Source organism: Micrasema longulum, unplaced genomic scaffold (assembly GCF_059751315.1).
Source record: "Micrasema longulum isolate JH-2025_06_02 unplaced genomic scaffold, ASM5975131v1 h1tg001845l, whole genome shotgun sequence".
Lineage (NCBI taxonomy): Eukaryota > Metazoa > Arthropoda > Insecta > Trichoptera > Brachycentridae > Micrasema > Micrasema longulum.
Window position 1 is genome coordinate 1 of NW_028279019.1, and position 102,530 is coordinate 102,530.

The 102,530-nt window shown below is 31.6% G+C and overlaps 1 protein-coding gene across 1 annotated transcript; it reads right to left on the reverse strand.

Moving 5' to 3' along the window:
• Positions 1 to 20,599: 20,599 nt before the first annotated feature.
• Positions 20,600 to 100,588, reverse strand: LOC148273753 (uncharacterized; the record flags this gene model as incomplete). Its single annotated transcript, XM_088238252.1, has 7 exons — positions 100,544 to 100,588; positions 91,732 to 91,885; positions 67,140 to 67,364; positions 48,647 to 48,789; positions 41,922 to 42,044; positions 24,124 to 24,226; positions 20,600 to 20,772 (listed from the first exon to the last, which is right to left on the reverse strand). Coding segments are annotated over exons 1-7 (966 nt in total), but the record flags the coding sequence as incomplete, so codon positions are not given.
• Between the last annotated feature and the right edge of the window lie 1,942 nt (positions 100,589 to 102,530).

The window sequence follows — 102,530 nt, forward strand, 5'->3', positions numbered from 1 at the left end:
TAAGTATCTAGGTTTTTCTTTATTGAAAGTCTATGTTAACTTCCCATTAAAATCGGGGCCCAGGACTCAATTTAATAGTATAACTCGGATGTCAGTGATTTTATCGACAATGTATTTAATTTCCTTTCTTTTCTTTTACATTTATTTATTACCTTTTAACAGTTACTATTAACTATTTAAGCAAGTACTTTTTTTAGTTCCTTTTTTTTCACTTTCTTCCATGTTATAATGGCTTGCGGATGATCATTGAACAACCAATTTCATGTCGTCTTTCCCAGGAATCAAACCCGGGATCTCAAGTATGGTAGGCGAACACACCAACTACAGTAGTGGAGAGTAATATGACGCAAACTTAAAAAAAACCTTTTCATCATTATTATTTTTTTAAATAGTAAGATAATTTAAGAAATAATATATTTTTTTCCATATCAACTTTTTAATAGCTTTTTTTCCCTAATTTAATAATCTTACTTTAATTTAATAACTTTTGCTCTAATCCATTTTTTGTTTTTCTATTTCTTATTTTTTCATGTACTTATATTTAAAAATAAAACCTAAATATAACTTTCGATTTTTATTTTACATTTATATATGCATCTTAGCCATAAATTTCATAATGTATTGTTTAGTATTTATTTTAGATAGACGTACAAATAAATTTGAACTCAAGTTATTAAACAATATTATAGAAACAAAAAGAATTTTCAACACAAAACATTTTTATAAAATCCAGACGCTTCCCTTTGACACTCTATCCTACCTTTATGGATGTTTGTTTTTAACAAAAATCATCGCCATCCCACGAAACGATGAGACACACAATATAGATAACACGTATATGTATTATCTTTGAATAAACTTAATAGTGATGCATAATTATTTGTAAATATATATTTAACTTTATTATTATTAAATTACATATTCTACCATATATGTACGATGTGTTACTATTATTACTTTATTGTATTATTTTGCATTTATTTTACTATCAATTTAATTACCGAATTGAATTATAAAATAAATATAAATTCTTAATAACATATTGCCATGTATAATTATATAACTTTTCTGCATTCCATTTTTTGGCATGTATAAATTTTTAATATATATTATTATTTATATTTTTCTATTATTATTTTGTATATTGTTTTGATTATTTTGTAAATTGTTTAATATGTTTATAAATATTTTTGATTTATAAAATAAAAGAGTCCCGACTTAACACAGAATTTTCTTACAACTCGGGACATAAAAAAATAATATTTTGCCATATGATAAAATTGTGTATTCTGTGCATTAAATAAAAAATAAAATAATAAAAAATAAAACAGTAATGTAATAATTTTATGTAATATAATGTATTCTAGAGTTAGAAAACCCTCGCTAAAATAAGTTTTTTTTGTTTTATACACAAAGTGATATATTATGTAATCAAAATGTGTGGAATTCATAGTCATGATTGATGACAAATATGGGCTAAATTATTTCACCTGAAATATAGACTCATGACTCCAAGAAGCAAGTCAGAGCTTTCTATTGAGTTCAATTCATTGCATTCTGCAAAATACGAGATCAATGTCCTACAGTACATTTACATCGTTCCTACCATAGAGATATGAAGAACAAGAGGAACGTGTCCTATAAAGAAACCACAGGGCGCAGTCAACGCCTAGTCAGCTTAACAGTCCAGTAAAGTTCAGTCAGCCACTCAGTTCCAGCATGTAGTTCAAGTGCGTTACTTCAATCCATCATCGCCGCTATGCTCGCGCCACACAACGAAGTGCGGTATCTTATTCGCCATATAATAAATGCATCAAACAGCAACTTCATGTCTTCTGTTAATCTCTACTGGGGTAGGAGCTCCAACCCTCATCAAACTAATCCTACATTGGTGACCCCGACGTGGTTTAAATACGCCCGTCATCCTGGCGTAAGTTAAACACGCGCCATAATTCTAACGTGATGTTCCTCGAAGATACCAGGGTAGTTGTCTATGGGGACACTCAACTGGCTACATTTCCATCCTACAAATGTAAACAAAAAAAAGAAAAAAAAAGTCTTTAATAAAATGAAAATCGAAAAGGAAATAAATAAATCTTTCGTTATCCGTCAGCAACCTTCGCTTGAGAGAAAAGGACCTTCCCCGTAATAGCTTCGGTGGGATAAGTATAGATTTACCTTAAACTCGAGATACACTTAATCACCGAACGTCCAAGAGATTCCCACACTTTAAGACTCCTCGACTTTGGCCTTCAGCGTGCCAACTAACCTGTATATACTAAATGCGTAGATACCGAATACGATATTCACGAACAATTGAAATAATCGTCAAAATAAATCGCTACCGGCTAGACTACAACGCCAAAGCATGAATGGATTGACTAGGCTCAAAGTTTACTTCATTAATCAGATAAATAAATCAGAGACATAAATAAGGGTGCCAAACTATGTTTCAATAATATAAATATCAGTTGTATTTAAGATGAAATTTTAAGACAAAAAAATAAAACTTCGCCTCACGGTTCTGGGTGCCAAATTGTTATCGATTTTATTTTCTACAATATTTTCAGTGCGTCCGAAAGTTTGTAGACAAAGACGGATTTTACTACCTAGAGAGTTGTTAAGGTTAAAACTTATCGCAATAAAGACAGAAAACGTGAATGTTACACAATGTGTAAAGTGGCCACTAAAACCAGCCAATCATGTCATAAGACAGCCTAAAGTCATGTCTAGACAGCCTAAAGTTATATTTTTCCTGCCCAAAAGTGTTTTCCCCCTCTGTTGCAATAAGTTATGATTATTTTTTTCATTAAGAAAGTGAATCATCCCTCGTGATTTTATTGAAAGGATTATGAATAAAGGAGTAGGTACCCATCATTATCGGGTGCTCAAATTGGAAGAAAATAAATTCAAAGGAAACTCAATTTAACACTTGTGAGACGTTCAAAATTTGAACGTAACTTTCATAATAAAATCCCTTTTTCAAAATACACAAGTGTTTCAAAAGGTCAGGTATTGCTGTAGGTATTCAAAAGGTACTTTATAATTTTGTTGAAGGAGTCATCTTTTATTTTGTTACTAAAGAAATTAATCTAAGAATATAATGAAATACTAAAAAGATGCTTAAACTGCCACCCACTTACAATAAAGTTCAAATTACCCGGATTAATAAGTGCCAGACGTTATCCAAATCGGCGGAAATCTGAATGATTGGATTTACTATTAAATAAAGGCAACATTTCTAAAGGAAACGTGGAGTTGACTTAAGGATCAGTTTTCTATTGCTTTTGAAATAATAGAGCTAATTGAAATCGAATTAAAATCTTATAAAACATATCCAGCAAATTTTGTTTCGACGAAGAAACTTGTTTACGAACATTTATTTGCTAATATAATATTTGAAAATAAATTTGAAAAAACGGACACTTTTATTGAAATCTATTGCAACAAAAAGACAAAACTCATTTTTAAGAATGGAAAATTTAAATCTAGGCATTCACCGAGTTAATAACCTGTCATAGTAATTTTCAAACAAATTTACACATCTTTGTACATAAGTATCGATTTTAATTCATATTGTCTCGATATAAATAGCATTTGCAATCACTGCCCAGTTAACTAACTAATTGAGAGTTTGTTCGCTAAAAAATGTTCTCAATGTCTGTTGTAATATGTTTATATTGTTAACTCCCAAGAGGGTAAATTACAGTTTTTGTCAGCAAACATTTAAATATTGAAATATTGTTTACCAAACTATTAAAGATAAGTTTTTTTATCAAATGAGAAAGTGTATTAAAAAGAAAGTAATGTTGTTCGAGTAAAGTATTGTTTAACCGAGTGTCAAAATTTGTTCTTCCGATACTTTAGTACAAACCACATTTTTTTGCTGGTAGTTATTTATCGTTTTATATATTATACGGTACAAGTGCCGTTAATAATATAAAATAAAATAGAATAGTGACTTCAGTTGTACAAAAATAAAAAACAATATTAAAACATAAAAGTATATGAAGAAAAATAAACATGACAAGAAAAAATTTCATATCAGCATACAGAAAATAAAAAAAATCGGAATATTATTAATATAAAATGAGTAATTAGCAAATCATTAGCATAAGTAGCTTTTGCAAATTAATCGATAATCGTTACTATAGAACATCATAAAATATTTATAAAGATATGATATGAATTCCACAGACTTAGAGTTAAAAATTTCGACATTCATTTCCTAGTCTGTGTATACGCGGTATAGGTGAGTGAAAAAGATAGTCGGTTTGAGAAGGGTGACAACAATATAGAGTATTTTGGATAGTTCTACGTGTTGGTATGTTAGTATTTATCAAATCGCGGAGTTCGCAACGCGTATTATTATTAAAGTAAATTTAATTTTGTTAAAAATATCCCAACTGCCAATACGCCCCTAGCAGTGACTGCCAGTTATTATGCCGTTGTGTTGATTAACTCATCAATAGTCCCTTGTTATTCCAACGGAAATATGCATTTTGGTACATAATGGAACTTGTTCACAGAGCAAAATTTCCACAATATGCTTTCACGTGTTAAATTTAAAATACCGTTTTTTCTTCCCTTTATTTTTATTAAGCACTAGCGGTGTTCAAAACACGTTAAGTTATTAGTTAGCATGCTGGGTGCACAATAAAACGTAATTTAAAAAATACGTTTCTAATGTATAAAAAATTACGAGCAATGAAACAGATGATCATTTTTTAACTCTCCAGGCGTTTTTCTCAAGAGTGAGAAATATTTTCTATTTTTTGTTTGAGGAATAACCCGCTAGGCCTCTATTTAAAGGCTTGTCAGCAAGTGGGAAAGAGAGAATGTGGAAGGAAGTTGCGGACATCATTACACAACTTCAGGAGGCCTTATCACCAGCCGCACTCTCGCCTTCTCCCACGAAAAATTCGCATCCCTAAATTCCATCGAAAAAGCCCAAAAAATCGTCATCCACGGCCTTCCGGGACTGCGGCAGCCCGCAGTGTGAAGAACTGGCAACTTGGGTTAAAGCTCTCCTGAGGCATCTGCAGCACGTGTCCTAGCCAGGACTAATGCTGCACTCTTGTTATTTAGACCCTCGTAATACGGGGCTATTGCGTCCCTTATCAGACTTCACTGTTGATAATAAAATCGAACCACCCTATTCCTTTAAGTTTCCATGAGGAAAATTTTGAGAGTAAATGCATGAGCATTTACTCTCAGAACTGAGACGTTTATGCTCTGATTCTGGTAATACGGATTTGCAACCATATAGAAGTACTGACATTATAAAGGGGTTCAATAATGAAAAGAATCACTGAGAGTGGCCTTCAAGTCGAAAATACTCGTCTAGAGTTCTGGTTTATAATGTTTCATCTCAATCAAAATCCTAAGAGGGTTTTTAACCAGATTTTTTTAGTCAAGAATTCAAGAAATTTGCATGGGGTGCAAATAGGACATATATTATTTTATATCGATAAGACCCAGTTGAATCACATAAAGTAGTTACAAAAGTTCAAATTCAAATTTGAATTATTTTTGCGATTTCGTCAAAACAGGCAAACGGGTTTCTTTGTACAACGCATTTTGGTCAAAACGTAAGAAATATCTTACCGTTAATTTTAGTAAGCAATTTTTTTTTAACGAAAATAATATTAAAGGAAAATTATCGCTTCGCATTCAGTTCTGGCACGTAATTTAAGGGTGAATTTTCATACCAATAAGTGTCAATTTGTGTAATTGATTACTCCCCAAGAATATTTATTAAAGCCATGTGGCAATAAGGTTGTTTTCCCTTAATTTAAAATTGATTATTCTTCGTTATCATTCAAAATAAATCAAATCATTTGACGATTCTTTAAATAAGAATAATTTAAATATTTTAAAATTAAGTTCAGGGTTTTTATAGTCCACTGACTTGGATAAAAGAAGAAAAGGTCGTTTGAAATATATGAGTGTTATAATGAAAGATTTTTTTTCAACAGAGATAAAGTAGATGATAATTTGGAAGTTAAAGCATTTAAAGGGTTAATGATCTGTCATCTGCTAAATTCCACGGCGGCCTCCGTGGTGTAGTGGTCAAGACGCTTGACTCACGCACGGAAGGTTCCGGGTTTGATTCCCGGTGAGAACACAAAAAAATAAAATGTGAATTTTCTCAAGCCTGGGTGCTCTGTGATGTAATTCACCACTGTAATTAGGTCTCCTGGCCTGTTGTGGTGCAAAAAAAAAAAATGTAATAATAAAAAAATGTAAATTAAGTCACTTACTCACACACCCATACACATATACACACACCCTCACATACCCTAAATATATATACTCACACTAACGAACATGTACAACAATAATCAAACGGATACACTAAATAAGAGTAAGCACCGTTTTATTTTATTTATGTTATTTTATTGTTACTTTTATTACTATAATTTATTGATATACATTAAAAAAAACTTATTACTACTAAGAGACTTTATTAATAATCTAGTAAAATTATATTCGATTGTTTAAATTGCATCTATTTTAAATTTAATTGTATTAAAATAAATCTTATTTAAGTTCTCATAACTGCTTTAATAACATATAACGAAAACTAAATTTTGGTCTATTTTTAATTTTTCGTTTGTGACTATTGGTGTTCACATATAATTGGTGAAAGATGCTTGGTGTTATTATTTTTTATTTGATAAATTGTATTTATATTGTGATATCTTCTACTGTTTGTGAACTGAAAATAAATAAATAAATCAAGCCGTTCGGTTTTAACCCGGAAGGTTATGTCAGAATTTATTTCGACTTACGAAAGCATTCATTGGCCAAATTTAACAGAGCAGGAATTTTATTGGTTTTTTAGCAAAATCATTAACTATAAAATTTTATCTAGAATTATCTACAAAAATCTAAAAAGTATTTTATTTACATTTTATTTGTATTACTTATACTAAAGTTAAATATGAATATTCTCTTTTATTTTAATTACAGAATCTGTTTCTTTAAGACATAAAAAAAGTTTATGATCACTCTGTGTAAATAACGTGAGATGGGTTGATTTCTCTTGAATAGGTTGATATATATCTCCTCGTTAGAAGGAGTAGCTACCCTTAGCAAGGGATGAATAATTACGACCAGAATATGATATGTTATACGCTACAGCAAACATACTGAAATATAAAATCATATGTGTACAAAGTTTTCACCTATATTTTAAGCATTTCTTAGTACGAGTATTTGTAAATATGTGCTGTATATTTAACCACCCATGCGTCTCATTAAAACACGACAGGCGTCTCAACAAAGACAAATAAACCATAAAAAGAGTAATTATAGGTATTTAAAAGGATTTTAAACGTGTCATTATTGGCTATTTACACCAATTAATGCAACTTGTGATCTCTGAAACTCAAACCCAAAAACTTTGCGACCTAGAGTATGCCGTTGATGCAGTTATAATTGACGATTCAGTAGGGGGTCTTAAGGTGACTGTAAATAAGCTAAATTCACGATAATTTACTTAAATTGATTGGCAAAAACCCATGTACTGTGTAAAACTTTGTGCCTTGATGCTCAAAATCCCTCGACTCTGTCAAACCAAATCATCGAAAAGGTCGAGGGTTTCAAATACTTGGGAGTATATGTCTCAGAAAATGTCAGCTTTAAAAAAGAACTGGAAGTGCGGTTAAGAGTAGCAGTCGCCACATTCAACAGTATGAAGGCTGTCTGGAGATCAGATATTAACTCAGTAAAAAACAAATTCCGCCTATATTACACCTCACCAGGGCCCAAAACAGCAAAATTCTGAGTTTTGAGAATAGGTGTCTCTGAAGAGTCTTGGGTGTGAGATGGTTTGACTTTGTGAGGAATGAAGTAATAAAAGAACAGACGCAGCAAGCTCCGGTGACAACAAGAAGGCGAGATGGTAGGCTAGGCCATATACTACGGATGCCTTCTGAAAGCCTTACTTACGCTTGCCTGCTTTACAAGGCATCAGGTTCTTGAAATCTTAGTCATCCACTGCTTACTGTTCGTCGGCAGTTTATGTCAGAACTTCGAGACGAGAACCTGTCTTGCAAGGACGCAAAGGAGTTGGCTGTTTTTTAAAGAAGAAGAAGCCAGTATACAAACATTTTTACATTATCAGTACCGGCAGGTATGAAGGTTATAAAAACGTAAATAAGATATTGTTATAAATTAAATATTCCAACCCAAATCATCTTCTTTAAAAATAAAAGTATACAATTCTATAAAAAAAGGTTTCAACTAAAATATTTCAATAAATATTTATTTTTTTAAGCATTACCGAAGGCATAATTTTACGTAGAAATAAAGGAAAATGTCACAAATATGTCTATGATTTAAAATGCTTGTATTTCTTTTCAAAATGAAAAAAAATTGAAATTTCGCATTTGCCATTTTCATGCACAATTTATTATCTTTAAATTGTTCCAAGTAATTTTAGTTCGATACTAAGTCTTTATTGAGATCCCAGATACCTAAGTTTAGTCTTAATTTGAAATGGCGTAATCTGCCGGTCTAAAAGTAATTATATTTTAGTAACATAAAATTTTTAAGTATATTTTTAACAGAATACATTTAAAAATATTGTTTCTATCTAATTTGTTTTTTTATTCTTTATTATCGTGTGATTAAAAAAAAACATTCGTTTTAATATGGCAAAATCGTGTGATTTCCTCATTTTGTGCGTTTTACCAGACTGCAGCCTTAAAATCAGTACGTCAGTACTTTAATTACCTGTCTAAAAATCACTATAATGTAATCTGCACATTTATTAAGGTGATTGAACGTTTAAGAGATAACCTTAATTACAACATAAAAAAAGATACCAACATATATATTTCTAAAACGATTGGATGAAATAAAATTCACTAACGAAAGCTTGCAAGGGTCGAAAGTAATTTAAACCCTAACTTTATTTTAACTTCACATATTTTTCACGGTAAAAAGGGTATATTTTAGAAAGGTCCTTACTTAACGTAAAATTACGTTCTAGGTATCTACATATTTTAAATGACTGTCCCGATAAATGAATGGTCAGACATGTTTAAAACTTTTTTGAAAATGAACATTAACGGACAGGAAAAGAAACTATTGGATCTGCAGTAATACCAAAGTATATAATATGTGTTATGGTGAAAAGATTTGGCTGATTGAATGGACAGGCTACATCGCTTAAATGTCTAATGATAGATGTGGAAAACGTGTTCTTGAGTCAAACCCGAGAAATACAGGGCCCCAAGGACTCCTAACAAAAAAATCGGATTATATTCAGAAGTTCCGTCTCGATCATCTTTTACATGAATACTGCCCACACATATACATATATATATGTATTGATTTATATGTATGTATATGTGTATGTATATGTATGTGTATGATTGAGTATGTGTATACTAGTAAGTTTATATTTGATTTGTCTGTTCTTTCTTTTAACTTGTAAATTATTATTATGTTTAAAACGTAATTGCCTAACTTGAAACGGGGTATGTACCACTGTTAGCTGAATAAAGTGTACAAAAATGTATGTATGTATAAATAAATACAAAAAATAAACAAAAAGGCAGGCATATTTTGAGATATTTCGCTTTCAAGTATTTATCAATTTAATTAAAACCGTAAATAATCACAAGTAAAAACACAGTATGTCAATTGTTTCTAAGTAATATTTTTTTATTCTCCCAGGTGTTATAACAAGCTTATTTTGGGACAGAAAAAATGTTTACATTAAGGTATGGTAATAATATAGTAATGTAGTAACAAGTTATAATATGTACATAAAACTGAAATAAGATAGCAAGTTAAGTATATAATTCAAATAAATTAAAACAAATCACAATAAAAATTAATTTTAAACATTTACACATAGTAAAAGAAATATCCGAGAAAAAAGAAAAACTAAAAACAAAAATTCACCTTTCACATACCTCCTCAAGTAGTATTTTTTTATGAATATAGTCATTTTTTGGCGTTCTATAGGACTCCGGTAGCCTGTTGTACTCACAACAAGCAAGGTACAGCATAGACCTTAGACCATACCTTGTCGTGCGTGATCCAGGTAGGTGAATATTTTGACTCTGTCGCGTATCATACTGGTGGACGTCACGACTGAAAGTATTGTAAGTATAAAACCAGTATGCGTCATATCTACACTGTGTTTTTGATTATGAATCTAAAGATACTTTTTTTTGTTTAGAATTACTACAGTTTTTTTTGAAAACTTAAAAAACAGTATGGCGTTTTTCGTACTGAATTTTTTAAAAACTGGTTTTTGCTTCATATCAAATGGTCCTTAAGGCTGTAGTCTGGTAAAATGCGCCGAAAATTAGGAAATCATACGATTTTGCTATTTTTGAAAGGAATGTTTTGTTTTTAATCGCGCAATAATAAAAACATAAAAAATCACTTAGATAAAAACAATCATTTTTAAAGGTATTTCTACTCGTATTAAAAAATATACTTAAACGTTTTATGTAACTAAAATATAATTACTTTAAAACCGGCAGATTACGCCATTTCAAATTTAGATTTAATTGAGGTATCAGGGATCTCAATCAAGACTAATACCCGTATGCAGAGACAAACATTAAGGTGAGGAAAGTACATTCTATTGTATTCACCTTCGGGTTATTCTCTGCATTTGAAATTAGAATGTACTTTCCTTACCTCAAATTTTATCTCTGCATACGGGTATAAGTATTGAACTAATTTAAAAAAAATACATTTGCAGATAATAAATTTAACGTGAAAGTGGCGGCAGCAAAATCTATTTTTTTTGTTTTTGAAAAGAAATACAAGCATTTAAATCACACACACTTTTGTTACATTTTCTTTTATTTCTACGAAAAATTATGCCTTCGGTAATACTTTAAAAAATTATATTTATTGAAATATTTTAGCTGAAACCTTTTTTATAGAATTGTATATATTTTTTTTAATGGGAGAATTCTGGTTGTAATTTTCAATTTATAACATTTTTTGACCGTCATACCTGCCCTTATTGGAAGCGAAATTTCTATTATTTTAGTGCTAGTAACAAGATAATGGATGAATTTCTATACAGTTTTTGTAAAACAGTGATTTTAAAATTGGTTGTCCGTTTACTTGTTTGGTAGGAAAAGCGGAAAACTTTCGGAGGGAAACGCAAAAAAAATAAAACAAGATAACCATCGAGTTCTCTGCAAAAGGAAAATACTGATACCACGAACTGAAGAAGATTCATAGATGAAAGAATAAATGGATACTCTGAAAAATGTACTATACACAAGGTTTTTTAGTAAGGATGTAAATTTTTTTATAATAGTGTAAACAATCGATCTTTAACAACTATACAGTTAGCTGTATGCTGCATGACTTTATAATAAAATAAATAAAAACAACTTTACAATATTTGAGTCTGTCCAAACCTTTATAAACAAAAGACTTTATTTCACCCCCTCGGGAGTCATTAAAGTTAACAAATTACAACAGGGATGGAGAATACTTTAAAGAAGGGAATATGGAAGTCTAGGCATCAACAAAGCTTATGACCCGTCATTAACTGATTTAAGTGGCCGTTTTACTGTTTTTTTTACATTCTTCATTTTGCCCATGTATGAAGTCCAGTATTTTCTTTACAAACATTTGGAAAAACTCAAATATTATAATAAAACCAACAGGACCAAGAAGTTTACAAATTGGGTAATTGTTTTCAAGCGGTGCCAAGTATGCGAAATAACTCAGTCAGATGAATCTCTTCACAACAATAAAGGTTTTGCTTCTTTAAATTCCCTTAAATCAACAAATAAAAAAAATATGAAATATGGATTTTTAAACGTAGGCAAAATAGTGAATGTTACACATTGTGTAAAGTGGGCACTTAAACTAGCCAATGAAACGTCGTTAGCCCTGTGAATACCTAGACTTACATATTCCGTTCGTTAAGATATTCCCCATCCCTGTTGTAATTTTTTAATATTAATAATTTAAATAACCACGTATTTTTTTTCTACCGACCGGTTTCAAGGCTGTAAAAACTTCTTTATCAAGTCATACTGAACTAATATACCTTAATAAAGAAGCTTGTACAGCTTTGAAACTTGTTGTTTTGAACGAAAAAAAAATGGTTTTAAACAAAGTTGTTTTTATTTATTTTTCTATCATAATTAATTAAACTTCATATTTAATTCCTAATCCAGCATATCATAACATCATTAGTTGAGCCGATAGTTTGTTTCGATGTATTTTAGCCAGAAGAATCGCATGTTAGTAGGGACTTACTTATTTTGATTTGTGAGGCTGCCACGCCTAACGGGACATTGTTAATTTGGCAACACTTCTTGCTCCCCCGCTCTCTTCGACTTTTCAACGAGTTATGTTTGCACGCTTTTTGAATTATTGAAAAGTATTTTTCGCTATTTTGCCGTGAAACTTAATATAACTTAACGCTTCAACTCGCACAACGCCGCAAACATTTTATCATCCATCGCCATTCATCATCATCCGCCGCACCGCATTGTGTGCCTGCAGTTTTCCTGACCACCAGTTTCCCTGATAGCGTGAGCTGATCACCAACAAGGAAGAATACTCAACACCAAGTTAGCCACTGATTTTCTCTGGTTCGAGGACATCTTAATTTTTTGTTGGCTGCACAATCCGCTAGCTCACATTGTCAGTTTTGGAGAAAATAATTTAATTGTCCGCTTTTACAAATTCATTTAAATCGCAAAACGGGAATTTCGTTTACACGGAATTACCAATCATCATTGTCAACACATAGTAGTGTATTTCAATTAAGTGTTTTGTTCAACTTATAATAACGATTACAAACATAATATTTACTTAAAACTAAAATTAAACAACTTTATTTTTATCCACTTATTTTTTAGAATATTTTGATTGTGTCCGAATGTTTATAGACAAAAGACTGGATTTCACCCCCTGAGGATTTTTTATTTTTTCTACCGACTAGTTTTGAAGCGACATAAAGTTCTATATAAAGGTGTAATTTACTATTGAATCTTATTTTTATTTTTTTAACTGTGTCTGCTAAATATATAATCTAAATAGATGGAGTAAATAAGTCAACTCTATTTGTTGTGTTGTTTTTGTAAAAACAGGAGGTGGGGAGTGAAGAGGATATGATTTTTAAAATAAGACAGTAGTAAACTAAAGGAGTAGAAAAAAGTGGTTGAAAAAAAATATCTACCATTTTTTTTCTTTTTAATAATTATTTGCGTTCTTGTGATTGACCCAAATATTTAATTTTGAGGGCCATTTCCAACGATTTATAAATGACTTACTATTAGAAAATGGGAACCAAGTTGAGGTAGAGTAGGTTTCGAGCCGTGGACCTTTGATCCGTGAGTCTGAGACACTAACCACAGGACTACAACCCGATTAAATATAATGAATAACCACAAAGTTAGTGTTTCGAATATAAAATCTAATATTTACGGTTTTTGATACCTACTCACAGACTTTTTGAAGTCTTATCCGCTGCCTTTATTCTTTCATCTATGGCAGAGGTGGGTTTATAGAAAAGGGGTAGAAGTAGAAGTGAAATGATTGATAATGTAAGAGTAGTAGAACGGAGGGTAGGTAAAAGCAGTCAGCCTTATTGATAGCCATGAAACTAAGTTGAAACTTACAGCTTCTTCGTAGATTAAATTCAAATTTGATTAAAAGATCTCGAAAGTTCGCGAAGGAAACACGTATGAACAGAAGAAAGTACTACGTTTACTTGCCTTAACGGTATTAAATATGTTTTAATCAAGGTTTATTGGAGTATGGTGTTTGTAAAATATATATTCTTTTTAATCATTAGCATATAATAAATAGAAACGATATTTCCCTACTAAATATGTTGCTCTCAACAATATGAAAAAATGAGAAAAAGTAAATCACGATATAATTAATTTATATCGTGATTTACTTTTTCTCATTTTGATATAATAATTTTAATTTATGTCCATAAAATTAGAATAGTCCAGAAACCCTATAAGCGCATAAAACTTAATCCGACCAAACTACTCACAAATGAATAGTTTTACGTTTTGATCATAGGTACTCTGTAGACGTTGCTTAGTACGCAACTTCCGATTTAAATTCAATTATGCCATGTTGCATGAAATACTGCTGAGATTAAAGGGGAATACGGTAAGATCACATTTCATGTAATATTATTTATGAATTCGACTATCTTACCATTTGTCAGATAGTTCAATAAAATAAGGTGAACATTTAGTTAGTATTGACAGGGTAGTCGAATTTCTTACCAGGCTTTCTATTGATAAGCCTCAGTGTTATAGTATATTTAACGGATTTAGTTTACTTAACTACTAAATTATTTTTTTCCGTTTGCCTAGTAAAAGTCCTTGTTTTTTTCAAAGCCCAGTCAGTTATATATTTTTTGCTGTAAAATATAACATAACATAAGACAAAATTATCTTATATTTGTGAATATTGTTCACGGTCTGGTAACATAACGGGGCTACTTTACGCATGCGCATAAGCGGAATGTCGGGGAGAAGGGGTATTTTCGAACACAGTACGATGTTTATGAACTTGGTTCTACGCGCCTTCTGGTTTATTATAATTCTATGTTCATGTCATTCATTTCATCCGTTTCATCCGTTTCTATGAAACGATTGTTAAATGTCTTTTATAATGCCCTTTTCGTATACATTTTTTTATTAGTAATCTTTATTAAGCATAAAAACATTATATAAAGAAATAAAATATAAACACTTTAGTTAATTATGCGCTAGTAACGAGTCTATTAAATAATACGTCGTTGTTTTCAATACATTTAACTGTTTTGTTTATTTAATCCTTTCCTTACATTGCTAAAAAAAATCGTGCAGTCCGGTGCTGTGTCGTCAATACCCTTACAAATATTAGGGATTCAAAATCTGAAAAATTGAACATTCACAGGCAATTGCTTCAATCAACGATATTTGAAGTCTTAAGTTATAAAATTTTTAATATAATCGCTAAAAACATGAAAAGACCATTTGCTCACGCTCATAGCGTGAGCAAAAGATTCACCTTTAGCGGAGCTACGAGAGCAACTAAGCCGTCTGAGCGTTTTTTGACAGTAGTGCAGACTGGCCTATGTCACGCATGAAGTTACATCTCTCACTCGCGAATATATTAATACCATCAAGAGTAACACGTAAAGAGTGTTTTAGACAATCGTATAGTTATTGATACTCTTTAACTAAATCACCGCGACAATGCATCACATCGGATTTATATCCTATTTCTTATTAAATAATTTTTCTGTTCCCAAAAAATATTTATTATTAATATTTAAAGAATTAACATCGTAGTCAAACTTTTACTTAATGTTATGAAATCTTTGTACATAACCACTCACCGACTTTTCTATGACTACCGGTTTCGAGACGTACCCGTCTCTTTGCCAGGACACCAATTAAACCAACATGCAAAACCCACTACACACCTTCACCATGGTTGTTTAATAAACATATAAAACCAACACGATATGAATTTTAAAAATAATAAAGAATGAAAAGCAAATTTTAAGAAATATTTCCCATTAGAAACGCTTTAAAAAATTAAGTTCCTTTGCTTGTCAATTTGTCAACAACTTATCAATTTAGCCCGTTAAACGATGTTCCATTGTATTGGTCACCCAATACTTCTTAAACTCACACCCTTCCCTTCATCCTAATCCACTTTTTTCAATTATTTCACCCACTACATTTTTTTTTCATAACTTAATCAGTACATGTAAGGGTTGCTTATTAAAATGCGTGTCGTGCTGGTTTTTATTGATCGCCTGACGAAGAGACGGACACGACACGAAACCAGTAGACATAGAAAGTCGGTAATTGATTTATTAAAAATATTAAATAACATTTAGTAAATATTTATTATTGAATATATTTTATAAATTATTTCGATCGATACCTAAATGTACACCGAAGGAATACCAAAAATCTTACCTAGTATTTATTATAATTATAGAGGAATAAAATTTAGTAGATACAATGTGTATTAGCTACACATCACCGGAAAAGGAGAGTCAAAAACATACGGAATCGATGAATCAAAGTATACAAGTGACAATGAATTTTTCTATGATGAGAATATGGTTTTGTATGTGAAATGTACGCGTATTTTCGACTGGATAGTTATTCTGGAGTAAAAATCCTGATGAAAGAAATTGAATGAAAATAAATTCGCTTTGTTGTGCAGTGGTAGGCGCATTCACATGTCATTTTTGAGGTCCGATGTTCGATTTCTGGCTGGGTGATAAAAAATTATTCATTTTAAAGGTAGTTCTGCTTGAGATTGTTGACTTCAACTGAAACGTATCTGGATAACTTTGAAAGAAGATGAGATGATCAATTTCACGTTTTAGGTACAGTTCAAATCAGCCAGGTGCCATTCAAAACATACTTAGAAACGCTAACATGGTTAGTCCTACCCCAACCACCGAATTACTGTTTTCCGGTTATTGCTCCTTCCGATTACCACTTGTTCCGATCGATGACTCATGGCCAAGCTGAGCAGCACTTCCATTCTTATGAAGATGACAAAAAATGTCTCGATTCGTAAATAACCTCAAAAGATGAGCCAAAAAGACGGAAGTCGCTAGAGATGGACAGTACTTTAAATAAAAAAAAAATTAAAGCATTTATTTTCACAGAAAAATAAAGAGAGCTTATTAAAGTTCCAAATGTTTTAACAAAAGCAGAAGGCTGAATGTTACACAGTGCGTAGTTCAGTAGTTTTTATATTTGTAAATGCCAAGGTATTCACATTCCCCTTTTAAAGGTGTTCTTTATCTCACTTTAAGCACCTGTAAAAAATAATTACGTATGTTTTTAATCTCCTTTGAAATAATTTATTTATTTATTTAAAACTTCAAGTACAAAGAATAAGTGCTTTGGTGGACTTATTGCTAAAAGCAATATCTTTCAGCCAACCAAAAAACAGACTGGTCAAAAGATGAGATTAGTCAAAATACATAAAAAAGATACATAAATATGTTAAAATAAAATATTTAAAAAAAATCTTAATTAATTAAAAACAACCGCTGCTTTTTTAAATTGGGAGATAAGGCGTGTATGTATAAATAATAATTACATATTTAAAATAAAAGTACATTATGTTATACGTATTAAATGATGAGGAAAATGTGGAATTAGATAATGAGTTTGGAAGGAGAGAGAAACAGGAACCAAGGAAAGAAAAAAGAATTTTAAAAAATACATTTGAGAAAAAAAAGCAGTAAAAACTGAAGTTCAGGATTCTGGGGATATATAATAATGTTTCAGGCGTTTCTTGAAGGTGGCTAGAGAAGGTGCATTTTTTATATGAAGAGGTAGCTCGTTCTAAAGTCTTGTGGCTTGGACGGAAAAATGATAGCTAAAAAATGATGTGCAATGTCTAGCAATGGGAAGTCTCATGAGAAGAGCGAAGCGAAAAATCATGATCAGAAAGGCAAAAGAAATTTTCAGCAAGATATTTTGGAGCGCAAGGCTTGAGAAGAATATTTTAAAGAAGTGAGAGAGATTGAAAGTTTATGCGCTAATATAAAAATGGAGCCACTTGAGTTCGGAGCGAAAAGGTGATACATGATCATACTTTTTGAGAATTGTCATTTAATTGACAAGTTGACATTAATTGCACCGTGTGTTTGATCATGTGGAGATGGAATACATATACGTACGTATGTATATGTATTTCATCTCCGCGTACAACCCTCCTATAACGCGATCAATTTGTACCGCGTTATTTGGAAATCATACTATAAGCAAACCTGAATCAATACATATCAGAATATTCGTACCACGTCGTATAAAAACCACGTTAATTTAATTTCAGAAAAAAAAATTGTTCACAAATCAGACTGATTTGTTTGGCAGAACGTACAATTCTACATGGCAAGAAAAATATGAGATTTGACATTGGCCCTTCTAGGTCCAAGCCACAGATATTAAAACCTTTTTTTGCTAATGGGCCGAAAACCCCTTTCACTTTCCAAATTTTTATCTTGGTTTTCGAAAAAAGTTTTATTTATTAATATTTACAGCATTAACTTTGTGGTCAAACATTTTAATAAATGTTATTACGGTACGTCTCGAAACCGGTAGACATAGAAAATTTGGTAAGTAGTCATATACAAATATTTAATTACATTTAGTTTTATTTTTTTACTCGGTTAAAACCTCTTTATATCGACTAATCGATAAACTTTCCAAGTCATTTACGTTGTTGGAATGATGTCTTGTACGAAAATCGCGTTGTACGTAAACTGCGTTATACAAAGGGTTGTTCGCAATTTTTGCTTCGCGTTTTAAAGATACCGCATTTTAGGGTTGTATGTATATAGCGGAAGTATGGATCTGTACCATATATGTATATGTTCCGGTTAAGAGGTAAAATAATGGCTAGGTATATCAGTAATAAGGTAACATGATGAAATTCTGTTATCTTTACCCGGAGCTGAATGCGGAAAGTTGTTCTTCGTGTAATTGGATCTTAGATCTTGCGGATAGATACATGCCTTCCTTGAACTTTAATAAGGAGAAAGCTTCATTTTATTATATACATAGCTGTTACACAGCTCGGAAGCTAAACGATGTCGTTATCCAATTATGCTTTCGATTCAATCAGCCCAAATCAGATTATATAATATATATTTTCACATGCGAAATTCAGACATTGATTTTATTTTACAAAAGAAAAAACTCCGTTTTAAAACACACGTTAAATCATTTTCCTGTAAAAATATAAAAATGGTTGATGTTAAAAGATGCTAAACTCAAAATTTTTAATCAAAATCGCTTATAAACAATGTGATAAAATTGGTATTTTTTAATTTTATGGCAATTAAATATAGTATTTGGTGTTGCATGATGTAATTTTTTTTTTCAAGTATTTATATTTTCCAAATATAATATATTCCAGTAAAAATAATCCAAAATACTTGATGTTTACATAAGTTGCGTTTTTCCCAATTTAAAAATGTTTTAAAAAAAATAGTTCATTGGAAAAAAATAATTCTGTCCAACAAGAGTTTGTATTCGTTTTTATGTTATATTTATTATTTTATTTGATTACCGGTCTTTAAAATATCGAGTAAATGAAAGTAAGTGCTGTTGTTAATTGAATCGACATTCACTTCTTAACATTTTATTATAAAAATAAAACTTAGTTAATAGTGGTACACAATTTTTATTCTTTTACAATTAGACTTAATGTCCTTTCCCTCATTAGTCATGTTTTCATATCTGTACTTTAGATAACTATCCATTCATATGCTAACACCTTAGATAAGTGGAATAAAACCTCCCTGCTCTAAGTTTCAATGATATATTTTTTATTTTTTGTTAAAATTCTATGACATTTTGAACAATATTCTGTGTTTACTATATTAGTTTTATATCATCCGTCGATGAGGAGAGTGCTCTCCCAAAACTGTAGTAGTGTTCTTGTAAAATAATAAAAATTGTATAACACTAATAACAAATTTTTATTTTCATAATAATTTGAAAGTAAGTACTTTCGACACTTCTTTCAGTTGCGCTCAGTCAAAAAAATAAAGCTGCTAATGCTCCCGATATTTTTGCAGTGTACGGTGAAGACGCCATGAATTATAGACTTAAAGAGGTGCAAAGGTTTTCACGGTCATTGTTATCAATATGTTTCTTTTTTGGGTGATACCGTGTGTGTTGGATTTGTTCCGACGTTTCGGCCAACCTCAGGGTAAACTGAGTGTTTTCCAGAAAAAAGTGTGTGTTTAAGTACTAGTAATTTGTACTGTGTTGCAGCCGGCAGCAGGCACATTTCTATTCAGTTTTGTAGTATGTAGTGCTGGGAACCACGTTGAGTTTAATTTAAGCCTATCGTCTTTGTTTATGTTATTTGGGTGTCTGTTTATTTCAATTGCCTCTTTTATTATTAGTGCACTGTAATTACTGGCTTTATGGAAAATTTAAATACACAGACACCCAAATAATTAACCTCAATATGGTTCCCAGCACTACATACTACAAAAATTAATAGTAATACGCTTACTGCCGACTGCAACACAAAAATTACTAATACTTAAACACACACTTTTTTTGGAATAATTTGTTAGTGTTATTATAAGTTGTGTCCGTTTTTTACCAAATAAAGAGAACAAAAGAATACAACAACAAAAAAAGTTAGTCAATACTTTATTCTCCTTCGGCCAACATACAAAACAAAAAAAAATGGTCGATACTCTATTCTCCTTCGGCCAACATACAAAATACAACAAATAAGTAAATACTCTACTCTCCTTTGGCCAACATACAAAATACAATAAATTGGTAAATACTCTATTATTCTTGATATATGGAAGGTATACTCATTAGGTATACTCACCTACAAGTATTTGCCTAAATAAACTTATATAATTAAATTTACACTTTTAATTAGCTATTTATTTCGCTTGTTTTGCACTACAACATGCAAAAATGTCTAAAGACGGTGATGAATTACAGCACGAAATATCCCAATCACCTCGCCAGCAAGTGAATTTCGAACCTCCGCGCTAAGGGCAATAAATTGCCTCAGACATACGACTTGTTAATTACATTTTTTTGCTTACCACAACTCCGACTATGGCCATCGCAGCACCCAAAGTGCCTGCAGCGATGTATACGTTGTGAAGCCTGTCATGAAACAGAGCCAGGGGGATGCGAACTTCCCTTACAGAGCCAGCGCCGCCCCCACCCTCAGGAGCGCCATCGGCTGCCCCGACAGCCTCCACCACAAAGTCATCTGGAATGAGAAATTTCAGTTTTTGCTGAAGAACATTTTTATGACATAATTATTCATACCATATATCGTAATCATTTGATTTCAGGAAAATGTAGCATACAGGATACAAACTTATACAAATCATGACAAGTCGTGGAGGGTTTATGAGCTATATTCACAGATTCAAGCTATCCAAAATCAATGCTTATATGTTCTCCATCAGTTTTAAAAAAAATTTTAAGCCAATCAACAGGCCTAAGTAAGCCCTAATAGATTGGCATTAATGGTTTTACTTAATTTGAACAGTCTTTAAATAAACTTAAATTTACAAAATGTATAATTAACAAAAGGTATAAATATGGCATAATCTATGCGGAAATGGCAAGTGTGACATCGCGAGTTAGGAGAGACAACACCGCTTGCTTTTTAAATGCCTGCCTTGCTGTAGGAACACATCGACAGTACCATTTAGTGAGATTTCGCTCACTGTTTTGAGGATCCTTGGCAGAGGGAAAAAGAATACGGTGTTAGTTTTAAAATTTCCCACAGCAAAGACAGGATTAGTACGCAAGTAGCGGCGAGGTACATTAAGGTTTATCTGAGCAAGGATATCATGGGCATCTTTACAGTTCGATATTAATTTCTGCAAGAATATCAAACCAGCCAAATTCCTTCTGAATTTTAAACTAAGGATATGAAATATGTTGATGAATTGCCTCTTTTTCAGGTAGCAGAGAATATAACTAAAAATGCGATGCAGACTTTACACAATATTCAAATAGGAATAAGTCATAAAAACTTTTCAGGAGAGGACATTATACATAATACATATAATTAAGGCAATATAAGGTATCAAATATTGCAGAGCACCAAATTTCAAGTGGATCAGAAAGTCTGTTGACGAATGACATCAGTTCGCCTTCTCCTGGCGGGTTTTCTGTGATTTCCTCGTCATTAGAACAAATACGGAGAAGCACAAGCTACAGCCAAAACATTCCACCAGATCCTTACGTATTATAAATACAACTTTGTAAAGTTTTTCTTTGAAGTAAATTTAAAAGTTTAATTATTTTTTAAAGTAAACAAAAAAATAACTAGCCCTTTGAAGTAAATATTTACCATGTACATTATAAACACAGACAGTTTGTTGGTAGTTTATTTAAATATTAAAGACAAGAGTTCACAGATGAAAGATAGGTTAACAAGCTGTTTCTAGATGTAATATGATCCAAGTGGGGAATGGATACAAAATTATGATGACGGTTTTATTTTGTATTGTAAAAAAAATGGCAGGACTAGAATAGTTGTGGATGAAGCAAAATTAACATTAAAACGTTTTTTTATCACTAATTATACGATTTTTCTTGTTAAATCAGTGAACCGCGTATTTATTGATTGTAAAATTGGTTAATTGAAATGAATGTGCCAACTGATATCAGTCACAGTTAATTAAAACGTTAGAGTTTATTTGATATTCTTAGATCTGTTGATCTGATTTGGCAGAAAGTTGCTACTCTTGGAACGTTGAGATCCAACTATTCCTCCATCTTTTAGACGGTCTACTAGGAAAACGATGACCAGATGTAATTTCTTTAGCAATAATGTAAGGTATTCTGGAGTTGTCCATTCTGTCTACATGGTCTCTTAAAAATTGCTCTGCTCCATCCAAAATATTTTCGGTGCCAAATGTCCGTCTTGTGTCTTCATTACGGATTTTTTATCTAAGCGTTCTCTCTGTGATTGGGCTTAAAGTTTTAATTTCCGATGTTTAAGCACATACATGCACATACAACTTGCATATATCTTGATATTGGTTTACCTACATAGATAGATACAAAAAAAACCAACAATGGAAATATTCATAGTACATTGTACTTTAGTGTTAGTGATAAAAGATAAATATATTTTTAATGTACACATTTTACTATTTATTATAATATTTTGTGGTGTGTAAATGTGTTTTTTATTTTGTAAAATGCCAGATAAAGATATTATACTACTGTTATTAGTAATAACAGACTCATGGTGTAATAGTCAGCGTGTTTGCCTACCATGCAAGAGGTCTCGGGTTGGATTCCCGACTTATTTGAAATGAAGTATTTATTTAATAGCGTGTTTTTACACTAGAATATTTCATAATTACTGGACTTGTACCTGAACACAAAAAATAAGACTATTTTTTGTTTTGTACACCATTTTGTGAAAAGGATCTAAATTATATTGTTATGGTATTTGTTCCGCAAACCAAGTTGTGTAAAACTTCCTGTTGAAAATAAACGTAAAAATAGCATTTTTGAATTTAAAAAAATTAAAGCGTCATCTATGGATAATTAGTTTTGTATTTTCGTTTAGAATCACCTAGTTTTTATTTGAGTCCAACGGAACTATATTTATTCAATTTTTAAGAACATTTATTTACAAGTTTTTACTTATTATTATTATTATCATTATATTACATACACAAAATTATTATTTATACAAAGTTGCTTTGACTGCCTAACTAGGGTTATTTACCCCGTTTTAAGACAGTAAAAAAAAATATAAAAAAACAGTAATCAATATATAGAAACAGTTATAAAGATATGGGACAAAGTGAAAAACAAAGAAAAAATGGAGTAAAAACACGGTAAAAAATTTAGTAAAAACATAGTAAAATTGTAGCAAAACATAGTAAAAAAGTAGTAAAAAAACGAAGCAAAAACATAATAAAAACAAAGTAATAAATGTAGTGAAAACATAGTTAAAACCATTTAAAATATATAAATATGTCTATTAAAATATTTTGAAACTCAGTAAAATGCGAAATAAAAACAAAATACCCAGTAAGAAACATATTTAAATTCATAGTAAAAAAATTAATGTTTGTGTATGGCAAAAAGCATATTTTTAAAAAAAATATGGCAAAGTAGCGAGTAGAAAGAGAAAAAAAACATATTAAAAAATAAAGTAAAAGATGTAATAAAAAAAAAATACTTAGTTAAAACAAATTAAAAAGTCACGAGGACCTTAAAAATTTAATCGGTAAAAAACTAAAAATATATATAAACAATTTAAATTAAAACTTAAGTTGGCCATCTAACAGCATCTAAGTGCGAATGGTTTTTGCTTTTTATACGCATGTTTTTATTGTTTCAAATAATATTACGAAAGCATACGGATATGACGAAGACTGTTTTGGTCCGTTATTTAACTTCGAAAGATTTGATATACTCAAAGTAGTAATTATGTACATTTCTTTTTTAAAAAGGCATCGCCATTGACATTGATAACATTGTTAATAGTTTTTTTTTATGTGCTATTATAATCAAAGGAATATAACACTGTTAATTTTATCGTGATGTATATTGCATGTTCTGATGATGATTTACTCACCTTCGCATGTCTTTCCCGTGTATCCTGGTCTGCAGGCGCAGTAATATGAGTCTACACTACTCCAGCATGTTCCACCATTAGCGCATGGGTTTGTATTGCATGTCTGTGGAAAAAAAAACGAAAATAAGTATCCAAGTACTAGAATCATTTCAAACGAAAAATAGAAACAAAGCAGTTTTTAAATAAACACCATCATTTTCAGTAAATTTTTAAAAAGCTTGAATTTCGTGAAAACTGCTCTGAAACCGCAAACTTGGGCAAAAAATAATGATTTTTTCGCTGAGTTATTTTGTAAAATAATGTTTGCCGTGTGGAAAGCTTGTAAATTCTATTCTGGCAAAAATATTTTGCAATTTTGTTAACTCCAAACGTAGGTACATAAATGTTTGTTTAGGTTAAAAAAGTGTTTGAATATACGGGTTTTTTTTCAATATGTATATTTGGTGTTGACATAAGCTGTGTCCGTTTTTCTCTGAATTTGCAAATGAGCACTAAAAGGAAAAAAAATATGGTAAAAGTTGTAGGTCATTCAAAAGAAAACCTTCTGCCCTATAAAGAATTGTGTTTTCTTTTACGTTACATTTATTACTTTATTTGATTATAAACCTTCAAAATGGAATGTTAAGTAGACAAAAATGAGCATATTCGATACCTAAATCTGTTTGTGTTCAATCTAGGGAATAAAACTGCCAAAGCTGATCGCGGCATTTGCGCAGTGTTTGGTGAAGATGCTATGAATTATTGACTATTTTGTTATACAGACAAAAACTTATATTTTTAAAATTATTTTATTTATTTATAAATCATATTACACAAAGTATTGTACAAGCTGTTAAAATTGTTAAATCCTGAAGCCTATTCATAAATAAAACATCGCTATCCGTACAACGCAACGTAAAGAATTTAAGCAAAGAACTTTCACGAGTTCTTACTCTGAAGACCTCATTTTAGTTTGCGGATTTAAATGCTATAATGTATCTTTAAGGATCTAAAATAAAGTGCCTTTTAGATGAATTTTTCTTTTGCTCATTCCTTTAAACTTGTTAATATTTTTTTGTAAGCCCACGGATGGGCACATTTGTAGGGTACATAGTCCATAATTGATGACCTCAAATAATGTGATGACCGAAGAAAGCAATGTTATGATTTTATATAGAATTCGAAACAACATTATAATGCAACTCTAACAGTATTGCACAGAAATTGAGAGCATCGTTCTGTAGTACATTCACATCGTCTCTACCATAAATAAATGAACTACAAAGGAGCGTCGCCTATAAAGAGACTGCAGGGCGTGGCAACGCTAGTCAGTCAGCCCAACAAGTTCAGTTCAGTCAGTCAGTCCAACTCGATGACGTCACTCAGTTCCAGCATGTAATTCAAGTGTAGTCTCTTCAACCCATCATCGACGTAACACTCGTCCGACATAATTCATTATTTATTCGTAATAAATACGCATTAAACAGCAATCTTTTCTGTCAATTTCTAACTAAGGTAAGAACTCCGACCAACACTCAACTACCAACATTCTACACATTCAATAGAACAAAGATGCGTTGTAATTTTAAAACCACAATTGAACAACAATTTTTTATATATGATTGTAAATTACGATTTATAAACTAAGATATAATAAGTTAGGCTAAAAATAACTCTTTTTTATCTCCGCAGACTATCTTGAGTGTTTTTAGAGGACAGATTTTGTTAATTTATTATATATTTTCTTCGTAAAAAAAGAGACACGAAAACAATATAATATGCTACAAGTAAGTCTGAGGGACAAAATAAGTTAAATCACACTGTAAGAATCTTAATTAATTGTATCTTATAGAATATACTGCTTGTGATTAATACCAAATCCCACGCAGTTGGCAAAGCCTGATAAATCACCTAGTATAACAGGGTGGTTTGAAATAATATGACTATATTTTTGAAAATCAAAAACTTGTTTCAATTTTAGGTGTGACATTTTACAGAATTTATTTATAAATTTCCGGGAACCAATTTGATTTTTAGTTGTATGTTAAACGGTTTTGAGGTTACCACCTCATCATCAGGACTTACAATAACTTAAAATCACTAGCGTTACTAATTATAATATAAAATATTGCAAGAAAGGACGGAAAAAACAGTGAGAAAAAAATGACATGAATTATAAAGGAAATATTTTTAAAAGTGAGCAAATAGTACAATTTTATAGATTTTTATTTTTGGGAAGTTTTTGATTTAATAGCTTTACTAATTTTTATACTTCGAGATTAACAAAAAATTAAATCTGAAACTGGTGTAGAGATTTTGAAATATTAATAAAAGTGGTCAACATTGAGACGAAATCACTCGTCTAGGGTTCTCGTTTAATTTCACACACATAACTGGGTTCTCTATTTGCCCGGACACAGTTACATTGCGTATTAGTTGTTAAAAATGTTGAACTATGTGTTATTTTTTTAGCGAATCAGGTAGGGAAAACTTTTGCGTTATGTATTTATATTAATACACAAAGTGTTAATTGAATACCGAAATATTTTATGAGCGAAATTGTATTAAGAGTTTTTTAAGTATGTCCAAATGTTTGCAGACTTGTTGGATTTTCTCCCTAGGGAGTTATTTAGAACTTAATTGGTTGCAATAGAGACTTCACAAAAGTCAACAGAACTTCACAAAAGATAAGTCACAAAAGTCAACAGCGCTTTACAACTTCACAAAAGTCAACAGATGGGAGAGTTGAGGAAATGTGGATGTTTAAATTATAAGCCGAATAGTGAATGTTATACAGTGTGTATTTTGGATGACAGATGAGCCCTGTAAATTCGTAGACTTCCATATTCCCATTTCAAAAATTTTTCCCTCTCTGTTGCAACCAATTAAGAAATTGTATTAAATTGAAATGTACGTATTAATAGATTTAGAAACAGGAATAAGATAAGAGGAAAAAGCAAAATCTCAAAATAGCTTAAAAAAAGGTTACTATTATAATATGATGAGATGATGAGATGCTGAGATGAGATGTCCGTAAATATGAAGAATTAATATTTTTTAAAGTTTTTTTTATACTCTCATAATATAGATTGATAAGTATATAGATATACTAAAGAAGTAATGAAAGTAATAAAGAAATATCACATACTACGAATACCAATAAAAATATGTGTAATGCATTTAGAATACTTAATTGTATTTTCAAAATCAATATGGATATTGTGGAGAAATGTCTTCATATATAAATGTAAAAAAGAAATTTAGTAAAAATATGTTGCTGGAAAAACGCGACGTGATTGACCTTGGTTGTTGTGACGTCAAGATTTGTGATAATGTTCTAAACAAATTTCAATGACCAGGAACACATAAACATGAATCATGAATGGAATAACTGTTTTCGCGAGAATTCAAAATTCGAAATTTAAAAAGGTTTTAAATTCGACTTCGGTCTTTTATTCATGCATAAAATCTATAAAATAGCTTATTGTGGTAATTCCTGCATTTTTTATTTCAATATTGCAAAAAGTGGACTCCCGTGTTTTATCCTCTAAATCACATGATTATTTTTTTGGAATAATCAAGGTTGTCTGGAGATTTGGTATTTACTCAGTGAAAACCAAATGCCGCCTACATAAAACCAATTCTCCTCTACGGATGCGAATCGTGGCACCTCACTAGGGCCAAAAAAATAGCAAAATACTGAGTTTTGAGAAAATGTGTCTCAAAAGAATTTCGGATGTGTGGCGGTTTGGCTTTGTAAAGAATGAAGAAATAAGAGAACAGACGCAGCAAACTCCGGTGACAAATGTCACGAAGTGCAGACGATACGGAAGGCTGGGCAATATTCAGTATATTGCTCAGCCATCCGTATCCCGGGATGCCTTCTGGGAGCCTTAACCACGCTTGCCTACTTTAAAAAGCATCAGGTTCTCACGTGCTGGACGTCCGCTGCTGACTAGTCGTCGAACATGAAATGATGATAGAATAATAAAATTTTTGAGGCCATTTTCAACAAGTTACGAATAACTCACTATTCGAAAATGTGAAATAAGTTAGGGTAGAGAGAGGTTTGAACCTCGAGCTTTTGATCCGTGAGTCCGCAACACTAGCTACGGGATAATAACTAACTGAGGGGAATAAAAATAAAATAATATTAAAAAAAGTAAGAAACATTGAGGGCACCCTATTACTAAAGGGTAGTTGTAATGGCATAATTCGGTTGGTGTTATTATCAGCGAATCCGCTTTTTGCCCGAATGAAGAATGTTAGAACCTGCTGTGGTTAGATTTATGTTTCTAGCGCTGTGCGACGCATGCCAACATAACAGACACGACTTTAGTTTTACCACTTATTTCAGGAATTAAAATTAATGCTTTCAGGATAGATACATTGTTAAGATCATGAAATTCCTTCAATATTACGTTTTCGATTTTTATTTATTTGGAAGTTCAACAAGGATACATAAAATACATACAATTTTTAAGTAAGCATTAACTGGAGATGCAGGTATACCGATCTCAATTATATGTCTTCCTGCAAAAAACACCACTTGCTTACTTAAGAAGATCGCCGTCTACTGTTGGACATGGGGGTGCTTCATGACATACTCAGTGGACGCCTTGATAGTCCAGCTCTTTTGTCGGAGTTATCATTAAATGTCCCCGGCTACCGCACCCGTCACACGTCGAGCTCTCTATTTCATGTGCCAGCAGTTCGTACGAACTATGCCCAGAACTCTCCACTTATACGTTTTGCTAGTGAATATAATTTGAACTTTCCCATTATTGATCCATTTGATTGTAAAAAAATAACATTTAAAATGCGCGTCTTAAAACATACTTTTTTGTCTTATACTTAGTTTCAATAATAAAGTCTTATTTTATCTTATTTTATTTTATTTTATTACATTTAATCTCTAATTCTTAATATTTTTAACATATTTATATTTTCGACACTTGACACCCTCATTCCAATATAACACCCACTCACCCACCCTCTCACTCACTTACACTCACACAAACACACTAGTATGTATTGTACGTGTATTTAATGTATTTCTGTGGATATCTGTCATTGGTTTTATTCTCTATATATGTTTTTTGTTATATTTTTGTTACATGTATTACTGTTGATATCCCCAATAAATAAAAAAAAAAATTAAAAAAATATTAACATTCTTCATATGTATCCTCAATTATAGAACTCCACCATCTTTTATAAATTATATAAAATAAGTGTGTAGCGTAATTAAATCAATTTAAGTGAAAATAAAGATTAAGTTTAGAGAAAGATGAGAATGAAGATTGAGTTTAAGAAATAAAATTGAGTTAAACGTAAGAAACTATTATTTTTTTTAAAGAAAAGAAAAGTGAAAAAAAGAATATATAATATGTAATAAAATAAACTAAAACTAATTTGCATACACAAAAATAAAGATGAGGCATTGGATTTAAGACACATAGTAATATTTTTGTACAATCATTTGCTCTATCATGATAAATGTCAATGTTAACTTTTTTTCTATTTTGTCTTAAGATTCTTGCAAGGGGGTTAAAATGTGCGATAGTGTTTGTAAAAATTGGATAGTAAAATGTATCAGGTGATCTCAGACGCCTACGGGGAACGTACATTGACACATTTTCAACAGGAAACACTGAATCAACATTATTGTGAGTTATATTATACAAGTACATCATAATATAGTTTGTCTTCTAGTTTCTAACTTTACAATTTTAAAATACTCCAATCTCTCTTCATAACATTGAAGTATTCTGGCCTTGTTACACTTAAATGACAAAGATCGAATGATTTTGTTCTGTTCAATTTCAATTATATTTGGTTGGTCAGTTCAATGCCTTTCAGGCATTGAGCACTGATAACAGAGGAATTAGAGTTTTAGTGGACTGTATGAAAATTGTTACTCACTTTTAAAGTCCTTCCGATTGTTTCTTATATAGAGCACTTCACTATTGCTGTAGCACGGATACCGGTATCGTGTAGATGATGATTAACTGTATTATTTAGCTGTTTATATAACACTAAATTTCACTTTATACGAATATGCTGACGCAGTATTTGATAAAAAATTATCAGAGAGGCTACTTTTCACATGTGACTTGCGCACAGGACGGTAGAAGAACAAGAATTGGAAATATAAGGATTTGAATAGGAACGGGATATGTACAGTCGTATATGAGTTGCCAGTATAGAAAATGTAAGTTCAGTTCGTAACAATATTTTTATAGTAATACAGTAGAATTCCGATTACCCAAGCTCCAGTCATCCAGATTGCCTAATATCTAGGTACAAAAAATTAAAGAGATTTTTTTCATTTTCGTTTTATTGTGCAATTAACTTTGCTAGACATGTTTACGTATGTTTTAAATGTGACTATAATAAGCTGTAAAGTAATACAATTTGGCACACATTTATCCGGATAATTAGAGATATACTGTATTATCTAAAAATAATAAATGTGATATTTACAAATGTCGAGAAGGAGCAAAATGATATGCGGCCCAGAAAAACAAATAACAGGAAAGTTAAAACATAAAACTAAAGATATATATTTTTTAAATTAAGATACATAATAACATTCTATATTTATTACTAAAACAAACAATAACATACATCATCAAGAAATTAAACTATAATAAATCACATGAATATGTTCGCTTAAAAAAACACCATAAACATTAAAACTTACGTGACTTTTATTTTTTTTTTATTATAATAGAGATAATTTTCAAGATATTTTTTATTTAACAATGTCCAAATGTTTGTAGACATGCTAGTTATTGCTCTCTTAAGATTTTTTAATATCGAAATTTATTGCAACAGAGAGAGGAAACATTTTTGAAAGGAAAATATCAATGTATAGGCATTTACAGGGCTAATGAGCTGTTATTGGCTGGCTTAAGTGGCCACTTAACACACTATGTAACATTCACAATTTCTCAACTCTTCCTTTAATAAAGATTTAAGACCTCTTACTTCACAAAAGTCAAAAGGTGAAAGAGTAAAATAAATGTGAGTGTTTAAACATAGGAAGAATGGTAAATGAACAGTATGTATAATGGCCATTTAAACCAGTCAACGACAGGTCATAAGCCCTGTAAGTCCCTAGACTTCCACATTCCCTTCTTTAAATGATTTCCCTCTTTGTTCTCCCCTGGGAGGAAATCCAGCCAGTCTGCAAGCATTTGGACATACTCAAAACACTGTTCATTAAATATTTTTCTGTTTTTCATCATTCCCTTTCCGAATCTAAAAATGCATTAGGCGCCAATCCGATCTTTGTAACATGAAAGTAAGATGATTAGTCTTACGCTTCAAATGCTTGTCTAATGACTTTGAAATATTCTAGTGTAAAAACACCTTTGTAAATAAATATTTCGTGTCAACAATGTAGGGAATCGATTCCAAGACCTTTTGCATGGTACGCAAACGCGCTGACTATTACACCACGGACGGACTATTTTCGTCGATGTTATTAATATTTTATTTAACATTAGGATAACTTTACTGAACGGCGCATTTAATTGCTTTAATACAAAAGGTTACATGCAAGATCAATTAGAACATCGTAACTTGCATAGTCTAGAAGCTAATTTTAATTAACCCGTCACTGATTGCTTCAATTTGCATGCAATAGTGGTAAAACGAACAAAAAGTAAAACGAACAAGGAAAAATTAGATTAAATATAAAAAGCAAGGCCGAAAAATTTAATCAACTTAAATGTATTCGACTCAAATTTTAATTGCTTCATTATTTTTCCACTCTATCTCTCAATGATTCTGTTAGTAATATCTCCTTTAACACGTTTGTTCCATTACTTTTAACAGTTTTTTTTTTATTACTCCATTTTAATTTGAAGATACGTATTTAATCCTAGTCTTCCGTAGTGCGCGTGGTTGGCACAGGATAGATCCTTGACAAAAATCTCGGTAATGAAAAAACGATAAAACATTTATTCAATCCAGAAGTTTTGTAACTGATGTAAATATAATGTGTTCAATAAACTCTAACTCCAAGGCGCAACTGTATTCGCTTAATCAAAACAAGAAAAAAATAGTAAGAAAAACAAACATATTGTGGGGAGCTAAGAGCGAGAGACGAGGATGTGTTCTTGTCTATGGCTGCAGTGCCCAATGGACCTATATTTTTTTATTTAATTTTTTGTACATAATGTTATTTGTACATTGGTGAGCTTATTGCTAAATGGCAATTTCTTCCAACCAACCAATAAAATAAAAGTTGTTATTTTATAATTCAAGTAAAAACATATTCAATAGAAAATAAAGATAAAAAAAAAGCTTAAGATATTTATAAAAATAGAAATAAATGTATTTGTAAATAAATTACCTTAAACCAATACTATTACTTGATGGGAAAAATGAAAAAAAGAGGAAAGGAAGAGAGATTAGGAATAGAAGGGACATGTTTCTTAAGACGCGATTTAAACAAAGATACTGTAGCAACATATTTGATGGTGGATGGGAGATGATTCCACAGTCGAGCGGCATGGACCCTATATGAGTTAGAGAAGAAATAGGCGTTGTGGGTGGGTATTAAGAGAGTGCTTTGTGAATTAGAACGAATAGGTAAACTGATGAGCGTTATGTCCCGAAAAAATATATCATTCCATCGGGAAAATTCTTGTTGCTTAGCGACAAAACGAATTAATTACCTTACTAATTACTCCCTAATGCCACGTGAGCGAAGCCGCGGGTAAAAGTAAATGAATAAAAATGATTTTCCGCTTAGTAAAAATACGTCAACCCCGTAGATAAAGGTGCTTCCGCTATTCGCCCATTTTCCGTTAATCCATTAATTTAATCTACGAAATCTCACGAATTCTGTGCATTTTATCTCCCGGGTGGGTTTTCACCTGAAGTTTCCTCGACGTCCACCGGTAAACGTGTTACCTAGGGCACGGCGTGTCAGTGGACGTTTCCTTTCTTGCCCGTTGCTGACGTTCCGTGTGGACGAAATGATGGGCAGGCGCGTCGCAGTTCCCCTCCGTTGTCAAGTGATTAAAGACCAGCTGAAGGTATCATTAAAATTGACCGTTCTACGTTGCTCTAATGGAACGGTGGCGACATCTCCAGTTATTCTGAAGAAACAGGTGACCATTTGCTTCGAAGTGCTTCGTGCGCAAACAAATTTTGTTGGATTTGGCTCGTCTTGAAAGACCCATAGTGTCAATTGTTGTTTAGTTTCGGGTTCATATGACCCATGACTCGTCGAATGCCACAATCTTATAGACGTCTTTTATTAAAGCACCGCGATTGATTTTTTTAATCATTTGTTTGCACCAATCAACACGACCCTTTTTTGAGCGATTGTAAAATTATGCGGTATCCAACGCGAACAAATCTTTTTGACGACCAAATGTTCGTGCAATATTAAATGTATGCAAATAAAACTAAGGTCTAAGCATGCTTCAGTCTCACAGTATATCACATGACAATCTTGCAATATCAGTTCACGCAAGCATCGATTTTTTCTGGCACAATAGGCCGATTTTGGACGACCTACACGAAATTCGTCCTGTAACAAAGTGCAACCACAATTGAATTCAGAAAATCCGCGAAACACTGTGACTTGATATGGTGTTTCATTAACAAAAGTCGTAGCGAGTTGATTGGCATACTGTTTTTGATTTAATCCACGTCAAAAGTCATAGAAAATCATCGCACGAAAATGTTAACGATTTATTTCCATTTTTTAACATAAATAATTTTTCAAGTATCTGTACACAACACAAATATCACTCTATGACAAAACGATCCGAATACGTTTAGGATTAAAAATGCCAAACTTTACGATGATAATATCAGATTTAACATATTTACACTGGTGTTGCCATATCTCAAAACTTAAGATGCAACCCTCGTATAATAGAAGACAAATAGCCGACTTAATGTTTTTTTCTTGCTTTTACTTTTACTTTCAAGACTGCCCTAATTTACTTAGTACAATCGATTTTAGTGTACCCTCTAAACGTACTCGTTGCACTAAATTGCAAATCGTTTTTCTGTGCTGACGTAAACACTAATCCAGCAAAAAAATCATAAATACATAGAATTCGCAATTTGCGTAGTAAAATTATCGGAGCCAATGCGAGCGATATGTTCAACATGATTATTTATTAATTCAAAAAAAAATTAGCGTCAGCATACTGGCATTATCGTTGTAAGTAAGTAATACTTTTTTTTTCATTTTTATTTTTAATTTACGAAGGCATTTATGTTATGTACTAAAATATTTTTTTTTATTTTCAATTTCAATTCTCCTGTCATATAACTTATGACACGTGAAAATTTTTACTATACTAAGTTTGAAATATTTTTTAGTCTATTATTAAGTACATATCTATTATATTATAACTGCATCATTGTGTATATGACCATATATTTCAGTGAATAAATAAATTAAAAACCATCCCGGCAGTTAAAGGGTAGTATAAAATAGCGAATAGGTAAGAATTCACAACCCCCAAGACCTTATACAAAACCCCATATTTAAATATACATTTTCATACCGTAACATTAACGCAGATTGTAGTAACTTAACAAAACCACCGTAAATAATGTTTAAATACGTAATAGTTTAAATAATTTGTAACACTGATGCTATTATAACTAGACATTAACATAGTTTGACGTTTGAATTACAGACTATGGAATATTTTAAAACCTCAATCTCATAATTTAACTCGTTGAGTCCCGATAAACGAAATAAAAAAAATAATGTAAATATGCAAATGTAAATTTATTTATTTATTCACAAATAACTCAGGAATACGTTTCAAAAGCTTCGACAGAAATATGTATTTTGTAACATAAAATGGATGTTTTAATTAACATGTGATATATTTTAAACATCCGTTTTTTACATTGTCATGGCTTGGACACTAAATATGAGTGTACCAAGGATAAACCACGGGATTCACATTAAACGAAATGTTCAGGAAACAAGATTTTGTGGTTGTGCGATTTCCAAAATATCATGGCTTTTGAACCAAACGAGATAATTTCAATCTTTAAAGAAATTTCAATGTAAAAAAATGATTATTTTGATAATAATATTACATATTGAAACAGCATATCTGGGAATCCTGATAATTTTTGCATTAAAACAAAGTAGATTTTGGTGTTTTATCTTCATATATATAATTCTCCCGTACGTGTGATGTAATATCACGTTGAAGAAAACTTCAGTAATTGAAGTTTTCTTCAACGGCTAAACCGATTTACGTGCGGTTTTTAGCGAAATGTAGATCTTTCCGCTGCGCATGTTTGTAAATATTAAAATTTTCAAACGAATCTGTGTAAAAACAAGTTACAAGCATTTATATTTTTTCATCGACCTACGAAGGTTCCATTGGACGAGAATGGATGTTCAAAAAAATGGAAGGATGTTGTTTTTTTGTGTTTAAAAAATTATTTTTTTTAAATAGTTTTTATGGATCCTAATCAGATTATTTCGTTACATTTCTTAAAATTTCTTCCCACTTATTTCTGTAAGCTAGATTTTTTGTAAAACTAAAATAATATTAACTGACGTTCAATACATTTTTGAAAATCGCATTCATGAACAAAGTGCATCTCTGTTGGTGAGAAAAGCCGAGTTTAGCGTATGCAAAAAGAATTCTTTGTTTAAAAATTAATTGGTTTATGTTTTGGAATTTAACCATAAACGAGTACCTAGGTACCTGATTGAATTCAATATTTTAATATTTATATTTTTTTATTATGAAATTTAATCATAAACAAGAACCTAGGTACCCACTTGTCAACGAAAAGTATTTTTCCAAGCTAAAAGCAGGCAGGCCAACGTTCGGACAGGACAACGTCTGTCGGGTCCACTAGTTATTTAAAAACTTCAATGGTCCGTCTTTCCACCTTATCTTTATTATATAATTAATCAGCGTTGACCGTATGTTTCTATAAAATAAATATGTCTTTATTGGTCTTCCTCATTTTCTGCATCCATCAACATTGGCACTGAATCGTTACCCAAACCAACGCAGCGCATTTTTTTTTACTTGATTTGGCTATGCTTATCTCAGACATACACAATATGGATTTCGACATTTGTGCACCTGTCGTATATTGTAATAATAAACTAAATAAAGTACTCATGGTAATAATTAATGCACGTTTTGTGGCGTAGTCGTCACGCAAGAGGTCTCAAGCTCGATTCCCGACATGATTGACATGAAATATTTATTTAAAAGTTATTTATATGTCATAGTCCCTAGACTGGTACCTAAGACGTAAGACTGATCATTGTACCTTCATGTAACAAAAACGATCAAGATGCCCTGCAATTAGTTCATCATTAGGTGCGGAAAGGGAATGATAACTCTCTCCTGCAATTCTCATGACTTTTTTCATTGGCTCTTCTTCTTGGGTAATAGTTCTAGATAACTATTTGTTACTGTTGTTCAAAATTGTTTAAACTTCTTTATTGGTGTTTTTTTTCTGATTTTTTTTCTTGATTTTTTTTATAAGTACAAAATATTTATCTAATTCATTTTTTTTTACATCATTATAATTTTTTAAACATAAATATATACTATTTGCCCAAGTATTAGTGTTAAATAATAATACGTATATTTATTTTTATTTTTATCGTTTAGAGTTATTCAAAATTGTTTTCTTAGTTTTTTTAACTGGTTAAAAGTATTTTTAATACCAAAAAGGTAATATTTTTTTTAATACCAAACTGGTATATAGTTTATCTTTTTTGACTTTCTCAATTTGTTAATTAATAATATTGTTTTAAATGCTGTGTATTACTTATAATTATATTTACATGTACGTAAATTTGACTGTATGTGTAACTATATGTAAAAAAAACTAATTGCCGTTTATTTCAATAAAATAAAATAACGAAAATATACAAAAATGTCCCCTAAAGACATTCGAGGTTCGAAGAGGTTGGCCGTATTTAATGCATGCAAAATGTCCTCTATTGTCCTTCCTAAATACCGCGCGTGCCAAGCGCCCGTGGAACATTTCGATGCGAAGTATTCGCTTTACGGCACAAAGGACGGACAGACGATAGTTACGTCAGCAAAGGGTTGATGATAGGACAAGGCTGGACGGGGTAGGACATTGTTGTCAAACAAGGGTGGCTGAAATGTTCTTACCGTACAATATCAAAGATACTTTATTTTAATTGGAGTTGGAATTCCAGGAGCGACGACGTTTGTTTTAAAATTTATTATTTTATTTTATTAGAGGAAATGAAAGTTGATAAAATGTAATAGATACAACAAATTCTGATTTTAATTGCCATTTACAGTTTTATTCATATTTTAAACAATTTTAACAAAAGTATGAAAAACAAATTAAAAATAACTACTTACTGATATTTTATGATAGATATCCTACTGAATTTTTATTTTCTTCTTTTTCTTCTTCCTCTTGGTCTAGGTCTGGGCTGTCCTGGAATAACGATATTCAGCTGTCTTTCCATCTTTTTGGCAGCCTTTCTGGTAGTCTTCGACTGCAGAAGTTTTCAGACTTTATTTATTTTTATCGTATCTTCCTTACGGCCCATATGGTCTCTCCAAAAGCCCGTTCTGCTTCTTCCCCACCTCATTATATCTTCAACACCACAGACAGACCTTTTCGATTCATTTCTGATCTAATCTCTGAAATGTTTGCCTGCGATAGAGCGTGGGGTTCTCATTTCTGCTGGTTTGAGAAGGCTTTTTGTCCTGTTGGTGACGGCTATTACTTCCATCCCATAGATCATGATGATTTGGATGCATATCTTGTATATCCTGACCTTGCTTTCAGTAAGCATGTGTTTGTTTTTCCATTATTGAAAAATATTTACGATTACATGAAAATAACATTTTTATATGTATTTATTATATATGTAATATATTTTCTTTACTAACTTTGTATACTTTGTGGAAATGTGTTATTAGTTCTGAGTTTATACCCTATATCTGTTTGTTTACTATAAATATGTTTGTAGAACTGTTGATTTCTCAAACAAAATAAAATGAATAAATATAGTGGTCTCGCAATCAGCCAGCCATAGCTGTGGCTTTATTAGTCTGTGCTCGTGCTTCACCATAAAGTTCACAGTTGCTGGAGATCTTTCCATCGAGGTATGAGAACTACATGACTTGCTCAATAGGTACATTATCGATGGTTTGTTTGCATCTGAGTGGCTCCTTTGATATGGTTAAACAGTTTGTTTTACTGACAAAGATCGTCATATTGTATTTTTTTGAAGCAAGGTTAAACGTATAGAGCATTTTCTGTTAGTCATTTTCATTTTCGTCGCCATTTGCGGTGATTGTGTCGCCCGATTCTTGTTAATACTATAAATGGTTTAAATTGTTGATGCATTCTACTGAACAATTTCATTAAAAATAAACGTTTTGTTTGAAAATAAAAGTAGACTTATTGGAAAAATAATTGAATATTTTTTTTTTTTAAATGATGCTTTGTTTATCAAAGTTCGGAATTCATTCCGCGAATAATTTAAGTACATTAAAAATAAAGATCATTATTTCGAATACAAATAATGATAGTCTAACAAAAAAGTGTGACCAGTTAACGTTAATACTTCAACAAAATATATAAACACCGACAAAAAGTTGATAACTAGAAATTTGATTTTAAAAATATAAGGAATATCTTAATTGCCAATTTAAATACATAATTGTAAAAGCCTTTGTTTTTTCCTCAGTTGGTACACATGTATTATCTGTCAATTTTCGGCCTGGTTTTTGACGGCCAAACTAGTAACACTTGTTTTGGTGTGGTCGACAAATTTTTGAGATTATTCCAGAGCGAAAACGACGGAAGCCTACTCACGTCTCGCGACTTGTTTTTTGATTTTTTTGCAAACAAAATATACCGCATTGGTAACCAGCCATCGTATTCTTCGCTGACATAGAGATGACTTTGAAAGGGAAATATTTATATTGTGGAATAAATAATGTTTTCCTTTTAAATGCTCAAATCTCGTGTACTTTTTTAACAAATCGAGTAAAAAGAAAATGTTCATATGTGCACTATCTCAAGATTCAATAATGCATTCTCAGGATTGCGATAGCTGTGATTCTTCCATTTCTCGTACTGGATTTCTCAGCACAAAATAGTTAGTGTAATCTAGTCTTGCCATTATTATTATAAATAACGTATTAAGCTTAGTATACTATAACAAAGATGAAGCACATATTAAAGAAGGGAATTAAGAAATCAAAAACTCTGTGTAGTACAAACAGAGTAACAGAAAGAATGACTACGTAAACGTTTAACGTTAGTTAGTAACTGTGTTAGTACTGAACTTTCTGACTTTATGAACTCACTGAGCTGACTGACTTAACTGACTGAACTGACTTACTGAACTGATTTTATGAACTGACTAACTAAATATGCCATCACTTTAACTCGGCGTTTCAAGGCCAGACCGTGAAACTTCAAAGGAGCATTCCTCATAGTAAACAAAAAAAAACAATTATGAATATTTTCATTTAGTATAGTTTTAAAAGGAGACAATCCTTAATATCACGGACCTGGATCGCTTTCACAAAACCCTACCCCTTCTCTACTCAGCCCCTTTGGTAAAATACGTTTTAAAAAAAATAATTATTAGGATGTTTTTAAAATAACAACATAAAACATGTCCCTCTGAAGCTTCACTGTATGGCCCTGAAAAATCGTGAATATAGTTATTGAATTTTACTTTCTGGTTGGATCTTGAGATTTAGTACTTGTTCCATGTTTCTCAGCGATTTTTTATCCATTCGTATCAGCAGTTTTTATTAGTTAATCAAATGTTTTGACAACCTTTTGTTTGCGTACAGGAAATGTATGATTCGTTTTATAGCACACATGTGTAAGTGAAGAATAAAATTGGAAAAACAAGAATAAAAGTTGACTAAATGATTTCACAAATTGAAAGATCCGTGAAATATGCAAAGCTGAGATAAGCATTATCGACAATATAAATAAACGGGTGCTATGTTGGTTTGTACATGTATTAAAGATGAACGAGAAACACTGAAAAAGACATACAATGACCAAATCCAACAAATTTTTGAAGATAGACAATATGGGCGTGTCAAAAAGTGGAATGATTGATGGCGTATATGAAAAGTTATATCAATGTAGGGACATCAAGATCTTTATGCATAAAATAAAAAGATGAAGTCAACAAGGAAGATGAGAACGAATGACCGAATCCAAATATATTTAATTATTTAATTATATTTAAAGATAGTAACGTCAAAAATGAGAATAATCTGCTTGTGTGAATAAATTCATTTAGACAAAGCGAGGCCTGTATGTAAAGACAGAGCATTATGACGTTCTAACCTCACTACCTACTCTTATAAAAAATGGTGTATGGTTTTATTTGTATCTGCCCGTCACATCGCACAGGATACAGGACCTGCCAACAGAGGACGCTGTCGAACAATATTAAACAAAGAAGACCAGAGAGATAATTCTATTTTTAACGGACAACAGCTTCCAGCGAATACGTTTCGTCTTACGTAGTACTAAGGCTCTGTATTATAAATTATACTTATAGTGTAAACTCAGTGAAAAATATATCTTGCGTGAATTATCTATGTAGTGTTTTCTTTAATAAACATCTAAAACAAAAAAAAACAAAACAAAACATCATCAGAGAAGATTGGTGTGGATACATACCTCCCTTTTCTTCATTCATACATCTTCTCATACACCGCTGATTATTCCGATTTTTGACATCACCATCTTTAAGTATGTAGATATGTTGAATTGAGTCATGTCAGTTGGCTTCATTAGCAGAAAATCCTCTGATTTTACTAATTATCCGCACTATTAAAACTCTTCATTGCTCAACTGTTAGCCCTCTTCTAGAATATGCCTTCGTGGTCTGGTCTCCATTCTATGTAAACCTTATAAATCACATTGAATCAGTCCAACATCACTTGTTTCGAAGAGTAGCGTAGATGCTTGGACGAGAGACAGGTTACTATTTATATGCTGATATGGAGTCAGTGTTAAATAATTCTAGTTAAAAAAAACGTAGAATTAATGTGGACTCCATATAAATGTTCGGCATAATAAATGGTACAATCGATGTGCCGTTATTACTGGGACAGGTAAATTCCATATTCCAACTCATAGGTTAAAAAACAATGGAATACTGTTCATTGATCACCATAAAACAAACTATGGCCTTAATTCTTCAATGGTCGGTCGTATTGTTAACTCAAGACAAGATCTGGACTTTTTTGTTTTAGTTTACAACGATTTAAACAAACACTAAATAAATAGTCCAGATCTTATCCTGATAACCTTTTTGTTTGTCAATACTTCTTTAAAAATAAAAAAAATATATATACCATCCTTAAATTGTAATATTTATCCCTTTGAACTGTATAAATGAACAATGTCCGTAAGTAAAATAAATAAATGTCATGCCTTTATCCGCATCCATTAACATTGGCATAGTAAATCTTTATAGCCGTTCTTTCGCTGTCCATTTGCTCAATATGTTCAAACCAAAGCAGAAATCATTTCTTGATTTTGTCGATACTGCTTTTCAGATCATGACATTTGAGCACCTATCGTTAATAGTTAACTGTTTCTAACTAATTTCAAATAAGGATAACCTTCGAACGAATTTTATACCAACACATTGTTTGTTAAAGTGGCCATTTCCAAGTGATTTAACTCGGAAAATTGATGAAAGAGCTCTCAGTCAATGATTCAGAGACTACGTTCTTGGTTTGAATTCGATGAAGGTTTATGAGAATTAATGAAAAATTAGACAAAAATCATACCGCAACTGCTGGCATGAGACACTCCGGACCCGCATACCCCCGCGGGCACTCGCAGGAGTAGTTATTGCCCCTGTCCACACAGAAGTGGTGGAGGCTGCATGGGTTGGGGGAACACAGATCAACCTGGACCGCAAAAAAAACTCATTTTAATTTCTCGAAAAAAAACGAAAAAAGATAGAATTAAAAAAGTTATGTAGAATTTATGCTTGTTGATGCACGGTGCTACCAAGTCGGAGGTAACAGAAAAAAACGACGTTGAAGCTTCAATGTGTATTTATTACATGATGAATGACATAACATATAATCGGTATTGGAGCGCAAAAGTACGTCTCGAAACCTGTAGACATAGAAAAGTCGGTAAGTGGTTATATACAAATATATAAAAAGATTTAGTAAATTGTTTGACCACAGAGTGAATGCTTTACACATTAAGAATATTATTATAACTTATCAGTTACGTTTGGGAAGACCGAATGCTCTCCAATAAATACTGTCAGGTTGCCAACACGCGAACGCTCTTCTATACGCAAAGCTGGTTCGAACCTTACTTCAAGTTAAACTATTTATCAACTTTAAGTGACCGACCGGATTTCAATCGATACTGAAACCAAATATCGGCTTCTGTTCGAGTTTCTTACTTATTTAAATAAGTTAAAAATTACTTCAAAACGCCCATAATTAGGCGTTTTTACAATTAAATCTTACGAGTTCATTCATATCAGGGATATGCTTAGACCACCATAAGTGCTACAAATATAAATTTTTTTTTTATGTTTATATTTATGTTTATGTTTATATGGTAGAATTGGCTCTGGACTTTAAAGCCATTTTATTGGAATAAAAAAAATTACAATAAAATAAAAAGCGTAAATTTAGTAATCAAATTTGTTCATTTTGAGCGCATTTTGATTCGTTTTTATGCTGTACATACATGTAATTTAAATGTAACAATTTTACTTATTAAACTAATTGACTAAGAAGGAATCACAAAAATAAAAATAGAACTACCAACTATACTCAACGAATCACTAAATCAGTCTGGTTTTATTTTTTTATTTAAAATAATCGCAATACAAAAACTAATTGTGATTTTTAATATATATATATATAAAGAGTAATGTTTATTTGGGATGATCCCGTAAAAAAACTTTTCAAAAGTCTGCTTGTAAAAAAAAGGATTTGACTGAGCCAATGTTATCAACCTTAGCCAAAACTGGCCGAAACCAAAGCTTCGGTCGGTCGTCGCATTCTTCACGCATCGGTTGTGTCGCATCCACACGGGGCTTTCGACCCACGTTAAGAAGAGTTAACTCCTTTTGATAACCTAGTGAGTGACATTTTATAATAAATACTTTATACTTAATCCTCGTATATTTACACAATGTTCATGTAGTAATTAGGCATAAAGACTTATCAAGAGAGGTAACATTATACATGATAGATATAGTAAAGATAATAAAAGATATTAATGATAGCGGGACACCAAATGCCGAACACTGCAAGTGGATCGGTAGGTTGTTGGCGAATGACAACAGTCTGCCTTCTCCTGACGAGTTTCCTGTGGTTTCCTCGTCACTAGAGCAAATGCGGAGAAGCTCCTAAAACAGGCCACAGCCGAAACATCCTACCCTATACTTACATATTATAAACATATTAACCAAACAAAATTTTACATTGAAAAAAAATTGAAAGAATAACATTTTTTGAAGTAAATAAATATACAATAAATAACTATCCCTTTCAAGCAAGTTAAAAAATAATGCAACTTACAAAATATAAAAAAATCGCGTTTATCATTCTAATCCCGTCATTTGACTAATCAGCCTGCCCACCAAATCATTTTTTTTATTTTTTTTTTATTGTTATACAAGTACATCACTACTTTTATTTTAAAACATAAAAAATCAATCACAGCCATGTTAGATGAAGATTATCCCAACTAAAGAACGCTTTGGTATTAATTTCATAATATTAATTCACTAGTTTATGATTGGATTACCTGCTATTAAATATGTTTAATTATTTCAGCAATAAATTTATTTGAAAAATCAATAAAAATGTTTATATCTTATATTTATTAATAATGTTAAAAGGCTGAAGTTTTATTATTTTTCAGTGTCAATTACAAGCAAAGAATGATTTGGAAAAATAGATGGAAGAGAGAGGAAATGTAGATGTTCAAACGTACGTAAAAAAATTAAAACTTTTTAAGGTAATCACATCAAACAATCAATGACAGGTTAAAAGACCTGTAAATTCTTAGAATTCCATATTCCGTTGTAATATAGTATCTCATTTCACTGTTTTCATAATGGTATTGTCATATTAGGTAACTATGAAAAAATTGGTGTAGTTAATGAATATGTGTATTTGGGCATTACTATTGACAATTTTTTTAAATGGGATAAACATATTACTAAAATATGTTAAAAATTAAGAACAGTTACAGGCAGCATGTTTAAAATAAAATATTTAGTTCCATTAAAAACATCAAGACTTATTTATCAATCATTAGCGGAATCATTTATTCGGTATGGAATTACCAATAGGGGCCATTTTTGTAAAACCAACATTAAACAAATTCAATTTTTATAAAACTCTGCTCTAAAATGAATCAACAAATCAGCTAGAATTTATAAGGAAAAGGTAACTGAACTTTTTAAAAAGCAATGATGCCTGTCCGTAAATGCTATTTTAAGGCTCAAATTTTTTACATATATCGGTTTGATAGTACCTAACAGAAAATGCATATACATGCGAGTAATACAAGGCTAGCACAACGTGAAGGTTTGTCAGTACGGAGGTTTTTAAAAAAGTATGAAAATAAATAACACTTCATTACACAATTCTTCAATTTTTCAATAAGATTCCTTAGCGGATCTTAAAAGAAAATGTTGACAAAACTTTTAAGAAAAAAAGATTAATGGCGTATATGTAACAAGGCTTTATATTGATTATTGTTTGATGTGAACAGTCAACTTTTTAAACTTTTGTTAATATATATTTGTGTGAAAAGTACGTATGCTTTTAGTTCTTAATAATGTTTATATTACTTTTCAATTTCATGTAATTTCTTATAAGTAAAGGAAAAATAAGAAACCTGATGAAAAGCCAGTTTCGCGGTTAAGTGGGTTTCATTATTATTATTTTTTTTATATTTTCTGTTCATGTTTACCTTCTTAAATATTTTTTTTCCTCCGTCGATCTTGATAACTCACACCATCCACCCGTCACACTAAATTATTTTACTGTGCTGACGTAAATACTAATGCAAAAAAAATACCTGAGTAGATAGAATTTGCAGCATTATTGGAACCAACGCGAGTGATAAAGTGTATGGTGGTCAAGACACTTGACTCACACGCGGAAGGTTCCGGGTTCGATTCCCGGTGAAAACACAAAATTAAAATGTGATTTTTCTCAAGCCTGGGTGTTCAGTGATGTCATTCACCTCTGTAATTGGGCGTCCTGGCCTGTTGTGGTGCAAAAAAAAAACTCAAAAGGTAAATCAGCGACAGTATGCCGGAATTATCGCCGCGGGTGAGTAATGATGGATATATATCACATTATTTCTACAATTTTATTTTTAATTTATTAGGGTTAATACTCGTACGTACAAAAATATACTATTTTTTAATTTGCTAAAATATCCAAAATAGAACGGTTTTATTGGATTAAATTGAACTTTAATGTTTTTTAAATTTAAAAGTGTATAATGTGACGCGTTTCGTGTTGTTAGGACATTGTCAAACCGAAGTAGAATTTAATTAAATAATAAAATATAGTACAAAGTATTTTATTTTGGATACCTTACAAAATTTCAATTTGAAATTTTACCTAATATATTAAAATTAAATAAAATCACTTTGTTTTTTGTACCACTTATATTTTTTATAATTTGACAACCAACTAGTTTCGGCAATACTATGCCTTCTCCAGGGTTAATTACAAACATAACATATATAAATTTTTCACAGTGAAGGTAGAGTGGGCGTGGCTACAGGGGTAGAGAAGAGAGGGGGTTTGTGTGTGGTTTGATGAAAAAAAACTATTCAACTGTAATTTTGTTTTGTTAAAACACATTGTTTTTTAGAAGAGGTATGTAGACGATATTATGTGCTTGTTTACAGGAAATGATCGCCAACTTAAGCTTTTCCTTAACCTGCTAAATTCTTTTCACCCTAAAATACAATTTATAGTAGAAGTAGAAGAAATAAATCTCTTAAATTTTGAGATTCAGATTTGACGTTAATTAATAATAAACTTAAATTCAAAGTATACCGAAAACCCACATACACTGACATAATAATACATAATTCCTCAAATCATCCAACCTCGCATAAACACTTAGCATTCCACTCCATGATACACCGTCACTTAAATATACCGATGTCAAAATTGAATTTTCAAATTGAACTAAACACAATAAAAGCAATTGCTCTTAATAATGGTTACGATCCAATTATAAAAGATAATATTTTAAACAAAAAACGCAAACAAATTATTCAAAATCAATTCCTGTTTTCAAACAACAGGGATTTAAATAATAATAGACGATGGAGAAGATTTTTATACATTAACAAATATTCAAATTAAATTTTAAAAGATTTACCAAATGACATAAAACCAGCCTTTTACACAACCAATAATTTAGGAAGTATACTAAAAAACATTAAACAAAGAACTGATAAATTAGATCGATCAGGCATTTACAAGTTGATGTGACATGACTGCAAGTCATTTTATATAGGAAAAACATCACGTACTTATAAAACTAGAGTTAAAGAACATATGAGATGTCTTAAAAACAATAATTATTCTGAGTTTGCTGACCAATAGTCACTCATTCATCTTTGAAGTTGGCATCGAAATTCCACATACAAACAAAAAAGGATATGCACTTGATTATTTTGAATTATTGGAGATTAGAAAGGCTGTAAACAAAAATTTTAATATTATTATTAATCAAATAAACCTTTGTAAAAGTCCCATTTTAAATATGTTCCCTCTCCCTAAATCCACACACAAACCCCCTCTCTTCTCTACCCTCGTAGCCACGCCTACTCTACCTTCACTGTGAAAAAATTATATGTTATGTTAGTTTGTAATTAACTCTGAAGAAGGCATAGTATTGCCGAAAATAGTTTGTTGTCAAATTATAAAAGATATAAGTGGTACATAAAAACAATGTGATTTTATTTTATTTTCATTTATTAAATAATAATGTTCCACAAAGTAAGTGCTTCAAACACAAAAAAAATATAATTTATTTTACCAATTAACTGCATACACGATAAATATTTTTATTTTTCGTTTTCTGAATTCTTTTCTTGTAAAATATATTTATTGTTAATTATAAGTTTGCAAAAATCTTTAGTCTAACATTAAGTATCTATTATATTATAATTTTAATTATAATTATGGATAACCTATAAAGCGCCATTTTCGTAATATATATCGTTTTATAATCGTTTGATACCGTCATTTATTTCGTATAATACCTCAAGGGCGCTTTACAAAGTGATTTTATAAAGATATAAATTTAATTTTAACTTTAACTTTAATTGAGAAAAATAATCTACTTTTTCATACTACTTTTCCACCACATGCTAAGAATTTATTCAAATGATTTAAAAAACAAGTGGGTTTTAAGTTTCTTCCGAAACATCACTTCACTCTCACAGTTTCGGATTTTTGCTGGGAGAGCATTCCATGCCGTAGAGCCTGCGACCGCAAATGCACGTTCGCCGAAGAATTTAGTGCGCCGTTTGCGTAGAGGTATAATAACTTTTTCTTTCGACGTGGATGTAGCTGATCTAAGCGTAAGGCGTCTGTCAGCCAGTTCATCTGGAATGCAGAGTTCCCTTAGATATTCTGGAGCAGAGCTGTGCAGTGACTTATACATAACCTAACAGGGCTTGTGTTCCACCCTCTGTGGAAAACGTAGCCAGTGCAATTCCCGAAGTAGTGGAGTGATATGACTGTATTTAGAGATTCCAAAAATAAGTCTCGCTGCGGCATTTAATACAGCCTGTAGGCTAGTCATTTTATTCATCGGTAGACCTGCGTAGATACCATTACAATAATCGACTCTAGACACTACAAACGCATTTATTAATTGACGGGCGGCATCAACTGGCAAATTTTTGCGTATGCATTTAATCTGTCTCAGCTGGTAAAAGTATGAACTTATCGTTCTACTAATTTGAGCGTCAAGAGAAAGGTCAGAATTAAGGATGACTCCCAGTAGTTTAACGGTGGGTAAAGTGGTACTCCTCACATCAGGTAGTGCCATATCCTGAATCAAATTCTGTCGTCTGGCTGAAGCCATTTATAGTTGTTCCGTTTTAGATGGATTAAGTGTTAGTCTATTTTTAGCCATCCAGTTTTCTATTTTCTCAACGCATCCATTAATCAAATCAACAAGCACATTTCTCTCGCTCGGTTTACAATAAAAATATATTAATAATATCTGCGTATCATCTGCATAGCAGTGAGACCACAATCCACATTCTTTGATAATATAATCGTATAATTGCGTATATCACTGTAGATTGCGATGAATAAATTAAAAATAACTCCCTAGAGGGTGGGATCCAGCGTTGTCTGCAAATTTTTGGAGCAACTTAATTAATTTACACATTTTATCTTATATCACTATGCGGAAACATTGACGGGGGGTAGCAGTGAAAAATCTATTTTCCTTAAAGGGGATTATAAATTACCTTAATGTGGCACCGCTTGCCCGTGTAACCCCTTCCACAGGAACAGATGTAGGCTCCCACGTGGTCTGTGCACGTTCCCCCGTTCAGGCATGGGGATGATTCACACTCGTTGTATTCATACTCGCAGTGCTGGCCGGCGAAACCTGAGGAAACATTGAGACCTTGTTGAGTATGTAAAGCAAAAATTTAGGCACAGAAAATAACGTTATGCAAAAATCGATCTATAGTTTGATACAATAAAAATGAAAAACAATATTTTCAAAGCTCGAATCCATAAATGGATTGCTAAAAAGACTAGACAGGAAGCTGAGGAATATGTTTCATATAAAAGAATTTAATTTTAGTTTAATCTAAGACTAAATATAAAATGTTTGCAAGAAAGTCACAAATAAACTATGTACAACAGGCAATTGAATTAAGTTATGCAGAAAGCAGCCAGACCGCTTTCACACAAATTGTATTAATCACCTTCTGAAAATGATGTCGATTACAAAAATTGCATTTTTCTATTTGCAGAAAACACCCACAGCATTAGAAAAATCTTACGGTTCTTAAAAAATCATTAAAACTGGTCAAGAACATAATTATATTCTTGTTTGTCTTATAAAAAAAACAATGTTTTTATCGTTTATCATTTCTTAAAGTCAAAAACATTCTAACTGTTGTGTAAATTTGGATATCCAATATTTTTACAAAAGTGCTAATATCTCAGTTTCACTTTTTACGATATTATTTGTCATTGTTGGGATTGAATGTTTTTCGTATTTATTGCTTTTTTTGTTGATTGGAAGAAAAGGATAAATCCAATAAGTACTTCGTATAAAAGTGTTCATTAAATTAATTTTAATAAGATTTTTAAAAATTCATCAGACTTAAGATATTAGAAATATAGAAGTTAAGGGTTGCATGGAGGTAAACCTGCTATTGGCTGGTTTAAATAATCACTTTACACACTTTGTACCATTCACCATTTTACCAATGTTTGACCATTTAAATAGTCCTGTTATTTTTTTCGAAGCAAAAAAGTAGAAGCCATGTGATTTTAAGGTTCCACTGAATTATTTGAGTTATAATGTATACAGAAACGCCTTTTTATACTTTTTGTTAGACCAGTTATAAGTTATCAGTTAATTTTAAGGGCGTGTATTAGGATTGATCGATTTTTTTATCTGGTCAAATATTTGTCGACCTTAAGAATCTCGCAATTATGAAATCAAGTATTCAATAGCAATTTTATGGATCATAATAAAAATATTGGTACCTACTACCCTGTTTATTTAATTTTATAATGGGTTTATTCTTTCATACATTAAATATTACTCAGCGAGAAAAAATAAATTAAAACATGAAAAATTTCATATTAATTCTACATTGAGGATAATTTTGGTAATATTTTGTAGGTTATACGTTTTTGTTTATAAAGGAAATCAAATATTTGACGAGATATAATAAAAAGTATAAGACTCTTGGAAGACAAATAAAGCAAGTAGAAGATCCTCAAATATTTACACATATTCAATATTAACATCAGCAAGGGTAGTTCCGCTGCCAGTACCTATATTTGCTTTCCTTTTTTAAAGGATCTAATCAAGAAAACAAGTCGTAATAAAGATATGAAACTTGTTAAATTGTGTACGATAGGTGCACCAATGTCGTCACGTTTGGCTACCATAATCACTATCGACAAAATCAAGATAGGAGTTCTGTGTTGGTTTGGACATGAAGAGCGTATGGACGGCGAAAGAATGGCTAAAATATTTACAATTACAATGATGGATGCAAAAACGACAAAGACTGAGATAAACATGGCATAAAATCCAACAAATACTTGAAAGGGGACAGTCAAAATATAAATAATCGGCGTACGTGCATGAGAAGATGTACGAATGTGAAAGAAGCGAAATCTTTATGCAAAAATATTGTGATATGGTGTTTTATCCACTCTGCTAACTTCATGGGCAAATGGCGTGACGGCGCGTTTGTTGTGTTTTAACCGGTTGAGTACCATAAGCGCGTTAACGCGCTCTCCGTTTCCGTGCTCGGATGGCCGGCCATACAAAAATAACACGTGAAAACACACGCCTTACGCGTCGAGGTCAAGTATTTCAAACGTTATTAGAGTTTGTATACTCGGAAACATCCGTTGGAAGCTTGATGAAACACTGCACAAAGAATTTTTAAAGTTATCGACTCGACAGCGGTTCAAAGGATTTTTCTAAAAATTGCGTAAAATTTCGGGGCCTGCTGGGAGCCGCCTAGCGGCACAGGAAAGCTCAACTGTCCTTTTTAACGAAACATAATAATTAAAACATTAAGAGTCACAATTTGATACAAGGTTTTCCTTACCGTCATTATTCTTAATATCGTTCACAGCGATATATTTAATACATAATGTCCGGTTTTACTACCTTTGTGCGGGAGCCTGGAACCACATACCTTGTGTAATTTAACAACAGGTGTACCATAAAACCTGCAATAAGACTCCCCCTGTCACGCAGCCATGGGGGAATACCCGTAACCTGGAAACCTTGCTTTAATGGTAGCCATCAAATGCCAAAATGGTACCTACGCATATTATAATGGAATGATATATTGGATCCCCCACTTGAATTTCATTTTAAAAAGCCAATTGTTCTTTTTGCCCACGGGGAAACTGTTTCGTAACCTAGAACAATTCTCTGAAAATTAGTAATTTTCGGAACAATGAACTAACGTATCATAATCATCACCATCATCATTCCTTCTCTGCATCTCGTGGTGCATAGGGCACTGCATTGGTACACCAATCGTAGCGTATCTTGATCATTTTTTGTCCAAGGAGTATGAAATATTCTATTGAAAAAACACATTTAAAAAAAAAACATATTTCACGTTAACCATGTCAGGAATTGAGCCTGAGACCCCTTGCGGGGTAGGGAAATACGCCGACCACTACATCACGAGGCCGACACGAGGAATACATCATAATCTCTAAATTAATAACGGTAATTTTTAAATCTAGTTTCAAATGAAATATTTCAATTTTCGCACGATTCTATTTTAGATATTCCTATGATGAACTATTAATCAACCAAATTAAAACAACAGTAATAATTTTTAAAACAATATTTAAATTATTTATTGACAATTCTTCATGGAATTCTATGGTAATTATGTAATAACTTATATTTACATTTAAGTAATTAATTTAAGAATACTTGGTACACTTCCGCTTATTTATTTGATTAATTAGCGCTTTCACTCTCTAACGGGCATGTTCAGATTGGGGATTATTATACAGTGTAAAGACAATTCATATAAAACTAAATATTATCTTAAGTGTAGGTACATTAAAAAAGATACGATATTTCAACTTATTTTTAAATTAATGACTTATTTGTAAATATAAATTATTACATCACAACAGTAATGATTTAACAATATGTTTAGTATGACGAAATGTTTTTGTACAAATACTGAATTTTATTCTTCCAGATTTTAATCAATTTCTGTTCTGTTTTATATGTATCAAAGAAACTATCCAGAGAGAAAAGACGAGCACCCTAAAGGTGCGGCGGTGTACCTGGACCTGGTTCGGACACGTGCTGTGGATGCATCCAGAGAGCCCACATCCAAGTTTCTTCTTCACGCCTGCGGGCTTTTGGCATCCTGGGAAGCCGTTGGTGACGATCTTTTGGCTTTATTAGGCAAAATCAACGAACGCGGGATTGACGCGGGAGGAGACGAGAGTTCTGGTTAACCAAAGGGTCTCCCGGAGACATCTAGTAGTGTCCACAAGCTCTTCTTAGGATCGGACGTAGAAAAAGATGAGAAAAAGATGAGGGGAACTATTAGGATTTGATTTTTATTTTCGAATTTCCTTTATCTTTTATACTTTAGAAATTAATTGACGTTTTTTTTTTAAAAGACCACTGCTATTCTTTTTTTTTCATTTTGAGATCCACGCAATACTTGCTATATCGATACCCTAGTTCTGCTGGGAAATAACTCAAAATACCTCGTTTCGAGTAAACTGCATTTGAAAATACATCACAATTACCTCGCTCCAATGTAAAGGTATATTAAAACTCTAACACTGATACTAAATATTGATTAATTTTATTAATATTCAAAGCATTAAGTTTGTGGTCCAACATTTTAATATTATGTTAATAAAATTTGTATAAAACCACTCACCGACTTATCTGTCTACCGGTTTCTACCTTTCTAAACTTAATTTTGATAATGAATTAAATCTAATAAAACAAATTGCTTTAAACAATGGATACACTACAGATTTAGTCAATACTATTTAAAATATAAAACTTTAAAAAAAGTATATTAAACAATTTTTATATCCCATTAACAATAATGATAACAATATAAATAATGAAAATAAATGCAGGCGAATTCTATATATAAATACTGTATCCGCTAATGTATCAATTTTTTACCTAGTAATATCAAACCTGCCTTCTGTACTAATAATAATATTCGTAGATTTTTACTAAATGATAAAGATAAAAATAATGTATTTAATAATTCGGGTGTCTACCAATTAAATTGCAATTCTTGTTCTTCAGTCTACATTGGAAGAACGTCATGAAATTTTGATACTCGTGTTAAAGAACACATGAGATGTCTTAGTAATAATAACTTCTCAGAATTCGCCAACCACATTATAGACTCAAATCATGAATTTAATAAAGATACCGGTGTTGAAGTTTTACACATAAATAATAAAGGACTGAAAGTAAATAATATGGAGATTTTTTACATAAAGAAGGCTTTAAAAAATAATGTCCCATTAATTAATAATCAAGTAACTTTCCAATATAGTCCATCATTCGATATTTCATTGTAATGGTCACCCTACCCTCCCCCTCCCTTTTTCCTCCTTTCTCGATTGTTAATCCTTTTGAAATATTAGCTTCATAAGTCATTAACCCTCGGCGGTGGCGTAGTGAAGCATGTGTCTAACCTGCATGTCGATTTTATATTTTTGCAAATCTACTATGGTGAAGGTGTGTAGTGATATTTGCATGTTGGTGTAGTGTTGTTGTCCTGACGAAGAGACGGGTTACGTCTCGAAACCGGTAGACAGATAAGTCGGTGAGTAGTTTTATACAAATTTTATTAACATAATAGTTATTTATTAACGGACATTGTCCATGTATACAATTTATAGAGCTTAAATATTATTTATTTATTTATTTATTTATTAACGGACATTGTCCATGTATACAATTTATAAGGTTTAAATATTACAATAAAAGAGTAGTTTAAAACATTGAAAGAAAAAAGAAAGAAGCATTGACAAACATAAGGGACATCGAGACAAGATCTGGACTATTTATTTAGTGCTCGTTTAAATCGTTGTAAACTTAAACCAAAAAAGTCCAGATCCTGTCTTGAGTTAACAATACGACAAAGGCGGGTCATTGGAGAATTTAGGCCATAGTTTGTTCTATGCTGATCGATGAACAGTACTTCATTGTTTCTCAATCTACGAGTCGGAATATTGAATTTTACTTGTCCCAGTAATGATGGAACATCGATTATACCATTTAGTATGCCGAACATATATATGGAGTCAATATTAGTTCTACTTTATTGTAGACTAGAAATATTTAACATTGACTCTATTTCAGCATAAGAATAATTATCTCTCTCTAGTCCAAGCATCCACGCTATTTTTTGAAGCAAGCGATGTTGGACTGATTCAATGTGATTTATGCGATTGACATAGAATGGAGACCAGACCACTGAGGCATATTCAAGAAGAGGGCGAACAGTTGAGCAATAAAGAGTTTTGATTGTACGGACATTAGTAAAATCAGAGGATATTCTGTTAATGAAGCCAAGTAATTTCAGTGATTTATTTACTGTATTATCTATATGCTCTTTGTATGTCAGTTTATAGTCCAAAACAACTCCTAAATCTCTGATGGACTTGACTACATCCATTTTGGAGTTTTCTAGGAGGTACTCGAAGGAAATTGGTTGTTTTGTTCTATGAAATGACATTATTTTGCATTTTTTAATATTTAGTTCTAATTTATTGACTTTACACCATCGGTTAAAAGAGTTAATGTCTGATTGAAGAAGAAAACAGTTTCATAAAATTTGAATTATTTTGAAAATTTTACACACACAATATTAGATCAAACAGGTAAGCAATTAATTTACCTATCATACATACGCAGTAATGGTTTATGAAATTTTGATAAAAGTTTTTTGAAATCAAATAAGAAGTAACCCCACTTCTACTTATTTCTACCCAAACTTGTACGTTGTATCGAGAATCTTATTTCTATTGAGAAACAATTTATTGTTTCCCCGTAGAATGTTTCTTGGTTTTCCCCTTACCGGTCGCAACTATGAAAACCGATTTTTGGAGCAATCTACAGAATTCATTAGAAATTCTACCAATTTTTAAACATCTCACTCATAGAATATCATCGTTTGCTAAGAAAAGTAGCATGGATGATTGGCCTCGAGAGGGGAGACTACATTTACGGAGAAATAGAGTCAATGTGAAAAATCTCAAGTCTACAAAAACGTAGAAATAACATTGACTCCATTTTAATGTTAAATTTGCTGAATGACTTAATTGATAAACCATCGTTACTGGAACAAGTGGCATTCAATGTTCCAATCCGCCAGTTGCGAAACAATAATGTACTGTTCCTCGATCAACACAGCACAAACTGTGGCTTGCATGCACCAAGGTCCCGATTGTGTCGTATTGTAAACTCGAGACAAGATCTGGACTTTTTTGGTGTAAATCTTTATAGATTTAAAAATTCACTAAAATAGACCGGATCTTGTCTTGAGGTAGTAATTTTTTTTTGTCCAAGCTTTAATTTTATTTTATTAGTGCCTGTATTTATTATAAGAAATTGTATTTACCATTATTAGAATGGACTGCATAAGTCAAATAAATAAATAAATAAATACTGTATAAAAATAGTTTTATGTATGAAATTTTAAACACTAAATGAATGTTTCTAGTATAGGAGTAACATGTCTATTGATGTATTTATATTTAAAGAACAAGTTTTTTAGTGAACTTGTTGTTATGTTGTTAAAAACAATATCTTCTAACCAACCAAAAAACAGACAGGTCAAAAAAAGAATTCGTCAAAAATTTGTACTAAAAAACAAAATATACATTTAAGAACACAAAATATAAATTTATAGCAGCTGTTTTACAACTAGAACCATCTAAAATCCGGTAAAAACGCGCAGTTTTAAATGCTGTCTTCGGGCGTACGGTACACAAATATATTTTTTTTGAAAGACACAAATTTACCGATATAGACAATTTAATCTGATACGCTGTCTAGAAAAGTAAAAAAAACATCAAAACTGGGACAGCAAAACTTCGATTTTGTCTATTCTAACAAAAAGTCTGACATGCAGTTGTCTTTTTCGCACAGTGTAGGGGAGGCATCTGCAAGACAGGGACAGAAAAAAATCTTCGAATACCTATTTATCAAAACCGAAACACAAAAATGATCATGTATATGTACACACATTTCTAATTTGACCTTAATACAAATATTGATATCAAACTTTCGATAATGTTCATTTAAATATAAACGAGTATATAGGTACTTAAATCTAGCAATAGCAAAGCATTGCCGGGTTCAGCTCGTATTTTATAAATGCATATATCTGTACATTTGTTTTTCAGTTTTTTTTTTAGTTTATGATACTGCCTACACGAAAAGTTTCTAAAACAAATGGGGAAAAATCACTTCTCGTCCCATCGGAAATCAACGTTAATTACTTCTAAAACGACAATCTTTTGTCGAGTGACAACTTTTTGTCTCAGGGGCACTAAACAAAGTGGAAATATTCCGAGTTCTATCTCGTTAAAGACTCCATCAAGATGAACAGTACATATATCACGTTATTGGCACCTGTCCAACGTTACGTAAATATATACATGTATTAAAAAGTCAATATTCGAATGGTTGTCCTCGAAAGACTGAATAACTACTGGATCGATTTACGTGCGGTTTTTAGACGAATGAGCATCTTCAAAAAAAAAACAGGAATATCAAAAACATTATTTACAACTTTATACAAAAAGCTAGACCAAATATTATTTTTCTATTACCATTTTAGGTCAATTCAATGTATACGAGTATTAAAGAGGATTATAGTTTGTATTTTCTCGCGGTAAATACAATTTAAAATTTATGAACCGGATATATTTTTGCTGGATTCTTTAAATTTTGTAACAATTGGTAACATAGAGAGGTGACCAAATTAAATTATTGTACTCTTATTTGTTTATAAATTTGTACAAACCACTTAATTTTTTAAATTTAATTACACTTCAACCGGTTTCGAGGTTACTACCTCATCGTCAGAAATTTAACTAACTTATAATTACACGCGTTGCTATTTATATAATAAAATACTGTATGAAAGAGACAGAAAATTGAAAGAAAGAGAGAGAAAGAAGATAAAATAAATCATCAATTCACGTAAATTTAAAGTTAGAATCAAAGAACATATAATATGTCTGAGTAATATTAATTTTTCAGAATTCGCAAATCATCTTATATCCGAAAACCATGAATTTAATCAAGAAACGTGTGTAGAAATTTTGCATGTCAATAAAAATGGTTTTCGTTTAGATAATTTAGAACGATTAGAAATTAGTAAAGCCATTAATCAAAAACTTCAAAAAATAAATAATCAATTAAATTTAACTTCGAGTCCTCTTTTAAAACTATTCCCGTTATGATTTATTTGATATTCTTTCTCTCTCTTTCTTTCAATTTTCTGTCTCTTTCATACAATATTTTATTATAGAAATAGCAACGCGTGTAATTATAAGTTAGTTAAATTCCTGACGATGAGGTAGTAACCTCGAAACCGGGCGAAGTGTAATTGAATTAAAAAAATTAAGTGGTTTTTACAAATTTATAAACAAATAAGTGTAAAATGTCATACCACAAAGTGAAAAATGTTTTTGGTAACAATAATAAATGATTGTACGAGTATTCTAACTGACTCCTAACCAATAAACAATAAATATTTTTGATTGATAATATTGATTTAAAATCTTTAGCTGACCTCAATACAAATCCAAGCATTTGCATACCCTTTTTTGATATATAATCAATACGAAAGAAAGTGTTTTACGAAATGTGATACCTAGGTCTTTAATTTCTTTTAAAGAAGCAATGACAACGCTGTTGAGTGAATAAGAAAAAGTATGTTTCTTTTTGAACGATTGAATCTAATTATTGGACACTTACCATCATTTTAGAAAATGTTATTTAATTCTCACCAAAGAGAGATACAATTCAGTAAATTACAGCACAGAACATCCAGGCTTGAGAAAAATCACATTTTAATTTTTGTGTTCTCACTGGGAATCGAACCGGAAGCTTTTCGTGAGTAGGTCAAGTGTCTTAGCTACTACACCACGGAGGCCGTTAAATGATTTTATTTTACAATATTTGAGTTTGTCCAAATGTTCATAGACAAAAGACTGGATTTTCACCCCCTTGAGAGTCATTAAGATTAACAAATTACAAGAGGAATGGAGAATACCTTAAATAAGGAAATATGGAAGTCTAGACATTTACAGGGCTTATGACCTCTCAACAGATGGAAGAATTGAAGAAATATGGATGTTCAAACATAGGCAAAATGGTGAATGTTACACAGTGTGTAAAGTTGCCACTTAAACCAGCCAATGACAGGTCATAAGCCCTGCAAATGTCTAGACTTCCATATTCCCTTATTTAAAGTTTGATTTTATTTTATTTTAAAATTTCATTAATAAACCCTTACGGGTTACAGACATTTAACAAAATTTATTTTTACTTTTGAAATTCATATTCTACTGTTAATTATTATATTTAGAATCTTTTGTACATGTTATCTCAGTCTTTTGTTTAGTTTTGTCTGGTAGTTTATTTTATAATATTAGTCTGTCCTTGTCTCATTTTAGAAGGTTATTTATTATGATTTTTATTTTTGGTTGTATATGATGTAATTTGTTTTATTACCCAGCAAATCACGATTGACTGATTGAAAATAGTTAGATCACTATTATTGCACTCTTTTACGAGCGAGAAGATAATTTCAGTCGCATCATAATTAGAAAATGGAAACCTTCATCCAATTATAATATTTATTGTGGCGTTCATAATGGCCTATAATTGGATATTTCCGACAATAATCCACAGTTTCAATAGATTCCCTCAAAGTATGGCTGATTGCTCTCGAAATTTCTACGAATTTGTAAATAAATATGAAAACCAACTCTTTTTTCAGAAGAGAAAAACAAATAAATTAAAAATGAGGATAAAAATGCTGAAGATACGAAAGAAATTCTGGGTCATTACATCTCAATGAACAGTAAATAAAAAAGCTGCCTATTTGATAGATTTATAGAAAGTAAAATCTCTGATAGATATTGAGCATCATAAAATAAGTGTATTTATACGAGTATTTATTTATTTATTAATGTCCTTAGCCAATGTGCACAGATTATTATTATGGATAATTTATACAGCGCCATTTTCGTAATAAAATACCTCAAGGGCGCTTTACATGGTGATTCTATTGTTAAATTAATTGAATTGAAGCTTTTAAATTTGTAATTGAATTAAAACAATTTATTTTGTTCTCACGAGCTACGGATTTATTTAGATGATTTAGAGAACAAGTGGGTTTTAAGTTTTTTCCGAAACATCACTTCACTTTCACAGCCTCGCACCTCTGCTGGGAGAGCATTCCATGCCATAGGGCCTGCGACCGCAAATGCGCGTTCACTAAATTTAGTGCGCTGTTTGCGTAGAGGTATATTATATGCATGTTATGTGAACAAACAAGAATTCATAAAAATGAAAAAAAAGCTAAAGACAGTAAATGAAAACAAAGGTATGGAGAATAAGTCTTACAGAAGCTCAGTTTAGCCATGGCATCCCCTCACACTCTTCTTGACGTTTACAAGAGATCTGTGAAATGCTGGAAGTTTCAGCCCAAGAAACTCCAAGTCAGTAGAAGAGTTAACTAGTCTACACATTCTTGACATTGCGAAATTAAATTCTAAGTAAGATTTGGATGCTTTGACATGCAAAAGATTATTCTTTCTAGTGACACGAGAGAGAACATGAAAGGAGATTGTTTGGAGGATTATTGAATTATATAATGAGACTGGAGGCTTTTGAGATGTGGTTATATTGCAGAATGCTGAAGATGTCTTGGAAAGACCTGATTATGAACTCAGAAGTATTAAATTGATCTAGAACAAGCGGAGAACTCTTAACCACAATAAAAGTTCGTATCTGAGGCATATAATGCGTGCAGAAAAGTAGCACAAGCTTAATTTAATTTCGAAAGGCAATATTAAGGGTCACAGAGGGGCTGGAAGAAGGCAAATGTCCTGTATGCGTAATAAATATATAATAAATAAAATCGGGTTGTGGTCCTGTGGCTAGTGTCTCGGACTCACAAACCAAAGGTCCGTGGTTCGAAACCCACTCTACCCCAACTCGAATCCATTTTCTAATAGTGATTGTTTACAACTCGTTGAAAATGGCCCTCAAAATTAAATATTTGGGTAAATCATAAGAACGCAAATATTTCTTTTTAAAAAAATAAAAAATAAATAATACAAATGAAAATATTGCACTGAAATACCACTTTTTTACAATTTTAAAGTAACAAGGGTCTATGAAATACTGTCGAGTAGAAGAGTTTTTTACTTTTTATTAGAAGCATAAAAAATTGTTTTAAATTTCTAATTTTAAATTCCCGCGAGAACGGTATTTGCATCGCCCCCAATACGTCACGATTCATGTTAATTTTAAACTTTGTTTAAAAAAGATTGATTGCCTTAAAAGTTTTGTAAATGACTCTGAGATTAAAATTAGTAAAGATCCAAAGCAATTTTGGAATTTTGTTAAGAGTAAAAACAAAAATCATGGTTTGCCGCAATCTATGGTTCTTGATGATATTACAGCGGACAATCCCAGTGATATTTGTGAGTTATTTTCAAAGCATTTTGTTACTTCCTTCAATCATTGCACCCCCAACACACAATTACCTTATACAAACATACAAACTGATGATCATGTCAACATATCTTCTATTTCAATTTCAAAAAGGATGATCATTGGTCACATTAAAAGTTTGTCAAATAGTACAAGCGGGGGTAGTGATAACATATCTTCATATTTCATTAAAATGTGTTGTTATGAAATCGCCAAACCATTATTTCTATTATTTCAATTATCATTAAGTGAAGGCATATTTCCTGATATGTGGAAAAGCGCCCTTATAACACCCATATATAAATCTGGTTCAAAAAATGATATAAAAAATTATCGTCCAATCTCAAAATTAACTATTATCAGCAAACTTTTTGAAAAAATAGTCTACAGTCAACTTTATAATGCTGCCAAAAACACTATCATCGAGAACCAACATGGTTTTGTTAAATTTAGATCCGTCACTTCTAATCTTGTTGTATTTTTGGAATCTGTTTTAAAAGCAATGGACGAAAGAACTCAGGTAGACGTAGTGTATACTGATTATTCAAAGGCTTTTGACACTGTTACGCATAGTATATTACTCAATAAATTATGGAATTTGGGTATCCACGGTAATCTACATAGGTGGCTGACGTCTTACCTTAATAATAGACTACAATCAGTAGTCGTAAACGGGTTTAGTTCCGATGTTGTAAATGTACCCTCAGGCGTTCCACAAGGATCGCATTTGGGGCCATTACTATTTATAATTTTTATCAATGACATTGGTAAGTGCTTTAAATTTGCAAATTTTTTACTTTTTGCTGATGACATGAAAATATATTTAAAAATAAAATCTAATTTAGACTGTGTCAAACTCCAAGAAGATCTCGATAGATTAAATTTATATTGTAAACAAAACTTACTAAAATTGAATATTAAAAAATGCTCTTTGCTCACATTTTCAAGGAACAACTTTAAAATCATCCATAATTATTGCCTTGACTATCAAGTACTTACTAAAGTTAATGAGATGCGGGATCTCGGGGTTCTACTTGACAATAAGTTAACGTTTGAGGCACATGTCAACTCAATTGTGAAAAAATCATACCAAATGTTAGGTTTCCTCTTCCGTATAGGGAGAGAATTCAATCATGCGCGCACTCTTAGAACTCTTTACTTCACATTTGTTCGAAGTCAATTAGAATTCGCATCTCCCGCTTGGAGCCCTCAATACAAAAAATACATTAACCGAATTGAATCTATACAATCAAAATTTTTATCGTATTGCAATTTTAGACGGTTGACTCAGAATACAGGTCCAGATGAGTCTATAAACTTACCTAAACTCCAAACTCTCCAAACTCGAAGGAACATGGCTGATGCCATTTTTATGTATAAAACTTTGAATAACATGATAGATTGCCCTAAGATACTGTCACTTATTAATTTTAGAGTCCCAGTAACGCAGACCAGAAACCAATCTCTTTTTAAAATTTCTAAATGTAAAACTAAATCTTTTCAAAATTCATTTGTAAATAGAACCTGCCATATGTGTAATCAAAAATTAAATTGTATTGATATTAATAATATATCTTTAACTTCCTTTAAAAGTGAAATTTCCAAAAATAATTCAAGTTATGATGTTGCGCCTTGAATCCGCAGCCTATATTATGCAGGTGATGTGCAGTTCTGTATGTAGGCACATAATAAATGAACACTGTATGGTCAACTATAGTTGTATTATTTATTGTAATGTGCAACTGTGTGACCAATATTCATTTACATTTCTAGTAATATTATAAGTTTTGTATGATTAGTTATTTTATGTTATGTATAATTTTTATGTGACAACATTTACAATAACAATATTATGTGGAAGCCTCTAATTGGACTTTATGATATGTATTTATGGTATAACTGATTCTTATAAATGTACAAATGTCTGTTGGCTTTCCAATGAAATAAAATAAATAAATAAATAAGATTAAAATTTTTATAAAACATCGTCACAAATCTTCTTCACGAATCGGCTTCAATTTTATCAGCGCATAAACTTTCAATCTCTCTCACTTCTTGATAATATTTTTCAAAACCCTTTTTTTTAATATTTTTATTATATTAAGGCAATCCATCCTAAGAAGAATGATTTTTCAAAACCCTTGCGCTCCATCATATATTGCTGAAAATGTTATTAACCTTTCTGATAATGGTATTTCGCTTTCTTCTCAAGAGATAACACCTTCAATTCCTCGACATATCACACCATTTTTCAGCTATTCTTTTTCCGTTTAAGCTGCAAGGTTTTGGAATGAGCTACCTCTTCATACAAAAAATGTACTTTCTCTGGCCACCTTCAAGAAACACCTGAAACATTATTATCATCATCATCAACGCATGTATTTTTTACATTTTTTTTGCCCCACAACAGGCCAGGATGCCTAATTACAGTGGTGAATTACATCACAGAGCCCAGGCTTGAGAAAAATCACATTTTAGTTTTTGTGTTCTCACCGGGAATCGAACCCAGAACCTTCCATGCGTGAGTCAAGCGTCTTGACCACTACACCACGGAGGCCGCCCTCCCTTTTATATATATTATTATATATTATTATATATCCCCCAGAATCTGAACTCCCTGAATTTTTACTGTTTTTTTTTTAAAGATATATTTTAATCCCTTTTTCTTTCCTTGGTTCCTCTTTCTTTCACCTTCCAAACTCATTATCTGATTCCAAATTCCTCGTCATTTAATATGTATAACATAATGTTCTTTTTCAAAAAGTTAATATGTGTAAGCTTATCTCCAAATTAAAAAACAGCTTTTAGTTTTTTTATTAATTAGGTTATTTTTATTTAAAGCATGTATCTTTTGATAGATATTTTTTTTCTCATAAACTCGTATATTCAAAATTATATAAACTCTTATAAATAAACAACTACAACAGTGCAAGTCACTCTCCAAGCACAAGAGTTAGTCTCTTTTTTGGAGAGTTACAGTGATAACATTTACTAGATGTATAAAAGTGAATCCGTATAATATTTTTAAAAAACATGTACCTTTTATGAAATTTATTTATAAAAAAAATGTAAAATATAATATAAAATAAATATAAAATATATTTTTATTTTTTTATTAAAAAAAAATATAGTTTTTTTAGTACAAAATTTCGACCATTCCTTTTTTTGACCAGTCTATTTTTTGACTGGCTGGAAAACATTGCTTTTAGCAATAAGTTCACCAAACTACTTATTCTTTGTACTTGAAGTTTTAAATAAACAAATCTTAACGTCACAATTATCAATGCCAAACTTGTCGCGTTTTTCTAGGAACATAAGTTTATATAATTTATTTTAAGTTATTTATGAAAACATTTCTCCACAATATCCATTTTGATTTTGTTAAAACAGTTAATTTTTCTGAATCCATTTCATATATTTTTATCGGTATTCGTAATATTTGATATTTCATTATTTTTGGTTTTCATTAAAGCGGTGCGTTTTGAAGAGGATATTTATAAACTTATATGTTTATAAATTTGTATAAACCACTTTAATTTAGAGTTATACTTCGACCGGTTCCGAAATTACTACCACACTGTCAGGAATTAAACTAACTTATAATAACTCGAGTTGCTATTTATATTATAAAATATCCTCAACTCTTCCAATGGACCGTGGATGTTTAAACATGGACAGAATGGCGAATGTTACACAGTGTGTAATGTGGCCACTTAAACCAGCCAATGATAGGTCACAAGCTCTGTAAATGCCTAGACTTCCATATCCCCTTCTCAATAATGTTTTCCCTCTCTGTTGCGATTAATTTAAATAATAAATAATCATTACAATATTTGAGTTTGTCCAAATGTTCGCAGACAAAAGACTGGATTTCAACCCCTCGGGAGTCATTAAGATTAACAAATCACAACAGGGATGGAGAATACTTTAAATAAGGGAATATAGAAGTCTAGGCATTTACAGAAAAAATGTTTTCCCAGCCCTGTGTTCCCTTCTCGAAAACTTTTTCCCTCTCTGTTGAAATAAATATTATAAGTTAGTTTAATTCCTGACGAAGAGGTAGTAACCCCGAAGCCGGTCGATGTATAACTCTAAATTAAAGTGGTTTATAAAAATTTATAAACATATAAGTGTAAAATATCATACGAAAAATGTTTTTAATAACAATAATAGGATATTTATATTTTATTCCATGTAGTATGATTCTATTATGCTCTGTAGTGCAATGCCATGCGCCCGCGGGATTACCATTTTGTAGACGGGACAATGACTGCAGCAGTTGATCCTATTAAGTGATCGTGACCACACAGCCTGCCATGTTAATACCGGTCGCCCGCTATGGGTTATACGTGCTTCACCAGCAAGAGTGCAGTCACCATGTCCAGCAAATGTTCTGTCATTTGACATCATTTACAACGCTAATGGCGTGCGAACAATGTACCGAAGTAATTTCATGTCGAGTTAGGAAGCTACGGTTAGCTAGAGGACTCATCAGGTTAACGAAGTGCACTCATGCACATCATCGAACTCTTATTTACACCAGGTGGTGCATAGGGTACTGCATTGAAAACAAATGGAGCGTATCTCGATCATTACATATCCTATTATATCACATATTCCACTTCGCCTGTTTATCTGAGAGAGCTCTTCCAACCTCTTTCACAACACGGACTATCCCTTCATTCTAGAAACGAGAAAACCATTTTAATACCCTGTCATCGCTCTAATTTTCTTGCCTCCTCTTTCACAGTCGTAGCCGCTTAATTGGTAAATAATTTCTTATATTTCTTACTATAGTATTGAGTGAGTTTCTAGAAAACATATCTCAATTATCGTTTAAATTATTATTTTAAATATATATTCTTTTTCTGTTTATTTCAATGATACTCTTATTTTGTTTTTTTTTAATACTACTATATTTTACTATAATTTTGTTGATTTTAATGAAATCATTATTTTGCTTAATTGGTTATGTGTGATTCTTAATTTATATAATTTATATTTTGAAAAATATTTCTGATTATCTTTTTTGCATTGTATTCTTTTACCTTTTTTTCTAGATTGTTAGTCTATGTCATTATAATTTGATTTAATTAATTTTACTATGTTTTTAGTATGTAGTTGTATTTTATTTCAATTGTAACTTTATGTATTATATAGAAATTTGTTTTCCATTATTGAATGGACTAAATAAATCCATAAATAAATAAGTCTTTTGGGTACCATGCTTGCTACAAGCCGCTTGGCGAAAAACTTGGCAAGCGTACGTAAGTCAAACGTCAGCATCCACATGCTTGCGAACCCGGCAGTTAATCCTGAGCGTCCATTGGTTCAATTCCACAGTATATATATGTAGCTTTTTTTGATCTGTGCACAAACACCGATACCACACCATTTAGAACTGTGGCCGAGCCAATCGCCTGATTTACACGCTTGGGCTTGTTGACGCCTAACACCTTTTAAGTATCGGGCTATTAAAAGGCAAATGCTCTCACATCATCAAGTCCAACTAATAATCCACCGAAGATGCAAATTATTTTGTGATATAAAGTATCATAAACACGTAAATATGTGTAAAGGTGTTTCACCCTCTTTACTTGAGAAACCTACATCTAGAGGTTTAAAAGGGTTCTAGTAATAACCCTCAGTGTATTTCGGCTTTCATTAGGTCAAAAACAAACCTTTGCGAGTACCCCGTCAGTAGTTTTTTTGCATGGTGATGACCAGATGCTTTTCACCAGATCATCGGTGGCCTCCGTGGTGTAGTGGTCAAGACGCTTGACTCACGCACGGAAGGTTCCGGGTTCGATTCCCGGTGAGAACACAAAAATTAAAAAATGTGATTTTTCTCAAGCCTGGTCGTTCTGTAATGTAATTCACCACTGTAATTGGGCCTCCTGGCCTGTTGTAGTGCAAAAAAAAAAGAAATTACTCTTCTTGCGGGCTCACGACCGAAGTTCATTTCGGGGAGCACATTTGGGCAACCGACCGTAGAGCTCTGGGTCTATTGAAGCTGTCTCTGCTCCTAGCCTCGCCGATTCATCAGCTTTCTCGTTACTATAGTGTTCTGATACTAACTGTAGTAGATTAAAAATGTTTCGTAAAGGTAAGATTCGTTCCAGAAGACAGTCGGAAGATTAAGAAACCTCATGGTTTTTTCAGTCCACCAATATCTAAATTGATCAGTAAAACTTAAGCGGTTGGACTTGTTTAGACCGTTCTGAATTATTTTTGTCACAGACTGTAAGATATATTAGTAAAATAAAAGCATAATACTGCACTTCCAAACTTACTTTCCGGATTAAAAAGTTTATAATTTTCGTTATCAAAAGAAATTAAAAGGAGACGCGAGTAAAAAGTAATCCCTGAGGTTTAAAAAAAAGGCAGCATATTAAAACCTGTTGATCCCATGATTTTCATATTTTTTCTCGTTTTTGTCTGCATTGATCCGAATCGATTTATTTATTTTTAAAAACACAAACCTGGCTGACAGAAGCACCGATAGCCATCGTCTTGATCAACGCAGATGCCGTGAACGCAAGGAGAAGATTCGCACTCATTCAAGGCGTGCTGGCATAGTAGTCCGGAAAATCCCCTCTGACAGTCACACCGGAACTGTGTCACGTTTCCGGAACAAGTGGCACCATTTTGACAAGGGGATGAGCTGCAGGGATCTACTTCCTCCTGACAGTTCTTGCCGGTGTAACCTGAAAGTATTAGAACTCGTTAAAATAACGTCAGCCCTCATTATGTAAGCTGAAGTGCGGTTCAAAACGTCAGCAAGACGTGCTATTGACACGCATCATAACAACAAAAAACACTTCTGAAACTCTGACAACCTAATTTATGTATTGGGTGTTAACATCAGTTTTACAATGAATTCGGCTATAATGAATTCTCCTTATTTTTTTTCTCTTTTATTCCCTGGATTAAATGCAAACGAAAGGAGGTGTCAAAAATGCTCACTGTCGTCTACTTTACATTCTTTCTTCAAAAATTTTTTTTCAAATGACACCATTTTCTGGTGATCATTTTCAAATGACCAATTAAAATCATTATTTTTAATTACTTCTTTTCTAAATTATAAAAATGTACTACGTGTTATACTTGTTTGACTGTTTATGCAATGATACACAGCCTCTGTTACTTGAATATTTTTTTTATTTAAACCCTTTATTTATTGTTACTTTGCTGCATACTAATGTTATAATTTCTTATTTAATTTTTCTTCATTATTTCCTTATTTTCTGCCAATTTTATTTCATGTATCTATATTATTTATACTGTGTTTAGGTGCTTTGATTTATTATAAACGTTTTAAGAAATTATTTTATACTTTTTTAAAGGCGTAAGCCATCGAAATAAATAAATAAATTGGAAAAAAAACGGTACTAACTTATTTTTATATCCAATATATTATTTATAACTAAATAAAGTTTGAAAATTATAAAAGAACTGAAAAATACCTCCTTAGTACTTAGATAATACTAAATAAATACACATGTTTAAAGGTAATTAATAAATGTATTTTATATGTTCCTATACATGTATGTATGTAAAAAAAACTGTATGTATATTAAAAAATTTCCCAAAGTAAAGTCTCTAGACTAAGTATGTTACAAAAATTTTGCTATGATAAATGCTACTTAATATAATGAATAAATTTTGTTCTGCAGCACTAAAAAATTAAAAAAAATAATTCCCATAAAACATTTCCTACGACGATGAGGTTATTTATATAAACTTTACAATATTGATTTTGAAGCAAATGTTATGACATGTTTATTTGTCCTATTTTAATGTGTTATTTTATTTACTTTGTAATGATTAATGCGTTTCCATATATGTAAAACACACATTCTAATAAAGTTGTCAAGTAATACTAAGCACGTCAAGGCAAAATAGAGTGTGTGCTTTTACAAAATGCCTCGCCTTTGGCGGCCTCCGTGGTGTAGTGGTCAAGCTTGTCTCACGCACGGAAGGTTCCGGGTTCGAACACAAAAATTAAAATGTGATTTTTCTCAAGCCTGGGTACCCTGTGATGTAATTCACCATTGTAATTAGGCCTACTGGCCTTTTGTGGTGCAAAAAAAAAGTTAAAATATTAACATTTTAAGCCCCAGATTTTTTGTGTTTTTCGAAAGCAATAATTTTTCGTATAATTTTAAGTTCGTTTGAACAACAACTAAAAGAAGATAATTTGTCTCCATTTTTAAATGCAATATCAATATATTTGGACATGCGTTGTAAAACAAGTTTCGCTGGCACGCATACGACAAAATCGAAGGAGAAAATCTAAATAAACACTTATTTTCACAATAATATGATCATATTGTTTAATATTATTTTGGGTATCGTTGTACAAAAATTATTCTGGAGTTTTTCCTGACGGAATTCACAGATCTATGCCGAAATATGGCGTTTATTGGCAAAAAAATTAAAGAACATACCTACAATACAAAAAAAAAACAAAATAAGTGTTTACACGTAAAAATTGCAAGACAATATTTCTAGCAGCTTCACTAGATACAAATTTACCTGTTATATAGCAAATAGTATTTTATGTATCCTATATATACTCTTTAATAATAATAAAAGTTATTTATTATTTTTATTCGCACGTATCGGATATATTTAGTGTAGGGTATTGTTCCAATAGAAAAAACCTTTTAATCTTTTTCAAAGATGGAGAATGGTAATTTTATACATTTATCATTTAGTTTAAAAGATCGCCGTCTACTATAAGACATGGGAGTCCTACACGACATACTTAGTGGACGCCTTGATAGTCCAGCTCTTATGTCGGAGTTATCGTTAAATGTCCCTGGCTACCGCACCCGTCACACGTCGAGCTCTATATTTCATGTGCCAGCAGTTCGTACGAACTATGCCTAGAACTATCTACTTATACGTTTAGCTCGTGAACATAATTTTAACTTTTCCCTGGTTGATCCGTTTGATTGTCTCAAATTAACATTTAACAAACTTTTTTTTCTTATACTAAGTGTCTATAATAAAATTTTATTTTATCTCTAATTTATTATGTTTTTATATTTTTGACACTTGTGCAATAATATTTACACAAATTTTTACCCTCATTCCATTAAAACACCCACTCACCCACCCTCTCACACACTTACACTAACACAAACACACTAGCATGTATTGTACGAGTATTTCTGTGGATATCTGTCATTGATTTCATTCTCTGTATATTTTATTTGTTATATTTTTTACATGTATTACTGTTGATATCCCTTATAAATAAAATCAAATAAAAATGTATACATTTCATAATATTTACAATTTTTTGTTCATTTAGCCCAGCTGTATGAATCAGTATTAACGATTTTCTTGTTATATTACTTTAAAATATTTTATTATTTATTTTGTTTTTTCATTTATTCTTAAATTCTTCAAACTTTCTACTGAATATGTTGTATAATTTTTTTTATACATCTTGTATAATTTTTAGGTGTAATTGTTTTATAAATCTTGAGCAAAAGGAAATTTATGTTTTTTTAAAAAAAATATTAAGCCAAATATGTTAGTTTTATAAATTTTTGTAAAAGGCAAATTTGCCGTTTAAGTTAATAAAATAAAATAAAATAAAAAAAAAAACGAAATAAAAATGAAATTTACAACACTATAAGATCTTTTTTTCAACAGAGATAAAGCTATCGAGAATATGGAAGTCTAGGAATTTACAGAGCTTATGATCTATCGTCAGTTGAGTGATCATATTACATACTGTGTAACATTGACGATTCTGCCAATAAAAAGTTGACTTTCATATTTACGTATGGTATTTTTCGATTCTGTGTTGTACACCTATCTACGTTACATGCTTGGAGAAGGGATTCTGTTCTAAAATGTTCTCTATCTCAGTTGTAATATGTCAATCCTATCAACTCTCTAGAGGGTAAGATCCAGTCCTTGTCTACAAAAAACTCAAAACATTGATCACACTATCAAAATAAGCCAAAGTTTAAAAAATATATATTTGTACGTATCGCATAATCAGCGCTATGATTTTTTAAAGTTTTGTAATTTTTAAGTACTCCGCGTATGACGTCACAAATTCTTTTTGGTGAGTTCTGCTAATTGGTGAATTGGCTTCCCATTAATTAAAAATATATCACAATACTTTATCATTGGTTCATTCGGAAGAACTAGTGACGTCGTTCAAAGGAGTTCATTATTTATTTATTTTTAATTTTCATACATTTTCAAGAAACTTTGCTCAGCAATTGAACACTTTAATTTTTACTACGCGTAAGAAAATCCCTTTGTACTCACTTACTTATTGCACTGAACTCCCTATATTATCTTATAAGTCCACAATATCAAGTTTATTTGTAGCTGCTCGTCAAACTATTATTTACAATTCAATCCCATAAATTAAAAAAAAAAAACTTACTTGTTTATTTTTATTACCTTATACTTGTTTTTTAATTTTTACTAATATATAAAATTGCATTGTAGTATTGGGAAATACGCATTTCATATATACATATTTTTATTTCTTCTTTTTTCGCGATAATATATGCTTGCTTGTTTATTAATTTAACTTAAATTTGTCTTTCTTGCTTACCGTAACACTTTATTTGCTTTACAGAATTTATTTTATTAGCTTATATCTTTGCATTTTTTGTTTTTATTCTCACTGTTATTTTTGCATACCTTTCTTATTATTATTGTTTTTTTTTTACTTTGTAAAACTTTTTATTATATCCTTTCTAACTAATTTCACATCTTTTTTGTGTATATTCTGTTTATTATTTAGTATGTTAGCATGTATTTTATTTTTTGTAAATGCCTTTTGGGCGTTAATGAACAAAATAATAATAAGTTTATGAATCATATTGCCTGTAAGGATTTTAAATTTATTTATCGAGCAGATATGATATAGTCTACATAAGCTTAATTACAACTTTTGAAAAATTACCATGCCTGTAAATTAACTCATTACTAATCCACTGATTTTCATATTAGTGGAATCTAAAAATTGTTTTAAAAATTATTTGTCTTTAATAAACGCCACTATGTGAAACTGAACGGAACTGAATTTAAGTCTTAGTACGTTTAACTATCAAATATTATTTGCATTTATACCATATAATATCCAGCCTTGTAATTATTAATGTATTGGAAATATATTAGCAAACACTTTGTGTGTACATGAATTTATCAACGTGTCATTTACACGAGAATATCCACTTACTGTTATTTGTGAAGCCGAATGCGCACACAAGCACTCAGTTGAAATTGATTGAAACGGTAGCGTTGTTTGAAACACTATAAAAAAAATTCAGTTTAGGACCTAACCCAAGTGTGACATCTTGCTTCGATCAATTTTGGAGAAGTGTTAATAACAAAATGTTTTTGGAATGGAAAATAGTGTTTTTCGTTTGTTTTTTTAGTTTTTCTTCTTGCTGTAAAAACCAAGAGTCTAAAAGTTGTGGTAATGTGACAATTTCGTCTTTAACAAACATACTTTTACCTAAGTGTACAAATTGTTTTCATTTAATAAATGATGCATCATATCAAAGCAATAGAATAATTGAAGGATTACAAAAACACTGTCCAACATATACTCATGAAATTAAAAATACTTCGATAACAGTCCACAAATTCTGTTCTCATAGTTTTGTTACAGCTGAAGATGGAAATTTGGTGGAAAATTTATTTGACAAAAGTCAAAACCATTTTATTCATCCCTTAATAACGCACAACATTGTTATAATTTTACTCAATCAAGATTTTTTAAATTTAACACGTTTTCAAGAATTTTTTGTACGCGCAGGGATATATTCTATCCAAATCAAAGTGAGTTTGTGTAATGCTAACAATTTGACTATTTTAAAAATCAGCGAAAGAATAAATTGTATCAGCGTGTTGAATTCGACACACAATGAGGAACAATCAGTTGACCTAATGGATTCTAACACTTCATTAAAGTCACTGCTTAATCATTACAATTGTTACCACCCACCGACAAAACCGATTTCTGTTAGTATATTCCACTGCCCCCCGTTTGTCATCTTGGATTCTTCGAAAGAGAATGTACTAAATGGAGTCGAAGTTGTTATTTTTCAAGAAATTAATAAAACGATTCCGATCAAGTACACGATTAGAGAAAATAAAGATATGCGATGGACTCAAGTTATGAAGGATTTAGCCAGTGGATATTCAGAATTAGGAGGTTGCTCTTTTTGGTTAACAAGTTTAGAAAAAACTGACGCTACCCCAACGATTTCATTTTGTGAACTGACTACTCTAATGTTTGTACCAAATCCCAGACGGTTAGCTCAGGCTTTTTTGCTACTGAAGCCATATCACCTGGACACGTGGATATTGTGGTTATGGATGCTAGTTTTTGGTGTTTTAATTGCCCTTGTTTTTGCAAAAACTTTAAACCAAATAAAAAAAGAAGAAAATCAGTTGACTAATACCAAAATGAAATTTATTAAGATAAGCTATAGCGTTTGGACAATGTTACGACTCTCTTTTCTAGCTGTGCCGCATACCTTTCCTACTCCGAAAGAATCGCCAATGAGATTTCTGATTATCAGTTGGTTATGGATAAATATGTTCTTTGGCATAACGTATAACACTAAATATACCGCTTTCATGATGCGTCCACTATATTCCAAGACAATACAATCATTCGAAGATATGGTTGACCAAAATGTGACATGGATCAATAATTACGATGTATACTTAGAAAGTTGGTTTAATAAAAGTAACACCAGGGGAATGCAAAAGTTGGTACCGACAGTTATTAGGGAAGAAAATGGAAAAAATATCGATAAATTAATAAAAACCAACAACAAGGGATGTATTTTTAAAGTCATGTCTGATAAATTCTTATTGGATGATGATGGCGTTGACAGCGGTTTCATCACAAAACAAATGCATTTCATCACACCGAGAATTATGATTCACTCGGTGGTTTTTGGGTTGAGAAAAAATTCTCCTTATAAGTGTTTTATTAACAAAAAAATTCAGTATTTGACTGAAACAGGTATATTAAATTACCATTTCAACGACTTGTTGAATAACACCCTGAAGAGTGTAGGAGAAACAAAAAATGATCTCGTTCCATTAAAAATGGAACAAATAGAAGGAGCAATGTACTTGCTAGCTGTTGGATTGTCGCTTGGAATATTTGCTTTTGTAGGAGAAATTATTTTTGATTGAATAGGCAAAACTTGATTTTGTTTAAATATATACGTAGAAATAAAAATTTATTCGTCTGTTTTGGGATTTATTACTAACATCTCCTCTCCTAAAATGTGTCACAAATTGCAATCTTCACATTTCTTTTTTTCATTGAATTTTTAATTTTTATGTTTTGATCTAAAAGAAATTTCATTTTACTTTCAAAACTTTTTTTTACATAAAATAACTGAAAAAAAAATATTTTTTCACTTTAAAATATGGTTTGTGTTATTTTGTCTTCAGCCTGTACTTCATTGGTCAGTAAATGGTACAAGATTTGTTCAAAATTTGGTCCAGTAAATATTGTATCGTAAATACACCGATTTGATGAAAAATGTGGTGAAATTCCAAAAGCATTGAACTCGTCCTGTTTTTTAACATATATCTGCGTGCGCACCCAAATGTAAAAATGTTATTGTTGGATGTAATCTGATAAAAAGTGTAATCATACGACTTTTGTGTTTTAAAACGTCGATCTTTTCAAATCACGCTATTAAAAATTTGTTGTATATAAAAATTGGATTGAAATATTTTTTAAAAGATATTTTTGAAAAAAAAATACTATAAATATTTTATATGGTAAAATATAATTTATTTTCCCGAGCAGATTACGCCTCTTGAAATTTTGATTAAACAATATATTGGGACTTATATAAAGACAAAATATCTAATTGGAAAATGTTCAATTGAAAACAATGAATTGAAAAGGAAAGTTATTAAAACAATAACTTTAATTTTGGTTTTAATAAAGAAATGCAAGCATTGTAAATTAATAAAAAAAAAGATTTTTTTCTTAAATTCTAGGTTAAATTATGCTTTCAATAAATAATCGTCAAGAAAATAGTTTAGATTACCTTTTTTGGCATTGTGTTTTTTGTCTTTTTTTAGGAAGAATATTTTGGTAAAAAATATTTACTTTCGACAGTACGTTTTTCGCAAAATTTTAATATTCATACCTTTTTTCCGTTGAATAACAGGTTGTAAAAACAAATTACTTTGACTTTGGAAACAAATGTAGAATTAAGGAATACTAGAAAATTTCTGTGATTTAAAATGATTGTATTTTTTTATATAAACCAAAATCGTCTTTTTTTGTTTAATGACTTTCCTGTTTAAGTTTAGTCTACATTTCAAAAGACGTAATCTGCATCTAGAAAAGTAATTTTATTTTACTCATATAAAACTTTTTACTATATTTTTCATCAAATACGTTCTATACGTTCATTCTACGGTGTAGAAAATTATTGTTATTATCTAATGTTTATTATTTTATATTGTAAGAACTTACTTATTGTCCTTATGGATAATGGAAGTAGATTGTACACTTTAACCGAGTAGTAGGCCAATCCTCTTTGACCGAAGGTTGTATTTTTTTTTTGCAGCATCAAGGTGGATTTTCTAGTAACTCTTGTATTTGTAACGGAAGGTAGAGAATAATGTTAACGTGCGTATAGTAACAAAGCTTTTAAATAAAGTTGTTTATACATACATTTTGTTAATTATACACTTGGTTAATTTAAGTAGATTTTAAAAATGCTTACATTAAGTATTACTCATTAATGCCAATCTATTAGGGCTTACTTAAGCCTGTTGATTGGCTTAAAAAAAAAGATCTTTGTGTAATGTAAAAAAGCTTTGATATAATGGCCCGAGATTTGGCACAGTAATTATTATTCAAAAAACTGTGCAAGAACAAGTTCTTGTGCAAGCACAAGACCTTGTACCATTTTATGCCCAACGTAAAACGGCCTTTAGACAAAGCCTTGTGTTTATGAAGCAGTTACCCGACTTTATTTCTAAGGTTACCCTGTTGGTGAGAATAACAATAGTCATTATCGTTACTCATCTACTTCAACAGGACTATTACCCCAGTCAGCGATTAGCTTCTTGCTTCTTGTCTCGGGACCGAAACCTGATCCTTGTGGGACACCACATAACGGTGCAGAGAGGAATCAGAAATTGTATTAGGCCAACCTTCGTCGAAAACGATAAAGACCTTCGCTTGTCCTTTATCCTCCCCATTAGACCCCCTTTTATTGCCTGTCCCGGGAATAAAATTTCCTTAACTAATTTTATTTAGGACGACAGAGCGTTAATGTAATTTACCCACGGCGAAGTTCACCACAAGAGAACAATACGTTTAATGGGGATTCGTTATTTACTGTTTGAAGACAAGATTTCTGATTTCCAGGAGACCGTTCTATTCATTAAGGGAATTGTCGATGAACAATGAACAAATGCTTGATTATTTAAAAAGCATCTTTGTTATACCAATTTTGTGAACTTTAAGAAGACAATTTTGATGTTGAGGTATTTGATCGTTGTTTTTGATCACTTTCTCGCAAAAACATCCCCAATACTGCGCAAAAAAGACAACTTCACGCAGGAAATATTATGCCTAAATAAAATCAACAATGTAGACTTTTAGTCGTCCCGTTTTCCACAAAACTAAATTGATTTCGTTTTCTTTGTTGAGAAATTAAATGAAACTTTCTGTGTTGGTACTTTTTGTATTTAAAAAAAATATTTTCTACATTATAGTTGTAAACCGTACGTTCGAAGACTTAGATAAGACTGAGCGCGTTTATTGATATTTGGATTGTCCTAGCTTCCATAAGAAACTATTCATTAAAAAAGCCGAACTACAGAGACACGCCAATGATAAATATCTATCGTGTGTAAAAAAATCAATGCTTAAATGCCGTAATCCAGGGAGAAAATACGGGAATAAGTTAGTATGAAGAAAAGTCAGATCGGGTTTCCTCTTAATGCACCATAATATTGTAATTATGCTCAAATTTTCATCACGATACTCTAATTGACTCTTTGTGTATATTTTTACTCTTACTTTATTTTAAGAAACATTGTAGAGGACAAAAAAATACATTGAATATATGATGGAATCAAAAATTTGGTTTCGAAAAGTAGAAAATTATTATAAGTTTCTTGACAAGATAATATAACTACTGCTTAAATGTAAATATAAAATGTTATATTGATGCTTATATTCGTGAAGATAATTTTTTTATTTTTTTATTTTTTAATTTCATTGATAAACTCTTACGGGTTACATACATTTAACAACATATTTATCCATTTGAAATTCACACTACTGTTAATGTTAATAATTTTGACGTCTTTTGTAAAGGTTGTCTGAGTCTTTTGCTTAGTTTTGTCTGGTAGTTTATTTTATAATTTCAGTCCATGGTTTATTAGTCTCGACTGTCCTTGTCTCGTTTTAGAATTGATATTTTTCTGATATTCTCGTATTGTGTCTATGTTAACGACAAATTTTAGTTCTTCGTCTACAATTACTTCATTGGCTAATTTATGAGTAAATTTTAAGGACTCTAGTTTAAAGAGTTCAGTTACATTAAATTGCTTAGTTTGTTGAAAAAGTTTTTCAATTGCTGTTAGATAGGGTAGGTCATAAAATAACTTTGGTATTTTATTTTGCTGTCTTTGTAGTCTGTTTATGTCATTTTGATTTCCTGTTCCCCATAGTAAAATATGATGGAACAAAAATTAAAACACACGATGTATATAATATTTTCACTCGGTCATTCGGGAATCCGATTGTATTTTTTACAACGTCTTACAATCCGCAGCGCCGCCGCGGAAGAGATTTTATTTTAGACCATTTTTTTATCGAATTCACATGCAGTTAATTGATCTGAATCATACTGCACTGATAAATGTCAGAGTCATCGTGGATTAATTAATTGGTGATGACATATTTATGATTTTACTCGACAGACGGTAACACGTTCAAGTTTTAAATTTATTCATAAAACAAAACCATAACCTGCTGTTGATGTTAAGAAATATATTCTTTTAATTAGGGAGAAATATAAACATCTTTCTTTCATCAAAAGATTTTATGGCCTTTATGTTTTAAGAAAGAAACCAGGCTGATTAACCTTGCTTTTTTATAAAAAATAATTTCAAAAGACTTTACAGTTTACTCAAAAGACTATTTGAAATATAACATCCGATGAAAATATCTAATATGAAGTGTTTACTTAAAAAATAACATTGACATATGAATACATAGACGTGGCCTATAGAGAAAAATATATAATATATATTCAATATATAATATATGTTTAATATCAATACATGTGCCAGCCAGGATTTGTAGACGGTACCACCTGTTTCATGTACCAATGAGTAAAACATGTTAAAAATGCTTTTTTTACGTAGGACTTTTTCAATGTACAATACAAAATTTAAAAATATAGATTACACAAACATCACTCTGTCAGATTTAAAATTTACACTAAAAATGTATTATGTAACTTAGTAGACATTATAATAATAAATATGTACATCTCCCCTCCCCTCCTTATCCTCTCTTCAAGCATTTTTGTCCTTATCCCGCCCAATTTACAGTAACTTAATGTTCTTAAAATAAATATTTAAAAAATCTTTGATTATTGAGTACATGAAAATAACATTTTTAAATATATAAATTGTATGTATTTATTTGATATGTAATATATTTTCTTTACTAACTTTGTATACTATGAAGAAATCTGTTATTAGTTCTGAGTTTATACACTATATCTGTTTGTTTACTAAAAATATGTATGTAGAACTGTTGATTTCCCTAATAAAATAAAAATACAATAAAATATTATATATATAAGGAGTGACACGAAAACGTACCCATAGCTACTGAGTTTGTTTATCAACACCAGGGCTGCATTCAACGATCATGCATATGCTACCAAAAATTGAAGAATAATCATTTTTGTTGCATATTTTTCTTTGTATTTTAATCTCAACAATCAACATTAGTCTTCGGTGGATCCCGATCAGACACGTTCTCTAAATTTCTTATGATTTGGACCCACTCACGTTTATTATATTAATCGTATTCCTATCAGTGCATCCCTGTAACTAAGAGCTTGTCCGGAAGGGGCAAATTTGCCGCGAAACGTTATGTGCGAATTCATTCGCACGTTAGCAAGATACTAGGCGCCAATACATTGCGTCCACAAGCGCCGCGCAAATTCAAAATACGCGCGTAAATCGCGTGCACTTCGCCAGACTCTCGACTCGTGCTTGATTCGCGATTACGTATTACGCACGGAAGAATCGCGGCGAATTCGCCCTTTCTGGACAAGCTCTAAGAAGAGCTTTGCAATTGCGCCACTAGGCGTAGTTTTACGTTTACAAAAAGTTATATTTACATTTGAATATTAATTGTTTTAAGCTTTGTAAATCATTCACTAAAAAATATTTATCAATGAAAAGTTAGGCAATTTTTTTCACAATGTTTATTCGAAAGGTTTTCTTACGCTTTCATGACACAAGCCTGCAATTTGGCTTCGATTTTCAACTTCACAAGACTAAATAAGCGTTGGGCATGACTGAGCGTTTGGGCATGAGTTAAGTGTCATAATTTTTTAGGGCTCAGGGCACGTCTGTGTGTAATTAAATATCAATGATCTCTTAGTTTCAAATTAATTTTGATTTGCAAATAAAAAAAAAATAATCAAAAAAACTGTGTTATGTTTCCGACAAATTATACAATTTACGTGTTACGATAGATTTTATTTATCAAATAAACTTACTAGCATCTTCTAATAAACGATGAAATTATTTTGCGATTTTCGTTTTAATTCCGCTGTTAAGTAAATGTATACCCACGTTTATTTATTTATTTTAACGGTTTAAAAATATACGGAGGTTCTTTGTTTCAGGTCCTGACTAGCTAGCAAAAATCTGTGTTTAGGCAGGACGTTCTTTTTTTACATGTGTTTTTTTTTCATTAAATGATGCTGAAAAAAAAAAAAAAGTAATAATACCAAATGATGAAAAGTAAATATAAATAAGAAAACATACCGATAATAATAAAAATTGAAGCACGAATATAAATTTGAAAATTTATCATAACAATAATTCAAAAATAAAACATAAATGAAAAACAGAAAACATTACGATAAAAATACATATTGAAGAATAAATATAAATTAGAAAATATACGATTAATGAAACGTAATAAATTAGAAAACATACTTATCATAATAAAAATAGAAGCATGAATATAAATTCGAAAATAAACTATTTATAATTTTAAAAAGGAATCTAAATGTAAATGCACATTAAAATAGAAAAATTAAAATAAATGAAAACATAAAAACATCAAAATATATATATATTTTTATTTTTTATTCATTTCTTAAGTTAGCTTATATTAAAACTAATATAAACTATTATGTAAATTTACATCATCTATATATTTACATTTCCTTACAGTAACTTATACATTTATTTTTAAATTCTTTCAAACACTTTTCATTCTTCATACATTCAGGCATCTCATCATACATTTTTAAACCCTTATACATCAAACAATTTTGCGACTCAGCTCTTTTCAATAATGGTAGTCTTATTTTATCCTTTTGTCTAGTAGCATATTCATGACAATTTTTGTTTAAGACAACTTTATCCTTAAAATATTTTGGTAATTTATCGTGAAAAAATTTATGTATAAATATCAACATATTAAATTTAAGTCTCCTTCTTACAGATAACCATTTTAGTTCATCTCTCATTTTTTTTACATTTATTTTTTTTTGTTTTTTTATAAATATAAATAAGAAAAATAAGGACTTATTTGACATGAAGAAAATATTTGACTATTAAAACCAACACAATTTTAGTCTTAGAAATAATTCAGAGGATATGAAAAGGTCACCTCCTTATTCACTTGCTCACCATTTTTTTATAAATATTGTAACAGACGCCTTTATGTCAAGGTCCAACATGTTAAAAACCCTAGGGCACAATACTGTGAAAACCCTCTGAAAAAAGGCAGTACCTCAAAAGGTACCCTAAAAGTTTATGCTCATTGCATGTCTTGTTTTAATATTTTGTTTTGTCCTAATTTTTACTAAAGATCAGAAATTTATTAGAACCTCCGTAACATAAAGTTGTCTGACAATTAGTAAACTTGTTGATTTAAATAGAGTATGAGAGAGATAGGTGGGTGGCAGTTTTATCATAATCTTAAATATTGTTTTTTGAAGAATGGCCAATGGCCTCAAAATTGCCTTCAAACAACCACCCCATCCAATTATTCTATATGATGCAACCGATCGAAACAGTGTAAAATATACCGATTTAATCGATCAGTAATCTAAAACACTTCTCAATGAGTAGAACACGTGTATCAGTTTTTGGAGTTTTTTAGTAGTCGTAGAAATGTGAATGGCTGTCAATCACAATTCCGAAATATTTTATTTCACGTACTCTTTAGAGAGAGAACAAGCATTTTGATAAGGATAAATGATAACCAATATAAATAGTATATTTTTAAGTCCATATTTTTTTCAATACAGTAATTACAGATTTTTTGATTGGTGTTGAATACGGGCACAAAATACGACAGGTTATCAAAAAGAGGAACAAAAACATGAACTTACATTGTGTTCGTTATTTTCACCAAAAACAGTAGCTTAATGAATACCGTTTTTATGTACACAAAGCCGAATCAATTACTTAAAATGGACTAAAACAATACATCCTGAAAGAACACCCTTGGCTATCAAACCACAAAGTGAATTAATCAAATGGTCAAACAGGCACAAACAAGCAAATAATACAACCCTTCAGCGAGCAATATGCGAGGGATGATTCCTATTATGGATTAAGTATATTAAAACCGATGTCGGTTAATTGTTTGGACAGTTTTTATTTGAATTTTGATTGAAATCAAGAGATTTAATTACACAAAGGATATTTTCACAATATACGTGTATACAAAATGGCGGCCTTATTAAAACAGTTTCAATCGTGGTCCCCAATATTTTTAACATTTTTCACCTTCAAATAAAGATAAGGGGTCTGTTGTCAACAATTATTTCAAGACACTGGCACTGATGATAACACGCAGAGGTAGATTGAACTCATTAAACATAATTTTTGTTTTACTTCAGGTCATTACTCTTTCAGGAAGTTTTTCTCAAATTATTGAAATTATGGGTTTTTTAGTTTATGATTGATAACATACACATGCCAAACAATTTTACCTGAAGTATAGAGTAATGACTCCAAAAAGCAAGTTAGCGTTTTCTATTGAATTCAATTTATGACATTCTGCGAAATACGAGATCAACGTCCTGCAGTTAATAAACATCGTCCCTACCATAGAGATATGAAGAACAAAGAAACGTAGCCTATAAAGAGACCACATGTCGCAGTCAACACCCAGTTCAGTCCAGTAAAGTTCAGACAGTCAGTCACTCAACATCAAGCATGTAGTTCAAGTGCAGTTACTTCAACCCATCAACGCCGCTAGGCTCGCGCTTCACAACCAAGTGCCGTATCTTATTTGTCACGTAATAAATACGCATTAAACAGCACCCTCGTGTCTTTTGTCAATATCTTACTGGAGCAGGAGCTCCAACCCTTAAACACAAAATCTTACAAGTTTTCTAAGACGTAGATTTAGTGCAAATTTAATTTGCATATTAAAAATACTTGACGATTTATTTTGTATCCGGACTACTCTCTTACAAACAACTCTCGATGTTCCCTCACATAGACTCATAAATAATGAAATCCTGTTGCTCGGTCATCATAACTAATTTTGGTTTCCATTCATCTCTACCTAAAATGATCAAACGCTGGCGAAAATCAGGATTTTAATTTTCTTAGGCATAAATTAGATAACAAATCAAAAATTAATAATGACATTAAATATTCAATTGATTGCTTGCACCTTTTATCAAACTAGATTCTACAATGTCTGTCCAATTTGCCTTTTGTTTATCCACTTATTGTTTCGTTGTATTTTTATTTTATTGTGCATTTTGTACATTTCGTTCTAATTTAATGTTATATTACCCCTGTCAAAACATTTATTCAAATAAAACACTTAATAAATTATCATTATCTTTACCACTATAATAATCAAATTATTTTCAATATACATGTATTATTGATCAACGCGTGTATGTAAGAAAAATGGCCCTGACTTAAATTAGGAAATTCCCAGCTAGTCACAACCAGAAACTTAATTTAAGTTCGGAAGTTAAAATTATTGATAGAAGTTTTTTGTAATTTATTATAGAAAAAAAAAGACGTGTGATACTTCAATCCACAAATTTGGAATATCCAGTGACTGGTTTTATTGCTTTCGCGATATCTTTGAAATCATCTCTGTTTTGTATAAATACATTGAATTTCTTTATAAATATACCGCTTTTGAAGATATCGCGAAAACGATGAAACCGGTCACTGGATATTCCAAATTTGTGGATTAAAGAATCACTCGTCTTTTATTTTCAATAACAAACTTAATTTGTAAAAACATAAAAATGCGGAATGTAAAATGTAAATCAATAAATGAACATAAGAATTTAGAAGCTGACCGAATCTTCTCGAAGAAACATATTAACTTGTTTACTTGAATTCGCCGGGAGAAATCTTCATGAAGAAGAATCCAGAATTGCCCAGCTCTATTTATTTTTGTATTTATTATATATACGGCCTAAACCAATTACAACAGTTACACGAAGAAACATTAATACAAGAAACTGAACAATGGAACATAAAACTATGCAGCAATGACTTCGTTTTAAAGTTTGTGTCTGATATTTATCCGTTTTTTTCTAAATGACCTTTAAATGTATATTTTTAAAATAAATTATATTAACAGTAATACATTAAAAAAAGAAAACAAACAAAATATACAGAGAACAAATCAATGACAGATATCCACAGAAATCCATAAAATACAAATAAATTGGTTTCTGTGTGCGTGTAAATACTCGTATGTTTTAGACGTTAGTTGTAACGGTAAGTGTTTTAGGGCGAGTAAGTAAGTAAGTGGTGGGTAAGTGTGTGAGAGGGTGGGTGAGTGGGTGTTATAATGGAACGAGGGTGGACATGTCTGTATATATTATCGCACTACTGTTGAAATTATATAAAATATGACAGATTATATATAAAATCAGATTATATTAACATTTTGGTGGTGTTGTTACCACCTTTATGTAGGCACCTAGTTGGTGGCCTAATTTTGTGATGTACAAAGTTATGTGGGTGCACAGAATGAGAGCAAGTAAAACAGGGTACTTACGTTTTACACAAAGATTTATTCACGAAACTAAACTACTGAAGCTAACACATTGAAAGAAGGATTCTAATAACTATATTAGGCAAAATAAAATGAAGTTGGTAAATCTAAATTGGCGGTAATTTTGTGCCTCGAAGACGCGTGCGGTGAGGTCGGAATCCGGTAGTTTTCTCCTAGCCGGTTTGGCCCGTTCGTACGCTCTACGTCGGCGTTCGGCAATGTTCGGCTCGTGCCGTCGTTGTCGACCCGCCACACAGCCCCCTTCCAAGTTTTGAAATCTGTTTTTCAAAACTGACGCTGTATCACCCTCCTGCCGCTACGCGTTGTGTATGCCGGTTGTTCTGTTGGTGTTTCCGTTTCTGCTGGACTGGCTCGTTCTTCCGCTGTCTGGAACGCCGGCTTGCACCTGTCCAGCGAAACCTTTTTATGTTCGCCATCCACGTCCAGTGTTACCGTCTTTTCCGCCCTGGTGATGACCTTGTAGGGCCCCTTGTAGTTCGGCATCAGGGGTTTGTACACTCTGTCGTCCCTCAGAAACAAGTGTGTGGCTCTCTTTAGTTCCGGGTGGATGAAAACGTTACCTTTATTGTGGTGCTCGACTGGCCTTGGTTTGACGTTTTGCATGAAATTTACCAGTTGCCTAGTGTAGGAGTCCGGGTCAATGTAGTCGTTCGTCTGCTCCAGGATGTCTGCTGGTAACTTTAGTTTGCACCCATACAGCATCTCTGCTACTGAGTGCTCTGCATTCGTGCGCAGTGTGGCCCTCAGTCCGAGTAGTATGGTGCTGATCGATTTTGTCCACGGAACAGGGTGGTGAGCTTTAATGGCCGTCTTCAGCGTTCTATGAAATCGCTCGATCATGCCATTACTTTGTGGATGGTAAGGCGTCGTGTTGGAGTGTGCTATGCCTGATCTGGAACAAAACAAGTTAAAGTCCGTAGACATGAATTGCCTACCCTGATCAGTTATAATTTTCTCCGGTACGCCGTATCTCGCAATCCAGTTGTCCCAGATGGCTCTGATGATTGTGTGGGTCTGGATATCTGCGATAGGGATTACTTCCGCCCATCGAGTGTATCGGTCGATACATGTGAGGCAGTACCTCAGTCCCTCTGATGGTGGAAAAGGTCCGATGAGGTCGACATGGACCACGCAGAATTTCTGTCTCGGCATGTCGATCTTGATGATCGGTGTCCTCGTGTGTTTGTTGACTTTGCTCTTCTGACAGGGTATGCAGGCCTTCGTCCATGCTGCGCAGTCTGCTTTCATATTTTTCCAGACGCCTCTTTGACTGATGGTCTTGGTCGTGGCGTCGGCTCCTGCATGGTTGAGGTTATGCACTTGGTTGAAGAAAGATCTCTGTAGCGTTTTTGGGATGTACGGTCGCATGTTGCCTTTGTTGAGATCGAAGACGATTTCTTGTCCCTGCATGTTGGTTTTGATCAGGTTCAGAGCAGTGTTCTTGTCGTCCAAGAGTGCGAGTAGTTCGTTGTCCTGCCTTTGTTCTTTATGGATCTTTTCGAACGATATGTTTGCCTCTTGTTCGATCATGTCGATTCTTGATAAGGTATCGGCGACGACGTTGTCTTCTCCTTTTATGTATTTGATGTCCGTGCTGAACTGTGAGATGTAGTCTAGATATCTGAGTTGTCTGGGGCTTTCTTTGTCGTGACTTTTCCTTCTAAACACGAATTGTAGTGGTTTATGGTCCGTGTATATACAGAATTCTCTGCCCTCCAGATAATGTTGAAAGTACCTTACAGTCTCAAAAATGGCTAGTAGTTCCCTGTCGTACGTACTATATGAACACTGAGCCTTGTTCAACTTTTTTGAGAAGAAACTTATCGGTTTGTAGTTGATGCCGTCTGTGGTTTGTTGTAGCACGCCTCCGATTGCGTAATCTGAGGCGTCTGTCCACACTGACATCTTGCTGCTTTCCTCTGGGTAGCTAAGCTTAGTGGCGTTGATCAGCGAGTTCTTGACCTCTTCGAAATCGTGTGTAGTGACTTCGTTCCACTCTACTTTTCTGTTGTCATTCTTTTTTGCTCCCTTGAGGTAATCGTGTAGTCGTATCAATTTGTGTGCTGCTCGTGGTATGAATCTTCGGTAGAAGTTTCCCATGGCCAAGAATCTTCTCAACTGCTTAATGGTTTCTGGCTTGTTGAGGTTCGTGATGGCTTCCACTTTTGTTGGCGAGGGTCCGATGCCTTCAGCCGAAATTTCATAACCAAGAAATAACAGTGTTTTCTTGGCAAACTCGCATTTAGATGGGTTTACCACCATTCCATGATCTTGAAGTCGCTGGAACAAAGCTTTTAAGTGTTCCACATGTGTTTCTTCGTCTGGTGAAGCGATCAATATATCGTCGATATATGCGTGTACTCCTTCTAGACCTCTTGTGACTTCGTTGATGTGACGTTGGAATGTTTGTGCAGCGCATGATAGTCCGAATGGCATTCTTACAAATTCAAATAACCCGAATGGTGTGGTTATAGCTGTCTTTTTAATGTCAGTTTCATTAATTGGAATTTGGTGATATGCTCGTTGTAAGTCAATTTTGGAAAAAATTTTACAGTTAAATAAGTCATTGCATATATCGTGGATATGTGGCAAGGAATAACGATCAGGTACCGTCTGTGCGTTTAAGCTACGGTAATCGCCACAAGGGCGATAAGTACCATCGCTCTTCTTCACCATATGCAATGGAGAGGCCCACTCACTCTTGGAGGGTCTACAAATACCTTGAGCCACCATGTGATCGAACTCTTGCTTCGCCTGCCTCAGTAGTTCTGGGGACAGCCGACGAGTCTTACACATAACGGGTTTGCCACGGGTATCTATATGGTGGATTGTGTTGTGTTTATCCAGCCCTGCGTATGGTTTATTGATATCTACTAGTTGTGGATACTTCAATATGAGTGAGTGGTAAATGTTGGTTTTGTCTGTTAATGATATGGAACATGTTATGTTGTTGTTTGTGGAGATGTCAAATGCTCTGACTATCTTGCCGTTTGTATTGTCTACTAACCGTTTGTTCCTAACATCTACTAACAGGTGGAAGTTGTGGAGAAAATCTGCTCCTATAATAGGGCGTGTCGTATCCGCTATTATAAACTTCCATGTAAACATTTGTTTACATCCCAGATTCAGTGTTACCGTGGTAACTCCGAAATTCTGGATCGTAGTCCCGTTCGCTGCATAGAGAATTAGCTTAGACTTTTCTCCATGGCGTTTGTGTAAAGATCTAGGAATTAATGATATTTCCGATCCGGAGTCAACGAGGTATGACACACCGGTATCACGATCTTTAACAAAGAGACGTGTTGTGTTGGTTGAATCAGCCGCCTCCGCTATGATTCGACCATCTAGTTTTTTGAAGCTAGATGCGGTTTAAATTCACATGGTGTGACGCATTTCTTAGCTTGATCGCCAAATTTTGTGTGGAAGTAACAAAGAATAGTTTTCTTGTTATTTCCGTTGGCCCTATAGCTTGTTTTGTTGAAATTGTTGTTGTATTTGTTGTTATTGAAATTGTTACTGCTGTTACTTGTTGTGTGTTTGAATCTATTGTTATTGTTGTTGTGACTATGCTGTTTGTTGATTGTGTGAAATAAACTCTCTACCTTATGGGTTAGAGCTTGTACGGACTGTTCTAAACTACAAATGTTATTTTTATTGTTGGTACCTACTACCGCTACATTATCCTGTGTGTACACCTGTATTAGGCGATCTGCTATCGTCGCTTGCCTATCCCAGTCATCTTCGCTTATGGCTAAATGCGCTTGGATCGTCTTGGGCAGTTGTTGTATCCACAAGTATTGCAACGTCGTTTCGTCTATTTGTAAACCTATTGCTAGCGTCCGCATCTCTCTAAGTAGGCTGGATGGGTTTCGATCCCCAAGCTGTAAGGAAGAAAACAGTTTTTCTCTCCTTCTGTCCTGTGGACAGCCCATGCGTTGGATTATAGCTTCCTTCAGCCTCGTATATTTTGCTCGGTTCGGTTCCATGAGTAAAATATCTGAAACTTGTTCTATGTGCGTTTGTTCGAGTTTTGACACTAAGTGACTATAACGTGCGTCTTCTGAAACTATGTTTGCCAACTCGAATTGTGCTTCTATCTGTTTAAACCAAAGTTCGATGTTGTTCACCCATAGCTGTGGTAGTTTAACGCTAATCCTATCCGTGTGGAACATGTTGTTTGCTGTGTTGATATTTGTCAAGTCAGTGTTGTCCTTGTTAGCCATTGTTTACAGTTTAAAAATATTCGTTTTTAAAAAAAAATTCAGAAAAATGTATGTAATAATGATTACAGTATAAGTTAAAATATTGAAATAAAAGTATTCAATAATGAGTGTAGTTGTATTAAAAAGTTAAGTTTAAATTATTAGATTTAAATTTAAATTTAAATTTAAATTTCAAACAAAAATATTTATTTTTTAAATGTCAGAGTCACTATTTGTTATGTATGTACTGTGCAAGTTATAGAAAAGAAAATTAAAAACAGAAAATTTAAATAATTATTTTACCATACGGCGGAACACATTTTCCAACTATTAGGTATTTGTATTCTCCAAGCCTGAGTGGTCCCCTCAATATTAATATTCCTTTTGATTGTCCGTTGTACAATATATCAAGTTTAAAAATGTTTATGGTAAAACTTCAAATCTGTAACACATAATAACATGCATAGCCTAGGTTAAAAATATAAACATATATAGTACAGTCACACAATATAATGTATATAGAAAAAAAGTATGGATACTAATGTCCACGTACTAAGTTAAACATTCGTCGGCTTAGCCGCCCGAATATCTGTTTGTTTGATAGTTTCAAGTTGTTTACAAAAATAAAATTTTACAAATTGCAAGTATTGTGAACGACTGCGCCAGCTGAAAAATATTTCCGATAGATTTCGCTGGTAAAAAAAAAACTTACTCCCGCAGTGCGTTCACAAGGAGAAAACTTTCGGATGCCTACGTCACGCTTGTCTCGCCATATAATATTTGTCAAAAATAATTATGTACCGGATTTTTGAAAAAAAAAAAAAAAAAAAAAATTTAAGAACTATAAATAACAATTATTTTCCGGTACCCTGTAAGTACCTCTACTCAATCTGGCACCCTATGTAAATGTTCGTGTGAATTGTTTGTGTGTTCGACTCAAGAAAAATAAAAAAAATAAAATTTATATGTGTTGTAGGAATGTATTACTCGGCGTGCGATTTTTGGTGAGCGAGTCGCTCGAACGTATTATATTATGTTTGTTTATAATAATTTTAGTTAAATTATGAATCACCTGTTTGAATTAATCCCGGCCGAGTAATATTGTTAAGAAATTAATCACAGTTTAATCAATTCACTAGTTACATTAATTACATTTACATTAGTTACATTTACATTGAAGATTGTTACCGACAGAAAAATTCACTCGATTCGCTCGGTCTTTGAAAAATCTAATTCTATTATATATTATAATTATTATAATATAATTCTATTATACTAAATTAATTAACCTTACAATAAGTTAACCTTGAAATAGATTAACCTTGATTAATTACAAATAAATTAAAAGTGCAATCAAATTAAAAATGAAATTTTAAATTTTTCATGTACCGACCGAAAAAAAGTAATTGTTGTACAATTTTGTCAAGCGAAGATATTTCTGTCTGAAATTTTGCGCAATTTTTATGGAATTTGAATGGGGTCACCGTGATTGATTGTTTAATGTTGTGTTTTCGTGTTCAAACGTCGGGGTATACCACTTTGGTGGTGTTGTTACCACCTTTATGTAGGCACCTAGTTGGTGGCCTAATTTTGTGATGTACAAAGTTATGTGGGTGCACAGAATGAGAGCAAGTAAAACAGGGTACTTACGTTTTACACAAAGATTTATTCACGAAACTAAACTACTGAAGCTAACACATTGAAAGAAGGATTCTAATAACTATATTAGGCAAAATAAAATGAAGTTGGTAAATCTAAATTGGCGGTAATTTTGTGCCTCGAAGACGCGTGCGGTGAGGTCGGAATCCGGTAGTTTTCTCCTAGCCGGTTTGGCCCGTTCGTACGCTCTACGTCGGCGTTCGGCAATGTTCGGCTCGTGCCGTCGTTGTCGACCCGCCACAACATAAAATGGGGAAATAACTAAATATCAGAGAAAGATGTCATGATTTAAACATTAATTTATTACAATCAAAGAGATCAATAATGGGAAATTTCAAATTATACTCACGAGTTACACGTATAAGTGAAGAGTTCTGGGATAGTTCGTACGAACAGATGGCACTTGAAATAGAGATATGGTATGGATGGAGTTTTTAATACAATACTAATATATTAAAGTTCATAGTGAATATAATATAAGTATGAAGTACGTACACCTTATTTAGGATGTGATTTCGTTTTTTACATTCTAATATCAACCAATATTTTTTTTTTTTTCTAAGAAAAAATTCACTAATTTTGATTTAATGTTAATGACTTTTAGCATTAAGTTACGCAGTTTACACTCGCGACTGAATCTTAAATGCTGAGAGCACACCGCTTGTTTCCGTTTTCATTTGTTGTAAAAGACATTTTTCTGCACTTATTTCAGATTATTGCAGATATTTCTTGATTCTATTTTCTACAAAGTTGGCAGATAAGAAGATAAGAAGAAAAGAAATAGTATACAAGTTAAAAATATTGAAACAATTTGCCGGTTGTGAAGATTCCTACTTAGGTGAAAGCGCTCATTGGTCAAAGGAAATAAAATGAAACATAACCGAGGAATTTATACTAATATTTTTTTCAAAATAAAATACTTTGGAGACTTTAGTGCGAGACATTGGCCCTGTGTGAGAGAGTAAAAATAAAACATATCTTTTTTCCCCATGCTTCGCTCTCGTTTACAATATTATTTACTATTATTCAAATATCAATTTCGATATCGTATTTAAATATAAAATGTTTTCTCTCTTTGTACACGTTATGAAAATTTGTTTGTTTGATTGTACTACTTAATATTAATCGTACTTTTGGGGAAAATTTACATCGACTCTTTTTACAATTCATGTTTATGTTGCTTTTATATTATGTGTGCATTTAATGTAAAATTAGTTGTTATATTCCCAAAACAAAATAAATAAATGTTTTTATCAAAAGTGTGAAAAAAAAAATTAAAACCAGGTAAAACATATTTTTAAAATTTCCTTTTTTAGGTATTTGATGAGAGGTTTTTTAAAAAAATCAAACAAGTATGGGACAGAACAAATAACACAATACGGTTTAATCCGTAGGCATCGATCCAAAACCAGTAAACGCATAAAAAATTCCGTGTTAAAGTGAATTTGAATTATTTAAAAATAAAAAAAATATTCCACTGAGTTTAGAATAATCATAACTTTTAAAAATATTTTTAAAACTATAATTTTTACGAAAATTTTTTCAGAGTTGTGTTTTCATACTATTGAGTTTATATTTACATTTCATATAAAATAAAGCATAACAAACGTTAAATATAAAAAAGGATTCGTAAAAATGAACCGAAATGGAATATTTTATTAGATTTGAGATTTAGGATGAAAATTCAGAGGATTCGGTCGGATACTTGTGAGTCAATTATTTTGAATGGAGACTAAAAAAAATATTGCAAAATAAGATTATTAAAAAATGGTGACAATTTTCTGCATCTGATATAGAACCACTTTACTGAACAAATATAAATATTTTTTTCTCAGATCCTAACAAAAAAATATGTTTTAATTATTCTCAAATTCTTACCGTAAGGACATAGGCACTGATATGTGGCTCCATCATGTCCCTGGGAGATGTCCACACATATTCCGTTGTTAGTGCAAGGAGAAGGAAAGCAAGCATCCTGTTCCTCACAGTGAGGACCCACGAATCCAGGACAACACTGACACTCGTATCCCTCCTGTAACAAAGAAAGGGGAATTTTAAAGACAGTTCATAAATTATCACTTATAGTTTAAGAGATTATCCATAAATTTTTACTTTTAAATTTAAGAGATTGTTCATAAATATTGTTACTTATATTGGGTTTATAGTCCATTGATCGATGAAACATACACGCGCTTAATAATTTCTCCTGAAATATAGGGTAACCACTACAAGAAAAAACTTAGCTTTTTCTAATGAATTCAATACAATAAATTTTAGAGATTTATTGTTACTTATAAATTTAAGACATTTTTCATAAATTGTTACTTATAAATTTAAACAGATTTTTTAAAAACAATTACCTAAATTTATATTTTAAGTATGTCCAAATTTTTGTAGACCTCCTTTTCCTCCCCTAGTATTATGATTTACATGCCAATCTTAAACTACTAAATATGGATAACTTCTCATGGTCAGGGGGTGAAATCCAGTTTTCGTCTACAAAAATTTGGACTTACTAAAAATATTGTTGATTCAATTTTAAATTTATTTATTTCTGACTTTCTGGATTTTGTGAAATCCAAATTAAATAAACTTATAATGGTTTTTTAATGTTTTAACACGTTCACTCTGATTTCATCCTTCCTTTGCCAGTTCCATATTTTACTTCCATACTTAGGTGCACTGCCAGTTTAGCTTCAACTGACACATTTTTATTAGCAATTACTGTGCTAAGTTTGCCGTTCATTTTATTGCCCGCATTCACTTTCCTTTCAACGTCTTAAGCTAGGGTTTCCTAGGACAGCGGTGCCCGTATTTTAACGGCCGTAGTAAACGGTGATGCGGTAGACAGTCGTCGTAACGTCAACTAGAGAGTGGTTTCCTAGTGAAACGGTGTTAAATGGTGTTGATAACACAGTTTTCCTAGGAAATCACACTCTAGTCACCGTTACGACGGTTATCCACTGATCACCGTTCCCTACGGCCGTTAAAATACGGGCACCGCTGTCCTAGGAAACCCTGGCTTTATCCTACTCTTACATCTGTTGAAAACATGCTTTCCGGATGAAAAAATCTTCTCCTTGTTCAAGATATTCGTTGTTTATACTCGTATTTATTATGCAATCAGTAATCTCACTTCCCTTTCAAATACCATCACTTTTGACTAACTTTCGTTTATCACCAATTAGCTCTCCACGTATACATCATCCATTCTAGAGACTATGTTTCAAATCCTCCTTGCTGATTGCTAGAATAACTGCGTCATCAGAGTACAGCAAATAACTGACTGCAACATTATTAACTTTTGCTCCAATACCCATACATTCCATTTCTTTTATACAGTTGTCCATGTATATTTTAAACAGCTATGGTGACATTACACATCGCTTTATCACGTCTTTTGCGATTGCAAACCACGATGCAAATCCCCCATCAACTCTTACACACTGGACTTTCCTCATAGAGGGATGATACTGCTCGTTTAAATCTATTGTTTACTCCATACTTTTCCAACACTCCCTACAATTTTATTCTATCAACTTTACCATACGCTTTTTGCAAATCAACAAATGCGCAAAACTGAAAGAATAAAGATAGAACGTTAGTCTTATACATTTTTAGAATGAAAAAAATATCGTTAGTAAGTATGCTTTTATTTTTTTAATATTACACACACACGTCAATTTAAAAAAATACTTAATAGAAATTAATACATAATACAAAATTTGTAAATAATTTAATAATACAGCTGAGTAGCCAAACATATATTTCCTAAATAAGGAAATATCACATACTACGAATACCGATTAAAATATATTAAATGGATTTAGATAACTAACGGCAGTAGCCAATTTGTACAAAATACAAAGCTATATAATAAAAAGAATACATAGTTAATTGTTGTGGTTAAACTCAGGAAAAGTAATTATATGAGTAATTATATGAGTATATTATACAAACAGACTGAACATCTGGTTCATCGGTTATTGTTGTAAAGTCAGTAGTACTTACTTCATATGTACATCCGAATGAGCATGAACCCATCTAGGTAGCAAGTATGACTGCTTGTTCATATAATGCTTCAGGGGTCTAAAACTAATTATTTTATTCATTATTTCTCAAAATTTCAAAATCAATATGGATATTGGGAAGAAAGTTTTCATACATAACTTTGATTTTTTAAAATTAAATAATGAAAAAATGTAGATGTTCAAATAAAGGCAGAATAGTAAATGTTTAAGTAGTAATTCGGCCAGATGAATCTCACCCCCATGTACATAGGTCAACAGATGGAAGAGTTGAGGAAATGTGGATACTTTAACAAAGGCACAATGGTAAATGTTACCAATACCAATGTTAAACCAGCCAATGACAGATCATAAGTCCTTTGAATACCTGGACTCCTACATTTCCTTCTTTAAAATGTTCTACATCTCTCTTGTTATATATTAATATTGATAACTCCCAACGGGATTGAATCCAGTTCTCGTATTCAAGAATTTGGACAAACTCATAATATTGTTAATATGTATTATTTATTATTAATATTTTGAGTATTTACTTTGTAGTTAAACATTTTAATAAATGTCATCAAATATTTGTAGATAACCACTTACTGACTTTTCTATGTCTACCGGTTTCGAGACGTACCGAAACCGGACGTACCGATTGACTTTTTTAATTGAAAATTAACCAATCGGGTAACCCCAACCCCACCTCTACCCTCTCCTCTCTCTCAAATCCCCACCAATTCATCATGAACGATTAAATATTTTTTAACTAAGCTTACTGCATGCTTTGACATGATGGAGTTCACATCTCTATAAATCTGTATGAGACTTATGTATTTTTGGGATTACTATATATTTACTACAGTGATGCTGAAGGTGGAGGTGTATTTTAGTATTTACATGTTGGTGTAGTGAGTGTCCTGACGAAGAGACGGGTACGTTTCGAAACCGGTAGACTTAAAAAGTCGGTAAGTGGTTATACACTAATATTTACCAACATGAATTGTTGATACAATTATTAAGATTAAAAATATATAAAATAGTAAATGTCTTAAAAATTCAGAACGTTGTTCATTGGCACGAAATTCTAATTCACTTATTGACACAATAATAATTAAATTGGATTTTTCGAGCCTCCTACTAGGCACTTTTCCTAATAAATCTATTTGCCAAAAAAGCTGTACGTGATATAATTTGTAAACGAAAAACCGTGTTTTAAAATTGAATACAGGAATAAGTATTTTACATTTAGTAAATATTTCATGAGGACATGACAGTTTTCAGGAATGTTCCCATTTTCATATATCAAACTTGGCAAAGACTTGGCAGATATGAATATTAAATTAACAGTTCGTTTTCAAATGGGTTGGCCGAGTTCACTAATGGGCCAGTTTTTCAATAAGGTAGTGAAAATAACAAACAACTTGACTGCATAAAGACAAAAAAACTAGTTTGTAATATTTATAATTTAAGGGTTTTTTTTAAACAAAAGTCACAGATTTTTTTCAAAAATTCTGGTTGATTTTATTGACATCAATCTATTAAATCTTAAGAAAATACCATTAATTAGTTTTGAGTAAAATTTGGTAAGATTTCGTTTTTTACTGACAATTTATTCAAATTAATGGTTATTATTTTAATCCCCGAAAAAAAGGAAATTTATTTCTAAAATTAAATAAGTTATTTAAAATGATGATCCCCATAGTAGATTGACATGCATGTTTTAAGATTAGATGTTTCTAGTTCCCACAAGACATATATCCAATAAAATTATCCCCAAAAATGTGTCATCATCATCATCATTTACCTATCCGCACCCGGTGGTGCATAGGGCACTGCATTGGCTAAGCGAATGAAGCGTTCCTGGATCATTTGTTACATAAAGATAAAGGGATCAGTCTAACGCTTCAGGTGGCAGTCCATGGACTGTGAAATATTGTTGTTTATTTATTAACATTTTCTGAGGATTGAACCCGAGATCTCTTGCATGGTGAGCAAACGCGCTGACCATTAGACCACGAGGCGAACAAAAATTTCAATAAGTCTTTGATTATCGTAAGTCAGTTACTTGATTTCTTCTATTACTTCTTCCATACTTTCTAAAAATGTATTTTGTCTTTCTACTTGGTGCTAAATATGATGAGGAAGTTCAGTGCTACGGATAAGTGGATACACACGGTAAGAAATAAAGCATTTAATTAAATGGCAAAGTTTCTCTAAAACTTATGAAAAAATTAACAAAACAATGGCGCCACAAGTTCTTCTAAATATAAATAAACCAATGATAGTGGGTTGTGCCAGATTTACAGTTTCCGGAAAACTTAATCACTAATCAAGAAGACTCGCGAGGAGTAATTAAGAAAACAGAACATTTAAAAAAGTTGCTTAGCGATGATAATACGATAAATAAAAATATACGAGTATGTATTTTGGCTTAGTTTGATAGTCTATCAAAAAATAAATTAATTTAAAACAAAACAACTAAACTTTCCCGTTCCTCTTTTTGTATATCTATATTATTTTTGATTTTCCAAAAATAAATAAATTGGAATAACCCACAAAGCCTCTATTTTAGAGACTTGTCAGCGGGTGAGAAAGATGAGACGTCAAAGGAAGTTTTGAAAAAAACACCCAAACCAGTATTCCAGAAATACTCTTTCTGGCAATTGACGGGAATCAAATCCACGATGCCAATTTCACAGTCAAACGTCTAACCAACGGTGCCACAGCGCCTGTCTTGATATAATACTTAGTATATTTTTCTTGTTTTTTACCGACATTTTTATTTTCCATGAGTTTGAATCCAGTAAACTCACAGGGCCTTATTTATAAACCTGGTATAAAGTTACGCCTAGACATAGTGGTAATGGGAATACCATCGTTATTATAGTGGAAAAATACCATCCTCATTCTACCACTATGCCTAGGAGTAACGTTATACCAGGTTTCTATGTAATGACCAATATTTATTATCCTCAGAACCGGCTCTTGTCTAGTTAGATAACGAATTAATTGTGGATTGCAAGTGTTAAAGAAATAAAAAATATGTATCGTTTATTGTATTTTTTTATCTTTGTTTGTTTTTCTCTCTTAAATATATATAAATATGTAAATTGTTAATATAAATAGTTCAAAACATGTATTCTTTCGTTTTTCAGCATCAACACATACTCACACACACAAGTAACAAATTTATGCTTTAATTGGAATACAACTAAAACGACATTTTAAACCTAAAACTATTCTACCTTTTTTGATATTTTGATATGTTTGATATGTCCGTTACCTTTATAAAATATAAAAATAAAATAAAAAAAATAAACAACGATTGAATAACTAGGCCTTCGAGTAAAACACTCATAACTTGCTATTACAAACGAGAGCCTTTTTCCTGCATATTCAGTTTACATTGGACATTAAACCACCAAAAAAATATACCCTAGGGAGTTTAAATAAATAAATGGATCTGTTTCAGGCCTCGAGCCAAGGCTATTTCAGTCCCGCTAAAGCCTCCAACACAGTCACTTATAATATTATTTACACCACTGTAAATAATACCGACAACTACCGAGTGACGCTGTTCCTTTGTCTCGGTTCATTGTTTTTATTTTACTTCTTCAATGCGGAGGTTTTAATTAGAAAACAACGTTTAATGTGTATTCTCAAAGGATAAACGCCATTTTATGTTTAAGAGTTTCATTAAAACTGAAGCCTTCGAAAATGTTTTCTTTATCATGATTCACTGTAACTAAAGTTTTTTTTCCCTTGACCTACGAATTGGTTTTTTCAATGGAGTCGTTTTGTGTTGAAATAGGGCCGGCCCAGCTTGAAAAATTACGTTCATTTACGTCAAAACGAATGTTCATCTACTCTGACTAGCTGTTATATCCGAAAATAAATAGTTTTAATTGATTAAAGGAAGAATTATTTTTTAAATTAAAATAAAAACACTATGTTTTAAGCCCTTTATTTTAATTTGTTTACTGGTCGGTTTTAGAGCTAAGCTTGCTTTTTAATCAAAGTTTTTTTTTTTTAAATATTTTTTTGTTTTTTATAATACACATAAGAAATAAAACAGAGTATACGAAAAATAAAGGATAATTACATGGCAATGATATAAATATTAACAGTAAAAATAGTAAACAAGAAAATACCACAAAGGCATGGCCTGTTCGTGGGTATACAAGAAATTTTAATGAATTTTTGCTCCTATAATAAAAAGATATGTATAATATTTTTGTGTTATATAAGAAAGAGAAAAGAAAATATTATATTAAAGATTAGAAGGTACTTTTAAATAATATGGTATGATTGAGAATAAAATATAAATAACTTTTTATAATTTTAACAGTATATTGAAGTTAAGAAATCAAGTCTCTATGTCAATCAGTATTTTATGTTAGAGAAAGTATTTAGTGGGGGGGTTAAAATTCGATCATTTGCATTTGTTTTTTTTGTTTTATTAATTGGGGATATCAATATCCATAGAAACACATGAAATTTGAATGAATCGTTTTTTTGTGTATGTAAATGTGTTTCAGACATTAGTTGTGAAGGTTAGTGAGTGTGTAAGTGTGTGAAAAGGTGCAAATAAGTGTGTATATTATTGCACAAGTGTCAAAAAGATGTAAAATATGAAAGAAGAGGCATAAAATAAGATTTTCTTTATATGAAATTGAGAAACTACCAAGTATAAGAGAAAACGTGTGTTTTAAAAGCACCACTTCCTTAGTTTAGAATATTTAAATTACCCAGGAGTGGACTATAGAATTTATTGTTTATTTTATAGGATATATATATGAGTCTGCGTATAAATGCTTACATTTTTGTACGTCAGTTTATGTCTATGTACTGATGTGAATTTGTACCTGCGTTCGTGCTAACTGAATAATTCAGTATACCCTAGCACAAGCAATGTATTTATTCGTTTTTTCTTATATATTATGTTTGTTTGCACTATAGACACATTTACTATCAATTTTTAAAAAAACAAATAAAAATCAATCTTATTTTGAATAAAGTAGAAAATGTTTATTATTATGTAAAAAAACGTAACCACAAGACTTTGTATATGTAACTTTGTAAGTTGATTGTTTTGTAGTATCTAACTGATAGAACATTAAAATATTCATAAAAATATTATGATGACTCAATAAACAGCAAGTCTGATGTGAGAATTTAATATGCATTTTGGGGAATGTAGAGTTTTCAGCGGTTGTAATGTATTTTAGAATCTAATAAACGGAGTGGTGCTAAATTTCACCGAATGAGGGGAAACAAAAGAACGACGAAAAACGAGAAAGAAAAAAATATCAGATGAGAAAGGAGATAAACAATTCTACTTAGATATGAACCACCCCACCAGAAGAGTAAGTGGAGCCATCCAATTTCATGAGTTTTCAAGATGGTAGATTTTTCTGCATTAGCAAAAAACTTTTAATTATTGTTCTCGGGTGAAAATTCAAAACCGGAGCATATTCGATCCCAAGGAAAAATGAAGATTTTTTAAAACTTTTTATTTCAATAAAAGATAAACTTCTTTCTCAAAAGTTTTTTTTAAATAACTGTCTCGCTAACGACTGTTGGGACAGAAGCCATGAAATGCTGTTAATTAAAAATGTTTTCAAAGTTTTTACAGTTTTCTTCCCAGTTTGATGGCTGCGATAAATTACTTTTGATTCCACGATTCTTTAATCATCCTTTTCCCGCTGGAAACAAACAAAAAAGAGGCCAAACTTTTCTCGTAAAAACTACGGTTTTACGTTTTACGTCTGGCCATGGAAACCCCGAAGGCCGTGAAACAAATTATGTAATAGCTTTTCTATTCCACTCTGTAAATCAAAAAGAAACTCGCAGACTATTGTAGTTAAGTGGTCAAGTTTATTATGAGAATTAAAACTACAAAAAGATAAAATGAAAATCACGATTTCAAAATAAAATTCAATCTTTTTTATGCTAAACAATGAGTAAATTGTCAGGCCTCTTCCAATGAAAAACAAGTGTGAAGAAGTTCTTTAATAAGACCACAGTAGATTTAGTAGACCACAGTACTGTTAAACAAGTGTGAAGAAGTTCTTTAATAAGACCACAGTAGATTTTTCCGGCAGATCATGTTATTCTTATTCTTATTCCTAAAGGTAGAGGTCAGTGCCACCCATGATCCTGACGTCACTGCAACCTGTGAAGGTATATTGTGACGGGTTTCCGTAAATAATTCTCGCCCTCCGAGCCTAGGTATTTAAAGTGCCAGGCTATTGTGTGGAAGGCGAGAGTTCTCATTTTGCTAAATCTCTCCCTCCAAGCTCAGATCCAAAAAATATCGGACTATAAGGTAGAGAGCAAGCTCTTCAACATTATCAGGTTTAACAAGTGGTTTCTAAGAATAAGGTTTTTTTTCTTCCTTTATGGTGTAAAGCATCACATTTTCAAATAATGTGTAAAGGTGTTTTCTTATCTGTACCGCAAAACCTTCACCTAGAAGTTACGGAAAGGTTCACTCTTAACAAGGCGTTTGTCCAATCTGTAGTGCTCTGTAAAGCCTTTAGTGATAACGCTCACTTTATTTCGGCCAGATCATCTTATTGCAGTACAAAATTTAAGCCTTTTGACGAGTATCATGTCCTCGATAGTCCAAACCCCAGCTTATTTGAACACTTCTATGATCCGAACAATCCCCTTACCTCTTTGAAACCACTGTAGCCGTTGTTATTTGAATCAGATGACATTTCCAGTGAAGATGCCGAAGATTTTGATGCAATCATTTAGTCTTTTTCAAAACAAAGGCGTTTCAGAAGTAGAGATTAAGAATTTCTTGATGAAAAATGCTGATATTGATTGTCTGAAGCCTTTAACTGTTGAAGACATAGTAAAAAAAGCTAAAAATGATTTTGACAGCCAATATGAAAAATAATTAGAGACATTGGAAATAATTGCAAGAATTCCATATACTTAAGATGTGCCTGCCTTGAATACTTGCTTGGAATGGGTGGATGAAGTAAATATCTCAATTCCAAAAAAAAAAAATTTTAGTTAGGGATAAAGCGTTTTCTATGTCGGTAAATAACATTCGTCAAAGCCACCCTTTATAACTATTATTTTAATTTTTAAATGTGATTAATAACATTATACTTTAATAATAAAACATTTTGGATGATTAAAATATACTTTCAGTTACAAAAAACTTGGTTTTATTTCGAAAAATGCCTTTCGAAATATTTGCATATTATAATACGAACGCTTCATTCAATTGAGCGGGGTATACATTTTGAGTATTTGGACTATCGGGGCCCTGCTGTATAATTATCTCAGGACCAAGTAAATATTATTGTGAATAAAATAAATAAAACAATATTTCAAACAGTTATGAATATGTAACGAAGTAGCATATTTAATTAAATGTATTTTATTCAGCGATAAAGTATTTCAGTTTTTTAATTATTATTTATAATAATAATCTATAATATGTACATGTACATAACAAAGGCGGTTTATTAGTATCTAATTGTATGTCGGCCTCGTGGTGTAATGGTCAGCGCGTTTGCCTACCATGCAAGAGGGTTTCTTCCCGACATGGTTGATATGAAATATTTATTTATAAGGGTGTTAATACACTAAAATATTTCATAGTACCTGAACTGGTACCTAAAGCGATATACTGATAATTTTATCTTCATGTAATAATTTTTTTTAGGATACGATGCGATTGGTGTACCAATGCAGTACTCTATGCATCATTAAAGTGCGGTGCGGAAAGGGAATGATGATGATTATAATTGCAGTGTACTACCATTTAAGGCTGTAGTCTGGTAAAACGCATATAAAATGAGGAAATCATACGATTTTGCCATTTTAAAATTCATGTTTTTTTTTATCACGCAATAATAAAAAAAAAAAGATAAGTCATATAAAAACAATAGTTTTTAAAGATATTTTTACTAAAAAATTTGCTTCTGAGTTTTATGTTACTAAAATATAATTACTTTTAGACCGGCAGATTACGCCATTTTAAATGTATTGTACTATACTAAGTATTGAACTAAACTTTTTCGTAATCATTTAAAGATAATAAATAAAACATTAAAGTGGCTGAAGCAAAATCTCAATTTTTTGTTTTTGAAAAGAAATACAAGCATTTTAAATCACAAACATTTTTGTGACATTTTCCTTTATTTCTATGTAAAATTATGCCTTCGGATTACTTTTTAAAACATTTAATTTTATATTTTAGTTGAAACCTTTTTTTATAGAATTGTTTTCTCTTTTTTTAAAAAAAGAAGATAATTCTGGTTGTAATATTTTATTTACGTTAAATTTGAAATGGCGTAATCTGTCGGTCTAAAAGTAATTATATTATAGTTACATACAACTTTTAGGTATATTTTTAATAGAAATACCACTAAAAATTATTATTTGTATCTAATACATGTTTTTTAATTTTTTTATTAAAGTTTTAAAATGGCAAAATCATATGACTTCCTCATTTTGCGTGCGTTTTACCAAACGCCTTAATACTAACGCCAAAAGATCTTCGCGGAAGGCTTTAGCGGTTGACCTTCTTATCTCACATGCGCTAATCGTCACCGTAATAATATATTGTTTTTCATGAGCATTTATCCTAAATTTGAATAAAAAATACCAGATCTGGTGTAACTGTAGTTCGAGCGAGAA